Below are 142039 nucleotides of genomic sequence, written 5' to 3' on the forward strand. Positions count from 1 at the left end.
CTCCACGGTCGGAGGACTTAAACCTCAAATCTCCTAGTGCCACAAAAGGGAAGAAGAAGGGGGCGGGGGAATCCCATGTTAAAATAGACGCTGCCACTCCAGTCGCCAGGAACATCCTCATTCTGGTGGTCCAGGGGTCATGAATTTGGAACCACAGAAAATTGCAATCATACTACACGGCCATATTCAGGTAAATGATGTCTATTGATTTTTTCAGATTTTAGAGTCAACCGATGAACAAAGCATAGAAGACTTCATTTTGGTGACAGACAGAACACAGACGTTAACAGCCAGGATGATGGGAGAGTAAAGGTACATCAAACCGGTTAGGGAGGAAGAAGTGGGAGATGAGAGGGGAGGTCCCAATGCTGCCACCCTCATCCTACACAAAAGAGAGTCCCTGCGGCCCAGCAGAGAGTTCTAGGTGAAGAATAAATACCAAGTTACAAAAAATAACCAAGCTAAGAACCAGCAATGTAACTATCCGAAATTAGGAGAAGGGGAGGGAAGGAAGGGATCAGAAAGCATCAAAGCATTAAATTCTCACTTTTCATTGACGTGGGGTAAAAAGCAGAGTCCGCCTGCCGATGCAGGGGACACGGGTTCGTGCCCCGGTCCGGGAAGATCCCACATGCCGCAGAGCGGCTGGGCCAGTGAGCCATGGCCGCTGAGCCTGCGTGTCTGGAGCCTGTGCTCCGCAACAGGAAAGGCCACAACACTGAGAGGCCCACGTACAGCAAAAAAAACCAAAAAAAACCCACACACGTGGGGAAGCTGATTTAAACATATGGAGATAGAGAAAACTAACAAAAGAGTAAAACACAGGGTCCATTAAAACTGCTAGCTCGGGGCTTCCCTGGTGGCGCAGTGGTTGAGAGTCCGCCTGCTGATGCAGGGGACACGGGTTCGTGCCCCGGTCCGGGAAGATCCCACATGCCGCGGAGCGGCTGGGCCCGCGAGCCATGGTCGCTGAGCCTGCGCGTTGGGAGCCTGTGCTCCGCAGCGGAAGAGGCCGCGGCGGTGACAGGCCTGCGTACCTCAAAAAAACAAAACAAGAAAAAAAACCGGCTAGCTCTAGGCTAAGGGATGGGAGAGATAGGGCAGGAAACTTCATTTTTATCCATAAGCTCTTCTGTGCCCTTTGGGGTTTGGGGGTTTTTTTTTTGTTAACCCTGGCATGTATCAATAAAAAATGTTGCTTGCCACGTTAGCAAACAAAGGATGTTGCAGCCACCCACAATGTGCACCCTGAGAGGATTCAGGATGGAAAAAAGGAGGATGCTGAGTCTACATATAATAATTAAGGTGTATCTCAAAGGAATGTTTTCAAGGAGCCCAGACTCTCGCATCTTCCCGGACCGAGAAAAGTGCTAAACTCATTAACTTGAGATGTCTGATTTTCTTTCATTAATGGTAATCTTTTGAAGTTCCGACTATCTGGTCTTTGTTGCAAAAACTCCTATACATCCTGGCTCCTCCCTTACCTCTTCGGAGCAGTCCCTCAGGGCTATCTGAGAGGCTGTCTTCTGGGGCGGGAGTCCTCAGAAAGTCCGCTGAATAAAACATAATTCTCAACCTCTAGGTTGTGCATTACTTTTTCAGTCGACACATGAATTATTTTGACTTTTAAAATTAAAAGTTTAAAAAGTGACACTGCTGTCCGGCTGGGGCGGAAGGGTCAGTGTGCGGCGAAGTGGCGGCGGGCTGGGGCGGGTTGAGGGAGGGGCCAATGGAGGCGGGAGCCGGAGGCGGGAGGTCTGGCGCCTGCGCACTAGCGCAGCATGTTCCTGCAGCGCAGCCGCTCCTCCTCGCGTTTCTCCTCCATGCGGTTCTCCAGCAGACTCAGCTCCCTGCGCACCACCTTCCGCATGGACGGCTCCAGCTCCAGCACTTTCTCCAGGTCAGCCTTGGCCTCTGCCTCATTCCACACCTCGGCGTGAGCCCGGGCCCGCACGTAGTAGGCCTTCGCGATGCCTGCGGGGAAGACCCAGCTGGACCCGCCACCCAGACCCAGAGGCAGCACCGACCCCGCGCCCGGCGGGGCTTGACCAGCTTACACAACCCTTAATCTTGACCCTGAGCCTTGACCTCTCTGTACCTCCAGAGCCTGTCTCCTCCACTATAAAGTACGGACGATAATAATCGCAGTACCTACTTCCCGCCCTTCCGCGGACCCTTCCAAGGCCCTGCAACTTAATTTACATTCACAACTTTCTATTCTTTTCTTACAGAAGAGCCCAATCCCTGCACCAGTCCCTTATGGTCACTATAAGGATTAATTGAAATGATAAATGCAGAGAATTTAGTGTGTGACGCAGAGCAAGTGATCTTGTAACATTCCTCAAACATCGTCTTCACAAGTATCGCCATATCCGCGCATCACGGATCCTAGAATGTACTTAATATTGTTCTCTGTATTGATTGCCCCCGTTTTTAAAACCCGTTTACTGCTCCACACAGGTTTGGTGAGCTGCTTATATTTTGCCCCAATGCACCTTAAAATAAAATACCTCCCACAATAAGCACAGCTCATCCATCATCTGTGATATCGTTATAGGCTTGGGAAAACCCTGCTGCGTGGAGGCGAGTTTTGATGCCCTGACAGGGTCAGAAGAGGCCACCGGAGGTCTGTGCACGTGACTCTGGGCCCCTGGGCGGGATTGGACACCCTCCTCCCCCAACCCCGGACCTGCTTCACGCCACCCACCTGGGTGGTGCCGGAGGATGTCACTGGTGTGCTCCAGCACCTCATAGTATTCCTCCTTCTTCAGCAGACACTGGCAGTAGTTCAGGATCAGGGTGTTGATCATCTTCTCCAGCTTCAGCCACTGCACCTCCCAGGGTTTCTCCTGCCCGGTGAAGAAAGGTCTGCTGCTGCCCTGCCCCCACCCCTCTCCCCCACGGCCAGGGTCAGTGCAGGGCTGCTCCCCCCACATGCGCCCCACTTCCCAACCCCCTGGCGGGCAGCCTCCCACCTTGATCTGCAGGTTCCTCAGGCAGACGATGGCTTCCTGGTACTTGGTAGAAGCCTCCTCGTAGCGGCCCAGCTTGAAGAGCCGGTTTCCTTCTCCATGGAGAATGGGCACCGCCTGCATCTTCTCATCTTTACTCAGGTTCCAGGTCTCCCTCTGGTACTCGCTGGGGGCCTCCACCTGCCCCAAGAGCTGCAGGTCAGTAAGGCAGGGACCCCGCGTGCTCGAAGCCCAGCAGGGCAGTCCCTTTCCCTTGCAGGGGACCAGAGAAAGTGGACGCAGCACATCTTGCTGAAATCAGCTCTTCATTTTCCACAGTGAAGATTGCGGGCAGAATCATGCTTGCTGGCCAAACACATACAAACAGGGGAAGGAAGCAACAAGCCCCCCACCCAGGGCCTTACCCTAGATCAGAGCCTTTGTGCAAATTAAGAAAAGGTACTCCTTTGTCAACACACTTTACTTCTAATATTCAGAAAATTGCCATGATACTCGTTTCATTAGAACAGGACACTTTATTGCCATCTGTTGGGAAAATATTATTATAAAAGCACAAGTATATAATGTCTCTAATGAGCACCTTAGAGGGGATGCCCTCTTGCAGCGCACAAGCCGCCCAGCTGTTCAAGCAGACCCCTTGGTGACACAGTTCTTACTTATTTGCACTCACCCATGTAACCCTCAGGCTGAGCCTCAGCCTTGGCCATCAGCTGAGTCCTGCCCTGGTTTGAGCCTCTCCCACCGCCCCACAGACAGGGGCCATCAATCATTCTGGGGTCTGGGGGAGAGACTGTTGATGGTTCCATGCAGCCTCTCCCACTATTGGAGAATGAGATCGGAAGCCACAAACCATAGGGACTGGGGCTGAGGATGTAATTCTAGACTTTTGGGAAAAAATGGAAGTAGATAACCAATAGAAATAAAGAAGAAAAGAAGAAAGAAGAAAATAACGTTTTTAAAAATTAGTCCCAAAAGGGCTTTTCCCTTGGAAAAGGCAAAGTACCGTTTTTTTGGGGGGAGGGGTCCAATTCCAGTTCCCCTGTGGTGTATGAACCCTTCCTCTGAAGAGGAACTGGGTGATGTCCAGTGACCCGTGGGGCTGGGCTCCCCTTGATGCCCACTGACCCCTGTTGCTCTTTGATGCTGGGACAGTACCTACCCCACCTCCCATGCCCCAGGGTCACACCTGCAGCAGCTCTATTACGAAAATCAGTGGCTGCGGCTCCTTCTGCAGCTCATCCAGGTCCTCGTAGCCCAGCGTGTGGTAGGCGAACATGTTGGCCAACCCACACGTGTGCACGTGCCACTCAGTGGGGTCCTTGCCCTCCGCCATCTGCCGCAGGCTCCGGGACAGGATGGGGTAGACCCCTGTGTGCTGTGGGGAAAATTGGGCGGATGGCATCAGGCTGCCTGCTCAGAGCCAGCTGGGCCACAGAGAGTCCCACTCTGGGGCCCCCCAGAGCAGGACTTCTGCTCTCTCCCTACTCCTGCCCCATGGCTGTTACTACTCGTCACCCCAGCGTACCCCCCACTAATCACTGTGGTTACCTGTGTGCCAGGGAGAGCACGCTACACCTGTTAGCTCCTTTAATCCTTAAGGTGACCCAACGAGGGAGGCCCTACTATTCTCCCCATTTTAGAGATGTGGGAACTAGAGCCCAGAGAGGTTAAGTGATTTGCTTAAGGTCACACAGCTAGGAAATGAGAGTCAGGATTCAAACCCAGCTCCGGGGACCATGCTTTAGCCACAATGCTATGCTGCCTCTTGCTGGCCCTTGTGGTCGACTCAAACGGGTTTCTCTCCCAAGGAGACCCCTCAGTCCGTGAAGCCTGTGACCCGCAGGGACGGGAGCATGGAGAGCTGTGGAAGGAGCAAGGCTCTGGGCCCAAGAGGGCCAGGTTGGTGTCCTGATGGTGCAGCTGACTGGCAGTGAGTCCAGGTCACTGCAGCTCCCTGAGCTCCCATCCCCTGGATTGCAGCTATCTGATAGTGAGGCTGGTGTAGGGGTTAAATAAATGAGATGGCGCGGATATAGGGCCAGCTCATCACAGCTTCACCCAGCACCAGGAGCTGGGGTGGCCACCCTCGGGGTGGAAGAAGGCTAGGAAAATCAGCTGCTTGGCCTCCGGCAAGGCCTGTGGCATTTTAGGCCAGCTTGGCCTCAGCTGCCCCATCTGTGAGCTGGGATGCCCCCAGACGAGCTCTGAGAACCGCTCTCCAGGGGCTGGGTCCTGAGATGGCCCATCTCAGGCTCCTGCACCGCAACTCCAGTAAAGACACACCACTGGGAAAGTGAAGGGGCAGGAATGGTCCAGCTTGGTCTCCAAGTCACCAGCAAGGGGATGAAGGTCACCCCCTCCCTACCTCCACCAGCCAGGATTAGCCCGGAGTACCTTCAGCTTCTCTGTGAGCTGGGTGACCAGATGGCCGTTAAGCCTGTTGAGATTAAAGCTGGATGAAGGGAGGGAGGGGACCCCCGGGAACAGCTTGCTGTGGGGAGGGCACACTCCTGGCCCTCACACAGCAGCCCCAGCTCGCAGCCCCCTGCCTCCCAGAAAGTCAGTGCTCAGCTGCTGACCCCAGGAATGAGAGGCTGCTTGGACATGACCTCAGACCAAGGCCTTGTCCCATTAGCCACCTGCCACCCTAGCACAACCAGGGATGCTGGTTGGCACAGTGGACTGTAGGATGCCACCGGGAGTGGGCAGACATCCCAAGAAGAAGAATACAGGCCAGAAGAAGGAGCAGAACTCCAGGGCCCTGCACCCACCTCTGCAGCATCTCCACTGAGACTGGGCAGGGGGACCCCGGGACCACTGCCCCTCTCTGGGGCTTCAAGGCCACAGCCTGTTTCTGTCCGAGGGGCTCTATCTATCTGGAAATTGCAAACTGGCATCCTGGAGGCCACCATTCAGCTCCCAGATTCATTTTGTTTTATCCTTCACGTAATTAGTTGCCAACACTTAAGCACTGAGAGAATTCATGGACTAATGAAAATCTCTGGTTTGTCTATAAAACTCAGACTATCCAGCCACACCGGACCTGCCTCTTTCACACAGCAGCCATCCCGTTGGAGCTCAGGAGCAGCTGCCCACTGTGAATGGAGCAGATGATCTTCAGTCACCCAGGGGCCCTGGCCCTTGTGGTATTTGAGTTTGCAACCCCTGGCATCACCAGACTGGGCACCAGCAGAAAATTTCTCATAGAGACCAGTGTGCTCCCTGGGTAGAGGGGGTGGTAGTACATTTCAGGGCAGAAGCTCCCAGAGCCCCTGACGGCCCCTGCCTCTTCACACTCCCTGGCCTGGATGCTAACTCTCTTCCCACTTCTAGGCCTGGTGAACTCCTATTCATCCTTCAATACCCAGCTCAATATCATCTTCTTGAAAAAATTCCTCCTATGATCCTCAAGCAGTTAGTTGCTCCCCTCCTGTGGCTCTAAACCACTCTGTCCTCACTCACGTATATCGTGGTACTACCTGCCCTGCATTGTAATTGCTTAGGTGTCTGCTCCTCCCCCAGAATTCAAGTTCCTTGAGGGATGGGGACTTTGCCTGTTTAGTCTCTAACACCTAGCACAGGCCAAACCTGGTGCACTGAATGTTTTTAGATAGACCTACAGATAGATGATGGGTGGATGCAGAGTGATGGAAGAATGGATTATGAATAATTTTGGTTGAAGGGAAGGATGGGTGAATTGATGCCTAAGTGTGTGGATAGAAGGATGGATAAAACATGGATGTATAGATGGGTAAATGACTCTGGAAAGAAGTGTGTGTATGTGTGTCTGTCTGTGTGTGTGTGTGTGTGTGTGTGTCTGTGTGTGTGTGTGTGTGTGTGTGTGTGTGTGCATGTGCAATCACAGCAGCTGTGAGCTGAGGGGAGATGAGGGGGACTATTGGAAAAACCAGTAATCGTCGTGGCATAAAAATTACCAGCCTGGGCTTCCCTGGTGGCGCAGTGGTTGAGAGTCTGCCTGCCGATGCAGGGGACACGGGTTCGTGCCCCGGTCCGGGAAGATCCCACATGCCGCGGAGCGGCTGGGCCCGTGAGCCATGGCCGCTGAGCCTGCACATCTGGAGCCTGTGCTCCGCAATGGGAGAGGCCACAACAGTGAGAGGCCCGTGTACCGCAAAAAAAAAAAAAAAATGTCAGTGGCCCCTGGTGAAATAATGGATCTGGCCGTCCACCAATGGCTGCTAAAGCCACTGCTTGATATCAAGAGGGAGCTTGGCTATTCACAATCACCAGGACATGGAAGCAACCTAAGTGTCCATCATCGGATGAATGGATAAAGAAGATGTGGCACATATACACAATGGAATATTACTCAGCCATAAAAAGAAACGAAATTGAGCTATTTGTAATGAGGTGGATGGACCTAGAGTCTGTCATACAGAGTGAAGTAAGTCAGAAAGAGAAAGACAAATACCGTATGCTAACACATATATATGGAATCTAAAAAAAAAAAGGTCATGAAGAACCTAGGGGTAAGACGGGAATAAAGACACAGACCTACTAGAGAACGGACTTGAGGACATGGGGAGGGGGAAGGGTAAGCTGAGACAAAGTGAGAAAGTGGCATGGACATATATACACTACCAAACGTAAAATAGATAGCTAGTGGGAAGCAGCTGCATAGCACAGGGAGATCAGCTCAGTGCTTTGTGACCGCCTGGAGGGGTGTGATAGGGAGGGTGGGAGGGAGGGAGACGCAAGAGGGAAGAGATATGGGAACATATGTATATGTATAACTGATTCATTTTGTTATAAAGCAGAAACTAACACACCATTGTAAAGCAATTATACTCCAATAAAGATAAAATTAAAAAAAAAAAAAAAGGAGCTTGGTAATGGCTGGGTCAGGCTGTCAACACCTGAGCCCACCAACCAATCTTAACATCACAGTAAGAGAGGTAAGCAGATGTGGAGGTACACAGGTTATAGAAAATACTGGGGATCGAGGAATGTGTTTGACAAGTCCACGGCAAAGCAACCAGCAAAATCAGAACATGGGAACTTCAAGACAAGTTACCCAGTTTCTTCAACAAATCCACGTCCAGGAAAAAAAAGAGAGAGGAGAACCCATAAACGAAAGGAGACTTAAGAGATGTATTAACAAAGCTCTGGGCATGGACTTTGTTTTGATCCTGATTTCAGCAAACCAACCAGCAGGAGTGAATGAGGAGACAACTGGAGAAATTTGAGCAGTGACCGGATACTAGCTGGCATTAAGGAATTATTGGGTTTTTTTTTTAATGTAATAAGGATATTGAGGTCATGTTTTTTAATATCCTTTTTAGAGATACAAATTGCAGTATTTACAGATGAAATGCTACGGCGTCTGGAATGTGCTTTAACCACAGGGGATGAGGAAGGAAAGTGGATGGGTTTAGATGAAACAAGACTGGCCGTGGAGTGATGGCGCCTGGCATAGGGTGATGGGTATTTGGAAGTTGATTATGCCTTTTTGCCGACTTTTGTATAAGTTTGAAAGTTTCCATAAGAAATGTTTGTTTAAAGGTCAGTGAGTTTTGCCCTTTCTATCTGGACCACCCAGGAGAATGCCTTGTCTGGATGACTGCTAAGGGTGCTATAAATGAGAAGACAATTTTGCAGTGTTGGTAGGAGTGGGGAGAAGGGCAGAAGACGACCAGCGGCCAAAAGTCTCCAGGATCCAATAATCCTGCCCAAAAGTGAGGGCTGTGAGGTGGGCCCTGCACCCACATCCCACCAGCCAGCCTTGACACCGATTGTCACTCTAGCAGCACCTATTCTTTTGGGGGAATCCATCTTCGCCGCTACCGTAGCTGAGAAGGAGCGGGCAGGGTTCTCTCTCCAGAGTTTTGTTTTACCCTCACTTTCCTGAAACACAGCAGCCCTGCAAAGCAGATGGGCGGGGCCTACTCACGATGGTGTCACACCAGAACTCGGCCACCTCGCTGAACCGCATGGACGTCAGCAGGATCTCCCAGACCTCCAGCTTGAACATGTTCCCAATAATGATGTGCATGGGATGGCCCACCTGCTTGCTGTCATCTATCACCGTCCGCTCATCATCACATTTCAGGGTTCGGAAATGAAAGGTCACCTGGTCACCAAGAGAGCAGACCCTGGTCTAGACATAGCTCCCGAGGCCCAGCAGAAGCCATCCCTATCACCGACTCCCTGGGCTGTCCTCTCCCAAACCCCATCAGACCTTAGAGCATCCCCGCCCACCAGCCTGCCCTCCCCGACTCCCTCCTAAAGGACCCCATCCCACGCTCGACAGCTCTGCAGGTCAGGAAGTCCTGCCTTAAACACGCCCTAGATCTGAGGCCGCAGACCCAGACACATCCGTCGTCCGTCTAGGAGCCCACCAGAGATCCCCGGACAAACACCCTGAGCCCTGAAGGCCCTTCCTTCTCCCTCAGCATTTGGGACTTCAGAAAATGCCCAAAGCCCCACCCGCATTCCACGCTGAAGTTTAATTTGCAAAGTATCCAAAAAAACCCCGTGAATGGGCACCACTTCAGAGCTACCCAGATGCCTGGGGCAGAGGCAAGGGGAGGGGCGGTTGATAATTCCAGCAAGGACCTCCTGGCCATTTGTTGGCAAAGCTGACGAAGGCTGTTTGCAGTGCCCTGTGGCCAAGCTGGAATGCAGAAGGCTGCCATGGGGGCTTTTCACTGGTCTGGGGGGCGGGCCGCACTCACTCGGGCTCCGGTGATGAAGTTTGGGAGCTCCCCCGTGCCCCCATGCAGAATGGTTTTCTTGATCCCTTCCACGTTGAGGAGCAGAGCGGCATCCATGGCTCCAGGTGCAGGGTGATGTCCAGCCCAGCTGAGATAATCTGCCTAGAGGAAGGCACTTAGGTGGCTGAGCAGGGGAAGGGCGGGGGGAGGGGGAGCGGAGGTTGGGTATGAATGAAAGGAATAGGGTGGAGCCACTCCCGGCAGCCTGGCCGCCGTCCCATCCTCTGCTTCTAGCAGTGACGCAGGGACCCTGCCTGACATCCACTGTTACTGCCTCAGCTTCTGTTCCATCCCACCCTAAGAAGGAGGGAAGACAGCTGGAGCTTTCTTAAAGAAGACAAGAGGGGACTTCCCTGGTGGTCCGGTGGTTAAGACTCCACGCTCCCAATGCAGGGGGCCCGGGTTCGATCCCTGGTCTGGGAACTAGGTCATGCACACCGCAGAGAACATCCCACACGCGGCAACAAAGTTCCGCGTGCTGCAACTAAGACTCCGTGCAGCCAAATAAATAAATATTTTTTTTAAAAAAAGGCAGGGGATCAGGAGTGACCAGCAGCAGAGAGGACTCAGGCCACTGAAGGAGGAAAGGAGGGGGCACTGCAAGCCCCCTTTGCCCTGCCTGGTCCTGGGGCGTTGGTCCTGGTCTCAGACTCTTTGTCCCTTTGGAGCCTCGGCCGGGGTGCAGTCCCGCTTCCCTCTTTCCTATGTCCCGCTATCTCCTCCCCAAGATCTGCCCGCAACCTGGCTTGGGAGAGCACTAAGACGGAGTAAGAGAAGGGGAGCAGGTTTGGAGAAAGTTAAGGAACCCCCACCAGCCCTGCTCCTGTCTCCTCTACAAGGTCTGGCTGAGGACAGTGAGCTCTCCCGTCCCCTTTGCAGGGTCTCATCCCTGTGCCCTGGCCCCCCGGGCAGAACTTATTCTGGGCATTTGGGGTTTAAAAGTGAAAAATGATGTGAAGACGTGGTGTTTGGCGCCACCTTGTGGCCAATTCAAGTTCTCATGCCTGGTCTGCGCCAGGCCTTGAGAGGCTATGTTACAGGGAGCAGGGACACAGGACCCTGCCACAGGGAGAGACGAGAACACGGCACCATGAGCCCAAGAGAGCTGCGTTCAAAGGGCTGATCCCACCTCTTATTTCCTGACCTTGTGGCTTTGGGTATCTCCCACCCTATCTCTATTTTCCCAACTGCAATGGGAAAATCGACCTCTCCTGCCTCCCTCTCTATGAAATTGAGAAGCTTCCCTGAAAAGTGAGTGGGACCCCAAAACCCAGCATCCCTAAAAGTTTTGACTCCCATGAGGAACCATTGGCATACAGCAGGGCCAAGCCTGGGCCAACTGGTCTGGGTCACAAACCCAGACTGGAGCAGCCCAATCACCCCTCCAGGACCCCTCCCTGAGTGCTCAGAACCTCCCCACTGTGGGCCCAGCTCCATCTCTCTCTGAAGACAGGGGATAAGGTGGAGGGGGGTTGTAGAGGTCCTTCTTTTCTGTTCCGTTCTTTCTGCAGCCACATAGCAACCTAGAGCAGCCTGCATGCGCAGGAGGCAAGATGGTAAAACTACAAAGAAAAATCAGAGAGATTCCCATAAAAGTCAAGGGAGGGGGGACACAGAGCAGGGGCAGTGGTTGCTTCTGGGGTCCTGGCAATATTCTGTTTCTTCACCCAGGTGATGGTTACATGGGTGTTGGCTTTATAAGTATTCATGCTACTAGCCTTTACGTTTTAGGCATTTTTCTGTCCATGATGTTATTCACAAGGGAAGAAAAAGTTCTAACTGGGTCTCACGTTGCTCAAAACTCTCCCTCTGTTTCAATTGCTTCCCTTTGCAGAGAGTCGAAAGGCACACCTGGGGACTTCCCTGCGGTCCAGTGGTTAGGACCCCACGCTCCCACTGTAGGGGACGTGGGTTCAATCCCTGGTCAGGGATATAAGATCCCGCATGCCACATGGTGTGGCCGAAAAAAAAAGAAAGAAAGGTACACATGGATTGCAGAAATACCTAGAGGTTGAACTGACAAATTTGGCCCATGGTTGGCGAGGGTGAGGGATACGAGCAGAAGGGGGTGTTGAAGCTGATGCCGGAAGTTTCAGTTTCACTGCTGAGAAAAATGAGGTGCTCAGGCCACAGCCTCTAGAGGGAGCCCCAGCTACTGTTTGGCCCACAAAATAACTTCCTAATGGACTTCATAAAAATGCAACTCTAATAACCTCAGTCCCCTCTGAAAATTCAACAAAGGCTTCCCACCACCATCAGTATAAATTCTAAGCTCTTCCCTGGCTGATGGGGTCCTTCAAGCCCTGCCTCTTGCCATCTGGCTCCTGGCCTCTCCATCTCACTCAGGCTTCCTCTGCTCCTGGAACTTGATGGAGATCTGGCGTCCCAACATCAGCCTTTGCATATCCCTCTACTGGAAATCCTCTTCGGCTTTGTCTCCCTAACTCATCAGCTAAAGCATCATATGCTAAGGGAGGCCTGCCCCGACCCCCCAGCTCCAGTGGGTCCCCCATTCCTTTTACACCCTCTCATCATCCCCTAGCACCTCACATTCATGACATTTTGCACAGTTTAATGTCTGCTTCTTCCATCACACGGGCACTTCCATGAGGTCAGGGTAACTGGTGGAAGTTTTCCGTTGGACAGGGAGCCTTCAGGGCAGGGCAGGGCTGGAGCTCCTTCTCCTTCTCCAACCCCCTCCCCAACAGAGGCAAGGATGGAGCTGGACCCAGAAAGCCTCAGCCTGGAACCACGGACTGGTTTTTCTTCCTTACAAGGAGGGCCAGGAGCCCCTGTACCCACCACCTCTCCGCTGGGAGCCTGCTGGCCTCCGTACATTTTCCTTCCCACCACCTTGCTCCACCCTCCACAGGAGGCCAATAGAGAGGCTCCTCATTCAGAAGAAATTGTTTCTTCCTCCTCTTGTTGCCATGGAGACCATTCTCCTTCACCTGCCCTTCCAGTCACAGAGCTGAGGGGGGCGGGCTGAAAGCTTCAAGCAGGGAGGGCCTCAGCGTGTGTTCAGCCCCTCGTTCCTGATGCTTGAGGCCGTGGAATCTAAGGTTAAGAATTCAGGTTTCAGAGTCAGACCTTCAGGGTTTAAGTTCTAGCTCCGGCTCTCTGTTCCATCTTGGGCGAGACACTTCACCCGTCTGAATCTCAGTTTTGTCATCTGTAATGGGAATAAAAATAGTACCTGCTTCATAGCGTTGCTGTGAGGATTAAGGAAGATGAAAGAAAGGAAATGCACTTAGCAGACACACGGTAAGGGCTTCACACATATAAGCTATCGTATAGATGCCCGTGACGTACGAGCCAGGCACTGCGACAGGCAGACAGGCACGGATGGACAATGGCAGCACGACGACCGATTTGGGAGGATTTGTTTCTACATGTGTCATCTTCCCTGAGTCTTTCCCACATGTTCAACTTAGTTTCCAGAAAAATGATAACTCCTGCTTCCCCCCCCCCACCTCATATTTCACTGGTAGAGGACACGAAGTAAATTCCCTAAATACAATAATAATAACAAAAGGCATACAAGAAGTGTGGGAACACACACTTCCGACGCTTGGGAAACAACTCGGCTAGGGGAAGAAGTCGAGCAGGCAACACCGAGCAGCGTTTTTCAAACCGCAGCTCACAACGCTTAGAGAGCCATTGTAACATAAACTTAGCGAGCTGTCACCGCGACTTTTTTTTTTTAATGAAATAGAAAATATGTCAAAGCACCTCACACATAGTCAAGTATTGTTTCAGGAAACTTTTGTTTTAGTTACACATATGTGTGTGTGCTGGGGGTCTCACCTGGGTCCTGGGCCCCCAAACATGATGTTCCTTGTGCAAGAAGAACGGCTCCTCCCCTGCCTCCCACTTCCCCACATACACACTCAAACAAACACACACATTCTTTGCTTGGTGAACTCATTTTCTAGGTCTCAGCTTTAAGTGACATCATTTTGGTGTCATAATTTTCTTTGATGAATCGATTACTGGTTACTTAATTTATTCATGTCCGTTTCTCCCCACACACTAGATCTGAGCTCCTGGAGGTAAGGAATGCATCCGTTTTGTTGACCTTTGTGGACCATTGTTAGCACAGTGCTGAATCTATCAAGACACAAGTAGGTATTTGGAAAGACACATGAGGGGACATGGGGAAGGAGGAGAAGGGGGACTGGGAGAGACCAGGGTTGGATACACCTGCCGGGGAGAGGTGCAGGCTGAGGAGATGCAGTGTGGGGCGCTGGTGAGGCTCATGGACCCCGGTCCCAGACTGAGTTTGAATCCTTGCTGCATACTAACCGGGGGAAATTGGGGCCCCACCTGACCTCCCTACACCTCCGTTTCTTCATCTAGTCCTTGGCTGCAATGAGGGGCTCATGAGTTCCTCCTGTAAAGTGCTTGCAACACCAGTACCTGGTGTATAGTAAGTACCTCGTATTCATCGTTCTCCTCCCATGGGGAGGGTCCCTTCGCAAGGGTGTGGGTGAGATCACCCAGAGGTGAAGAATGGGGTTAAGGACTGAGCTTCAAGGTGCCCATGAGTCGAAACTCGGGGTGGGGGGGTGGAGGGTTTTAGGTGAGGACGGCAGCAAGGAAACTGAAGGGGGAGCATGGCCAGTGCTGCCTTGAGGTGGAGGGGGGACGGGGCTTTCTAAATGGTGGATTTTTTAGTTTGGATGCTAAAGGGAGGGAGGGAGGGAGGCACCCAGCTGGATAGAGAGGATGGGGCGGGGGGGGGGCGGGGAGCGTACTTGGAGGAGGAGGGGAGGTGCACCCAATCTGTCCCCTCTTCCAGGATGGACTTTTCTGGGGGTCAACGCGGGTGGCAAGTTTGGGGGACAGAGGGTCAGTCTCAGGAAGGCACAGGGTCACGAGGGAAGTTTGAAACAAAACTTCCACAGGAACCCAAGGCTCCGAGCTCCCCCCTCTGACAAAACCACTGAGACCTCCAAGCAGGATGGGAGGGGCCCCTAGGAGCTCGGGACCCCGCCTCCGCCCCGCCCGGTCAGACCAGCCAGAACACTTTGTAGTTAAGGAGGGAGCCCAGCGACCGGGGGCCGAGCTTCAGGAGGTGGCGCCGGGGCTGAGCCGGCGCGGGGGAAGGATGCCGCAGGCTGAGCGGACGGGACCCGAGAATACAAAGAGGCCTCAACGCGCAGCTCCCGGCCCGCCAGACATACAGAGGCATGAATGGGGACGGCAGGGCCAATCCGAGAGCAAGATTCACAGCCGCGGGCGCAGGGGCCAATCGGATCCCCGACGAGGCAGCGAGGCAGGGACGGAGCCAATCAGCTGTGAGGACAGGGCCAGGGGGCGGATCCGCGCGGTGTTTCAAATCCGCTGGATGGGTGAGGAGCAGCTGTGCTCGGCGTCTGGTGAGCGTTGGGCGCTGTTGGGTGAGTGCGGGCCGGGGCGTGGTAGGGCCTCTGTTAAGAAGGGACGAGAGGGGGGACCTCCCGTTAGGACGGACACATGTGGGGCTTCTGGGTATAGCCGGATGGACATTGGGGTGTCTGGTCAGCCCGCCAGAGCGCGTTGGGTCAGGGCGAACCCGTGAAAGAGCCGCTGGTCCTGCCCTGGACCAAGTGCTGAGGCTCGGTGACGGCCAGCCAGTCCTGACTGCCTCCCTCTCCGCCTGAGGCAGATAACGGAAAAGAGGCTGGGATGAAAAGACAGCTTGTTTCAGACACTTGAAGCACGGGACACATTGCTGACCGGCCTTGTTCAGCCTCTACCCTCTTCTGGTCCTCGCTGACCCCTCTTCCAGGAAGCATCCTCCTTCCTGCACCGACAGTTTCCAAGTGCCCCACCCCACGGGCCCCCATCGCATCTCTTCCCCCGGTACTCAGGGTGTCTTTGAAGCCTGGGAATGGGACAGTGGGGGGATGCCTTGCTGACCTCCCTTTGATCTCCTCTCCAGGGTCTGCTGGGCAGAACAGACTCTCGGCAGGGCAGATGGCTTCTCGGTGGCCGGCCGTGGGGGCCTCCATGCGTCGGAGGTCCCTACAGAACCAGGGGCAGCTGGAGGAGAGCGAGGCCCTACAGCCTGCAGTTGGCCACCCAGACACCTCCAGCGGGGCCCTGGATTCCCTGTGCAGACAGTTCCAAAGGAGGCTGCCCCTGAGAGCAGTCAGCCTCAACCTCAGGGCGGGCCCCTCCTGGAAGCCCCTGGAAACCCCACAGCCAGGACAGCAGGGCCTCCAGGCTGCAGCTCGCTCAGCTAAGAACGCCTTGGGTGCCGTGTCCCAGGTAATATCGAACATGTCCAGGTGTGGAGGGCCTTCTTGATGCTGGATAATAGCTGCCCCCGAGGAGCCCCCAAGAATATAGACTCTGTGAAGACAGGGCCTTTGATTTGTTCATTGCTGTGTCCCCAGCACTCCGAATAATTGCTGGCACGTAGCAGGTGCTCAACAGATAGCTGAATGAGTGAATGAAAGCAGTGTTGTGAGGAAACAGAGCCTCATAAGACAAGATGATAGAGCTGTATTGTGATAGGAAATTGCATTCAAGGGGCTAATGGTGGGGGAACACCAAAAAGAAGCTTAGTCAGTGAAGGCTTCCCGGAGGAGGTGATTCCGTGGAATTCGCCCAGGAAAAGGGGGAAGTATGAGGAGTGTACAAGGCAGGTGAAATAGTCCAGACCCAGGGCTGAGGGAGGGCAAGATGCTGAAGAGAACTGGCAGGAACTTAGTCTATGTATGGCCGGAGGACAGAGCGCAGCGTGGGACGTGAGAGGGGCTCGGTGCGCCGAACATGTTTAGATGCTCCCAAGGGCGACTGGGAGCCCTGGGAACCAGTGGGAAGAATTTGCAACATGGTGGGAATTGGGTCCGATTAGCATATTAGAACTTGTTCTTTTAGCTACTTGATGAAAAGGGGGTTAGAAGAAGATTCGCCTCTGAGGGGGTCTGGGGGTCTGGCCTTGCAGAGGAGTGAGCAACTTCAAGAACTGCTCAGAAGATAGCTTTGAGAGGATTTGGTATCAGATGAGAGGTGTGGGCAGGAAGAGGCCACGTGTGCTGGGGCTGACGGGTCCGTGGGCCTCCCAAGTGGCTGTGTCTCCAAACCTAGAGCTGGAGGTGTGGGGAGGTGTCACCTAGGAAAGACAGGAGCTGTGAGAGTGGACAGGCCTCCAAGGACAGACCTGGGGGTGGGCAGGGCATCTCCTTGCTGAGTGGGAATCTGAAGGTTTGGGAGAGGGAAGCATTTCTGGACCCTCTGAGGAGAAGTCTCTGAGCCAAATGTCAGTCCCTGAGAAGGATCTCTGTGCAGCAATGTGGACGGTAGATTAGAGTGAGGGAGACCAGAAGCCGGCAGAGAAATTATTTCACAGTATCCTGTGGGTAGGCCTGCTCTCCTCTGGGTCTCCCCTTTGAGTCTGGGTCAGTCTGTCCCGAAAGAGGGTTTGGACTTAGACCAAATGCAGACTCCATGAGCCAGCGTGGTTCTGCTGCTGGCCACGCGCTCATCCCCGGGGGCCCTGAGCTGGGTCCTTGCCGTGGACCCATTCCACACGGACTCATCTGCAACCCTCACCTTGAGAGTAAAAGCTGCCTGGATTTGTAGGACCAGCTGGTGGGCCGAAGTGTTGGGGGTACGGCCTGGGGACGCTGGGGTAGCTCACTCTTGGCTTGTCCGTGCTGACCTTTCCGTGTGCCTGTCACAGAGAATCCAGGAGTCCTGCCAGAGTGGCACCAAGTGGCTGGTGGAAACCCAGGTGAAAGCCAGGAGGAGGAAGAGGGGGGCACAGAAGGGCAGTGGCCCCCCAGCTCGCAGCCCGAGCCACAGGAGCACCCGGCTATCAGTGGCCGCCCCTGCCCGCTCAACCCTGGACCCCCGGGAGAGGGCGAATCGCCGCCTCTCCACCCAGATGGGCCCGCATGCCCACCCTCGGCGGCGGTCCAGGAGGGAGGCTGCCTTCCGGAGCCCCTACTCCTCAGCAGAGCCCCTCTGCTCCCCCAGGTACGTGCAGTAGTGCCTGCCCCGCAAACACTAACTGGGCCCTGGGGGCTGCTGAGCCCCTCCCAGGGCTACCTGGAGCCAGGGACACCCTGAGCGGAGCCACATCCGTGATCTGGCCCAGCTCTGCGCCCTGCTGGTGGGGGATCTGGGGAGGTCCTTCAGGGTCTTAGTTTCCCCATCTGCCAAAGGAAGAGGCGAGCTTAACTCTGGGAGTATCACAGTCACCCAAGCCTCCTGGGGAGCCCAAAAGCAAGTTCTGAAGCCATCTGGAGGGCTGAGGCTCACCTGTCTACAAGATCACCTGCCCTTGACCTTGTGGGCCTTGATCCAGCTTCTCTGTGCCATCTGCTCCAAGCTGCTCTGATGTCACTTCCTGGAATGGGAGTCTACGGTGACACGTTACCAGGCCGTGTGGGTCATCTGGGCCCATACACCAGGCCCGGTGCTGGATGGGAAGGGCTCCTGTCACAGGTTTCCAACTAATGACTGATATGTGTGGCTCTTCCTTCCGTTCAGCGAGTCTGACAGTGACCTAGAGCCCGTGGGGGCAGGCATCCAGCATCTCCAGAAGCTGTCCCAAGAGCTGGATGAGGCCATCATAGCCGAGGAGAGGTAAGCTGGCATACCGTGCTTCAGAGGGCCATGGCCGGGAGGGTCCGCCTTGAGCAGCCACTTTTTTTTAGGCGGGCTCTGGCTCTGCCCTGCTGTGTGACCCTGGTCGTCCCTCTCCCTATCTGAGCCTCTGTCTCCTCTGCAACATGCCTCGGTCTCCTCCTTGATGAAAGACCTAGATTGGGGTGGTGGTTAAGGACATACCCTGCATGTATGTGGCCCCCTGGGCCTTGGTTCCCCACATTTGTCCATCACATGTGGCCGGGTCCCTGGTTCCTGAAAAACCTGCCCTTCCTCTGCCACTCCCCATGGCTCCTCTGGGCCCTGCCCGCCCACAGAGCTGGGAAAAGCATCCTGGCTGCTGTGCAATGCCTGGTCTGTCTGCTTAGGACAGCGTCCCGGGGGCAGGGCCTGGGCCTGGAGCTGCCCTAACTGGGGGCCGTTTGTACGTGGCTGTGACGGCCTCTGAGGCGGGGCCCTGCCGGCTCTGACTACATGCTGAGTGGGCCATGTCCCCGCCACGTTGCCAGGTCTGCTCTTGTCTAGCTCAGGCGGGGAGGGTCCCTCAAAGCCTGCGGCACCCAGCGGCATCTGTCCCTCCTGCTTTCCCACCTCTAGTGGCGACATGACTGTTTCTCTCATTCATGACTGAGGACAGCATCCTTCAGGTAATGCCCTCCTCCTAAGCATCTTTCCCTGTGTCTTCCCCCTCCCCCACCTCCTCCTCTTGCACGAGCCCGCAGACATATTTGGAGGTATGTTAAAGAACTGAGTCTTTTCTGGAAAAAGCCACAGAGCCGATGGGCCCCACAGAGCAGGAAGGTGCGAGTCTTCTGAGCTGCTCGGAGCCGGAGCTCCTGACCTCACTGGGCCCATCACTGATGGAGCAGAGCATACCGGGGCCCCAGGCAGCCGCAGCCACCTTCCAGCACCTCATTTCGGGGGGGGGCAGTCTATGGTGTCCCCGCCTCCCCTGGCTTCAGCACTGTGAGGGGCATGAAGGGAGCTCTGTCTTGCAGGAAGCAAGCCATAGCTGACCACCATGCCCTCACACCCAGGGTCTGCGCCTCCCAGGAGTTCCTGGAGGACCCAGGAGCTGGCAGTGCCCCTGGGCCGCGGCAAACAGGGACCGGACTAACAAGGGCCCAGGTGGAGGCTGCTCGGGGGTCTCTGCCCTTCTGCTCCAGCCACTTCCCCGCCCGCCAGTGACCACTTGCCGCAGTCTGCGAGTGACTCGGGGAGCCCTCGGAGAGGCGGGGGGACTGCTCATTCTACTCCCCTTTGGGGCTTAGAAACTCATCCCACACGTGAGCTTTACAGTTGCTTCACTTGTAAAGTGCAGGGCAAGCACAAGGTAATATCTGAGAGCTCTGAGCTGCGTACCCAGGAGTAGGGTCTGCAAAGAGTCATCTCCTGTGTCACCAGCGCAGGGGCTCTTGGGAACCCAGATTCTAGCCCTGTTGCCCACAGCAGAGCCCCGGAAGAAGGGATGGGAGAGAGTTCCAGGCCCCAAGACCCTGAGTCCACAGACACCTACTTACATTCTCAGCACAGGGCACCCACCGTGGGAGTACAGGGAGAGGTAGCCCTGTTCAATAGCAATCTCTGCCCTTTGTAAATTATTTAAGAAATCTGCTTTGTCATTTTATTCGAAAGAAACCAGTGTAGGAGTTTCCTAGACAACACTGCTTTTTCATAATAAAGACTCTCTGTATCTGACATCTCTTCGTTGTCACCCTACCCCCTGCGCCGCTCTGAGCAACAGGTCTGTGGTCTAGGGCCCGGCTTTGTCGCCCTCCTCCACCCCGACTCCAAGCCAGCCTGCCCCCAGCTCAGGCGGAACGTGAGCAACGGGAAGGGTCTCTCGGCTTAGTTCAGAGCAAAGCACGTTTTAAAGGCAAATAAGGTTTTTATTTAAGTGACAACATTTGAGAGTTAAAAACCAGCTCACATCAAAATCAAGACCAGTTGTAAAAATCTTTTAACTCTGTAATGCTGTTTTTGTCTTGTTAGAAATCTGGTATTTTACATTTTCTTTTCTAACGGATTTTGTACAAGGCAGCCATGAGAAATAGATTAAACCTTTTTCACCACAGAACCGTCCACCACAAATAATACTGAGAGTTACATACTTAGGAACAGTCAGACGGACAAGGTCAGACCGGCTGCCACCGCCGAGGAGACAAATAGAAAAGGACAGCGGGGTCTGGGGGTGGGAGTCCCAACGAGCAAGCCACCCTACCGTCCCACCCCTCCTGGTGTCACCTGCCTCTCCTTGTGCCCGTGAGGGTGGCGGTCAAATTCCTGATTCTTTTTTTCCCATCCACCCTGTTGATTTCTCAGCAAGGAGACAAGGACCCAGGCCAGGCCTCGCTGCTTGGACTTAACCCTACTTGGGGGGGGGGCGCGGGGGAGGGGAGGTTTCTTCTGGCTGAGCCAAAGAGAATAGGTTTCCAGAGCACTGGGCACCCAAACCCCCGGGGATTCGGCAGGAACGTTGGTTATTTAAGGCGGGGTCAAGCTGAGGCTCCGCAGGCAGGGCGCCCCTCCCGGGCAGGGCTGCACCTGGGCTGGGTGGGCGAGTGTCCCCCACAAATCCGGCGCCACCTCGGGACCCATTCCCACCTGCCTCGGGGTCCGCCTTTCATTTAACAATCGGCGCCCCGTTTTGTCGGCAGGGCACTTCCAGGGCGCGGGTCTGAGCTCCAAAGCCGTCAAAGTACGGTTTAAAACCCATGAGTTCCAGCTTCCCCTCTTTCAGGGAGCCCACCCCACCCCACCCCAGTAATGTCTGGAATCCTGGGGTCCAAATACGTTGGTTTTCTGTGGCCCAGCACCCAGACTGGAGGGCCCTTTATCCAAATGCATGGAAGAGTCTTACTTTTTTTTTTTTTTAATGTATCTGTTGCGGAGCCTAAGAGAGGAGTTGCCGAGGCCGGAAGAGCAGGCCCTGGCTACAGATGCACCCTGAACCCCCAACAGGGCGAAGGCAGGGGAGGCTGCAGGCAGGCCCTCTGTCGGGACAGCCGCCCCCCCACCCCAAACTAGGAAGAACAAACATGCCACGCAAGGAACAAGGAGCTTTGGTCAGGCGGGAAGATGTTTTCCAGCTCCTGGGGAGCAGGCACACGGAGCTGGAAGGATTCTCTAGAAAACAGCCAGACTGGGGGTCACAGAAGTACTCCAGGAGAGGCAGTGGCACCCCCTCCGGAGAACAACACAAGTTGCTTCTTTGTTTTTCTCCAACTTAACTGGAAGGACAAGATCAAACAAACCACTAGCAGAGAAAGTGCACGTTGGTTACAGAGTTGCTGTGAAAGCAGTACTGAAACAAGTCGAATCTGATCACTATACAGGGCTCCAAGTACACACATTCACACACACCCACCGAAGCTCCCAGAACGCTGTGTTCACCACATCTCACTGTAGACCTTCAGCATCTGAGGTGCACTTTGTCAGAGCCCCAAACCGGAGCTCCAGAAGGGAAGGGGTGCGGGCCCTACTGCTGGGGCCCACGTCCCGGCTCCGATCCCCACAAGCACAGAACCCTGCTCCCGCGGACTCCAAACTCCTCAGGGTCCCTGCTCTCTCTTGCTCCCAGCCTGGGGTTCTCAGAAAAAAGGACAGAGGGACTCTAACTGGGAGAGAAGTATCTCACGCTAATTATTTCATCACTTGAGAGCTACACATCAGTGGCTTCTGCAAAAAGGAGATGGAATTTCAGAGAAGCAGACCAACTCCGCCCGAGTGTAACGCAGCGTCTGCTTTGGAAAGGAGGGGAAGGACTGGAGTTGACGAGCAGCAGCTCGATGGACAGCCAAGAAGGATGAAATGTTAAAGGCGGGATGGGCCCGCTGCGAACCGCCAGGAGGCAGGACCAGAGAGGAAGCTGGGAGTGATCACCCCTCCCCAGCAGACTTGCCAGCAGCTCTGGGCCTGGGCGCAGAGGCGGCGCTGGAAGTGGAATGGGAGCTGGCAGGCTGGAGAAGACAGAGTTCCAGTGGAGAGCAGGGGTGGGGGCTGGGAGCCCGGAGCCGTCCAGCCCCAGCGGCGCGTCCAGTTTACCGGGTGATTCACAACAGCAGTGCCAGCAGCCCCCACCAGCAGCCGCCACTGGGGAGGACACTGGCCACATGGGACCTGCAAGAGGTAGACAGCAGAAGCGACACTGAGCTGACACAGGTGCCTGCTGGGTACACAGACATCTGGGCCTGGGCAGCCTGGCCCGTGACCCAGAGCCTCGGCTGCAAGAGCTGGATCAGCCTCAGTGACGGCCCGAAGGGCTCAGAGGCAGCCCGGGTAGCCCAACACAGCAGGTGTGGGTCTGGGCCAGGGAGCAGGGGAAGTGCAGGAGACCAACGCCTGGGCCAGGGGCTCAGCAGGAGGAAGGCCTGGGCAGAATCTGAGGGGCCCCAGGAGAGCCAAGCCCTGCCAACCTCAGGGGATGACCCAAGAGGAGGTTACGGGCACCAAACCAAGCTGAGTGGCAGGGGGAAGGGAAAAGAACACAACAGTTTGAGCCAAAATTACATGAACCCCCGCAGCTCTGGGACCTCAGCTGTTACGCCTTCCAGGAGCCAAAGGGAGAAATCACTCTGAGCAGAGCTGGGGAGGGGGAGCCCGACCAGTGCCCTTTGGGGAATGTCTCTGTCCCTGGGACACCAGGTTTGGACCTCAGTGCAAAGCAAACCTCTCTATGGAGCAGGGACCCCTTCCCAGCGACCCCCCAGAGAAGCTTCCTTTGAAGTGGTGGGGCAACGGTGGCTCCCTCCTGCCCACCCCCTGCCCCAGCCCCTCTCTTAGTCTGCAAGGAAGGTATAGATCACTGGGCACTCTGAGGGGCTCTGAGGGGCTCTTAGGCCTGAAAAGCCTCAGAAGGCAGAAGTGCAGGACAACCTAGGAGTCAAAAACTCCCACCAATCTCAGCTCGGGAGACCCCTCCAGTTACAGAAGGAAGGCAAGGCCCAGAGAGGGCAAGCAACAGGCTCAAGGCTCACAGCCAGCCCGGCTAGGCCAGAACCGGGGCCACAGCCTCACAGGGGAGGGCACCAGGCAGGACTCCGGGAAGAGGCATAACTGTCCTCAAGGGCCACGGGAGAAAGGTGAGGAGACAAGAAAGGGGACAATGGACAGCTGCAGGAGGACAGACCATCAGCACCAGACCCCGCCCCCCAAGGGCCGTGGGCAAACGACTCAAACAGAGGATGAGCCCAGGGGACATCCTCTCGCTCCCAGAACGTGGCCACTTTGCCACAGGAGAGCCAGGCCCAAGATGGTGACCCGGGACGCCACACGGAGGGCAGGCACAAATGCCACTCGACCCTCCAGCAGGCGGCCAGGAAGCTGTACCTGCCAGCGGCATTTGGTCCCTGGTCTGGGGGCTGCTCCCGTTAGGGCCTGCTTAGCATCACTGTGGAAGCCTCAGGAACTCAGGAAGATGGTCGACTTTGTCAAACCCTCCGGCTCCAGGCAGGCCTGCCCCCGGGATTACACAAACATCCACCCTAGCTGGGGCTTGCGCTACAGGCATGATGGGGCAGCAGCGACCGCACTGAGACCCCTGGATCTCACCCCTTCGCAGCCCAGGGAGCCCCCCGAGGCCAGGCAGGGTCCTGCCCCCCTCGCTGGTCGGACACTGCTGGACAGACACGGGAGGGAAAAAGCAGGAAAAGGCCTGTGTCTGCCGGGGAGAAGGCAGCCCGCTGGGGCCCCCCTGCTCTGCGCGCAGCCTGGCCCTCAGGGCACCGACTCGAACTTGGGGGGCCCGCGCGCCCAGCTGAGCGCGGGCAGGGGCCGCTCGTGGTCCTTGTCGGACTCGGGCTGGCTCTGGGCCCGCTCGGGCTTGGGGTTGGCGGGCGGGTCGGGCTGCTGCACCGACATGGTCCGGCGCAGGTGGTTGCGCTTCCGCAGGAACTCGGGCTGCGCGTGGAGGCCGAAGCTGCCCTTGCGCAGGATCATACGCGAGCTGTTCTTCTTGGGGCGCGAGCGGTGGCCGGCCTCCAGCGCGGCCAAGTGCGCGGCGTAGCCCTCGCTCAGGAACTGCGGAGGGGACAGGCGTCAGGCCAGAGGGGCAGGCGGGCCGTGGTCCTGCCCTTCCCCACACCCCAACATCGCCCTCTCCCCGGAACACCCAGCTGCTCCAGGACCTGGGGAGCTCATGACCGGTTAATGCTCCCTGCCCGGCTTTGGGCAACTGAGCGCTTCTGTCTGTACCCCCGGGTCACGCCAGAGTTCCCTGGATTCCTGATGGGGTGAAGCTCCCATCCTTGTCACTTTCACTAAAATCCCCCAAAGGTAAGTCTCTCTCTCCCCTCCTCCAGCTTCTGCTGCATGGAACCTCGTTATTTTCTGGCCCCCGCAGCTGCCCTTCCTGCCCATCTCTCTCCCTAGGTCCTCAGAGCCTTTGCTACTCAAAGTGTGGGCCGTGGATCACAGCCGCAGCAGCACGACCTGGACCCTTGACGGGCAGGATGTCAGGCCCCAGCCCAGGCCTAGGAATCTGCATTTAAACGAGGTCTCCAGGTGACCTGTGCGCACCTTAGAGTTGAGAAGCCCTGCTCTAACGGTCCCCACTCTGAGGTCCCACCATCTCTGCCCCTCCACCTGCCGGTCACTTTCAGGCACCTCCCACTCAACGTGGCCCAAAGAGATCATCGCCTTCCATTCAGTCGCCTGCTTTTCAACCCCAGTAATGGGACCACCTACCTGGTCACCCAGGTCAGAAACCGGGCGTCATCTTTGACTTGCCCTTTCTCTCGACTCATGCATCCGATCCCTTCGTTACCAAATCCAATCCATCCTGCCTCAGAAGCGCCTCTCAGGCCCTTGGCCTTCTCTGCCCTGCCACTGCTTCCCTCCCCTCTCCCCTTCCTCTGATCCGCCTTCCACCTGCAGCCTGACGGACCTCTCTGAATCACAAACTCATCACAAACTCACTCCAGAGCCGTAGAGTCCCAGCTTGGCGAGACACACAGGCCGTCCAGGACCCGCTGCTCCAGCCCCCTCTCCCCTTCCCTCCCACATCACACTCAGACAAGCTGAGTCACTTGCAGTTCCCATAATACACATGTGCTCTGCCGTCTCCTGACCGTGGCTTTTGCTGCTGCCTCTGTCACAAAGGCTCCTCCAACCTCAGGCCCTTCCTGGATAATTCCTTCAAACTCCCAGAAAACAACCTTGTCCCTGAGTCCGGCTTAGCTGCTCCTCTCTGGGACCCCACAGTTCTCTGTGCTCCCTGTCATTCATTATGGCTCCTGCCACACTGCACTGTCATTGTCTGCTAATTTTTCCATCTCCCCCACTAGACAGGATGACATGACATCCGATTCCACCGTGGATCTCCCCTGTACCCAGCGCAGGGCCTGGCCCAAAGCAGGCACCCAGTCGTGTTTGTGGAAGGAAGGAAGGAAAGAAGGAAGGAAGGAAGGAAGGAAAGAACAAATGACTGAAGAGCAAACAATGGAATAAACCTCCTCCTCCCCTCTCCCCTTTTGTTGGTTCCACCCCCCTCACCCCCCAACCCCCAGCCCCACCTCTACCCACCTGGCACTGGGTTTGATACTTCTTGGTGGGCCGGCCCACAATGAAGATCTGGGAGGGTGGCAGGCCTAGCACACTGTAGACGGAGATGTCCTTCGTGGAGCCGTAGGCCGCACTGATTTTGATGAAGCACTGAAACACAGGGTAGCTGATGGAGGGAGAGGGGGCCCAGCGCATCCCCACAGAGGACTCCTAGATGTCCCCCCAGGGAGCACTGCTGGGGGACCCTTTATCTGCACACTGATAGACTCCAAGTCATGGGACCACCCTGCATCAGGAACCACCCCCTGCAGTGGCCTCCCCTCCCGCCCCACCCTCTGCAACGAAAGCCTGATATGGGCTCCACCTGTGAATCACAGCCCCACCATTTGCTGACCCCACGTGAGGAACATGACCCGTAGGTTACGAACAGTGGGGCAAAGTGCTCCTCTGTGGACAGGAAATTGAGTGCCAAGTTGACACAATCCAGGGCCAGGACTGGAGGCCAGTTCTGTCCTGCCAATTCTGCCCTCTGGTTCTCCTGCCTGTCCGTGCCTTTCTCTCCATTCCACGACTACCACCTGGATTCTGGTCTTCTGTCTCTTACTTGGGCAACAGCCTCCCAACTGGCCTCCCTGCCCCTCGTTTCTCCCGCCAATCTGTTCTCCATACAGCTGCCAAAACGATCTTTCTACCCAAATTAGACACTGCCACTCCCCTGCCTGAAGCTTTTCCATGGCTCACCATTACCCTCAGCAGAGAGTTCACGGTCTTGCCCAGTTTCTAAGGTTTTCACGGCCTGCCCAGCCCAGGCCCCTGATCACTTCTGGGACCTCAGCTCCCACTGGACCTGAATCGGATCCAGCACATACCCCCATCCTGAATACCTGCAGCTCTGAGAACATCCCAGGCTCTTTCCTACCTCAGTGCCTTTGCACATGCTGTTTCTCTGGTCACAGGACAAACTCATACTCATGCTTCAAGACTCAGCTCAGAAGTTGCCACCGCCTAGAAGCCTTCCCTGGCCTCTCCAGACAAAGCTAGGTCCTTTCTCCTCTGTTTTCCCAAAGGGTCTTTTCTAGTCACCCACCGGTTAACTGTCAATTTCCATGTTTTTCTTCCTGTAGATCAGGGATTGGCAGACTCTTTTGGTGAAAGACCAGATACTAAATATTTTAGGCTTTGCACTCTGTTGCAACTACTCAACTATTCCATTGTAGCTGAAAAGCAGCCATGAACAGCCCGTAAGCAAATGAGCACGGCTGTGTTCCAGTAATACTTTGTTTATGGACATGGAAATGTGAGTTTCATATAATTTTCACATGTCATGAAACCTTATTCTTCTTTTGATTTTTTCCCCCCAACCATGTAAGAGAATTAAAACCATTCTTAGCTCACAAGTCATATAAAAACCATGGGCCGGATTCAGCTCCTGGGCCATGATTTGTCAACCCCGGCTCTAGATCGGCAGTTCTCAAAATTTTGTAAGCATCAGAATCCCCTGGTGGGCTTGTTAAAATACAGATTGCCGGGCCCCCTTCCCAGAGTTTCAGATTCAGTAGGTCTCCAAGGGGGGCCAGAGACTCTGCATGTCTAATGAGGTCCCGGGGAACCCTGTGCCACGGGGCACGCAGTGAAAATCACAGCTCTAGGACATCCCGAGTTCTGTTTGCCTCTGTGCATCCCCAACGCCCAGGACAGGGGAGGGAACACACTAGGCACTTCAGTGTCTGCTGAAGGTGTAACCAGATGCAGAGACAAGAGTTTAGGCTTTCGGGTCAGAAGATAAAGGATGAAAGGGTGACTCTGAGATCCTGGGCACATCCCTAAGCCTCACCTTTCTCACTTGCCTGTAGGGATAATAAGACACACCTCGCTGGGCAGTAAAAGGACCCATGAGGTGCACGTGAATGTGCTTTGCAAACTGGGCATCCGCTTGGACAATCGGAGGATGTGGGGTAAAGGAGGAGGCCCTCCCACCCCGGGTTGAGGGAGGAGGGGAGGGGTGATGGGGAGGGCGGTGGAGGAAGCCCTGCCCAGCCGGGACACTCACCTCCTGCATGAGGTTGCGCAGGAAGATGGCCTTCTGCCGCAGCGGGTCGTGCACCAGCCCGTCCGAGAAGAAGATCATGCCCTGTGGGAAGTTGTGCTGGGACAGCCACGACACCACCCGCTGCTTCTGCATGTCCGGCCGCCCCGTGATGTAGAGGATCATGTAGCCCAGGTCCTGCCAGTGCCTGGCGAGACGGCATTGCAGGGTCCAGCCCCGTCCTGCGTGGGCCACCCCCTGCCCGGCAGCCCGCCCCACTCCCCACTTCCCCCTGCCCCGAGAAGCCGGAGGGGCTGTTCCCAGGAGCACTAGGGGAAAACAAGGGGGCACCCTGAAGTCCGCACCCCCAGTTGAGCCCCGTGAGTCCTGGCCATCTCCCCCGGATGGCCCACAGGCACCAACCACATGCCCACAGCACAAATGATCCCCCCACTCCCAGCCCCTCTGCTTGGGTCCCCTTCTCTGTGATGCACCACCATCACTCACGCTTCTGGAGCCAGAGAGAAGCGCCTTTGATCCCTCCCTTTCCTTCTGTCTCCCGTCCTTCCTCCTCCAATCAAGGAGCCTTTGATTCTACCCGGCAGGATCTTCACTCCATCCTCTCAGTTTAACTCCACTTCTTAGCCTTAGCTCAGGACCCATCGCTCTCCTGGGCCACTACAAAACCCTCCTGGGAGGCCCCTTTCCCTCCAGTGCCCCCAATTGCAATCCAACCTGGGCCGTGCAACTTCGAGCAGGTTACTTAACGCCCCCAGGATTTCAGTTTCCCCTTCTGTAAAATGGGGCTAATAACAACAATTACCACCTAGGGTTTTCTGAAGGATGAAATACATTCATCCCAAACAAGCCTGGCAGTGAGTTTATTGTTATCCTTGGTACTGTTTCCATGGTGATTTCTGTAAATTGCACATCTAACCCCACTACTCCTTTGCCTAAAGCCATTCCTGGCTCCCCGGTGCCCTGAGGTCGCAAGGCCCCCCTGCACTGGTGGTCCCCCACACTCTACCCTTGAGCATGGCAGCTCCCCAGCCACACGGAGCTGCTTTGCTGCCCCAGACAAGCCCTGTGCTCTTCTGCTGCAGACCCCTGCCCTAGAGAGGCTTTGTGCTCCATCTCCTTATGTTCCCATCCCCCCATCTTTCAAGGCCACCTCCTCCAGGAAGCCTTCCCTGCTTTCCAAGCAGGATCTGCCTCTCTCTTCTCTGTGCTCTCACAGTGGGCAAGTGCTCTCCGCTGACATGGAATCCTGTCTGTAAGATGTCAGATGAGCCCAGGCCTGATTGCAGGCTTTTGTGGCGCTAGCCACTGACTGGCCACCATAGATTGGGGGTTTCCAAACCTGGAAGATGCTCTGAGAGATTTGGGGAGGTTTTGTAAGAATGCACAGGCTCAGGTGTCACCTCCAGAGTTCTGGTTAATTCTGACGGGGTACCCAGTGATCTGTGATTATAGAAAGCAGCTTCTGATGCTTAGCAAGGTTTGGAGAGCACCGCAGCGGCCCCAGGAGCCCATGTGAAGAGATGAGAGCACCAGATGGACTGCCCCCCAGAGAGGAAGGACCACAGCCTCCCCTTCCCAGGTGTGGGAGGGGGACACTGACTTGGGAGGGGCTTGGAGAAGGTATAATGGGAATAAAGGACGCAGGCTTATAAGGAGGAGGTCGACCCCTGAAATGAGCAGGTCCAGGGCCTGTTTCCACAAGGCCAGTGGGCATCTTGAGGTGAGCAGTCTCGTAGGAGTCCTTGAGCCAGACTAGTTTTCTCTCCCCAGAGTAACCACTGCTGCTGGGGTGGTGCAGGGCAGTCCCCTGACCCAGTCCCCAAGAACTCCCAGGACCCGGGATCGGTCCCACTCTTGGTGTTCTGATCCCTTGGAGTCCTGGAGTACAGTTTCTCATGCCCATGACTTGTTTTCTCCACTGGACTGTGAATTTCCTCTAACTAGGATCTCTTTCTGCATCAGTGCCCAGCCTAGAGCCTGGCCCAGAGCCAGCCTCAGAAAAGAGTGGAGGGAGAGAGGGAGAGACTAAAGTGGTACCTCTTTTGCTTTTCTAGTGGAAAATCCGTTTGCACCTCTCTCTGCAGTACAATAGCCCTAGGAAGCTGTGCTTCCTGCCGCACCTCCTGCCCTGTCCCAATCTGGCCCCCAGCATCCAATGGCCCTAAACTTGCCCCACCTCTTCCCCACACGTGCTCTGTTCTTCCCTGTCACCTTCTTGGCCTATCAAAACCAGTTTTGTGGGCTTCCCTGCTGGCGCAGTGGTTGAGAGTCCGCCTGCCGATGCAGGGGACATGGGTTCGTGCCCCGGTCTGGGAAGATCCCACATGCCGTGGAGCGGCTGGGCCCGTGAGCCATGGCCACTGAGCCTGCGCGTCCGGAGCCTGTGCTCCGAGACAGGAGAGGCCACAACAGTGAGAGGCCCGCATACCGCAAAAAAAAAAAAAAAAAGAGTTTTGTATTTTCTTCTTTTTGTCTTTCTGCATGTGCTAATATTTGTACAATGGCATGGACTGCAATATATATATATATATATATCCGTCCTTCAGGAGTTGCCTCAAATGTCACCTGCCCCAGGAAGTCTGCTCTGCTTTCTCCAATCAGCTGTAATAGCTGCAATCTCTCGATTAGCACTGTGTTAGCTCGTCTTGAAAGATGGCCTCCCAGTGAGCCACGTGTCCCAGTATTCACACCTTTATGTGGTTCCTTCCCCTTGAATCTGGTTCGATCCTGCGCCTCACTTATAACCAATAGAACGTAGTGGAAAGGACACTGAATTCCGAGGCTGGGTCCTAAGAACACTTGTGGCTTCCAGCTGGGTCTCTAGGAACCAGAGGAGGCCGGTCACCATGGTGGAAGTCAGCCACCAGGTACAAAGTCTGGCTGGTCTGAGACCACCTGGCTGGTCACATGGAACAGCCACATGGAGAGAGAGAAAGAGGCGCCCCAGCCGAGGAACAAGACACATGAGCTCATCATCCATCCTGAACATCTTGAACCTCCAGCCCAGTGGAGCCCTCAGATGACCCCCCGCCTGGACCGCCACCTGACTGCCATTGCTGGAGAAACTCCCAGCAGAAGCCAGTCAATGATGTGATAGAATAATAAAGTACGATCTTCAGTTGCTAAGTACGGAGCATTTGCTCCACGGCAACCGGTAATCAGAACACACCAATTTTATCCTGACTGGGATCTGAATGCAAGAGACCAGGCCTGATTCACTGCACAGAATGCTCAGACAGTGTTAGAATAAACAGAGGGAGGAAGATAGGGAGGGAGGGAGGGCATCCGAGATTCTCAAGGGCCTCAGTAAATTACTGCTGGAGGTGAAGCCAGGACTCCCGGCTCCTGGCCCATATCCCCCAGGGCTGCTGGCCCCTGCCCCGGGGGGACACATCCCCTGCAGGGAGGGTGCACTCACCGGACAACGTCCACTGCCCCTGGCCGGACCTTGGGGTCGCTTCCCATGATGGACACGCTGGCCGCGAAGGAGCCGTCGATGCTGAAGACCACGCACTCCATGCCCCGGGGCAGCACTGTGAGGTAGCTCATCGCGCAGGTCTGGTCGCCCCTGAAAGGTATGGCCAGCCGTGCGCTCAAGGTCAGGTGTCAGCCTGAGGCCAAGGTCAGCCCACAGCCGGGGTCAGAGCTCAGTCAGGGCCAGGTTGAGAGAGAACCTGGGCGGCATCTCCTGATGCTACAGCTGCGACCGCATCCCATTTTCCTCTCTCCCTGCAGACAAGGACAGGGTCCCGAAGACAGTACCTCGAGGCCCCCATCTTCTGGACAGGCCTGGCTGGCAGGGCCATGGAACCGGGTGAAAGCACCGTGAGAGTGTCACCTGGGTCTTACCTGACGACCATCTTCACAGGGTAGACGCCGAGCCCCAGGCGCCGGGGCCGCGGCACGCTGTACGTGATCCGGCCGCTGCTGTTCGTGATCTCTGTGTCCAAGTGCACCCAGCGGCCGGAGGAAGGCTCTGCCATCACCAGGATGTCCACCTGCAGGCAGTGAGGGGCCCAGGGGAACCGCTGAAGGCTGGGGCGCTGGGGCTGGGCTTGGGAGCTCTTCTCTGCCAAGGCAGCAGGGCTTGGGGTCCCGTCCGACGCTAGTTCCTGGCTCCCACCACCTTTCCTCTCTCTACTGCAGCCACACCAGCTTCTCCGAGGCACCTGGTCCATCCCTCACTCCCGCTCTCCCTCCCTGACCTGCGTGAGCATCTCCCACCTCGTGCAGCCAGGCCTTCCGCAGCCCTCACCGCACGTGCCACGTGGTACCCAGGAGGGGATGGCCCAGCCTCTGTACCTTCTCCCCGGTCAGGGCCACCATGTCGAGGGGCCCGTACATGAACCGTCCCACCAGGACCTGGGGGCCGTCTTCGGCAGCAATCACGTCGTTGGCCCGGTGGTTGGCAGTGACATTCTGGAAGGACAGAAACCAGCTCAGCTTCTGCAAGGGGACTTGACCTGGCTTTTTCCTTACGTCAGCCACTGGATCAGCTGGAGGGGTGCACACCCGCCGGATATTGCCTTCCTTCCTATTAACCTCGTTAGAGCTTCCGAGATGTGTCCCCATGGAGTCCACGAGGGAAACAGACCCTTAGACCCTCACGTGGTCTCCAAGGAGCCCCGGGCTCCTGCAGACCAGCATCCTCCGCTCTTGATTCTCTGCATGGCCTGGAGGTAACAACCAGTCCTCAGAGCCTGGCATCCTTCTAGATCCCCAGGCTGGAAACTGAGGGTCACCTTCACTTCCTCCTTCCTCATCACGGCTCACATCCAGTAGCCGTTTACCATCCGTCTTTGCTTCGTGGGCGATTTAAATGTCAAGAGTAGAGAAAACAGCGTAGGAAGTCTCGTGTGGCCGGAAACCAGTCGCGGCCGTTCTGGCTCTGCTCTTCCCTGGCTGGATGCCCCCACCCCGCTCCAGATCATTCTGGAGCAATGCTGGACGTCGCGTCACTTGTCTGTAACTATCCCAGCATCCCCATCCTTCTTCACGTCTGGTTTCAATTCATTCCGTAGCCCTACATTGGCCCCAGCTGCCCACCACTCCCAGCCTGGCTTCAAGACCCAAACCACTCCATCTTTACAGAACCACCCACATCTGTGTCTTTTCCCACACCCAGGTACCTCTCCCCTGGGCTCTGCTAGTAGCATCTTAAAGGAGCCCCCTTACTCAAAAACATTCCCCGTGGCAGATCGACCGTCTTTACAAAGCACAGAGCTTTTAACCCCCCGGGGCCCTCGGGATGAAGTACAAATCCTGAGCCTGGCATCAAAACTTTGCTGGGCAATCTTTTCAGTCCCATCTCCTGCTGCTGCCCTTCGAAGCCCCACTGGTTCTTTCAGGTCAGGCTCTGCAGAGGCCTCTGGGCCTTTGCTCACACTGGTCCCCCCACTTTCTATGGCATCCCTGGTCCCCTGCCTCCTTCTTCCAGCCCATCCACTAAGACCTGACTCAACTTCGTCCTCTCCAAGAAGCACTGGTGGACTCCCCAGAGATGGTCTCTGCCTCCTCTCAATTCCATGGTATTTCAATTCAAATCAACAAACATCTGTAGGCACCTCATCTGCACTGGTCCCAGAGCTGGGCTCTGGGGATGCAGAGAGGAACCAGTCATGGACCCTGACCCGGAAACCCTCAGTCAAGTGGGAGATGCAGGCCTGCTGACAAGAATACCGATAAGGGAAGAGCTCATTCATGGAAATAAACACATGGAAAGATGCCATAAAAAGGAATTAAGTACTGACACAAACCACAATGCGGATGAACCTTGAGAAAGGTGCTCAGTGAAAGAAGCCAGACACAAGGAACCACCTATGGTATGATTCCATTATATGAAATGTCCAGAACAGGCAAAGCCATAGAGACAGAAAGTAGATGAGTGGTCGCTTAAGGTTAGGGGTGGCAGTGGGGCTGGGGGAGCGGAGTGGTAGCTAAAGGGTAAGGGGTTTCTTTCGGAGGTGATGGAAATGATCTAAAATTAACCATGATGATGGTTGCACACATCGGTGAATATACTAAGATACATTGAATTGCACACTTTAAGTGGGTGAATTGTATAAAATGTGGTTATAGCTCAATAAATATGTTTACCAAAAAAAGAGTTGATTCATGGATCACTGATCACCTTGTACCATTTAGGACTGTTCTTGGGGTCCACGTCTGATGTTCCCACAGGACTGGAAGTGCCCACCACAACAGTGGCTGTGCTTGTAAATCCCTGTGCCCCACTGCCTGGCAAAGGGTCTGGGACACAGTGGGTATTGACCGTCGTTTGCTGAGTAAATGAATGTATGCCTACTGAACTCCTATTCATACGTCAATACCTTGCAGAGACGATGCTTCTTCAGGGAAGCGCCGCACGGCCTGCCCTGACAATCCTTCTCTTCATCTTCTTCCTAATCTGTGCCTCCCTCTATATGATGACAAACGCCACACCGGGCTGTGGTTGTGTGCAAGACTCTTTCGGACCCCTGGGTACGTCTACAGAGGCCTGGCATATAGCAATTGCTCCACAACTGGCATCTCCTCACCATCCCCAGCGCCCTGGAGCCCCACCCGTGGTGCTCCTGTGGAGCCAGGCCACGGGCAGCCAGCTCCCCATCCCATCAATCCCCCCTCCCCCTCCACTGCAGCCCTGGGGGCCTCGTCTAAGCCTGAATCCCAGCATGTATGAGCACGGAGATCTGAGGAGCGAACCAAAGCCCTTCCCCGCCGTGTGGATGCCCCAGCCCCCGGGGGCAGCCCCACCTCCCCGAGACCACAGCCTCAGCCCGTAGGCGCCTCCAACAAGCACATACCCGCAGCTTGACCTGGGTCCTCTTACGAAGCCACTTCTCGCGGGGGTTGGTGGGGCTCAGTGCTGCGGGGTCCAAGCCAGCGCTCTCCTTGACGTTCACGCTCTCGTAGCGCATCACCTGATGAGCCCAGCAGGACTCCGGGTCAGGCCATCTGGGCCCCTCTCCCTCCTCCCCATGGTGTCAGGGCCCTCCAGCTTGCGGCCAGTCGGGCCCTCCCCCAGGCCTCCCCACCTCCCAGCCTGGGACCCTCAGGAGGCCGGGAGCCCCCAGCACCTACCACTCTGCCCATCTGTCCTGACAGCTGGGGCCAGACCACTGTCTCTCAAATGCTCTGGCCTGGACCAGCCTCTGCTCTCGACACCCAAACCTAGCAGCCACCTGCGTCTGTACCCATTCTCTGCCTTCCCCCATTATGGTGGGTGATCTGGTCCCACCCAGCCCCACCCACCTCCTCAAGAACATAATGGAGCCAGCGCCCCTCTCAACCCTACATCAATGGCTAGTCCCTCACTACTGGATCATTCTCCTCAGCATCTAAATATGCCGTCATACTGCCTCTCCCTAGGACCCCTCTCAACAACCATGACATGTTCCTGCTCTCCCTGACAGCAGAAGTCCACAGAAGACTCGCCCTGCACTGTCTCCACTCCCCCCCCCCCCCCCGCCTTCTCCCCTCCCTCACCCCAGGCAGCTTCTGATCCTGTGTCTCCCCTGAAGCCATTCTTGCCAAGGCCCTGTGGCCTCCATCCTGCCCAACTCAGCGGCCCCCTCCCGTCCATCCGCTCCAGGACTCCTCCCTGAACTTCTCCGTCTACAGTAACGCCCTCGGTATCTGTGATGTTGTGATTTATAAGAAGAAGTATATATTTGGTCTTTGTCCAATTTCTGGCACAAAGCTTCTCAAATCCTTGCAACTTCCTAAGTGAGAGGGACAAAGGTGTCTTTCGTTATGTTAATGAGGTGACTTGAACCGCATCTAAGGATGGGGCTGGTTGCCAGGAGAACCAACCTTGTGATCAGAGGGTTGGAACTTTCAGTCCCGCCCCAGCCCCACATCACCACCTCGGGACAGGGGAGAGGGGCTGGAGGTTGGAGTGCAATCACAGATGGCCAGTGATTTAATCCATCATGTCTATGTAATGAAGCCTCCACAAAAACCCAAAAGGATGGGGTTTGGAGATCTTCCAGGTTGGTGAACACATGGGAATTTGGGGACAGTGGTGCCCTAGAGAGGGCATGGAAGCTCCAACCCCTTTCCCCATACCCTGCCCTTTGCATCTCTTCCATCTGGCTGTTCCTTTTTATAAAATCCTTTTATAATTAACCAGTAATCTAGTAAATAAACTGAGTTCTGTGAGCCACTCTAGCAAATTAACTGAAACCAAGGAGAGGATCTTTGGAACCTCCATTCTATAGCCTGTGAGTCAGAAAACCCAGGTGAGGGACTTCCCTGGTGGTCCAGTGGTAGAGAATCCACCTTCCAATGCAGGGGACGTGGGTTCAATCCCTGGTCGGGGAACTAAGATCCCACATGCTGCGGGGCAACTAAAATCCACGCGCCGCAACTACTGAGCTCACACGCCTCAACAAGAGAGCCCGCGTGCCGCAAACTACAGAGCCCGCACGCCACAACTAGAGAGAGAAAAACCTGCATGCCACAACTAGAGAGAAGCCCATGCGCAGCAACGGAGAGCCCACGCGCTGCAACGAAAGGACCCACATGCCTCGATGAAGATCTCATGTGCACCAACTAAGACCCGACGCAGCCAAAAAAAATAAAGAAAAAAATTTTTCATGATGTTTAAAAAAAAAAGAGAGGGAAACCCAGGTGACAACCTGAAGATTGACATCTGATGGGGGCGGGGCGGGCAGTTGTAGGGCTGAGCCCTTAACCTGCGGGATCTGACCCTATCTCTAGATAGATAATGTCAAAACTGAGTGAAATTGTAGGACACCCAGCTGAGGTCAGAGACTTGCCTGCTGTGGGGAAAAAACTCACACGTGGGAATTGGTGTGAGAAGCAGGGCAACCCATCACTGGCTTTAAATGCCATCCAAGCTCTGATGACTCCACATTTTAATCTCCAAGCCAGCTAAGCCCCAGACTCTCCACTCACCTTCCCTCCCAACACCTAACCGGCGTCTCATCTTCCCAGGTCCACACCCAAGACTCAGCATCCCCTCCCGCCCAGCCCGGCTCTTCCCCAGCCCTAGGGCATGGTGTCACCATAGTTAATCGAGTGGAAACCAGGATTCGTGGGACCCCCCCCTTTCCCTCGCAGCCCGAATGTCAGCAGGTCCTGTCACCACACCTCAAACCCGGCAGCCCCTCGGCACCTCTGCCACCAGCTTCCTAGCCCAAGCCGCCACCTCAAGGTTGGGATCCCACGCTTGCTCTCCTGCCCTCCAAGCAGCAGCCACGGGACTTCCTTCTAAAATATCAATCTCTCTCCCTTACTCAAAACTCTGCAGTGGCTTCTCATCGGACCCAGTATAAAATCCCCCTCTGACCTTGGCTGTGGAGGATGCATGTGATCTGACCCTCACCTGCCAGCCTCTACCCACCCCCAGGCTCTCCCTCAGTCCCTGGCCTCTCTCTCCACCTATTTTAGAGACGAGGACCTTGAGACCCACAGGGGAACAGCCATGATGACTCCAGTCTCCAAGTTGAACCATAGGTACATTCTCCTACGTGGTGTCTATTTAATTTTCTAGAAAGTACCACGCCATTGGCCAGAAGCCAGCGTTCCTCAGGAAAAGCGTTGTCTGTCCAGGTCACCCCCCGACTCGCCGCGCTTCAGTGCCTTCCCAGTGTCCAGCGTGGCCCGCGAGGTCAGCCTCTTCTCCCCAGAAGGACGGGCCCTCCCAAGAAGGGGTGGCAGTACCTGTCTCAGGATGAAGGCCACCACGTCCGTGGACTCCCAGTAGCTGGCGTGGAAGAGGTGGGGCAGGGCCACGGTGGGGAAGGCGGTGAGGACGTCGGGGCAGTACAGGGCGTAGTCGATGCGCTTGCTGCCCCACCACTTGGCTGTGACTGCGGGGCCAAGAGGGGGGCAAGGTCAGAGCGGCCTGCCCGGGGCTTTGACCCAAGGGGCAGCGTGGGACCCCGGGGCCCGGATCCAGGGGTGGATGTGCCACTCGGGGCACAAGTTTGGGGCCAGAGCGCTCGGCTCAGAATGAGCTCTCCTCCGCCTTCAACGACCCCCCACCCCCTCGCGTACCCACCCCTCCCCCAGGGCGCATGCTGCAAACTGGTCCCCAGGATGGGGGCCTGACCCACGGAGACGTGCACAGTCTCATCCCAGGGCTGTTGGTCACAGGGACTCCCAGGGGGAAAACTGAACGTTGGGATTAAGTCGAGGCCTGGCAAGGTCACGGCTCAGTCCACGGTCAGAGGTCAGGGTCCCTGTCCAGGGTCAGAGGTCACAGTTCTCTCTGAGGTCAGAGCTGGGTCTGGATTCCCTTGTCCCCTCCTCCCCTGCCCTCGGCAGCCCCGGCAGGGGGCCAGCGGCCACCCGGAGGAGGGTTCCCCCTCCCGCGAATCCAGGCAGGGCCCGGGAGACCCTCACTCACTGCGGGAGGTGCCCACGGGGGCCAGGCTGTCCGAGGACTCCGAGCTCTCACTGTGGGAGCTGCCCTGGCTTATCCTCCGCCCCAGGCGCTGGGACCTCGGGGCGTGAGGGGGTGAGGCCGGGGCCTCCAGAAGCAGCGGGCTGCCCCGGGAGTTGCCCTCCAGGAAGAGGGAGCTGTGGCTGTGCAGGGCATCAGCTGGAGGGGGAATTTCACAGTCAAGGCCGAGTGGTGGGCCTCAGATGAAGCTGCCCGTGTGCGCCAGCCCCGTGCTGGGCGGGAGGCTGAGCCCGGCCTGCTCCCTCACCTGCCCAGCGGGCAGCCCGCACCTCTTACCCCAGAGCCTGACGGGACCCCCTCACCGTAGTATGCAGTCAGATTTCACCTCCGCCAAGCCATGGGTTACGCAGGCACGAGTCAGGGTCCCGACCATCACATCCAGCCCCAGTAGAGCGGCCGAGGGCGCGTCTGGGACACTGCCCCCAAAGCACCAGCTGAGGTCACAGGTGGCACGTTACCATGTGACTCCTCCCTGAGCCACAGAGGGCTGTGGCTGAGCTTGGAAATGAATGGGGCCTCCATCCTGGGAGCGAGGGCGCCCCCTGGGGGCAGGGGGATGCCCTGAGCAGAGAGTGACATTTTAAGATGTGGGAAGGTTTTAGAGCCCCTTCTATCTACGGAAGCTCCTGACAAAAGAGGACTTTGGAAATTAAGTTTCCATTGAAATGGGGCAAGGGGGGGTCAATTGGATTTTAATCCTGAATGAGCCATGTGCACAGCAGCCCCCGCCCCCAATCTGGCCCAAATCTCTGAACCGGCTTGGCTAAACTTCCTGAACTGTGGTACGGAGACAAGGCTCTGATCTCCAAGCCCCTGACTGTCCAGTAGAGGCCTCCCCTTGGCCTCACCCCAGTCCATGCCTGGCTCACCCCACTTAAGCCCTGGAGGCCACGCCCCCCCCAACCCACCTGTCCTTGCTCCTGATGTTCCCTCCACCCAGAAGATCTCTCCAACCCCCATCCTCCAGCTCTTCTCCACCTGTCCGATGCCTTGGTTGAAGGCCCCCTCTTCCATGAAGCCCTCCAGGGTGACCCACTCCGTGCCCTGCCCCTCCAGAGTCCAGGCTGGGCTCTAGGCATGGCACTCAGCATGGATCCCCGGACTTACAATCAGGTCTGACAACTCAAGTATTATGCTGGTCCCGGCCATGGGAGCTGGTCACGGGGCAGAGCCCAAAGATGCCTCCTGCAGAACAGGTGCTCACACAGGTGGGCTGCTTGGAAGGCAGGTGAGTCAGCTGTCTTCCTGTCCCCCCCGCACAGAGCACATAGTTCTTGTTCAGGTGAGTCTAGTCACTCTGACAGCTGACTAGCTTGGAGGGGCTGGACCAGAGAGGGTGGCCCTGGGGCACCTCCTAGCTGGGGCCCAGCCTCCGGCTCAGCACACTCTTATACTCCTGAGGGCCTACCAAGGAGGAGGGACTGTCCGTCACCCAGCGGGAACCTCTGGTAGCGGGGCACGCTGACGGGCGACACCAGGTGGAACTTGGGCTCCAGCAGTGGTTCAAGCCGGGAGGCAGAGGGGTCTGCGCAGTGGAAAAAGCTGTAGACCTGACTGCAGGCAGGACGTACCTGGAAACCTGGGTGGGGGTGGGAAGTGGGAGGATACATGGGGGAAGTCCCTTGAGCACCTGCTCCCTTGGCCCTAGGAGGCTCCCTTCACTGCAGCTTTGAGTAACCTATTCCTCTGCTCAAGAACCTGCCATGGCTCCCTGCTACCGACAGGATCAAAGCCATCAGGTTCAGCTTGGCCTTCAATGCCTTGCCAACCTGCCCCACCTAGAAGCGCCGCTGTAGGCGTCCAGCACTACAGCCACGGTGGACGTCGGTGACTCCCCAGCCAGGCTTGCTTCTTTCCTTTCTCTGCGCTTCTGCTCAAGCTGCCCCTCCTCCTAGCAGGACGCCCTCCACTATTTCCACTGGTCAAACTCCTTTACATTCTTCTAGCTGTCGCTTAGTTGCCACCTGAACTATGAAGCGGACCTAGGATCTTTCAGTCAGGATCAGCAGCCCTTCCTTCGGCCCGCTCAATTCCCAGGCCCGGTAGTAAGTAGACTTCTTAGTTTGCCAGAGCCGACAGAACACTTCTCCCATTGACCAGCAGGTGTCTCCACTGAGGCTTCAGCTCATCAACGTGCCTCACTGTCCCTCTTAGAGGACTGGACGGTCCAGCATCCAGGGAGCCCTAGGTTTCCTTAGCAACGTTAAGGACAGCCGTGGGATTCTGCCTCCTCTCCCCACTTCTAGCAGACACCCCCCCGCCACTTTTTATCTGTTCCATAGTGCAGGCTGTTGGTAAACTTGGGTGCTAAGGAAATTCGAGAATCCCTGATCCACTGTTCTCCGAGGTGCCTCCAGCCTCTTACATCCGCAGAGCCATTGCTAAGCCATCTGCTGGTGCAAACCACCTCCGTGTGGATCTTAGAGGGATGGGGAGAAGGCACTGAAGGCCGCAGGGACTGCGAGAACAAAAGCACTGAGGTGAGCAGGGCATCTGCAGGGGGCAGTAAGACCAACCTGGCTGCAGAGGGCCTGCCTGGGCGCTGGGGATGGAGGGGGCGGGTGCAATAGGGCTTCTCTTCCCTGACAGCATGACAGCTGGACAATGGGGGCACAAATCAGTCTGGGGCATGTGACAGGGACAGCGAAATCCACCAGGAGCTGCCTCACCTTTGCCCATCTAGGGAAACTGCCCCACTCTCCTCCCCCCCCGACCCCTTCTTCTTCTTCCTCGCCTCTCTCTTCATCTACCCCAACTCCATGGCCCTCCCCGCCCCGCTCTCCCCAATTCCAGGCCCTCACACAGTGGCCTAGTGACCCAAAGGCATCTTGAACCCCAGCCCGCGCCATACCCACCATCCAGTCCGGGCAGCACCGTCCTCCGCATGGCCAGGACCAGGCCCAGGGGCGAGCCAAAGAGGAAGAAGTCGGACACCTCAAAATCCAAGCGGCCCAGGCTGACCTCGGGGAGCTGGGGCCCCCCGGCCACAGGGGGCTCAGCCTCATCCTTCAGCACGCTCGAGTGGATGCTGGCCGAGGGAGGAAGACAGGGGAGCGCAGGTTAGGGGAGGACCAAGCGCAGGGGGTGAGCACTTAGCAGAGCAGCCTGAGGTCCGGGGTGCAGCGCCCAGCCCTCCGTCTCTGGGGCGGGGCTCAGACCCGGAGTCCACTTGATGGACCACCGACACGAGATGGCGACCATCTCAGCATCCAACACCAAGGCCTGGCCAACATTTGGGTAAGGCAGCAATCAGCCAACTTTTCCTGTAAAGGGCCAGATGGTAAATATTTCAGACTTTGGGGGCCATATGGCCTCCATCACATCCACTTAACTCAACTCTGCCGCGTGGCACGCGGGCAGCCACAGACGCTACTTGAACAAACACGCGTGGCCATGATCCAATCAAACTTTCTTCACTAAAATAGACCGAGCACCTGAAAACCTAAGCCCCCTGCGCATTGGCAGGTCTGCCCCATCGTACTGGTCTTGTGATGGCCACACTGTGAATTCCTGCCCTGTCCAGCAGAGAAGCCCGGCCTGGCCAGACAGCTGGGTGACATCAGTTCTGCCAGGAGGAGGCCTTTCATGGTAACTCATGTTCCAGGCAACTCGCAGACACAGATGCAAACAGCTTGGTCTTCCCTCCCCTCTAGCCCACAAAGGAAGCTGAGCTTAAAGAGAAAAACACGAGACACCCAGAATTCCAGCCGTTCCCCTCCCAGGTGCCCGTTGCCCCAAAGACTTCAAGTGGATGTTTAGTCCCAGACCCAGAGTGGGCTGCTGAGAATGGGCAGAAAACTGGGGACCTCCCTGACCTTCCAGCTGCATTTAGGTACTGGTCGGGGTTTAAGAAAGTCCAGCAGGATCGCATGATCTATGAATCCATTAACGGAATGCAAATTCTACTAAAATACTCAAGTTGGAGGAGAAAGGGAATCTTAGAAATAACCATCGAAATAATGTGTGCCAGTCCCCCATCCCCTGTGGGTGAGGGTCTGGGCAGTTGGATCTGAATCCCCACACACCCCCCGCCTCTCGCAGTGTGAGCATCTTGCAGTGAGGATGACCACCCTGGTGTTTAACGATTCGTATTTCATGTACAACGTGGTCCCTAAACACACACCAACTACTTAACTGCCAGAGAAACAGCCATCTGTCCCTACACCAGAAGGAAGAGCTGGCTGTGTTGGACCAGCTCTCGAGAGCCTCCAACTTCACGTCACTCTCCAAATTTGGGGCTTTCTTAAAGGATTTTTCAAGGATGAACCAGAAATGGTATGGTTTTACCTTGCAACCTGACTTGAAATGCAGCTGCTTTTCTAAAGAATAATCTTTCAGAGGGGCTTTAAATATGATTTGAATATGCAGAGCCTTTGACCTAATAATTCTTCCTCCAAGAATCCATCTGAATGAAATAACCCCTATATATATATATATATATATATATATATATATATATATATATTTATGCACAAAGATGTTTCTGGAGTGCTGTTTATAATTGCAAAGGACTGGAAAAAGCCAAAGTGTCTAGTTACTGGTAAGATGTCATCCATTCACTCAAAAAAATATTTTTAAGAATATTTACCAAGACTTTTTAATTATATGGGGGAAAGAACACAATATAAGAGGGTTTTTTTTAAAGTAAAACTATAGGCAAAGCAAGTAAAAAATATACTGCGAGGAAACACTCCAAGGTCAGCAATGGTGCGAGGATCCATTTTCCAAATGTTGTGATGACCTCCTGCAACTTATCATTCGGGTGGAAAAGAAGGAGCGGGGATGGGAGGAGAGAAGCGAGGAGAAAGGGAAGAAGAAAAGAGGCGTTCCTTCCCATGTGGATCTATGTTCAATACCCATTTGAATCCTGAATAAATGTACAGATAATTCATTTAGCCAGTGTCTGTTAACATGCCTCTTCTAGAAAGTTAAAGGGTGGGCACTTCCATGGAGGGACCCGGCTGGCCTTCGAATGAGAGTGCATTGGGTGCTGGGCACTGGGAGACCAAAATGCTGACCCCAACTCTCCAGTAACTGGCTGTGTGGTCCCTGGAAAGTTCCTAACCTCCTTGGCCTCTGCTGCCCCATCTGAGAAATACCAAGAACACAATACTAAGAAATACAAAACACACCTACGTCTGTTCTATCACCAGATTCTTGAGACCATCAGTGAAGTAGGCTGCAGGGCAGCGTCTACTCTCTTGGTGAGATCGATTGCCCCCAGCTCTCTGCAAGCTGGGGAGTGGGGCGGACGCAGCGTGCAGAGTCCCGGGTCTTGGCGCAGGGTCCGTGGGGAATGGCCTTGTACCAGCATTTCAGTGCTCGTCCCTTCCCCCCTACCCCGATGCAAGGGCCTGGGAGTCACAGGCCTCCCAGATGGCCCTGGGCCGAGGTTCTGTCCCCCTGGACGCTTTGCTGGAAGGCAGCAGGCACAGGGAGCGGTTACCTCGATAGGAAGGCGTGATGCTGGGTGATGGCCTCGCAGTCATAGGTGGAGGAGTCGCTCTGCTTCCGGGGCAGTGGCCTCTTGGGCTCTTCATCCTCCAACGCGCTGGAGACATCGATGCTGCTCTTGCTGAGCCTCTTGCTGCTGGCCAGGCCGCATTCCTCCTCCACCACAACTGGGGTGTCCTTTGGGGCCGAGCAGAGGACAGGAGGACACTTCAGTCACCGGAGACTCTGGGGCCCCGCCTCCTCCCCCAGCATAAGTGAACCCCTTCCTCCTACGGTGTGAGAGGCAGTCCTTCTTCCAAAAGGGGCATGGGAGTCACAGTACAGTTAACGGTGGGATTTTAGGCACAGGGCTGTCCCCCAAGTCCAAAGGGTTCGGCAACCCAGCAGGACTCTGGACAGCTGTCTAGGGACCAAACCCAGCATGAGCCCTCTCTGGGCTTCAGTTTCTTCACCTGTAGTAATAATCTCCCACTACTCTTGCAGGACTGTGATACGATACCTTGTAACGTGGATGTCACAGCACAAACACGAAAAGCTAACACTGCTCCCCCAGGAGAGGCCCTGTTCCCCTGGGGCCGGGGCTGGGGCTCCCAAGGACAGACCCTCCCCCATTCCCACTACCTGGCCCGCACCTGCGAGCTGCTGACACTCCCCTTCCGGCTGCCGCTGCCAGGGCTGTCACCTGAGGGCCCCGCGCTGTAGCAGATGGCATCGAAGGCCAGGAGGCCCCCCACACAGTCCCCGATGAGACACACCTGGAGAAGGCAGAGCCGGGACTGCAGGCCTGCCCACTGCCACGCCCCCGCTCCACACCCAGCCAGAGCGTGGGTCGCCTGTCCGCGGGCGAACAAGGAGCCTGTCCCAGGGAAGCACTGAGGGTCCCAACAGGGGGATGGGAGGGTCAGCTTGAGGACAAAAAGCAGGCTATAGTCAGGGGTCAGACTTGGGCCACAGATCAGCATGGGCTGAAAATCAGAACTCAGATGTTGGCCTCAGTTTTTCTATCTGTAAAATGAGGATAAACCCAAAGGTCTCAAAAGCCTCTTTGGATCTCAGAAGCGAGGGCTCCAGGGCACCCTGGTCTAGATCCTTCTGGAAGACCCCAGCCTCTCTCCAGGCAGGGACCAGGACAGGGAGGTGAGGGCAGGCTGTCCTACCTGCCCACTGAAGCCAATCCCATCGGGGGATTTGAGGAACTCCATGTACACCTGGTTGGCTCGCTCGATGACGGTGGCAACTGCATCCTGGTACTGCGGGGAGGAGATGGCCAACAGGGGCAGGGCGGCCAGAGGGATGTGGTCCTGGCTGTTGCTGAGACAGCCCTCATCGTGGCTGTAGGGATTCAGGCTGCAGACAGGGGGCCAAGGTAAGCCCAGCCGGGCAAAAGAGAGCACATGCTGGCCAGGAATTGGGCGTTCGGCTCGGGGACTCTTCAGGAGGACACAGGCAGGAGCCGGACGAGACAAAGCGCAGGCAATGGGGTGGGGGTGGAGGGAGGGGCAAGCCTCTGCTGAATCCCCTGTATGTCCATCCCGTGCCAGCCATGATGTGGGCCCTGTGCCTCTTATGACAGCAGTGCTCTCTGCCCTTTTCTGTATGGCCTCAAAGGACACCCCAGTTATGGAGGAAGCCTCTGGTCTGGATCAGGGTGGGGACATGTCATCATGGCAGACTTCCTGGAGGAGGTGAGGTTTGAACTAGGCCTCAAGAAAGGCTTTAGGGAAGCTAGAAGGGAGGTGAGAGGGCGTGCCAGGCATGGGTATCACACATCCGCCACAGCTTGGAGGTGGGCACGCAGCTGCACGCATGATATCGTGTCCATCTTTCTGGGGAGAGGATCAGAGCCATCAAGGGCTTTGTAGAAAGGTCTGTGACCCCAGAAAGGACTGAGAGAGCCTATCCTACAGCACCCCCCCAACCAGTGGATTGATCCTCAGCCGCTGCGTGGGCCCCTCACTTCCTGCCTCCCTCTCTCTGGGCAGCTCAGCCCCAACAGGGACGAGCTCCCAGCTGCCTGTGCCTGCCTGCACCCCACCCGTCCTACCTCTGTCCCCTGGGGCATCGGACCCAGCTGGCCGGGAGGGAAAACAGAGGGAGGGACTGTACGTCCCCTCCCCAGAGCCTGCCCTTCCCCCATAGTCCAAGCTCAGGTCGACCCAGGGCCCAACAGGGACCTGACAGAAACTGGGGAAGGTGACAGGGCTCAGGGCACCCTGGACAGGAGGCAGAGACCTCATGGTGTGCCAGGCGGGCCTAACAGCCATTCCTCATCTCCAAAAGAAACACAAATTAGAGGAAACAGCCCTCAATTGCAGCCGGAGAGATTTTAATTAGCTGAGAAAGACCTCCTTCCCAGCAGTGATTAGGGGTGATCGATGGCCCGGGGAAGGAGCTGCCTGGGGGAGAGCTAGGCTCCCTCCCGCTGTCCCCTCCAGCGGATGCTGGGCCATTCGTCTTCCTGGAGATCAGGCCCGGGCTGGGTGACCCAGCTCTGGAGGTCAGATGTCCTGGGGGAGAGGGGGTAGGGGTGAGGAGTCCTGAGATTGATGATAAAGGAACACAATTAACTCCGACTATTGGCAGTGATGGACAGAGCCTTCTTTCAGCTCTGCCTCCCAAACCCGCTGCAGAGCAAGAGCCTGGAGGAAGTCAGGAAGTAGATTGTAGGGCTCCTGCCCTCCAGACTCAGCCGACCCAGGGGGGGCCCGACCGCCTAGCGGTTTAACAAAAACCACACCCCGGATCTGGGCCATTAATCGGGTTGGGGCACTACTCTCCTTCCTGACCGAATCTCCTTCCTTCCAACTCTGGTTGGGATCTGCCCAGCCCGTGTCCTGGGAACACGGATAAATCTAGAAGGCAGAGGAGACTTTCCTTTCTCTCTCAGAGGGGAGAAGTGAGACCTCCCCGTGTTCCCCCGAAGCAGCTGGACGCTGAGCCCCTCTCCTTAGAGCCACACCGGACCCAGAGCACGCACTTCACCCCCCTGGGGAGCTGGCACCAGACTGGGGATCCCTCTCCACCCTCCCCAACCCCCACATGGATGGGGGCTCCTCTGCAGGAGCTATGAAAGGGGGTGAGGGGCGAGGCCGAGGTGCCACTGGCCTCCCTTTCACCCCCGCTCCAGGCTCGAGAGCCAGCCGTCTGCCACACAGGTGCTCAGGCTCTTGTTTGCCTATATCACTGCTGAGCAGCCAGGGCTCCCAGCTGGCTCCAGGCACCACCTTCAGCTGGTTCAACAGGGCAGGCATCTGGGGAGCACCTGAGGGAGCCCCCGGGTCCTGGAGAAGTGGTCAGGATCTCCCAAAGTCCCCCAGGTTCTGAGGGCCCCCAGTTTCACAATCTGTTCCGCACTGGTTCCAGGGCAGGTTCGTGAAGAACTAAGCTGTGCAATCACACAGCCTTATTCCCAGCCAGCAGGGTTCTCTTCTCCTGCCCCGGCCCACTGTCCACCAACAAGGACAGTGCCTTCTCCCCTACCAGGATGGCGATGTGAGTCTCAGCTAATGCCCGCGCCCTGCCACGTGCTTCACACGCACTAGCCCAGAGAATCCTCACAAAAACTCTAGGAGGTGGTTAATACCATGATCATCCCCATTTTACAGATAAGGAAACACACAGGGAGAGGTTAAACAACTTCCCCCAGGTTACACAGCTGGAATTCAAATCCAGGCTGACCGGAGAGCCGGGAGAGCCCGGACCCTTCACAGGTTACGCTACTCTCAAAGCACACCCAAAAGTCACCTCCTCCAGGAAGCCTCCCTGGCCCTCTCTCTGAGTGTCTGCAGTGCCCTGTGCCCCCTCCATCATAGCACACATCTCTACTGGCTCTTAATTGTGTGGCTCGAGAGTGGGGCTGCCTGGGTTTGACTCCTGGGTCCATGGGCTGCGTAGTAACCCTGGGGACATTGCTTAACCTCTCAATGCCTCAGCTTCCTTGTCTGGGCCAACGAGACCAGGGCCTGTTGAGCACAGGAAGTGGGTCTGAGCGCCACCCAGCCCCGGGCAGAGGAGGGTTCGGTGCGCAAGTGTTAATCACTTTGGACTCCAGCTGACCACTTCCCACTGGTGATGTTCGTGGTTGGTCGGGACCTGACACCCCAGAGAGGCCTAGGCAGGCACCTACCTGCCCACCACGTACCCACGTGGCAGGGGCGGCCCCTCTGCTTCGGCCCCCCACCAATCCCAGCCAGTCCAGACAAGCAGAAAGGGACTCACTTGGAGACGAGTGAGAAAGCCTCAGAGCAGATGGCGGGACAGGGGACGAACTTGATGAGGATGTGGCCCAGGGCTGCGGGGAAGTGGGCGCGCGTGACCTTCTCCAGCACGGAGCTGAAGGTGTGGATGTCGGCCACCTTGCAGGACGGGTCCCCCGAGCCCGTGTCCAGGATGCTCCCCCCGTGCAGCACCAGCAGGAGGACGTGCGTCTTGCAGGAGCGCTGCGGGCAGCCTTCCTAAGAGGGACATCGGTCAGGATAGAGAGAGACAGGCAATGGGGAGGGGGGAGCAGGGGCACACAGAGGCTCACACACACACAGGGGGACTCTGACGGCACCTCCTGTGCATTCAGAGTGAGGGACACAGGCTGCCAGGAGGGCAAGCCCCTCCGTGTCAGGGTGGGAAGAGTCCCAAGAGACTCTTTTTGTTCATGCGGGACCCAGAAGCCCAGAGAAGGACGGGGACCGGCACGACATCACACAGCAAGTCAAATGAAGAGCTGAGTGAAAACTGGGTGGCCTACCAGCTCGGAGCTCTTCCTGACATCCTGACCACAGAGGTGGCCCGGACACCCTCAGAAACCCACCTCGTTGTCTTCGTGGATCTCGATGCTTCCCTGGGCTGGGAACCTCCGCCTTCTCAAGGAAACCCGGTACAGTTCTCCTGTGGGGTGGACAGCGGACTCAGCATCTCCAGGCCTCCCTCACGGTGACTGGATGTTCTCTGGGCCCAGCTGGCATGAGGCCTGGGCTCCCAGGTGAGCTAGAATGACAGCGTCCCCAGCTCGGGAGGGTCATGCTGCCCAGCCCCTGCCACCGACAGATACACAACCTTCTGAAACCTTTCTCCTCCTGAAGATAGGGAGGCCGGGGACTTCCCTGGTGGCACAGTGGTCAAGAATCTGCCTGCCAGTGCAGGGAACACGGGTTCGAGCCCTGGTCCGGGAAGATCCCACATGTCACGGAGCAACTAAGCCCGTGCGCCACAACTACTGAGCCTGCGCTCTAGAGCCCACGAGCCACATCTACTGAAGCCCGTGCGCCGCAACTACTGAAGCCCGCGCGCCTAGAGCCCGTGCTCCGCAACAAGAGAAGCCACCGCAATGAGAAGCCCGCGCACCGCAACAAAGAGTAGCCCCTGCTCGCCGCAACTAGAGAAAGCCCGTGCACAGCAACGAAGACCCAACACAGCCAAAAATAAATAAATCTATTAAAAAAAAAAAAAAAAAGGAAGAAAAAGAAAGGGAGGCCGGCAGTGTGAGGCCATCATGGATGCTGTCTGTCCCTGAGGCCAGGAGGGGTGTCCCAGAAAGGAACTATCCTTCTCTTCCTCACCAGTAATGCGAGAGCAACAGGACAAATGCCATCTGGTGACTACCAGTTATGGAGGGAAACTTGGGCCAAGCATCCCTCTGAAAACAACTAGAGGAGCTGGGTAAAGTATTTTTTAAAGGTCTGTTTGAAGCGCTCGGAGTGACAGCAAGGCCTTAAATCATGGGAGGCCGGTCCAGGGAAGGTGGATCCTCTGAGAGGCAAGGCCAGCATCCAGGAGCACACTCACCATCACACACAAGATTTGGGGTGAAGCCAGCCACTGCCAGGAATGCTTTTCTTGCTTCTGTCGGCTGCCATGTCCTCCTCCAGGAAGCGCTCCTCGGATTCCAGCCCTGGCTGAGCTCTCATTCCTCTAACATGTAAACTACAGCTGTGGACCAAATCTGGCCCGCCGTCTGTTTTTGTAAATAAAGTTTTATTGGGACACAACTGACTTTTTCATTTATGTATTGTCTATGGCTGCTTTTGTGCCACAGCAGCAGAGTTAAGTAATTGTCACAGAGTTCTTACAGCTGGCAAAGCCGAAACTATGGACTATCTGTCTCCTTACAGAACAGTTTATCTGATCTAACACCCGCATTTCTCAATGTCACGGCACTGGACTCTCCGGTGGAGAGGCGCCTCCAGGACATCCAACGGCCCCCTCATGGCCCACCCGGTGATGCCGGCCACACTGAGGAATCCTCACCACCTCTCCTTTCTCCCCATGAGAAGGATACTATTTTCTCTGTGTGGCTGAACCACAAAGCTAGACTGTGAACCAGCCACTTGTTTGCCTTCAAGCGGTTCATCTCTAAAGCATCCGGTTCTAGACAGGATGGCCCTTTCTCCTTCCCACTCTGCCCCACCCCCGCCAGGAGCCTGCAGCACCCACTAGGAGTCACATCTGGGGAGGGGCCTTCCCAGGGGCTTTACAGGCAACCCTGCAGTAGGCGTGGGCGAGAGCCCTGGCCAACGTGTTTCTAAGTCAACATCTCAGCCACTACTGGCCCCAGGGGAGGGAGCGTGCAAAGAATTCCAAGTGAGAAGCTTTTCTCAGTCAGCAAGTGCATTTCTGAAATATTCTGTCCTCACAGACACAACCCTGGTCTAAGGGTAACTGCTTTATGAGCTCGGAGCTGCTGCCCACACAGACAGGAAATCGTTTCCCAAATGATGGAGAGGTTTGGCTTGGAGGAGGACGAGAAAAAACTTGTTTTGAGGCCGGACTCTGCCCTGCACTTGCTGAGACTCCTTCAGTGGCTCAGACTCTTCTGCCTTAATTGGAACATCCTGTAGACCTTGCCCTGGGCTTGGCTAGAAGAGGTCTGGGCCCTGCCTTCAGGACAGGATTATGCTAAAAGACACCAGTAAATGGCTCAGTTTTGTTGAGCACTTATTACGTCCCAGGCACAATGTGCTTTACAGGTACCATCTCATCTAGTCCCCACAGTTATCCTCTGAGCTGTGGTCCTCTTATTATTAGCCCCATTTTACAGATGAGAAAACTGAGGCTCGAACAACCAAGGTCACTTGCCCCAAACCGCACAACTAATTAAAGACTGAGTGAGCTGCCCCACACTCAGCAGAAGACGATGCTTGACGAAGTGGCTCCCCTCCCATCCCCCTGATCGCCACAGCTTTCCAGTGAGGTAGACACGACAATCCCCATTCTGCAGGAGAAAAAACAGGAGCACAAATGGATGTGACATCCTGAAGACTAAAGCCCCCGAGACTTCTTCCCACCGCACGTGAAAGTTTGCTAGTAGGAAACCCCGAGAGTGTCCAGGAGGGAAGCTGAGTGTCGCTTCCCCAGGATGAAGCAACCGTACTTCGTGGTGTGTGCAGCCTCATGTGTGCAGCCCTGGGGCAGCTGGACCAGGGGGAACCAGGAGCTGGGCAGAGCTGAGGATATGGGCGGGCAGCCTGGGAGACCCCTCACTTCTGGGGCCAGGAGAAACCTAGTTGGGACCATGGACTTTGGAGCCAGAATGCCTGAGTACAAATCTAGGCTCTTACCAGCTGTGTGCCCTGTGTCTCAGTTTCCTCATCTGGAATATGGGCATAATAACAGGAGCTACCTCACAGAGTGGTGATGAGGATAAACGAGCCCATATATACAAAGCGCTTAGGACAGGGCCTAGAACATGGTAAGTGCTATATAAGGGTTAGTAGTTTATTATTATTATTACTATTATCCAGGGTGCATCGGGGAGCACAGGGCCAGGGCCACAGCTGACACAATGGGGCTGGAGGCTGATGGGGACATCACCGCCTTCACACTCCTGCCCTGCCCCCAAGTCCCTCCCTAAGCCCTGGCAGCCTCCCCAGCCTCACTGGGCTGGATGTCTGCTTGCAGTGTGATTACAGAATTAAATGCTGTGATTGCCACAAATTACCATAGCAAGGCTATAAATAAGTTGCAGGGAAGACATGAGGGTCCTGCCATCTCCTGGGTACCATGTCCTCCAGTATGTGGGGACTGCATCCTGCACCCTCACTGATTACACAGACTGAGAGCACCCGCATCCCTGACCTTCCTGCGGCCAGCTCCCTTGGGGCCCATGTGATGCCCTGGGCATCAAATCTGTGCTGCGTCCCGGCCACAAATGATGCCGAGGCAGTTCCTGGCTCAGTGGAGATGGGAGACCAGCAGGGTTGTCCTCAGCATCCCTCACCCCTTCCCTAGCCAAGGGGAAGAGTCTGGCCTCCCATGCTGTTTGAAGATGGAGACTTGCTTCCTTTTAATGCACAAAAGCCAGAAATGCTTTGCTCTGGAAGATGGAGGTGGGGAGACCTCGCCTGCCAGATCTGGATTCTGGCCCCTTCAGAGCTGACTAATAGGACCAGGGTTTCCCCATCTTCAGTCTTAGAAGAGGTCTCTGTAGACCAACAGAAAGGCAGCCTAGAACCCACCTGCCAGTACCTTGCCCACAAGGGTTCTGCTCTTCTAAGAACCAGACATTCCCACCACAATGACTGAGGCCACTGGCTCTGACTCACCCACAAGACACAACTCTTTCACTCTTCCATGCCTTTGCTCATGCTGAGCCCTCTGCCTGGGAAGCCCTTCCTCCCTCTGCAGACCAGCAAACTCCTACCTAACCTACAAACCTGCTCAATTGTCACCACCTCTGGAAAGCTTTCTCAGATCTACTCAGGCAGAGACGGTTATCTCACAGGGTGCCAGTGGTCAGGACCTAGCATGACATTTTTGTGAAAACTTACTGCAACTGAAGATCCCAGGGTACACATGACCTATGAGACATCTCTATGCTGTCAAACCCCCAGGAGAAATTGGGATCAGGGGAGCGTCATCCACCAGGAGGCACATTTCTTGAAAGTCCCCAGGGAAAGTGGTATCAGGGAACCTCTAGGAATTCTAGAGCATCCTGGCTGGGGCCTTATCACTCTGCCCCTAGAGGCTTCCCCAGAGCCTCTGGTGACAAGAGCTGCTGGCGGGGCTTCCTGGGTGGTGGGGAGCCACATTCCAGGGGCCCCAGGACCTCATTATCAGGCTGCCTGTTTCTTCCCACTTCCTGTTCATTTCTGTTTGCATGGCGCTATTCAGGCTGGGTCCCTGCCGTGCCCAGATCTGGGGCGGGGTGAGCCCACAACTGTTTTTGTGACAATGTTTTTGTGACAAGCTCTGAGGCAGGCCAGCTACTGCAACACCTGCTCCCAGCACCCCTGCCAGCCCTAGCACCAGGACCAGCGCCCCCCCGCCAGCTCACCGTGACGCCTCCTGCCGCCTGAAGAATGGAGGCTATTCTTGCTTAATCACATCCTTGGAAAGGCACAAATCATGGTCATCCCTTCTAATTATTGATGTGCTACACTCCTCTCAAGACAAAAGCCAAGGTCGGCACCCTCGCACTCGGCACCCTAAGCAAAGCATCACCCAGTTCGCCCGAAGACTCCATCTCCCTTGCCACCCGCCACTGGGACCCACAAGGAGTGGGTGCTGGGGGTGCCCCCGGGCTAAAGCTGACCCCTCAATTTTACCCTCCATTCTACCAGCCCTGGCAGTCGCCCCACCTCTCTTAGTCACTCCTGGGGTCAACTGAGCAGAGCTGTGTCCAGCTTGAGGCCACAGGGCACGTCCTGAGACGTACCTGCAAAAGTATCTAATCCTTTAGAGCACATGGAAGCACATGCATGGGCAAACACACACACACGTGTGTGTCTGCATAAGCCCAATGGCTTGGCTATCTTGCTCTGATGTGAGATGCAAGGCATATACCTAGAAATGTCTGGGAAGATCTACAGCTTCATTCAGCCGCAAGCAGGAGGCTCAGATCACGGCCCCAATCCCGCAGATAGACCCGCATGGAGAAGGACACACACACGGGAGACAGGCATGGACAGAATCCTGGGATGGGAAATGAGTACCCTAGTCAGAGGGTGACCTCGGGCACCCTCCCCACGACCGCAAAATGAGGGGGTCAGACCTCATTCCCTCTTAGGAGTCAGGCAGTTGGAGATTCCATGAGTCCAAGCATGCTGTGTGAGCTCAAGCCTCCATGCGCAGCAGAATTAGACTCTTAGACCCTAACGGGACCTGCAGGCATGACGGGTGAGTTGCTTTGAGGGATGCCAGAGGAAGGAAGAGGAACCAAGAAATGGCAGGTGGCAAATGTCACCTGGATTTTCCAAGCGGTTGATTCTATCTAGAGAGCTTCATGTCAATTTCCAGGCAAGACCTGTTGCAAATTAACAAACAAGTGTTTGGGGACCCTTAGAAAAGGAAGCAATGGTCCCCCAGAGCCCTGATAGGCTCACTTGGACATCTCTGGCCAACCCCACCTCATTGCTTGTTGGGTAGGGTCACTGGGCTGGGAGCCCAAGGTAGCGCCAAGGGCTTAGGGCATCTGGGGAGGAGGGGACACTGGCAGAAAGACAAACCAGGTTGGAACCCGCAGCTCTCATAGCGGCTCAAGGAGTGCAGGTTCATGAATGGGGTCACGATGCGGACGGGACAGTGTGAAGCAAGGGAAAGAATGGGCCCGCGCTGGATGGTTTTAAAACTTTTTTAAAACAGTGAAATCTTTTGCCCAGTGAAATTTTCCTTAGAAACCCAATTTGCAGAACAGGTGAAAGTGAACGGCTCTGACTGAAAAAGGTTGGGGGGCCCAGAGCCCCGCTTCCTTACTCCCCCCCACTCTTGACCTAGGCAGCCACTGAGGGCTCCAGAGGACAATTAAAAAGCCACCAACTTTGTTCACCAGCCAGACTCCAGGCCACCCTCCTCCACGGTGCCCCAGCCCCTGGCTTTATGCAAAAACAGCAATCTAGGTGGAGTGGGTGGAGGGTGGGTTGGAGGCCTGATATTGGAAGAAAAGCACACCAAAATGTTTACAGGTGGTTTCTCTGGATGGTGGAACAATGGGTGATTTTTTTTAACCTTCTGCTTTTCTCTATTTTCCAATTTTTCTCTAGCAAACTCCTATTTCTTTTAGTTTACAACTATTTATGAATACATCCATTGAATGCACTACAAGCTTGTGTCGTGTTTACGATAAGAACATTTTCACCAAGCTACTACCCCTGACTCTGCTAAATGCAAACACTACAGACAAAACAAAGTGAAATGCCCTGCGCTCTGGGAGCTGACAGCAAATGAGGAAATGCACAAAGGAAATGACATGCTTATGGAAGGAAGGAACGAATGTGAAACACGATGAGTGAATCACCATCCTGCATTTGGGTTAAAAATCCAACTTGATATGACTTGCCAATTCCTCCTCCGTTGGTTATTGCCCAAACTTGTGTCCGGGCTGGAAGTACCAAGATGAATCAGATATATAGCAGGTGCCTTCAAGGATCTCTCAAGCCCCTAGGGTCACACGATCAAGGCCCACGTCATGTGACCCAGCCCAGTCACCTGACCAAAGGCTGCAAACTGCCTGAGCCAGGGTAATGGGACCCGCAAAGGTAGTCAGCCTCTGAGGCTGCGCACACTAGAGACCATGGAATGAGGAGGGGACGTCCCCGTCCTGCTCCCTGCAGCTCAGGTCACTTTGAGGGCACATCTGGAGCCCAATAACTTGGGCAGGAAAGCTGTGGAAAGGGGCCCAGCCTGGGGACGAGCAGGCTCTATGGGACATTTGCTGCCTGCAAATCCCAGCTGAGCCGTGTTTGGGTCACAGGAGCAGAAGACAGAGTCGGGATGAATGGGGGTGCGGATAGTTTCTGAAGAGTTCGGAATTTCAGCACAACTAAGGAAATGTTTACAATAGTACGAGAGTGACCCGTGCTGGCCCAGGGGCAGGGCATTCTCTCCCCTTCAGGAGGTTGTACAAGTGAGGAGTGTAAGTGGTCACTGGGCAGGGATGCTGGCAGGGGATGTTCATCCAGGGCTGTGGGATCTAGAGGCCGAGGCCCCTCCTATGACTCCGTAAGCCTTTCAGGGTCAGAAGCCAATCAAGTCAGCCTGGATTCATCTGGCTAATGAGGCCGAACCCCAGGGGCCAATTAGCCCCCCCAAGAGTTGCCTGTCCCCACCAAGTCCTGTCCCTTGCTAGGGTCTGGGCCCCAGATCCTGCCTCTTGAAAACATACTTTTGGCCACCCCAAGGGAGCTTGGGGATAGCTCCGAGGAGCCACTCCCCATGGGGGAACCCAGCATCCCCATCTTGAATCAGGCCCAGGGAAGGTTTCAGATATACAACCATAAGAACCTCTCCTGCCACTACACAGTGATGCTAGAAGGGCTTGGCGTCCCCTATCTGGTGACTCTCTGTAATAAATGCAGTCTTCCTCAGATGGGTCTTGAGTTTCTAGCCCTCGCCCGGTGTCTCAGGCAAACTTCACATTCATCCTGAGAGGACAGGGGTGCTCTGCCCATTTTACAGATGAGAAAACTGAGGCTCAGAGAGGTTAAGTGAAGGGGTGGGGATTTGAACCCAGGTCACCCGGCAAGGGCTCTTTCATCCTCCTGAAGCATCACCCCACAAAGGCGGGGGTTAAGAACGGGGTGGTCTTGTCAGTCTTTTAAATGCCTCCATACTGGCTCTGCCAGCAGAGCCATCCCTGGCAGGGAGGGAAAGGGGAAGAGAGGCGGTTATCAGGAGCAGAAGGCTGCCTGCACCTTTGGGTCCTACCCGCTAAGGAACCCCTGTCAAGCCTGCCCACAAAGGAACCCCAAAGCACACTCCCCGACGGTAATCCCCTCAAAATGAACATGGGCTCCAGAAAAGGAACGGGGCAGGGCCCCTAAACATATGAAAAGGTGCTCAGCCTTAGAACCCTAAACTGCAGGAACGCTCACTGAAATCACTCTAGAACGCCTTTTTTTCACCTTAGCAGTTATCAACACCCAGCCACCCAGGGTGTGGGAAAGCAGAGTCTCCTCATTCATTGCGGGTGAAAGCGAAAACCAGTACAGCCTCTGTGGAGGGCAGTTTGGCAAGGTCATGCCACATACAGAATGCCCTTGACCCAGCAATTCCAAGTCCATGTGCAAAAGGACATGGGTACAACAGTAACCACTGCCACACTTTCTAAGACATAGACAAGAGACAGAAAGCAACCTATGTGCCCATAAATAGGGGCCTCGTTCAATAAACTAGGCCACCGTGAAATATGACACACCCGTTGCAAAGAATGATGCCCTTCTGAATGTACTAGATAGTAAAATACTCCGGATATATTGTTATTTGAGAAAAGCAAGGTACAGAGTGGAAGGCACCGAATGCTCCCATCTGTGTGGGGTATATATAAAGATATATATAAAAATGAATATTTAGGGAGATGCTCATATATGCAGAGAATATCTCTGGAATGTTCTAGAAGAACCTAGTCACAATCATGGCTTCTGGGGAGAGGGAGGAACCCTCATCACCTTCATTCCTTTAGAAGTTTATAACATGTACATGTGCTATCTACTCAAGAGACAGATTAAAAATAAGAATTTTTTCAAAGGGCACATAGCAGGGTGATTAAAAGCCCTTTTGTCCCCAGGAGAAAGGGATTTGAGGAGACAGAGGTTCCCTGAGACTAAAAAGAGGTCCCCACCCTCTGCCCCAGGCTGAGGGGAGGAGACAGAACTAGGTGCGGTGCCCTCACAGCTTGGGGGACTCTCGCAAGTCCAGGAGGAGACAGAATGATTTTCACGGTCTGGCCACCCTGTGCCCCAATGAGCCTGGCCCCTAGGCAGACCAGGACGGAAGGGAGTAGCAGGCTGGGGCCCGGAGCCCCGCAGCAACCACGAGTGTGGATGGAGAGCTTCCTGCACACATTCGCACGTGCACACACTGTTTCCCCACCAGGGTGGCGGGAACGACCCCTGGGGGCTTTGGAACAAGGGCAGGAAAATGAGGAAAAGGGAACCCCCTGGAATCACAGAGGGGGCTCTGTCACGAGTCCAGCTGGATGGGTATGCAGAGTCGAAATTACAAAGGGGCTTATAGAAAAATAAAGGAAAAAGTGGTTCGTTCATGTATAAGTCAGTGGACTATGCAGTATGGTCTCCATTCGCCCCTCCAGATCCACCTCCACCATCCCCAGTGAGGCTGCCTCCCTGCCGGCTCACCACGGGCTGTCTCTCCCGAAGGCCAAGCTCCTGCGCAGGTGGGGCAGGGACAGAGGGGGAGGCTCTCCACGCAGCGACCTTCAGGGCTGGGAGTGGCCCAGGGCATCGTCCTGTGACTGGCGGGTTTCCTTTACCTGAGATTGAAGAAACCCCTGCTGGACTCTCCTCCAGTCGGGCTGCTCGAGAGCCTTCCTTTTCCTGCGAGAACCCCCGGCCGAATCATGACTAGACTCTAACTGCCCTACAAAAATCTTATCATGTCAGCCTACACTGTCCTTTCCTGCGGCTTCCCCATCCTGACCAAGGCCCGTGTGGTCTGCCCACAGGCCCGACTCTCCACTCACCTCTCCCACCGCTTGCCCCACCCTCTCTGAGCTCAACCACGTCGGCCTTTTTGACAGTCGTCAAGGATCCCATGTGCCTCTCGCCACAGGGCCTTTGCACATCCTGTTCCCTATGCCTGGACTCTTCCTCTCACCCTCTGTGCCCAGACAGTCCCTACAGAAACCTCAGTGTTCCTTACTCCTGGGGGCCTTCCCTTCTTACTCTCCTCCTCCAGAAAGCACCATGGCTTTCTGTGTCCTAGGACTAATCCTTATACTTTTAGTTTTGTGGTTATTTCATTTGTCTTCCCCTCCTCCAACCCCCAGATTGTAAGAGCCTTAAAGGCTGGAACTGGATTTGTTTTTGTTCCATTTTATCCCCAGAGACTATTAAGGTGCTGGCATATAAAAGAGACTCATTAAATATTTTTCAAACAAGCGAATGAACTAATAATTTGTTCCTATTCTGTGCCCCTACACGTGCCGGAAGCTGCACACGTCCCTGGCAATGCAGACGCGGCACAGACTCACACAGATGCACACGGAGCCTTGTGTAGATGACTGCACTGACGCTTGGACACACACGCTAACGCACACACACAAATGCGCAGGCACACGTTTCCCTGTGCGCGCACACACACACGAACGGACCGTGCCAAACATAGGCATACGCGCACGCACGCAAGAAAAGTGCTCCCAAGGCGGACGTCTGCCACCCTGAGCTCATTAAAGCCGCTAAACATAGCCCGTCTGCAGCTGTGCTCAGCAAGCTGCCCACACAGGCCAGGAAAAGACACCGGTTACCAGGCAGAGGAGTGGGGAGGCCAGCCGTGGGCAGGGGGCTGCTGGGGAGGCCGTGGGGCCGAGGGTATGCGGGAGGGGTAGCCCCTTGGCGGCTGGTCTGGCTCTTCAGAGCGGCTCCTCTGGTCCCTAATCCCAGACAGTGGGACGTGAGGTCAAGCCACACCCCCATGAAAGCATCCTCATCTTCCCCCTCTGCCTCTGTGGGGCAACCGCACAGGTCTTTCTGACAGTTATTGGGGTCCAGGAGCCAAGCTCAGTCCAGGACCAGGGACTGGAGCCAGGATACAGCCTGGGACAAATCGGGGCTCTGTGGGTGCCTAGGGTAGAGGCTCAGTCTGCGATGAAGAATCAAGGGTCCTTCTGGGGCCAGGATTGGGACTCAGTCTGCACCAGTGTCAAGGACGAGAGAAAGTTCAGAGACCCACTGCTCAGCCCGCTCTAACAAACAGGCGTGGCCAAGGGCAGACCCTCCCCACACTGCGGGCATCACTTGCTGCCCCCACCCCTGCATCTGAAGCCTGGCACTGGCCCTGAGAAAGCCATCTGACAACACGAGTGTAAGTCACATGTGCAGGTCGAGTTGTCCTCCACACAGACTGGGTCCCACCCGGAGGGCCCAAGAGCAAGTCCTCCTGTCCTGGAATCTGCACCCTCCCCCCGCCCCCCGACACACACAGGTGGACGTGAGGTAGAGAAAGTCTCTCCCACTTGCACTTTACTGTGCACATCCTGGACCCCAGGCTTTTGAGGGGCTCGTGGAGTTGGCTCTTGAAGGGGGTAACTGTGTGACACAGGGGACAATGGGGCACCTCCCCAGGTACCTGGGGTGACCAGAAAGGAGAAACTTCAGGAAAATGGGAGCTCAGACCAGACACGGGACTGAGCTCTGGAGATGGAGGGGCATGGAGACCTGTGTGTGAGCACCTTCCTTGGAAGGTTATTTACCCCTGGTCTTTATCTTCTCAGTGTGACACAGCTGTAATGATTGCAACCTTTCCCAGCACCCAGGTGGCCATGAAGATCAGTGTGCAGCGCCTTGCACACTGTGAAGCTGCTGAGAGGGGAAGGGAGGGGGGACGGAGAGAGTGAGGCAGCCACGGCTCTCCTGGGAGAGTTTGCTCCTCCCTGGAGATGGAGCCGGGGGACAGAGGAAGGAGAGTTACTACACCCACTGAGCCAACAGCTGTGCCCTCAGTCTCCTCTGTGATGACAGTAGGTCCTGGCAGGGAGGGGCGGACCCAGCTCCCTGATCCAGGAAGCGATGAATGGAGTAGAGGGCAGAGGCCGACAGGGCTGGGTCCCAAGGGACTCACTCTGGAGCCCCAAGTCCTTCCTACCATCTGCTGCGGAGCGGGCTGCTCGCGTCGCCTCCACGAGGCTGGATGCACTGCTCGAGTTTTCCAACTAGCTTAAGAGAAAACTGTGCTTGGAGTCTGCACGCTCCTTCTAGAAGGCGGTCTGGAAAGGAAGGGGAGGGCTGGTGGGGAAGGTGGGCAGGTAGGTCGTGTGGAGGCCGGTCTCGTCCTTTATTGGAGAGGAATCACTAGAGGGCATCAGGAGGCCACGAGGACAAGTCTGCCTCCCGCGAAGGTTTCTCTCACACTCTGGAGGAAGAACCAAAGTGGGAGAGACCAGAGGCAGGGAGGCCAGCACGGGAGGATGGATCCATCCAGAAGAGAGAAGATGGCGGCTTCAGCTGGAGAAGGGGTGGGGGATGGGGTGGGTGGAGGCATGAGAGATCTGCTGGGGGTACAAAGGATGCTCTCAGGGGTCTGATCTGACTCTGGAAGGTGGCAGAGAAGGGGAAGCTTAGAAGGACGCCCAGGTGTCTGGCGTGAGTTTGCGAAGATGACGCCATTCACTTTGCACAGAAGAACAGGAGCGAGGTTCAATGGGCAGGTAGTAAGCTCCCCGAGTCCTTACACCCAGCACCACGTCAGGTGCCAGAAGTGCTCTGTAAACGTGGGCTCTGCTGTGGAGTAGCGTGAACACGGCAGAGCAGCCAGACGGGCAGGCAAAGGAAACCAGGAGACAGAGGCAGCGACGGAAACGCAGAGAGCGCTAGAATGTCAGAGCTAGAAGGGGCTCTACGCACAGACGGGCCGGGAGGCCGGCCACAGGCAGGAGCTGAGGCTGCACAGCAAGCTAGCTGGAGGGGTGGGGGGCCCAGGTCTCCTGCGCCCCGGTCCGAGCCCCTCTCTCCCCTCTGCTTCCACCGGCCCCTCCGCACTGGCTCCCTAGGCTTCCTCAGGTCTGGTTCCAAACAGCAAGCACAAGTCAGAGGCAGCAGGCTGTCAGCGCACCTGTGCAGCTGCAGGTTGAAGGCTGGGCTGCCTGGGAGAGGAGGGAGGATTCCAGGACACCCCCGGAGTCCCCCACCCACGGTCACTGCAGACGAGGCCTTACAATCCCATGCCTGCACGTGAGCTGGGAGGCCCTGGAAGGCCCCTTTCCTGCACTCCCAGCCCTTGTGGCCAGCTCAGGAGGGCTCCCTGGGGACTCAGACTGTGACAGTGACAACAGAGCCAGCCACAGGACCAGCAGAGCAGGGAAAAGACTGGGCTCTGTAAGATGCCGAGATTCACCCCTGCGCCTGCACCAGGTGTTCCAAGGCTCATCCAAAAGCCAATAATAAGCGAGAACCACGCAATGCTTCCTATCTGTGAGGTGCAGACCTTGGCACCCACGTACGTTACCTCTATGCCCTCAGCGACTGTCGAAGCAGACATTACGATCATCTTTCCACAACTGAGTAAACCGAGGCCCAGAGATGTTAGGTAACTTGCCCAAAGAAGCACAGAGAGTAAATGGAGGAACTGGGCCTCGAGCCCAGGCCTGACACCTTTAAAGCTCAGATGCTATAGCACCAGTCCCAGGATTTTCTGACTCCTGGTCCAGGGCAATTTTTACCACTTCCCACCTTGTTTTTAGTGAGGTTTTGAAAACCGAGTGGAAATATCAAATAAGATGACATGCACAGAGGTGTGACATAAACGGCGGAGCGCATCATAACTGTCAGGCATGGCCATTATTCTGTTTTTATTCAGCGTCACAGACTTTTATTTTGCCGGTTTGGCATGACAAACACACATCACCATCAACCACCACCGTCATTCCATGAAAGAAAAAGTATCTGAATGCCATGATGTGTAGACACGGCCAAAGTGCGGGATAAGAAGCTCTTCTCTCAACTGAATGCATTCAACGTGATGGGAAAACACGTTACAGGACTGCCGTTTGTCTCGTTGTCAGAAATGCTGGGTTTGGGCTTGGCGATCACTGACCTCAATGACCCTTTCAGCTCTGAAATTCTCCCATGCATCTACTGTTATTCTTTACTACACAAGAATATCCTTAAGGAGGAGAAGTGGATGACAGCCGCCGGCAATCTCATTCTGACTAAAATTTATAACTGTGGTGTAAAAAACAGAAAACAAAAAGGCTTAAACACGCATTCTTCCCCAACCAGGTCCAGGAGACACCAAACGTCTGATCAATTCATTTGTGTCTGTGGAGAACAGAGCTGTGGTTTGGCATTTCCGAGACAGCCCCACGGCAGGTGGCCGTGTTTTTCACTTTGAGGCCGCTGTGGTTTCTTCTTCCTAGGGGCCCAGAAGGAGCGATCTGGGCTTGGTTCCTCTCTCACATTCCTGAGGAATGTGATCCTGTGTTAAGCTTTTATTTTATTATGTTTGACATCTCTGGGGGCAGCCTAGCTGGCCAGGGAGAGACTGCCCCTCCCAGGCCATGCGAATTCCTAGAGATAATAAACAACTCACTCTAGAACGCACCTTTCACATGCAAACCAACCAATCCTGGGTCCTCAGCTCCAACCACCTCCTTTATCTGACTCCCACACCCCAGGCCAATATCCGCCACCACCCCCCCACCCCCACCCACCCCCGCCCTAAATCACCCTGGGGCCGGGTGCCCGAGAACTAGAGACCGCCCCTGTGGCCCGGAGCCTGCGACATTATTCAATCCAGCCAGTCCTCAGCTGTCTCCCCTGCCCTGACGTGCCTTTCCCATGGAAAACACAATCCAGGCTCTGGGGCCAGGCTTGCCCCATGCCCCTTCTGCCCGCCTCACCCCCGCCCCCCTGACCAAACCTGGTGCTTCCCCCGTGGCCCCTGCCCTGGGGAAGTGTAAATAATAAATTCTTCGGTCCATGGCTTGGATCTCTCCCGTCTTCACTCAGTCACCTCTCTAAATTAAAATCCCTCAGTCACCTCTATAAATTAAAATCCTGTGGGTACATTTCAACACCCAGCCCCACTGCTGCTGAACTTGGTTCCTCACATCCTGTAAGGACACAGGAGAGAGACCTGCCCCCCTCTCTGCACTGCCCCTCCCCTTGCCCGGTGCACTTCTGGCCTGAGTCTTGTGGGGGGCACGCCCCTCTCAGAGACACTCCTGGCGCCCAGCCCCTGAGGGGCTTCATCTGTGAACTGCCGCCGGATGTTTGAAGCGTCGAAACCTTCTCCAAGGCCTGTGCACCTACTCAGGCCGTGGGAAGCTGGCGCTACAGGTATCCCTCCTGTTAGCTGACGGATGGAAGAGCTTGGAGGAAGAACTCGAGAAAGGCTTCAGCCTGGGGAGGGGGTGGGCAGAGTGGGCTGCAACCACAGACCAAAAGAGCAGGAGAGAGAAGGAAGGAAAGTTCTGAGCCCACCCTCCCCCAGATACACACATAGACCCCAGTCCCCAGCCCTGGCCTCGTACGGAACTCAATACTGCCAACAGCAAAGACGTCCGGCTCAGACAGTGCCCATCAAGTGCACCCCAAACCTCCAGGGAAGATGCCCTGGGGTCACTGTGCCAGAAACTGACATCTTTACCAAGTCTCTCCTGGGTCTAACCCTGTGCTCAGCCTCTTGAGAAAACACAGGCAGAAGGAAATCTGAGACGCCTGTATCATACGAAGGACACGAGGACTTGGGAGGTCCTGCTCTGCAGACAGGGCCTCTGAGTGGTGGGACGGAAGGATCATGACCCCTGGCACAGCCTCGGTTACCGTGTCACCAACTGTGGTTCCTGGGAGCTGTGTCACCCGAGAGAGATGGTCTCAATGGCTCAGGAGGGCTTGCTCCCCTTGCCGGTGCCCCCCTCTGCCCACAGGCAGACCACGCACAAGGCTGTCCATGGTTCCACCTGCTCTGCTGAGCTCAGCCTCCTGGCCCATCAGCCTCAGGCCCCTCCCTCTGGCCCTGACCCCCGAGCTGCCCAGCGTGTAGGAAGTTGGGAACCCGTGAAGCTCAGCTCCTGGGGCAGAGAGCGGCCCCGGCCCTCCAATCCCGTATAGTAGTGAAGACCCTACCACCTGAGTGGATGAGGGGTCCCCCGGCCCAAGGAGCTTGGACCCATCCAAGGTAAAGGAAAGACTCCTGGGGGCCAGGTTTAACTCACGTTGCTTCTCCTGGAGGATGCTGGATGTGCACGGCACGTTCGCTTCTCCTGCAGAAGAAGAGAAGAGAGGTGAGCAGACTCCGCATCACTGTCGGCCAGACCCTGGGAGGCCACTGTGGCCCCACTGGCCCCTCCTGTCCAGCTGCCCCCTCCTGGAGCCAAGGGCTGGAGGTGAGCACCAGGGAACCCCCAGTCCCTCACACCCTGCCCTGCCCCTGCCACGCCCAGCTCTCCGCTCTTTATACCCTTTCTACACGACAAAGCCCGAGCCCTGATGCCACTGCCTGGGGAGGCGTGTCCTGGCCACCTTCTCACCTCCGCCCACCTGCATAAAGCAGCCGCTTGTCTGGGGTGGCCCTTTTCTACATTTACTCTCATCTCTGAGGGTCACCGCCCCCTGCAGACAACTGGAAATCTCCGCCTCTAGGCCAGCCTCTAGTCTCCTAAGTCCTTGACCCACGCCCCCCACCGCCTCCTGGACCTCAGCTCAGCAGGTAGCGCATGCGCACCACGACCGCAGACAGCGTCCTGGAACTGCCCCTGTTCCCAAGTCCCCACCTCAGTGAAGGCACCACCTTCTCCCCAAGCCTGGGAATCACCCGTGACCCCTTTCCCTGCCTCGTCCCCACTTTCAGTCAGTCACAGAGTGCTGGGGCCATCTGCCTCATTCTCTCCTCCTTACTCTCTCCTTCTCCACCGGATTTGGACTCCCCAGTGGAAGGGGTTTCTGTGCTGTTCACTGGTGTGTTTCCAGGCCTAAAACAGTGCGTCTCAGTCAATAACTGCTGAATGAATAAATGAAACACACACACAAACACGTACACACACACACAAATACATACACACAAATACCCACAAACACATACACAAACACACACACACACACACCACTCCCCAAATACAGAACTCCATCCCGTCTCCCTGGACTATTGTAATAGCTCCTCCTTTTGATGAGAAGCTTTTTTCTATAATTATGAAAGTAACACAAGTTCCTTATGGAAAAGTTGAAAAACACCAACCAGCAGAGAAAAGGGAAAAGATTCCTTACAATCCCATGACTGAGGGAAAACTACTGGTCCCCATTCTATGTCATTCCTTCCAGGCTTCTTTCCATAAACATTTTTTTGGCCCAGCTGAGATCATATCATCTCTCTGTGGGCCAGGATTACGTCATTTATCTCTGTATCCCCAACAAATAGATCAACGGTTGGCTCGTGGAAGGTATCATCGATGATAAAGAAGCACAAAATACACTTTCTGTACTTCAAGTTGAAGCATGAATAAATAACTAAAGCTACGAAACCTCTGTAAACATCACTCCAACAGCTATAGAATGTTCTATTGAGAGGATACATCATGGTTGGCTTTTAAATTATCTTATTGGCAGAAAGTTTCAAAATTTCACCCTTATAATTACTGCTGCAAGGAACATCTTTGTGGCTGAAGCTCTTTCTGCCTGTTTTATGATTTCCTTAATATACAGCCACAGGGCTTCCCTGGTGGCGCAGTGGTTGAGAGTCCGCCTGCCGATGCAGGGGACACGGGTTTGTGCCCCGGTCCGGGAAGATCCCACGTGCCGCGGAGCAGCTGGGCCCGTGAGCCATGGCCGCTGAGCCTGCGCGTCCGGAGCCTGTGCTCCGCAACGGGAGAGGCCACAACAGTGAGAGGCCCGCGTACCGCAAAAAAAAAAAAAATACAGCCACAGAAGGAAAATTTTGGGTCAAAGGGTAAGAACATTTTTAAGGCTCGATGTTTATTGCCTGATTGCTTTCCAGAGAGGCGTATGTTCTGATTTACACACCCAGTCGCAGCAGAAGTAAGGGCTGCTCTTAACAGACGCTCACCTCCCCAGCATTTACATTGGTTTGTCAAATTTCTCTGCCTCTAGTTTCACCAGATTAATCTTTCGAAAACTGGCCTGCCCAGGCCACTCTCTTGCTCCAAGCCCTCCAGTGACTCGCCGTCATCAAATTCTCAGCCTGGCAAGCAAGCCTCTCTGTAAAGTGGCCCCTGCCCACGTCCCCAGCCTCTGCCCACTCCTTCCTGCCTCATCTCCACCAGCCAAATGACCTGAACACCATTAGGGCTCTTCCGTCTTTCTCTGTCGAACACGCTGTATCCTGTGGGCTGGGTGGAGAACCAACCCGAGGCCACCTCTTCCACGAAGACTTTGATCCCTCCTCAAAGGGCTCAATTCTCAGGACCTCTGTCCTCAAAGGTCAGCTCTGCATCCCAAGGGACTCACAGGGTCAGATTCAGCAAAGGCCAGTTCCCTTCCATCGCGAATGCTCCCCTCGAGCCCACCCCACCTAACTGGAAGGCTCAGAAAGGGACCTAAGCCAAACCCCAGGAGCTAGAAAATTCTCTGTGGCCAGAGTGAGGCTAAAATCTGAGAAGTGGAATCCCCGGGCCTCAGCTGACCTCAGCCCACTGAGAGCCCAGTCAGTTAGCAGTTCTGTCTGAGCCCCCCAGAGATCTTCAGCCAGGGGAGCCCCTTGGCATCAGGAGTCCTAGCCCTGGCTCTGTGGCACCATGTTTTGGGCCTCAATTATACACATCTGTTCAATGGAAGGTCTCACTCTACTCTGCTGAAGGGTCCTCCAGCTCTGCCAGGACAGGAGTCCAGGGCCAGGGGCACAGCACAAAAGTGGCCAGACTGGAGTCTAGGGCATGGGCCAAGCAATGTAGAAGTCACGCCTCCAGCCTGAAAACTCTAGCTAGAGGCACCTGCTCTAGCTAGTTGGCACCTGCTGCCCAGATGGGACCCTCTCTCCTGACCCTGACCATGCCGGCAGAACCTAGATACCAGGTCTGGTGTCCCCGGCTTCCTGAACAAGTCTGAAGTCCCCCCAAAAATGTGTCCACAGCTTCCCCAAGAACCCCAGTTCTCCAAGGAAGGTTCCAGGGCACAGAGAGAAGCCAGCTCCAGGCCTCTGCCAGGGGCCTTGAACGCCCTTCCTCGTGCAAAGCTGCCGGTCCCTCCCCTGCAGACTCAAGGGCAGCTCCAGTGTAGGAAATGCCACCACCTCCCCGCCAACAATCCAGGGGCTGATGGGCGACTCCCTTCCAAGGGAATGAACCATCCCAGATGCCATGCACCGGAATCCATTGCCCTGTTTCTGCAGCCTCTGCCTGCTAGGGCTGCCTTCATGGCTCATGTCACCTGAATCCTAATCTGTCTCCCTCCTCCATGGGATCAGGGCCTCTGGGCACTCTCAAAGGCAGGAGTAGGGAATGGAAAGAGCATAGACTTGGAGTCAGGAGGCTGAGATTCCCATCCAGGTTCCCATGGACTCGGACTCACTGTGTGACCTGAGGCAGGTCACTTTCCCTCTCTGGGCCTCATTCCCACAATCCAGTGTGGGTCCAGTGCTCTCTAAGGACCCTACAAGTACTGAAAGTCCTTGGTTGTACTGCATTTCGGTTAAACACTTGGACTCAAATCTTGGTAACCGTGTACGCTTGGACAAGTTACTTAACCTCTGCATGCCTCAGTCTTCTAATCTATAAAATGGGGACAGGAGTGCTACCTACCTCAGAGGGTTATTGTGAATATCAAATGATTAATGTGTGTAAACCCCTTAGCACACAGCCCAGCACACAGTAGCCATTCAAGGTGTGAGGAGTGGTCTTACTGTTGCTTCATTTACTTATTTACTTTTAACAACTGGCTCAAGACCTCATCTCTTTTGTCACCATCACGACTCCAGGTGGAGTCAGGTAGAGGTGCTCAATGGTTAGTGCTGGGTGCCAGCTCACAGTGCTCCCCGGGCCCAGGGGTCACGGCAGAGCCCGTGCTCCAGAGAGGCCCAGGTAGAGAACAGAGGCCTGGGCACCCTTGCAGAGTAGCCCCCCGACAGCATGACAAGGCGCCCGCAGACCGCTTCCCCGGGTGCCAGAGCAGCACTGATGCGGACAGAGCAAGGGAGATCCCACATCAGATGTCAGACGCGTAGGTCAGGACCGAACACGAGCGTCCTGTCTGAGCACCAGCTGAGTCCAGGGGGAAAGTCAGCTCCCGCCATCCAGCAGGACAGATGCCTCACATCGAGATGAAGACACTCACTTATAAAACCCCTCCTATTTCTCTATCTGCCAAGCACTGTGCCAGGGACCGTGGGGGACGCGGAGATGAAAAAGTCAAGGTGAGATGAGGGAGGAGGAGGGAGAGACTCGCTCTGACTGAGCGACCCTGGGGAAGGTGCGACAGAGCCATGACTTGAGAGCCTCGGGGCAAACATAGCTTTGACAGGGAGAGCACCGAGCAGGACATTGCAAGCAGCCAGCGAGACCCCGTCCGCAGCACGTGGAACCAAGGAAAGGCAGGTGTAGGGGAGCGGGGCCCGGGGCAGATAAGACAACTGCAGCTTGGAGAGGCGGAGGGGTTCACTAGCTCTTCCAAACCCGAGTCTCCCGCCATTTCTACTGTGCCCCAAACCAACTACATAATGAGCAGGGCCTAGTGCAAAATGAAAAGGCCCTCATTCAAAAAGCAAAAAAAAAAAAAAAAAAAAAAAAAACCTGGGGATTCCCTGACGGTCCAGTAGGTAGGACCCGCGTTTTCACTGCGAAGGGCACAGGTTTAATCCCGAGTCGGGAACTAAGATCCCACAGGCCATAAGGCCCAGCCAAAAAAGTAAGAAAAAAGAAAAAAAAAACTGTCAAAGGTACTAAAATACAGTTTTCCCTTTGTCCTTTCCTGACCTGTCCTGGTGTTTTTTATTTGCTACTTAATGTGTGCTTCCTCGTGCACAGGGATACCTGAGGGGTGAGTGTAGACACAGGTGCCCGGGGGCGCCCGCTTCTCAACGTGGCACCCAGGCACACGGGCCATCAGCTACCAGAGTCCCCCTCCCGCCAGCTGCTGGACCCTGGCACCGTGCCGTGACCGAGAGCAGGGAAGCTGGGCCGTGCGTCCACCCTTCCCACTGCCTGCTGCCCCGACCCCCCGGGCAGGCAGGTGACCCCCAAGGGTACCGCAGCCTCCGCATCAAAACACTCTAGGTCCCTGGATGGGGCGGGTGAGAGGCCTGCCCTCTCTGAGTCACCCACCGAAGGCACCGCAGCTCTGCCAGCCCAGGGTGGGGACAGCTGCTCTGTACTGACACTGGGCTCCATGCCTCTGACCCCAACCGTCCCGGCACCCAGGCCCCTGCTTGGGGGAGGACAGTAGTTGTCTCTGCGCAGGTGCAGGGAGGAGGAAGCTGGGTGGCAGAGGGCAGGAGAGAGGGAGGCCAAGAGCCTATCCTGGGAGGCAGGGAGGGGGTGGGAGGCGGCCCGACGCGTGAACCAAGCTCCCAGCCCCAGCACATGCTCCACTGTCCCATCGAGCGGCACTTACAAAACACAGAGCTGATGACAAAATCATTCAGAATTGAGATCATTAAACCCCAAGCCCCAGGCCTTTCAGAGCACTGGTCACAGCCCTGACAACAACACATACACCTCTGGTGTTCCTCTAGTACCTGCTCTGTGTCGGACCCTGGGGGAAGGGGAGGCGATGGGCCGGGTCTAGCCCATCACCTCCCTGTTCTCAGGCCAGGCCCTAGGAGCGACTCACCTAGACGGTTTACAAGATGCTGCTACCAAGCAATACTTCATTACCAGAAAGGAAATAGGATTTGTAGCCCAGGCAGGATTTCAGTGGGCAATAATGCCTGCTGGGGGAGTGGAGCTGGGTCATTAAAGCTGGGGGTAGGGGGGAAGCAGGGGTGCAGAGGCGAAAAGAAGCCAGGAGGGAATGTCACTGAGAAGCTGGAACGCAGGATTCACACTGGTGTCACGTGGGTAGAAGGAAGAATGCTGGGGAGGCCAGAGCCGGCCCCAGCAGTGCAGGCTTAGGTGTGGAAACCAGAAAGGCTGCCCCTGGGCTGCAGAGCTTGGGGTCTGCCCAGTGCTTTCCCACCTGTTAGATCACTAAGATCTCACACCTGTGCGGAGAAGGGTGCCTTCACAGAAGAGGAAGCTGAGGCTCAGAAGGATAACGTCACTTACCCAAGTTTATATCTGGTCCCTTTCAACACCCTCACATCTCCTGGGGGCGCTTCCATGACCTCTGCCCCCTATCGGGGGAGGGGCTTTCTAGAGCAGGGTCTTCCTGGGATGGCTCAGGCAGTGTGGGCGGTGCTTCCTGAAGTTGGGGTGGGGGTGGGGGGTCAGGGGCTGAGGAGTGGGGAGCAGGGGGAATGGAGAAGGGGTTGTTTGTAAGGGCTGCCGGGGAGAAGCATCCAGCCCCGCCGTCCCTCACAGCCACCAGCAGGCGAGCGCGGAGGAGTCCGCGGTGAAGCCGGCTTCCTGATTAGCAGGCTCCCCGGACGCGGGTGATTAACCAGATGTGCCGCTGCTTCAGCCACTGTCTAAATGAGACCCCACTTGGCCTACGCTCTCCAGGGCCCCTGGGCCCAACAGGCTCGCCTCAGCTGAAGCTTTCTGCAAATGCAGAAGCTGCCAGCAGCTCCCGCAAACACGACAGGCTACACAGGGAGGGCAGGGCCTCCGTCACCCACTGATCCCGCCTGTCCCAACCTCACACCCCCGCGCATCTGAGCCCCATCATTTCCTCCAAGAAGATGCTTCCATATCCCGTCCATGGTTTCCTGAGTGATTTTATATTTCCTCTTTCCAATCCCGTTCCAACAAACGGTGAGCTCCCCGAGAGCAAGAGAAGCAAAGTGTGTGGCCAAGAACAGAAACACTTTCACCAAACACCTGAAACAGGAGGATTGGGTGGCTGCTGAGGGAGCAATTCAGGCAGATGGGGCCTCGGGGAAGAAGGAATCGGGATTTCTCCTCCTGACATGCCAGAAAGGGTCTGAGCAGGCCCCGTGGAGCACGAATGGGGGCAACTGAAGCCCTGTGATCTGGCAGGCTCTGGCCAGCCTGGTAACTCAGCCCACGCAGTGGGGCTGAGAAGGAAAGACCCGCACGCTCCCCCCTGCTCAGGGTGCTCCCCACACGCTGAGCCTCTGCTGAGTTGCAAGGTCAAGATTCACCCTCATCACCTCTCACCCGGCCCATCACAACCCCCTCTACACTCATTCCCTGGTCCCTCCTATTATCTTCTGCATCGGCTTCCAGAATGATCTCTCTAAAATGCAGCTTGTCCCTCCCGCTTAAACTGTTCTGTGGGTCCCCGGGGGCACCCCTGATGTTCAAGGCCTTCCCTTCAGCTTCCCCACTCCTACCTCTTCTCCGAGATCCCCCCATCCCCCCGGTCACCCCCCCAGCCCAATGCCTAGCCTCCCAACTTCAGTCAAGACGAACTCTGAGTAGCTACCCAGATTTCCCTGCCTTCTCACACCTCCCTCTGGACCTTTGCACCTGCTGTTCCCTCTGCCTGCTGCACCCTCACGGGTCTGTCCAGAGCCCCGAAAGGCCTCCTTCATGCCTCACATCTCAGCTCTGGCTCCGGGTCCTTCTCTGGTCCCTCTGGACCTTGTTCCCACTCTTGTTAGAGTAATTAGCTCACTGGCCTGGAGCTGCCCCACCCCCAAGTCTGGGAGCCAGTCAATTCTGAGTCCATTTCTGAGTCACCAATGTGTCCCCAGCATTGACCGGCACAGGGTCCGACACAGAATAAGTACCAGTACGTGTGTCCTGAATGCATAAGGGAGGGAGGGAGGGAGGGCACGAATGCGCGATGAGCACCTCACTGCTTCCGGTTCAGAAAAGGAGGCAAAGTATCACCACCCAGAAAGGCACAGCTGTAAACAGACGGGTCAGCACTGCAGAGGCAGCCCACATAAGCAGTGCCGAGCAAGAGGGAGGTGCTCTGGGAGAGGCTGGGCCAGTGGGGAGGCCCCCTGGGGAAGTGCACAGGATTACGAGAGATGGAGAGGAAATCAGGAGAAAGGCGGGGCGGGGGGGGGGGGAGCAGGCAGAGCTCAAGTGGGCTTGAGAGTCAGCAAGCAGCCCCTGGGCATTTGGCTGGAACACAGCGTGAACGGAAGTGGGAGGTATAGCCTAGAAGTCATGAATATCGGAGTAGAGATAACCTGGAGATCGCCAGATTTAGTAATGACCTCTGACAGCCCCTGTGTAGCATCCCTCATGGTAGTCGTTCCAGGGCTGCTTGACTCCTGCAGGGATGGGGAACGTACTAACCCTAGACAATTATAATTGTTGGAAGGAAGGCTAGAACCAGGATGGCCTCACGTGCCAGGCCGGGGGCTTTATGCTTCCTTATTTTTTTTTTTTTTTTAATTTTTATTCATTTATTTATTTATTTTTTGGGCTGTTTTGGGTCTTCGTTGCTGCTTGTGGGCTTTCTCTAGTTGCGGTGAGCGGAGGCTACTCTTCGTTCCGGTGCGCAGGCTTCTCATTGCAGTGGCTTCTCTTGTTCTGGAGCACAGGCTCTAGGCGCGTGGGCTTCAGTAGTTGTGGCACGTGGGCTCGGTAGTTGTGGCTTGCAGGCTCTAGAGCGCAGGCTCAGTAGTTGTGGCACACGGGCTTAGTTGCTCCATGGCATGTGGGATCTTCCCGGACCAGGACTCGAACCCGTGTCCCCTGCACTGGCAGGCGGATTCTTAACCACTGTGCCACCAGGGAAGTCCCTATACTTCCTTCTGCAGCCAACAAACACCTAGTTGCCAACTCCATAGCAGAATGATATTACTGGATTTATATTTTAGAACCATCACAGTAGGATTGGATAAAGTTGGCCAACTGGCAACGAGATCCAGCCTTTTTCTCCTGTCCCATACCCCTAGAAAATGGCATTAACTATTTTGTATGAAGTAATCTTTAGTAGCATTGTAAAACAGGAAGGGATGTCCTGGCAGATCAGAAATTCTGAGGTACCCTCAAAAGGCAGAAGGCAGAGAGATCTGATGGAGGGGGTAGGACTGGCTACATAGTTTGTGGGGCCCCTTGTTCAAAATGACTAAGAATTTCAAGATGGTAACAGCAGAGCATAAACTCGAGTGTGAGACTCTGCTATGCATGGAGATTCGTGTGACTGCTAAGGTCAAATGCCCATAAAACCAGGCCAGGAGAGAGGAAACCATAACCTCAACCCTGTAAAGAAAGGTCTGGAGCCAAAGGTAGGGGCAGCTCAGAGGGAATGTCAGGGTCATGGGTGGAGAACACAGGAACAAAGGAAGGTTTTGCAACTGTCCGGGCTTCCATGGTAGAGAAGTCAGGTGACTGGGCTCCCCATTCACCCTGCCCACCAACTCCTGCTTGTACCAAGCAGAGGCATCTGTCCCCAGGTGTGAGAAGGGCTGAGTTTGAGGGACAGGACACCCTGCGGGGCTGAAAATACCCAAGAGGGGCAAAGCAGAAGCTAATGGCTCAAGTCACCCTGCAGCATTTCCTACCCTCCCCAATAATAAGATGACAGCAGCTTGCAGTAAATAGACATATCACATCACTCAGAGAGAGGCTAACCGCAAACACAAAGTGCAGTATGTATCCAAATATTACTAAATATAAGAGGAAAACCAACAATGTGAAAGAAAGATACCAAACTCAATGCCTGAAGGAGAGGACAGGAAAACGGATCTGTGGGTTCCTTCAACCAACTTAGTATCATAATCATGAATGGCTCTCAAATTTAGCAAGCACCAGAATCTCCCAAAGGGCTAGTTAAAACACAGATTCTGAGCCGTGCTGATTTCTGATTCAGTAAGTCCACAATTCATATTTCTAATTATTTATTTATTTATTTTTGGCTGCGTTGGGTCTTTGTTGCTGCGTGCGGGCTTTCTCTAGTTGCGGTGAGCAGGGACTAGTCTTCATTGCAGTGTGCAGGCTTCTCACTGTGGTGGCTTCTCTTGTTGCGGAGCACAGGCTCTAGGCGCGGGCTTCAGTAGTTGTGGCACACGGGCTCAGTAGTTGTGGCTCGCGGGCTCTAGAGCGCAGGCTCAGTAGTTGTGGCGCATAGTTGCTCCGCGGCATGTGGGATCTTCCTGGACGAGGGCTCGAACCCCTGTCCCCTGCATTGGCAGGAGGATTCTTAACCACTGCGCCACCAGGGAAGTCCCACACAATTCGTATTTCTGATGGTTTCCAAGTGAGGCTAATTGTGTTGGTCCAGGGACCACTCTTTAAGAATCACATATCTAGAAATAAGGGTATAAACTACAGTCAGAGGGTGAGTGGCAAGAAGAAACAGCTCTCTGGAAAGCTCGAGGCAGAGAAGTTGATCAGGGACACCTAGGCAGTGACTGCTTCCTTTGTCTCTATGAGAATGTGGCCTTGATGACACTAAGTTTGTTTCAGAAACAAGAAGGGCCCTGATTGTAGAGTCTCTTAAGTGACAGCTCATAGACTATTAGCACAGCTTATTCTGGAAGAGATATGTAAATCCTGAGCATAAAGGATTAGTGATACGGCAAGATCCAAGTGGAATTTATCCCAGGAATGAAAGATTGTTCAATATATGAAAATCCATCAGTGTAATATGCTATATTAATACAATAAAGGGCCAAAACCACATGATCATCTCAATAGATGCAGAAGAAGCATTTGGCAAAATCTAACATCCTTTCATAAAAGCTCTCAAGAAACTGGAGGGAATCTCTTCAACCACAGAAAGGACTACAACAAAAAAACCTCACAGCTAACATCATATTTAATGGTGAAAGACTGAAAAGTTTTCCCCTAAGATCAGGAACAAGACAAGATGTTGGTTCTCATCATTTCTATTCAATATTATACTGGAGAGTCTAGCCAGGAAAATTAGACAATGAAAGGAAATAAAAGGCATCCAGTTTGGACAGATTGGACTACCTCTATTTGGAGACTGTATATATAGAAAATCCTAAGGAATCCCCCCAAAATAAAACCAATAAACGAGTTCAGCAAAGTTGAGGTATACAACATCAATTTACAAAAATAAATTGTATTTCTACACACTTGCAATAAACAATCTATAAATGAAATTAAGAAAACAATTTTGGTTACAATAGCATCGAAAAGAATAAAACGCTTAGGAATGAATTTAACAAAACAAGTGTAAGACTTGTACACTGAAAACTATAAAACGTCATTAAAAGAAATTAAAGAAGACCTAAATAAATGGAAAGACATTGCACGTTCATGCGTTAGAAAACTAATAATGTTAAGCTAGCAATACTTCCAAAATTGATCTGGAAGATTCAACAACAATCCCTATCAAAATCCCAGCTGGGGGCTTCCCTGGTGGCGCAGTGGTTGAGAGTCCGCCTGCTGATGCAGGGGACACAGGTTTGTGCCCCGGTCTGGGAAGATCCCACATGCCGCAGAGCGGCTGGACCTGTGAGCCATGGCCACTGAGCCTGCGTGTCCGGAGCCTGTGCTCCACAATGGGAGAGGCCACAACAGTGAGAGGTCCGCGTACCGCAAAAAAAAAAAAAAAAAAAAATCCCAGCTGGATTTTTTGCAGAAACTGATGAGCTGATTCTAAAATCCATGTGGAAATGCAAGGAACACAGAAGAGCCAAACTTGCAAGAAAAGAACGTGCAAAAAGAAAAGGTGGTGGACTCCCACTTCCTGATTTCAAACTTACTACAAGTGTACCGTAATAAAGACTCTGTGGTACTGGCACAAAGACAGACATATGTATAAGTGGACTAGAATTGAATGTCCAGAAATAAACCCATATGTTTATGATTAATTGATTTTTGACAAGCGTACCAAGATAATTCAATGGAGGAAAGAATATTTTTTTTTTCAATAAATGGTACTAGTACCACTGGTTACCCACATGCAAAAGAATGAACTTGAATCCCTACCTCACAGCACATACAAAAATTAACCCAAAGTGGATTCAAGACCTAAATACAAAAGCTGAAACTATAAAACTCTTAAGAGAAAACATAGGGGTAAACCTTCATGACCTTGCATTAGGCAATGGTGTTTTAGATATGGCACCAAAAGCACACACCATAAAATTAAAAATAGATAAATTGGACTTTGTAAAATTTTTTAAAATTTGTGCTCCAAAGGACATGATCAAGGAAGTGAAAGAACAATCTGCAGAATGGGAGAAATATTTGTAAATTATACAACTGATAAGGGTCTAGCATACAGAATATATACAGAACCCTTACAACTCAACAATAAAAAGACAACCCAATTTTTTTTTGGCTGTGCTGCACAGCGTGTGAGATCTTAGTTCCCTGACCAGTGATCGAACCCATGGCCCCCGCAGTGGAAGCTTGGAATCCTAACCACTGAGCCTGCAGGGAATTCCCAAGACAACCCAACTTTTAAAAGGGCAAAAGATTTGAATAGACATTTCTTCAAAGAAGATGAACAATGACCAATAAGCACATGAAAAGAAGCTCAACATAATTAGTCATTAGGGAGATGCAAACCAAAACCACAATTATATACCACTTCACACCCTCTAGGATGGCTAAAACCAAAAAGACAGACAATAACAGGTGTTGGCAAGAATGTAGAGAAATCTGAACCCTTATAAAGTACTGGTAGGAATGTAAAGTGGTGCAGTCACTTTGGAAAAGAGTTTGTCAGTTCTTCCAAAAGTTAAACAGTTACCATACAAGACATCAATTCCACTCATAGATACATACACCCAAGAGAAAATACGTCCACACAAAAACGTGTACACAGATATTTTTGACAGCATTATTTATAGTAGTCAAAAAGCAGAAACAACCCAAATGTCCATTGACTGATGAATGGATAACCAAGATGTGATATATCCATACTATAGAATATTATTCAGACACAAAGTGGAATGAAGTACTGATTCATGCTACAACATGGATGAATCTCAAAAACATTATGCTAGACAAAGACAGCAGCCACAAAAGACCACATTGTTTGACTTCGTGTATATGAAGTTCCAGGGGCTTGGGGATAGGAAAATGGGGATTGACTGCTCATGGGTATGGGGTGTTTTTGGGGGGAGTGACAAAAATGTTTTACAGCTAGATAATAGTGATAATTGCACAACTTCAAAAATATATTAAAACCATAAAACTGTACACTTTAAAAGGGTGAATTTTAGGGGCTTCCCTGGTGGCGCAGTGGTTGAGAGTCCGCCTGCCGATGCAGGGGACATGGGTTCGTGCCCCGGTCCAGGAAGATCCCACATGCCGCGGAGCGGCCGTGCCCGTGAGCCATGGCCGCTGAGCCTGCGCGTCCGGAGCCTGTGCTCCGCAACGGGAGAGGCCACAGCAGTGAGAGGCCCGCGTACCGCAAAAAAAAAAAAAAAAAAAAGGGTGAATTTTATGATATGTGAATTATGTCTCAATTTAAAAAAGAATTTGGCAAGACCTGCTTTACTTGGACAACGTTAATGACAGCTGTGTGTTTCCTTAGACAATTAGAACAAAGCTCGATCCTGCTCCATGTTATAATCTCACTTATGGATCTTTGGCTAATTAATCCAATCTGAAGTGTGTGTGGTCTATTCCCATCCACTTCTGACAGACCAGAAAACTGAAACTTAAAAGAACAAGGAGATAGAGACTCTAAAAAGCATGGAATGAGTCCATGACATCGGTGAATCCGTATCAGATTGTTATGAAAAAGAACCAACCAGAGCACATGAAAATGAAAAGATGATTGTTAAAAAAAAAAAAAAAAGAAGAGTTGATCAGAAGAACGGAAACAGCCAAAGAAGAGAAAAGTTGGGGAGCTGTTGATGAGTTGGAACAAAGGACTACTTCCAGAACCCAGCAAGAACCAAGAAATAAGAATAGGCAGGGCAAGCTGAGACATGGTTCCAGCAACTATCTAAGTTTTGGAAGGAGAAAACATAGTGAAAGAAATACTTGAAGAAATAATCAAAAGAAAATGTCACAGTAATAAAAAAAAAAGAGGACACTAGGTTCAGACACAGCAAACAACAAAACCTCATCTGCAAACTTGGCTGTGACTTCAGAATGCAAAGAATAAAGCTTTTAAAAACTGAAAGCTTCAACAAGAGGGAAGAACAGATTACCCACACATTTGCCTCAGACTTCTCACCAACAACACCAAATGCGAGAAGGCCATGAGGAATGTCTTCAGAGATAGTTTGGAATACGATTATTCCAAAAGGTGTAAAGGCAAAATGAACACATGCTGAGAAATGCAAGGGCTTGGAAAATGACTATCCCTACCTGACAGTCCCTACCTGAAAGAATTACTTGAGGAGACATTCTAATTAACAGAGGAAGTAAATCCAAGAGGAAGTCATGGAATTTAAGAAGCAGCGGTGAAAACTATACACTAAGGGCTTCCCTGGTGGCGCAGTGGTTGAGAGTCCGCCTGCCGATGCAGGGGACACGGGTTCGTGCCCCGGTCCGGGAAGATCCCACGTGCCGCGGAGCAGCTGGGCCCGTGAGCCATGGCCGCTGAGCCTGCGCGTTGGGAGCCTGTGCTCCACAACGGGAGAGGCTACGACAGTGAGGGGCCCACGTATCGGATAAAAAAGAAAAAAAAAAACATACACTACAAAGGGTGAACGCTGGCACTTCCCTGGCGGTCCAGTGGTTAAGACTCCACGCTTCCACTGCAGGGGGCGTGGGTTCAATCCTTGGTCTGGGAACTGAGATCCCGCAGGCCCGGTTACCTAATGTAAATCATACCTCAATACACTTAACTGAGGGGGGGGAGGGGGAAGGGTGGGAGGAGAAGAGGGAGGGGATTACAGCATTACGGTCAAGATCAAATAAGAAAGCCTGGATCACTCTTACCACTCAGCATCTATCTGGAGATCCTGTGCGATGCAATTTAATAAGAAAAATAAGTAAGCTGGGTAAATATTGGCAAGGATATAACTGTTGAGATTTGTAAACAATGTGACACTCTACCGAAATAAACCCAAGAGATTAACTGACAAACTATTAGAAAATAAGAAAATTCAGCCAAGTGGCAGGAATTCAAGACACAAAGATTTCAAATACACAGCAGACAAGTAATTTATATCCAAAATACAGGGAAAGAGCTCCTAAAAACCAAGAAGAAAAAGACAATTCAGTAGAAGATGAACAAAAAGCATGATTAAGAAACTCAGAGAAAAAGAAAATGGAGTTGGGCAACACATTATGGAAAGATGATTGCTCTCACTAGCAGTCAAGTCAGGACAAAGCAAAACAAGAAAATGTCTTCATCCGTCAAGTTGATGATGTCAAGTCTGGTGACACTGTGGGGAAATGGCTCACCTAATCCACAGCTGGTGTGGATATAAATTTGCACAATCTTTTTGGAAAACTGTTTAGCAGTATCTATTACGAGTTTCAATGCTTATACTCTTAACCCATGTATCATTGTTTTAATGATGAAAAATTCCAATGTTTATCACTACACAGTGGTTAGATAAATTATGGTACATCTATTATAGAGAATACTATAGTACAGGTAAAAATAATGAGTCAAATCTATAAATACTCACAGGAAAAGCTCTCCTAGATCTACTATTAAATGGAAAAAATAAGTTAAATTGCAACAATGACATCTAATATCTATCTCTAGAGAGATACCCTCCACGTTGATATACTTTGAAGTGAGGTCTGCAATTGAAGAAGTAGATAAGGAAGACTGGTTTATTTGTACTGATTGTTTATTTGTATTGTTTATTTACAACAAGAATATATTCAAGTGGGAATTCCCTGGCGGTCCAGTGGTTAGGACTCTGCGCTTTCACTGCCGAAGGCACGGGTTCAATCCCTGGTCAGGGAACTAAGATCCCATACGCCACAAGCCGTGGCCAAAAAAACAGAGGAAGAATGTATTCGGGAAATAATATGGTTATTTGTACACCAATGTTCATAGCACCATTATTCACAATAGCTAAAAGGTGAAAACACGTCCATCAATAGATGAATGGATAAACAACACATGGTAGATACATGCAGTGGAATATTATTCAGCCTCAAAAAGGAAGAAAATCCTGTCACATGTAACAACATGAATGACCCTTGAAGACATGCTAAGTGAAACAAGCCAGACATAAAAAGACAAATCCTGCTTGATTCTACTTATATGAGGCACCTAGAGTGGTCAAATTCATAGGAACAGAATGTAGAACGGCAGTTCCCAGGGGCTGGGGAAGGGGGGAATGGGGAGTTATTGTTTAATGGGGACAGAGTTTCAGTTTGAGAGGATGAAAAAGTTCTGGAGCTTCTTCATCCTGGTGGTGATGATTGCACAACAGTGTGAATATATGAATGCCACTAAGCTGTACGCTTGAAAATGGCTAAAATGGTAGTTTTATATATTTTACCAAATTTTTTTAAAACACTAAATAAAAATAACAAGACAAGCAATTGTAAAAATAATGATAAGGTGGACTGAGCTGATGCCAAAGGATCCCTTTCCATGAAAATACTGGGCAATAGGGACTTCCCTGGTGGCGCAGTGAGTAAGACTCCGCGCTCCCAATGCAGGGGGCCCGGGTTCAATCCCTGGTCAGGGAACTAGATCCCACATGCACGCCGCAACTAAGAGTCCGCATGCCACAATTAAGGAGCCCGTCCACCACAACTAAGACCTGGTGCAACCAAATAAATAAGTAAATATTAAAAAAAAAATACTGGACAATAAATATCCAAAAAAAAAGTAAATATGTAACCGAGCTCAAAATAAAGAATGGATAATATACAAGTGCCAGAAACAAAGAGGGAACTACAATCCAGACACAAAAGCAGAAGCTAATGTAGAGAAGAGCCCTGGAAGACTCAGATGGATAAAGGCTCCAGGGCTAGAGGCTGAGAACAGTATTGCTGTTAACTCCACAGACTTGGCCTCAGCCTGTGGAAGGTGAGGAGCTAGAGCAGCGCCTCCTGTGTAGTAGGGATCCGTGAAGGGCTGCTCCACCCATAAAGAAACATTAAAAAAAAAAAAAAAAGGGCTTCCCTGGTGGCGCAGTGGTTGAGAGTCCGCCTGCCGATGCAGGGGACACGGGTTCGTGCCCCGGTCCGGGAAGATCCCACATGCCGCGGCGCGGCTGGGCCTGTGAGCCATGGCCGCTGAGCTTGTGCGTCCGGAGCCTGTGCTCCGCAATGGGAGAGGCCACAACAGTGAGAGGCCCGCATAAAAAAAAAAAAAAAAAAAAAGTCTTCTGGGGAAGCAGCCAAAAAACCATTCATAGACAGTGGGAAAGAAAAAAGTCACACATGCGTAATTAAAACCCTAAGCCCTTGCCACCTATGGGTGTGGGGTCTAAATTTACACCACTCAAGGAGAATGGAACCGCAAAGCTGTAAATTTAGCATATAAAATGTCCACGATTAGTGAAACACTCAGGCCCAGCAGAGACACAAGACCAATCACTAGAAGGACGTTTTCAAGACCTGGGGGACACAAGATTCCCATAGAAAAGAAAAGGGTGGGGTATTGACCAAGATGAGTTCACAATAGAAAATGAAGAAACGGGCTTCCCTGGTGGCGCAGTGGTTGGGAGTCCACCTGCCGATGCAGGGGACACGGGTTCATGCCCCGGTCCAGGAGGATCCCACATGCCGCGGAGCGGCTGGGCCCATGAGCCATGGCCGCTGAGCCTGCGCGTCCAGAGCCTGTGTTCCACAACGGGAGAGGCCACAACAGTGAGAGGCCCACGTACCGCAAAAAAAAAAAAAAAAAAAAAAAATGAAGAAACAAAACCCACGAGGTACAGGTAGCATGTGCGCAGGTACACACACATGCACACACACATACCAGAATTAGCGCCCTCAAGAACTGGAGATACCAGAGCAGCCTGAACGTACCTATGCAACACAGGCTCCAAATGACTGAGATTCAAGATGGGCCATAGAACATAATTAAGGTTCAGAAGGAAGAAGCTCAGCTCCATTTGGAACTTGCAGAGCATTAAGTGGTTTTGAGATGTCCAGGTACAGGCAAGTAGGAGCCTCCTGAGAATATGAGTCTGGAGCCCAGGGGGTAGGTCTTGGCTAGAGATGAACTTGGGGGTCATCACCAGGGGTAGCTGTGATTGGCCAGGGCCTGAACCATGGCGGGGGCTGTCTCTGCAGTGAGCCCTGCGTTTAAGGGCAGGAATGTGGAAGGAGGCAGGGGTAGAGCTCGATCTATAACACCAATTTTGATTGCAGCCTTTTCCAGAAAGTGTTTTTAGAACTTCCTCTCCCCAAAAGAGTCCCCAGAGGCTCTCTCCTCAGGCCCCTGACTCAGCCTGTCTTATTGAACTGTAGCCGTGGCCATGATCCTCTTCCTGTCTGCTGTGAGCTCCTACAGAGGTAACAAGGCCAGCCTGCTTGTCTTTATTTCCCCACCATCCTGGGTTGAGCCCACGTCTCGGCTCCAGAAGTGGCTGCTGGAATGAATGAAGTCAGCGTGTGTGTTCTGCCATGTTGTGGGAATTCACATCATGAATCCACAGGGGAATGGGACTCAGAAGGAGCCAGACACATGGCTGGTTTCCTCTTCCTCACCCCTCCTTCTCTCTCTCTCCCTCTTGCTCCCCATTTCATACTGGGAGGAAACAGCATCAATTCTTGGACTCAGGCAAGACACTGCCCCTAATCCGACCTCTCATGAGCTCCATGATGCATTTGTTAGAACTGTGTTTGTCAAAGATCTTTCACTCTTCTTTCCCCCTTCCCACGTTATAATGACCAGGCACTGAAGGCACTTTGCAAGTATCAGCTCATTTAATGTGTGCAATCTGTGTGCTAGCCCCATTCTGCAGATGAAGAAACTGAGGCTCTGAGAGGCGATGTGACTTTCCTGGCCACAAAGCCATGGGGTGGCAGGGCCAAGGTTCAAACCCAGACCTCTTAGATTCCAAAGCTACGGTTTCAGCCTTGCCCATCGACCTCCATCTGCCTCCTCCTCCCCTGCCCTCCCAGCTCACACTGCTTCTCACTCACCTCCTCCTTAGCTCACACTGTGTCTGAGTCACACAATCCTTGGCAGACAAGCGCGGGTTGGGATGGGAGGGGATGGCCAGATGGGTGGTGAGTACAAGTCTCGGTTTGTCTTTTCATCACTCCAAGCATTGTCCCAGGGAAGCACTTGGAGTCCATGACCCCTTCTGGGCCCCCTCCGGGTTCCTGGGGTGAAGGAAAGAGTAGACAAAGGGTCCATCTGCAAATGAGTAGCAGGGAAGACTGGGAAATTTCCTCTGGACTGGCTTGGGTACCAGACTCAGAGCCCACTCGTTCTGTGAATGTGACAGTGGCCCAGGAGGGCCTTGCCGTTAAGACTCTGGGTTGCTCGGACTTGACTCTGCCGGGGCTCAGAACTGTGCTGAGCCTTGGTCCAATTTGGGAAGCAAAGCCCTGGTCTGGGAATCAGGAGACTGAAGATCTAAGTGTGATGCTGCCCCCAACTTGGAGGACCTTGGGCAAGATGCAGCTCCTCTGAGCCTTGGGTGCTTCATTTGGAGCAGTCATCCCAGGCCTGTCCATTTCTCAGGATGGGCAAGCTGGTATGGGGCGGGCTCTGAACCAAGGAGGCCGGGATGGGGGAGGGTAAGAAAAGGAACAGATGCTGGGCTAAGACAGCTACCGCCAGGATGGTCAACACCAAAATGGTCATGCTCTTGAGCTAGGCCAGGACTGTCTCACTGAGCGTCTCCTGATAGGTAGCCTGGCCCAGACCATGACAGGAAAGATGCGGCCAAGAGAGGAAGGAAAAGAGGAGATGGGAAGGACGGGAAGTAGGAGGAGTGATATATTGGGTGGGGACGAGGGACAGAAAAAGCTAACAGAAGCAGAGGCACCCAGGGTCCTGGATAGGGTTCTAGCCCCAGCTCTGCTTCTCCCTCCTGTGTGACCTTAGTCAACTACAGCCCCTCTCTGAGCCTCAGGTTCCCCATATGCCATCTCACATTTTATAAGCTCCTTGGTTCCATCCTCCACTTGCCTTGTGAAGCCTGGGTCCATAGGTTCATTGTCAAGAATGCTTCCTTGAGACCCCCTCTCTTGCCTCCTTCTAAAATTCCTGCCTCTCCCCTCTGGGCCCAACAACCCTCAGTTTAAGGGTTGACCCCTTTATGTTTTGACTTACACTCTGTGACACATCACAAGGCAGAAGCCTCAGCTAAATCACCTTTGGCCCCTCCTACCAAGCACTTATACATAGTAGATGCTCAACGAACATTCTGTCCATAACATGAAATGGTCAGATGGACAGAAGGATGGATGCCTAGAAGACTATGCCTGCTTTGTCTGCTGATTAAGCCCCTGGTCAAAACTCCCCTCCTTAAAAAGCCTCTGGACGAATCCCCAGCCATAACCTTCTTCAACAATTCGACCAAAGGAAGTTACAACCCCAACTGCTGCCCCTCTCCCCTGCCCATTCCCAAAGGCTTTCCAGTTGCTACCCTACATTAACTAGCAGATTCCAAGGAGCTTGGACCCTGCCGCCTGCCCTTAATTACCCATGCTCCTGGGTGGTCATCCAATGAACACAGGAAGCTCTGTTGAAGTATCCTAGAGTTTTTCTGCCACAGAAAACCCTGCAGAAGTCCCCACGAGGATTCCTGCAGGTCATAGAATTCAGGGGTTGTAGGCGAAGTGCCCGGACAGATAGATGACTCTTCGTAGAAAACCCAGGTTCTAGCCCCAAATTGCCGTCATTTCAAACTGCGCACTGTCCGCAACACACACATGTAGACACCCAGCCAGGAGAGAAGCAGAACCTTACCTTGATGCTCCTCCAGTTTCCCCATGGTCTCGATCTGCTCCACCAGGTCATTTGAATTCCACTGGCTCATCCCAATGAGGATGGCGTTCTTCCCTTCGGCCACCTCCTCTGTGGAAAGAAGTAAAGATGGGCATGAGTCGGCAGGGCTGTGTAGAGGTAGCCCTGACAGGAGCCTATGTCTCAGGGAGTATTTATTTCTTCCTTTGAGTTGAGGAAGATGTCAACTATTGAAGGTGTCTATAGTTACAGACAGGTATAAGACATCCAGGAATTTTTCATTGCAAGAAGGCATTGTTGTTGTACCCTACTGGGTCTCCACATGTTACAGCAAAAAAAAGTAACAAGGGAACAGTCATGAGAGAGGCTGAACACTCACAGAAGGCTCCATTCCTAGCACTCAGAGTGGTATTTCTTGAAAGGCAGTGTGTTTGGGAAGAAAAGGTAAAGCCTTACCACTAGGTGGCAGTTTTTCTTTGGGTGAGTTACTTGGCTTCTCTGCGCCTCAGTTTTCCTATCAGTAAAATGGGACTGGCAATGTCTGATCATAACGTTGTTGTAAGGATTAAAGGAGAGATAATGAATATAAAGACCTTGGTGCACAGGGGGTGCTTACAGATGGGAGACATTAAGGTTACTTCTTCACATGAGGAGTGAGTTGCCATCCTTGTTTGAGCAGATCAGGATTTGAGTGGTGTAGGAGCGGCTCTGGAGTAACTGAGAGAGCAGAAGACTTCTGCCTCTGAGCAAGCCTTAAGCTATATGGAACCCTTAACCCACATCTCACCGTTATGAACCTCTTAATGCTTCCACTCTCCCTTTAGTCCTCCCCTCAACCCTGTCTCTATCCTTGCCCTTTCCCAGTCTGAGCTCAGAGGAATTGGTGAGGTCATATTCCCTAACACACTGAACACAAGCCCCTGGGTCCCACACATCAGTTACATATATCTGGTGCAGTCCCTCATCCCTGAAAGGGACATTTCCTCAAGAACAAACCCACAGGAATGCCCCCTCTCTCTCTTTAAAGAGACAGGCCTTCCTGGTGAAGACCTTTGTGCCTTTTCTCACAGAGCAGACATTAAAGGGTCATGAGGAGAATTCTTAAGCTCATCGTAACCGAGAACAAAGAGATAAGACCCATTTCACTGCCAAAGAACTTCACAGAGCACATGGAACCAATATGGTGAATCTAAAGCTTGGGGATCTGTCCAGAGTCCTGAAGCACTCAAGCTCAGCCATCCAGACCCCATTTCTGGCTGGGACACCTCCTCCTGCCTTATGTGATTATTTTATGTGATCTACTTAACACCACTTACCAAATCTTAGTATGCACTGAGGTCGTTAGAAGTGCTTTACAAACACAAATTTATTTAATTCTCATAACAATTCTAAAAAAGTACAATTATTATTATCTCCATTTTATAGACAAGGAGACTGAAGCATGGAATAGTTCAGTAACTTGCCAAAGGTCACTGGCTAGAGCCAGGATTTAAACCCAGATATACTATTTCAAGAGTCCTAAAATCCTGCCCTCCTGATGGCCTGCCTGTCCTGGACATCCTGTATTGGCTGCGCAAGCACCACACACCACCAGACAATTTCCTGAACCCGGTGTGTTCCATCTGGGCACGGTTTACACCTCTAGGCAGCATCATGCTCTGGGCAGAGCCCTGACTGGGTTCCAGTCCTGAGCTGCTACATGGGAGCCTGTACCTTTACAGATGCCCCTCAGCTGTTCCTCTTCTCTTACTGCTTCCGTGGGAATAACAGCTCTGGTTCCACAACTCTCTCTAGCGAACTTTCATGAGGACGACTGACACAGTAAACTTGAAAAGGCTACACAGGCCAGATGCTGCAAACAAGCATCAGGTAGTACTATTCTTGGGGAAGCAGGGCCACCGGGCGTCAAGAGCTCCGCTCTGGCGTTAGATCGACTCTTTTCAATCCTGGATCCACCATCTGCTAGCTATCCGACCTTGGACAGTAACTTATGTTTTATGAGCCTCCATTTCCTCATCTATAAAAGGACATCACAGTAATGCCCACGTCCTAGAATTGCTGTGAGGATTCAATCAGATAACGAGACAATGAAGGTAAAGTGTGTACAAGCACGACTAGCACACGGCGGGAGCACAGATGTGCATAACAGCACAGGAAGATGATGGTACCACCATTAACACCACCACCAGAGCACGTGGAGTTATGCCCCAGTTCCAGCTATGCTGCTGCCTACCCCTGTGTCATTTTGTCCCAGCTTCGGAGCGGGGTCGTCAGGGTCAGCCTGTAGCCCACCTTGAGTGCCTATGTCTCCTGGCTCAGTTACCCAAGCGTGCAGTTTTCTGCTTGTTCATTTAACATTCATTCTACAATGGAGGGCCTCCTGAGGAGCTGCTGTATGCAGTGTGAGACACGACCTCCATCCTGTAGGAATTCAGCTTTGTGAAGAAACACAGCGGGAAACTGACACAGGCAGATGAGTGAGCTGGGGCTCCTGGTCCAGCGCTGGGTAGACAGCAGGTGCTTGCGCGTCCTAGATCCTGGCTCTTCTATAATGCGTGATCCCTCTCTCACGGTGTGTGTGAGGCTATCAGAACCCCGAGACGCTTCAGCGTCTTCTCCCTCTTCCTTGTATCTGCGTGACCCCCCTCCATCCTTCCCTCTCGGCCTTCTGTCTCTCTCTCTCTAGGAAATCTCCTCTCAGACTCTCCCCGTGTTCCTCCCTGCTTGATGCCCATCCCTGACCCAGGTCTCTTTCCACTGATCTCCGTCCCTCTGGGTCCTGGGGTTTCTCTGTCTCAGGCTCTCTGCCGTGTCTGTCCCTCCCTCTGGGCCTCGATCACAATTACTCTTTGCTCTCGCTCTGTCTTTATCCCAGAACCTGTCTCTCTCCTCTCTCTGGGTGGATGTGTCTCTTTCTTGATCTCTTCTCTGGGTTTCTCTGGGTGCCTGCCCCTCGGAGCTTTCCACCTCTGCAGGCCTTCTTGGTGTGTCTGATCTCTCTCTCTCCTGGGTCACTGTCTCTCTTTCAACTCTCTTGGTGTGGCTCTCTTGGTGTCTCTCTTGGTGTGTGTGTATGTGTCCCTCTCCCGTCCTCTCTGAGTCTCTCTTGCTCTCTTTCCCTCTCTGCTTTCTTGTATTTTCCCTGGCTTCCTTGCACTCTCTGCTGCTCCCCCCACCCCCCGCCCCAGGCTTCAGCCTGCCTGTCTCTCCAGCCGCTCCCCAGCCCCCCACCTCACAGACGAGATTTCTCTCCTTCTCCGGGCCGCTCCTCTGCCCCTGCGCTCAGTACTCAGCCTTAGATCTTCACCCTGGCAACAATGGGCTTGTCCCCTGAGTGGCAGCAAGAAACACACACACACACACACACACACACACGCAGCAGCTGAGAAATCTCCTTTTGGAGTCACTCAGGAGAACCAGGGAGACGCGTGCCTCAGCTCTGAGCCTCCGCTCAGTTTCCCCTCACTGTAGTTGGAGACTCCCAGTGGAGGCCAAAGGCCGCGAAGGGCTTTATCTGAATAAACGTCCTGGTTATTGACTTTGCTTTTCGACTCCTGGTGACTGTTCCCTATGTGCCAATGCTCAACCCCAGTGACCCCTGGTGCGGACAGAGTTTTTGCATCTACTTCGACCCCCCTGAGCCCTAGTCCCTGCCCATTCTAGGTGCCAGGCTCAGCCTCACCCACCAGTACCACGCCCCTGGCCTTGACCTCAGACTGACTCCGACCCGGAACAAAACCTGGATACAGCGAAAGCCTTTCTTCCTACCCTGGGGCCTCTGTGTCTGCTGGACCCACAGGACTTCAAAGCGGGGAACCTCCTTGTCCCGTGCTAGGCAGGCTTCACCTGCAGCTCATGGAGCTGAGGGCTCGGTCACCTTCGGCCATCAGCCGGTCCAGGTCCCTCCAGCACTCCTTGCCTGAGGCCAACAGGCCAGTCTCTCCACGGACCAGATAATGCGCTGCTCCGGGGCCTCTGGGACACAAGATTGCTAACCTCCCCGACTGGGGACCGCTCGCTCCATGCCCCACCTACGGCCGTACCACCACCCTCTCTTCATCACAAGGGGGTCCCCACTCAGCCCATTCCCAGAAGCCTTTGGGGCAGCTCCTTGGCATTTGCTTCTCTACGTCCCCTCCCCCAATGAGAGGGAGGGTCAGGGGTCAGCGACACACCTGTGCTTTGCTTCTCTGAGGGCTCCTTTGCCCAGTTTCCCAAAGCGATATCCTCCACTCCAGCCACGAGACAAAGCCTGTACCCCTGCTGTGCTCCAGAGGGGGGACCCGGGGCCCAGAGGCTCAAGACTCGCCTGAGGTCAGACAGTAGCTAGTCACTGCCCCAGCCCTGAGGAAAACCTGGCTGCTCTGACCCCAGACGACCTGCGCCACTTCCCCGTACGCTCAGAGATCCTGAGTTCTGAGCCTCTGGTGTCCTGGTGCAGGAGCAGGGGCACACAGGGCCACTCCAGAGCCTGGGCAGGAAGTACGTCCAGAGGCTACTGGGCCGGGTCTGCCCTCCCGCACAGCGCTGAGCAGGCGCCCCCCTCGCTCACTCTGGCCACACCAGCCTTCCTATTCACTACTCCCATAAAAGCTTCACACTGGCTGTTCCCACTGTCCACAACACTATTCCCCCAGACCCTCACCTGGCTCATGTCTTGCGATTCGGCTCTCAGGTCAAGGCCACACCTGCTGGGGGCCTCCCAATTGCCCAGCCACTCTTACCACAGTCCCTTATGTTATACTGGGGGGGAGTGCCTCCATTTCTTTTTTAACGGCATTACTAAAGCTATAACTGACATTCAATAAACTGCACGTATTTAAAATGTACAATTTGGGAGTTCCCTGGCAGTCCGGTGGTTGGCTCGGCGCTCTCACTGCCGAGGGCCCGGGTTCAATCCCCGGTCACGGAACTGAGATCCTGCAAGCTGCGCAGTGCGGCCAAAAAAAAAAAAAAATACAATTTTTTTTTTAATTTTTAAAAAGTACAATTTGGTAAGTTTTGACATAGGTGCACACCCAGGAAGCCATCACCCTAATCAAGATAGTGGACATATATCCATCGCACCCAGAAGTCTTCTCCTGTCCCTTTTGATCCCTCCTCCCCACCTCCAGGCAACCACTGATCTGCTCCTGTTGCCATAGACTCGTTTGCATTTTCTCGAGTTTTCTATAAATGGAATCATAATATGCACTCTTTCTCAGTCTGACTCTTTTTCACTCAGCACAGTTATTTTGAGATTCATCCGTATTGTTGTGTGTATCAGTTCATTCCTTCTTATTGCCGAGCGGCATTTCATGAATACTGAATACATGAATGTACCGCAATATGTTTATTCATTCAGCCATTGATGTACGTTTGGGTTGTTTTCACTTTGGGGCGATCATAAATGAAGCTGCTATAAACATTCAGGTACATGTCTTTAGGTGGACATATGTTTGCTTACCTCTTGTGTAGATACCTAGGAGTGGAAAGGTAGTTATAACTATGATAAACTGTCTGAGAGGCTGCAGTCTGTCTTCCGAAATGGCTGCCCCATCGTCCGTTCCCACCAAGCAGACTTTCAAAGTCCCAATTCCTCCTCCTCCTGGTCAGTGGTCTCAATGAGTCATTCTAATGAGTGCGAGGCAGTACCCCATTGTGGCTTCAGTTTACCTTTTCCTAATAACTAACGACGCTGAGCGTATTTTCATCTTTCACCTTTCATTTTTCATTTATCTACCTTCTTTGGTGAGCTGTCTGTTCCTCTGCATTATTTTATTTATGGAAACTATCAATAGAGCTCGCTTGCTTGGACATTGTCTTCCCACCCATCACCACTAAGCTGTAAGCTCCATGGGGGTTACGACAGTGTCCACTTGCCCTGCATCCCCTACACCTGGAATAGGGGTATGGACAGATACCCAATAAATACTTGAGAGAGTAAATAAATGACTCTGAATTCTAGCCGCTGCTCTGCCTGGCCCTCTGTGGGACCCTGAACAAGTTTCCCAGTTCTTTGGCCTCAGTTTTCCAGCCTGTAAAATGAGGTCAGGGTGTTGAACTCAAACACCTAGAGGGCCCCCTAGCTCTGACATGGGTTTGAGCCATGTCCCCTCCTGGACACCATGGGTTTCCCTCACTCTGCACTCCAACCTTGCTAGACTGTGGCTCCCCAGATACCCTCTGACTGTACTGACAGGATGGGGAGTGGTGCTTCTTCTGGGTCTGGGAGCCTGCAGCATCCAATCACGGGTACCAGCCGCCCTGAGGCCCCATGCCTGCTGCCACAGCCCGGGGAGCTGGCATCCTGCCCAGGGGATTGTTATGGTCCCGGATAGCTCCATACTCCTCCCTGACTTCCCCCCAGTCCCTCCCAGGCCTTACATACACAACCAGAGCCCCCAGAGCCTAAGAGTCTTCCTCTGCTACTAGACCATGAGTCATGAAGGTCTCTTGTCCCACCAGGTAAACCCTAGTGCTGGACAAGTGGGATGGAGCTTAAGGAAGAAAGGGAGGGAGGAGGGCCCCATTTTCAGTAATAAGTCGAAGAGAAAGGCCTGACCTGGGCTCCAGCGCCTCTGCCCCCACCTTGCTGTGTGAGCCTGAGAGGTCCCTTCCATGCTCTGGCCTCTGCTCCTGACAGTGTGGCTCCACCACGGCTGGAGGTGGAACTGCAGAGGCAGCAGGTTGCAGGTGGGGACAGAGATCACACCCAGGCCAGGGTCAGGGCTCAGCCTGGGCTGGAGAACAGAGGCAGGGAGGTGACCCTTCAGAGCATGCCCAGAAAGCCGGACACTCATGGCCTGGCCCCAGATGCTGAGAAAGCCCTTGGGAGCAGAGGAGGAGGATGGCTTTACCTCTTACTGCCCTGAGTGGAGGAAACATGCAAAAGCCTTGTCCAGGGAGACCACAGGGAACAGACAGGAGGTGAGGGGTTGGCAACGCAGAACCAAAGAGGTTCCAGCAGCAGGTGGGCGGGTCCTGGGGCTGAGAGCTACAGATGCTCTGGGAGAGGTGACATAGGAAAGGTTCAGAGACATGAGGTTCAGAGGTCTGGTAGGGAGTGCTGAGAGGTGGAAGACAGGGAAAGAGATGGGAGAGTGTGTGATCCTGGGATAGTGCAGAGAAGGAGAGACAGAAGTGAGGGGGCGGGGAGGAGATGAGACAAAGGAATAGAAGAGAAGGTGGGGCCACCCAAAAGAGAGGAGTGAGAGGGGAGGCCAGTTTGGGAACTGCAGACAGAGCAGTGAGATCATGGAGGCAGAGGACAGAATGCTGAGGGTCCGCAGGGAGGGAAGCAGGATGGATCCACAGCTGCTCAAAAGGAAAGCAGGTGCATAGGGCCCATGGGGATGGAGACGGAGCTGACCGGCGCCACCCGCAGACGCCTCCCGCGGGAAGCCATCATCGGCATCTGGGAATGCAGAGCCCTGATGAACTGCAAAAGTATTTTAAATGAAAGTGTTCTAAGCATGAAAATATTGAAGCCGTTGTTGTCACACTTGGCGTGCGTTGCTATGGAGAAAGTCAGCCCCGGCTGCCACTCCAATCAGACGCCAGTGGGAGACAGGAAAGAAGCCCCAAATGGGCTGGTATGGGGTTAGCATCAGGGAGGGGGCACTCCATCCAGAGTCAAGAAAGGGGGAGGCTCAGGCTGGGGCAGCATTCCACTGCCCCGCCCCCACCGTGCCTCCCCGAAAATCACCTGAACTGGATACAGTCTCCATTTCTGGAGGCACAGAGCTGATAGGGAAACTGAGGCCCAGAGCAAGTGAAAGACTTGCCCAGGATCACAGAACGAGTCAATGGCACGGCTGAGACCATGTCCCAAGTGTCCTGCTCTGGGTCCTGGGGTCTTGCCAGCGCATGCTCTGTTTCTCTTTCAAGACCCCATTCAGCCAGTACTTCAAAGCTGGCCCCATCCCAGGAGTAAGTCAATCCCCCAAATACGGTGACTTCCCAGAGTGGAGCTGAGCCAGCCAAGTGAGACTTGGGGGCCCTCCTAGCCTGGAGACCCTCCTAGGCTTGTGCGTCTCACCCAACCCCGCACGGCCCAGGCCAGCATGACTGTGAGGGTCCTCTCTCCTGATGTCCAGGCAGACTCTGCCTTCCACTGGTCCCCACACCTGCCCTGCACATCCTCATCTCTGAGACCGTGCTCTCTGCCTGAAATGCCCACCCCATCTGGTGCCCTCTTCTCCGATCCTTGTAACGTTTCTTGTTTTCCCATCCTCACTTAGCGCCCCTTGCTACGTCCGGCAGGCAGGCCATGCACCCAGCACTGAAAAGCAGAGCTGATGCCCTCCCCTCCCTCCTGTCTCCCCTGAACATCTGCAACTAACTCGTCCACATCTCCACTCCAGATCCCCCTCCCACCTGCGGGCTGATCTTGAGAGTCACCTACTGGGTCACATGCAGGCTCCTCTCTCCATTCCCCCTGCCGCATGGGCCTCCAGTTCCTGGAAAGCCCCGTCTTTCCTGCTTCAGCACCATCATACGTGCTGCGTCTTCTGCCTAAGGCTCTTTCCTCCCGCTCTTCTTCTAGCCAGCTCCTGCCCTCAGTGCTGCAGAGAGGATATTAAGGACCTCCCCAGCCTAAATCAGGCACCCCCATCATCACTCTTTCTATTAACACTTGGTGCTTTTTACTCAGGGGTATTAGCTCCCCTTTGTGACTGTATTTTCCTTTATGTAATTGTTTGATGTTGGCCTCTCCCACTAGACTAGCAGCTTGATGAGGGCAGTGGCCACGCCTATCTGTTTACTGCAGTACGGTAAGCGCCTGAAATATCGTAGGGGCTCAGCAAATATCTCAAAGAGTGAATGACTGGACGCTGAGCCCCAGCCCTGAGGGGACTCACAGATTGGGTAATAAGGAAGCACGGAATTGCAGTGTCTGAGTGGGGAGAGATACTAACTCCCAACAGGGATCCCCTTCTTGGAGCTTCTAAAAAGGTCACCCAGACAATGATGGGACGATGAGACTCACTCACCTCTAGCATCAAAGAATTCATCATCAGAGCTCTCCACTGAGTCGCTGAGGACATTTCGAAGGTGCCAGGGGGCACCACCGCCCGGAGGAGGGCCACCTGCCAAAGGAAACACACCTGTTAGCCAAGCTTGAGGCCGTGTCCTGACATGAAGGAGGTAAACCCAGACTGCCCCTGGACCAAGGTTTAGTCGGCATCCTGCACGTCCCTGCCCTCCTGACTTCAAGTGCACAGCATCTCGCAGAGCCCTCCCACCGCTATGCTTTCATTTAAGACCCAAATTCCTTTCTGAGACGGCTCAGTGGGGCAGGAACGAGGGTGCCCATTTTGAACACACCAAAACCGAGACCAGAGGTAGTTAAGAGATGTTGCCAAGGTGACACGGTGTATTAGGAAGCATCAGGTAAGTTTTGCTGTTTTAATAAATGATCTTAAAACACTAACGGGCTCCTTCGGTCTCCGGGCTTGTGGACCCCTGCGGCCGTCGCCCGGCTGGCGCCAGGTCGGCTCGGCGGAGGGAGGGCCTGGGCTGTGGGTAGGCGGGAGGGAGGTTGCCTTTCCCTGTCTCCCCCCGGGCCGCCTGAGGCGGGAGGAAGCAGCGGCAAGAAAAAAAAAGAAAGAAATAAAAAGGGATTCCCTGGTGGCGCAGTGGTTGAGAGTCCGCCTGCCGATGCAGGGGACACGGGTTCGTGCCCCGGTCCGGGAAGATCCCACATGCCGCGGAGCGGCTAGGCCCGTGAGCCACGGCTGCTGAGCCTGCGCGTCCGGAGCCTGTGCTCCGCAACGGGAGAGGCCACAACAGTGAGAGGTCCGCGTACCGCAAAAAAAAAAAAAAACAAAAAACAGTAACGGTTCATTCCTCACTCACACACAGCTAGGAAGGGGCCTCTGGCCACGGCGGTCACTCAAAGACGCCACCTTATGACGCCAGCATCTCGAATCGAGACTTCCGGTTTTGCAGAAGCAGGGAAGGAGAGCACAGAAAGGCACGCCCAGTCGTAAATGAGTCTTCCCACACGTGACACACTTCTGCTCATGTCATTGGCCAAAGCAAGTCACGTGACCAAGCCCAGCTTTAAGAGGGTGGAGGCGAGGAGAAGCAGACACCCTCAAGGGCATTAGTGATGTCTGTTGCACACGTGTGCAGGCCAGGGAAGGACTGCAGCCTCCCCTGGGGAAAAAGCCCCACACTAAGAGAAGGGGGACCTGAACTTGAGTTCCACCCCGTCTCTGCCACTTGCAACCTCTGTGGCCATTTCCTCTCCATACCACAGCCTCAGTTTCCCCTTCTACAAAATATCGGCAACAATCAGTCCCGAGCTGGAAGGATCAGAAATAATGCATGCTCAGCGCCTCTATCTCGGGGGGCGCTCAGTGATGGTGACTGCTATTATTATTAATATCTGCAGAGGCCAGGACATGGGGCTGAGAGGATCTCCAGAGCAGGCAGGAGCAAGTGCATATAGAGAATGTGGCCCCTTGCCCTGGACTCAGCCTCAACCCACCTCCTACCCCACGACCGGAGGGAGGAAGGCCAGAGGCAGAGCTGGGTCAGAAGCCTCCTCCCCTGACCCCCATTCTCAGAGCCCCCTTTACTTGGCACTTTGGGACTCTCATGGAACCAGCTGGTGCCCGGCACATCCAGGAAGCCCTCCACCTGCTCCCTGGACACGTGAACTACTGGAGATGGCATATGAATCCCAATCTAATTGTAAACATTAAAACCATAAAAGTGGGGCTTCCCCAGTGGCGCAGTGGTTGAGAGTCTGCCTGCCGATGCAGGGGACACAGGTTCGTGCCCCAGTCCGGGAGGATCCCACATGCCGCGGAGCGGCTGGGCCCGTGAGCCATGGCTGCTGAGCTTGCGCGTCCGGAGCCTGTGCTCCGCAACGGGAGGGGCCCCAACAGTGAGAGGCCCGCGTACCACAAAAAAAAAAAAAACAAAAAAAACATAAAAGTGTTAGAAGAAAATTGACCTGGTAATTTTCCTGAGGAAATAATCAGAGAAGTATACAAAGATGGCAATATATAGTTGATCATCTTAGTGTTCTGGTAATACTAATAAACTGGAAGAAATCCCGGTGTCCATCCACAGAGGATCAGACATACATTCATACACAGTCATCAGGGGAATTCTTTGCAACTGGTAGGAAAATCAAGTAGCTCCTTATGTACTGACATGGAAAGATGCCCACGGAGTATGGGTAGAAGAAAAAAAATGCACATTGATCCCAGAATCGTAGGTATCTTTTGACCCCATTTTTGAAAAATATACTTATACCTGCACACTGAGGGTATGTACAGCACGTTAGTTAAGAACTCAGGGTCTGAGGTTGGAAGAGGCCTAGATTCAGGCTCAGGCCCTTGCCTCTTAGAAGCTGTGTGATGTCAAGTGAGTCCCTTCACCTCTCTGTGCCTCATTTTCCTCTGCTATAAAGTGAGGAAAGCTCATACCTGCCCGATGAGTTTATTGTAAAGATGAAATAAAATACATCGAGGTGCTTAGCACAGGGCCTAGCATATAGCAAGTGTTCACAACAGTAGTTATTATACAAATGTACTCACACATGCGTTAAAATGTCTGGAAGGACAGGCACCGAAACATCAATAGAGATTATCTCTACAGAGTAGAATTTGATAAGAAGCAGGGAAAACTCAATTTTTACCCTGCACATATAATTCCATATGACTATTAATTTTATAAATTCATCTTATCGGTTCTAAGACGTACATTTTTTTCACACTTCAACATCTTTAAAATTGGAGTGTGTCTTACATGATGGCATGTCCTCATTTAGCTGGCATTGTTTATTCTTTCCTGGGGTATAGAAAATAATGACGCGTCTTACAATTGACTGCATCTTAATTCAATGGAAAACAGTAAAATCGCCATGCACACAAGGTACGTCTTCCTCCGTACGGCCCTGGCCATCCAGTACATGTGGGTTCTTGCATCAGCAATGCCCCTACCTCAGTTTCCCCATCTGTGCAATAAGGAATCTGACAGAGACTTTCCCCTGAAACTTTTCAACTCTGACTGATGTTTGAGGAGCCAGTCTGGCACATAGTAGATATGCATGAACCGGTGAGAGGTGGGCATTCCCCCAGCCATGGCTAGAATGCCCATCACGATGCAGTCCTCAGAAAATCTGCTGCAGCCTCAGCTCCCCACACGGAGTCACCCTGCAGGATGCTGGCACTGTTCCCTGCCCTGAGCTCAGATCTCAGAACGTAAACTGTTCCTGAAGGGAGAGGCCAGCACAGGTCAGCCCAGGGACACAGCCCTCCTGCCTGTCCCTTCTGCCCCACCCACCACAAACTCCCAAACACACACCCAGCTTGAGCTCCATGGCTTGGAGCCAGGCCAAAAGCACTTTCTGAAACACAGAAAAGGCAGAGGCCACAGCGAACACTGACCTGGGAGTCGCTTCTAGGTGTAAAGCTGGGTCTGCCATACACTCTCTGTGGGGACCCTCTAAGCTTTTGATTCTCACCCAACAGTGTGGATGGCATGACAGGCTGATCAGCAATTTCCTGCCCGTGACCCCTGGATTTATTGCGAGGGAGTTTGAGAATCGAGATTCACCATAACTGAGTATTTCTAACGTGGATATGGGACCGTTTCCCAAATGTATGTGGGGGAAGTTCTAGCTAGTGCAACAAGACAAGAAAAAGAAATAAAAGGTATACATGTTGGAAGAGAAAAAACAAAATTGCTTTTATTCTCAGATGGCATGATTGTCTATCTAGAAAACAAAAACTCTGCAAAATCTACAAAAAAAGAACCTACTGGAACTAATAACTGAGTACAGCGAGATCGCAGGATACAAGATCAAAATTCAAAAGTCAGTTGCAATCCTGTATGTCAGCAATGAACTGGAATTTGAAATCTGAAAAACAATACCATTTACAATAGTATCAAAATAAAATAAAGAAGTGCTTAGGTATAAATCAAATGTATGTGAAGATTTCTGTGATTCAAAAAATACAATCACTTAAACTTCTTGATTTTACACTAATTTTATGTTTTCTCATATAAACCTATCCCTTTTTTTTAAACCTATCCTTTTTATAGATGCTAAAGGTATAAAAACCATCAGGCATCCTATATTAATGTGCAAATATCCCTTGCTGTCCAAATCTATTCCATTACTAAGAAAGCAAGAATCTGGGTACGCAGGACAGTCATGTCAGCCTCATCTACTTGGCTCCTGAGTTTGGGATGGTTAGCAGCAAGGGTTTAAGTAGCGATGGGTTTGTCTGAAGCTGTATCTGAGTCGATTTGGGTCCTGAGTTTGAATAGTGAGGGTTCAGCAAGAAGGTCCTGGTAATGGTGGGCCTCATACCTGTACAGTATATACTCCACCTGAGAATGAAGAAGGGCAAGGATATTCCTGCCAACCTCTCCCTCCTAAATAGAGTGTGTGCTGGAGCCTGAGGAAAAGAGGAGAGCTCTGGAAGTTGTCCCTCCCTCACTCCCACCACCACATCCATCCTTGCAGGCCGCCATCATCTTAGGTCAGCGCAACACCCATAAGACGCGTGACGGGCTGGCCTTGGGGAGAACCCACCAGCAGGGAAGGCTGCAGGGAGGCCAGTTCAGCTCCATTTGAGGGAGATGTTCTCCCAGCTAGAGGTGGGCAGAGAGGGAAGGAGCTTCTGGGTGTCAAAGGGAGCTGTCCATCCTGCAGGGCGCTGTGTGAGGTGCTAGGGACACTGAGGTGAATAAGAGGGACAGGGCGGGGCCCGGCCATGGGGCCCTCCCAGCGCGGACACTCTGCGGGGTGTGGGTGATGGTGGCAGTGGGCAGGGAAAGCAGACCTGGAACAAGGAAGCAGCAAAGATCTTTTCAGCAGGAGAAAGTGCTGGGAAGAAAGTAAAACGGTCCCTTCCTACCTCCACCACGTCCTCCTTCCTTGAGTGTCTCCTACAGACTACACTTCAGAGTGTAATTACAGCCTGGAGAATAGACAGGCAGGAACGCGTGGATCTGTACATCCACCGAGGAATGATGACAAGGGCGATCGGCCCCGTCATCAAAAGAACTCTGTCACCTGTTCGAGTTATAAACGCTGAACCAGCGCTGTTCTCCTTCCACATGAACCCTTCACCTGATTGTTGACTCTCCTTTGCGGCAGACATCTACAGTTGATTTTCTCTTCAAAGGCATCTTTTATCTGGTTTACTTTTATCTTCTTTGTTTTCAGAATGCATACCTGCACTGGTTTTTAAATACACAATGTAAGTTTGCTTAAACCTGCTACAGTTCCTCCCTTTTGCAAACAACCTCCGGAAAGGGAGAGATCTCGGTTATCTACCCTGGTGTAAAAAAGAGCCTATAAGAATGGATCATGTTAAGAAGCAGCCGTCACCTGGGTTCTGGGTGGAAGATGTTCCATTCATCTCTTCCTTCAGGGTGCAGGCTTTTCAGTGAACGGCAAAGATCATACTTCAAAAAAGGAAAACAGTGATAGACAGAGTATCTTGGGAGGGGTGTGAGGGGAAGACTTTTCTGAAAAGGTGTCGGATCAGTGGAGACTTGAATGATGAGACACAGCCAGACATGCTAAGCGTGAGTGTGTACGTCTGTATGTGTATGCATGCTCCTGGCACACACGTGTGGGATGGACAGGCAGAGGAGAAGGATGAGAGCCTGTGATAAGAGCTGGAACAAGTGACGGAGGGGGAGACAGGTGTAAGGGGAGGTGAGAGAAGAAATGAAGCCAGACCAGGTAAGATTAGGGTTAAGCTTAGGGTTAGGATAAGGTAGGGGGTTGTCTGCTTGTTGCGGATGGGAGCTCAGCACAGGTGGATTTTAAGGTTCCAGCCTCCACCCAGCGTCTATCACCTGCAGACTTCAGGAAGAGGGAAACACAGATGCCCAAGAGGGTCAGGAAGTCTCCCAAGAGACAGGGGGCACAGGTCAGGTTGCTAAAGGCCACACGTGATCTTGAGAGTCAGAGAAGTGGGTGCCACGATCCCAGAACAGCAAGGGCAAAGGCCCAGAAGCACAATCTCCTTGAGGTGGGTCCCTGCCCTCCACCTCTCTGCATTTTCTGTGTCCCGTACAGGGTCCCAGGTGAAAGAGGGCCAAGGGGTGTTTGGCAAACAAGTAAATGAACAAAAATGATCTGCTAGCTGCTTCACAGGTATTATCTAAAGTCATCCTAACCAAGCCTCGTGGAGTGGGTGTCATGAATCCCCATCTTACAGCTCAGGAAATAAAGTTCAGAGGTGTGAAGTCATTCGATTGAGGTCATAAAGCTAATAAGCGATGGAAGCAAGATTTGAAGCCAGGTCCACATGACTCCAGGGTCTGTGCTCAGGACCACCATGTTGGGTGCTCTCTAGCAGAGCTCAGGGCACGGGGCCCAGGTCTTCTCTTCTCTTCCCTTCCCAGGCTGCAGCGTCCCTTCCGCAACCCCAAGGCTCGGCCTACTTCTTCCAGCAGACTCCTTCTGTCCCACCTTCTCTACCACACTTATTCAAAACTCTAAATCAGGGGACTTCCCTGGGGGTCAAGTGGTTAAGACTCCGCGCTTCCAATGCAGGGGGCGTGGGCTCGATCCCTGGTCGGGGAACTAAGATCCCGCATGCCTCGAGGCATGGCCAAATTAAAAAAAACCTCTAAGTCAGGATAAAAGAGAAAGGGGAATATCCCAATCCTTCCCGGCAATCCAGAGAGAAACAAACGATCCTTCACACCCCACGATACGCTGATCCCCCAGCAAAGCTCGGGGTACGGTGGGGGGCCTGCAGTGGGAGGGGCTGCTAGGAGCCAACCCCACCCTCTCTCCTGGCGCATCTACCCACCGCCATCAGGTCCAGTGCGGTCTCCTAGACCTTGTCACAGGCCTAGGTCTCCCCAGCGTGGGTGCAGCCAGAGGTCACCCACTTCCCCACCTTGGCCCTGGCTCCCAGGGATGCAGGAATAGGCAGATGGACAGATGGACAGGAGTCAGCAGTGGGTACTCTGCCCAGTACCGGGGACCCCAGGGCAGCCCCGGCCTGAGGGTCAGCCCCACCAGAAGGGAGTCACCACCCTGCTCTCAGGAGCCCGGTCCGAGGGGAAAGACATTTCAGTGAGGAAAGTCCTGGCACAGTAAAGTGAGGGAGGTGGGTATTGGCCGACTCTCCCTGGGCCAGACCTTGGGCCAGGTGGTGCCCAGGAGGAAGGAGTTGGGGACAGAGCTGAATGGGCTCAATCCTGGCTCCTGGGTGCCAGCCTTGGGGCCCAGCCCTGCACAGGGCACAGGACAAAGGAGGGGTGGGCAGCCTAGACTCTGGGCTCAATGCCACCCCTACCTCGTCTCAGAGGTGTGGACAGGACCTCCCAGAGGCCGACACCCTGCAGGCTGAAGGGCCCAGAGGCCTTCCTGGGGGAGGAGGCCCAAGCTGAGCCTTAAAGGAAGGGTGGGCAGGGTTGGCCAGGCTGGGGCAGGGTGGGAGGGAGTAGAGACATGGGTCAAAGCAATCGGGCCATTTCCAAGAGATGCTGGGTCCAGAATCTTCTCCTCAAGAGTAAGAAGTCTGGCTCATCAGAGCAAGGGAGGGGACATAGGCGTCTGCTGTGACAGCCACGGCCCTGTGGGTGTTCAAGTAACACCTACCAATTTCCAGACCTCCAGGGAGTCACAAGCACCTCTGAGCTGGCCAAGGTGGGCTGCCTGGCTCTGAGCCTGCTGCCCGTGAGTGTGGCCGCAGCTTCGGTGCCCAGTCCTGCCTGAGGCCACATCTGAAACCACGGCCTGGCAGGCCTGCGGGATTCCAGCAATCTGTGCCTCGGAAGAGGACGGGGCCGAGGGGGAGAAAAGAGCTCGGCTGTGGGCTCATTCAGGCAGGTCCCTCGTCTCCAGTCTGTCTCTGTCTCCTCTCTCTCACATACACAGACACACACACACACACACACACACACACACACACACACACGGGGATGGCAGGTTCTACAAGCACAAGCATCTGGGTCTAACTACTGACAATCAATGCTGCGGAAACCATCAGGCTGCCAGACGTCCCGTGGGCAGTGGGAGCCCCGTTAGAATCACACTTCACAGTTCTGGCCTGGGGTCCCAGGGGTCCATCCACTTGCTGGATGCAGAGTGAGAGATGCAGAGTCTGAGTGAGGCTCCTACTGGCAGGCTGGGGGTCTCTGAAGGCCCACCTCCTCTCTGCCCCTCCTCCCGCAGCCCTGGCTTCCTTCCTCCTCTCACTGTCAGCTCCGCCACTTCTCAACTGGTGATCTTAATAAATGTCACTACGCCGCTCTGTGCTTCAGTCTCCTCCTCTGTAAAATGGGGGTAATAATAGTCTTCCCCAGGGTTGCTATGAAGATTACGTGAATGAATATTTGGAGAAGGTTTGGCACGGTGCCTGGCGCTCAGTGCTATAAAAGGGTTTGTTAAATAACATAAATAAATCATGATATCCACGGGCCTTTCTCTGGTCCTTTCACAGGTGGGAGCTCCCAAGAGTGGGCCCCTCTGCTTCTCCAGCCCCTGGAATGGGAGCCCAGAGGGCAGAGCAGGAACTGAGGCTGGAAGCTCCGCAGCCCCGACAGTCTTGGGGCTGCCCCTGGTGCACGGCTGGCCCTTCTCTCCTCTCCACCGGCGCAGCTTCCTGGGGCTGTGTCTTATCTGCCCCCCAAACCTTGAGCTACCTAAGGCCAGGACCTGCTCTGTCTGCAAGCTCCTCCACCCATAAGTCTGGGTTCCAGCAACACGTCGTCACTGGGAAGGGCCCCCCCTCGCCCCCCACCCCAGCCCATACCATGTTCTTTCCCTCCAAGACTTTGCTCCTGAACCTCCCGGTACCTGAAATACCCTCCATCCCCACCCTACCCCAGCTGAAAGCCTTCTTTGACCCCAGTGCTGGTCTGGGTACCTGCCTCTTCTGTACTTCCATGACATCCTTTACCTGTGCCCATCAGAGCACCAATCTGCAGACTAGGTCCAGGCCTGCCTGTCCCACTGGGCTGTGGGTTCCCCCAGGCAGAAACCTGGTAGGAATCCTCCCCAGGCCCATAGCCTCTTCCAGCCCAGGGCTGGACACAGAGAAATCTCTTGTTCCACTCAGCATGGCCCAGTGCCAGGTAGATCTCAGGAGGGCCCCCTCTCAGGGAAGTATCCCATAGGGAATGTCCTCAGGCCCCCTCTCTGGGTCAGGATGAGTCTGACCAGACCAATCAGGGCCAACCAGCCCATGCTCAGCCTTCAAGGGGCTACGGGGCCACCCAGGGAGAAACAAGAGGCCAGGAGAAGCTGCTTCCAGAAAAAGGCATTATTGAAGGAAACCAGTGCTGGTTGGGGGTTGGTTGCTATAGAAACATGTCCTAACTATCTCCCAAACTGCTGTAAGCGCCACTGATGAGCTCGTGTGCTGGGCTGTTTCAGGGCACATGCCAGGAGTCCCAGAAGGGCCTGTGTGCTGGGGTTCCCAGCACCTGGAGTCCAGATCCCGGAGGACCCTGAAGGAATCCAGCTTCCAGGGAACCCACGTAGCTCCATCAGTCCAGGGGTGGACACAAGAACCGAGGCTGAATTTTCCTGAGACTAGCCATGGCCCAACCTTGACCTCAACCACAGTCTAACCTCGAGCTGACCACAGATCAAGTCACAACCCCGATCACAGAACAACTGGGACCTGATCTCAAACCAGGCCATGAAGCCGAGCTCAGGCCAAGCCACACACTAAGCCTTGACTCCGTCACAGACCCAGACACACGGTCGGCAGTGACTCAAAACAAAGGAATGCCTCTGGCCACCGACTGACGCCTGACCCTGGCCATAAACAGCACCGGGCAAAATCAAGGCACTGTATCCTATAACTTCAGGGCTATTTTCACAGCTAACACTAAATTCTGTATAGCATTTTACACCACTGCCCGGGATCTGCATGGCTTTCACTTCCTATCATCCTCACGGCAGCCCAGGGAGGTCAGTTCAGAAGGGCTCCGATCCCTCTTTGCGATGCCAAAAAGGAAGCTCAGACGGGACCTGCCTCCCGTCATGCTCCCTGCGCCTGGGGGTGGCCTGGGGGTGGGATGACAACCCCAGTCTCCCAGCAGGACACAGTTGGGCCAACCAGTCGTTTTGGGAAAAAAATGTGCTTTTTGAAGACCTGCTGGTATCTCTTAAATACCCATTAATTACCTGATTTAGGAGAGAATTAGTGATTAATAGCTTTGGCTATCTATCGTACTTTCATTTGCTCTGCCCGTTCGGCTCCCAACAGTTCTGAGTTATTTGGAACAATTCTCTCAAGCCCCAGATGTCCCACCAGACTCTGTCCCACCAGACTCTCGCTCCATAAGGGAGAGGTTTTCTCCTGCCTCTAAAGGGAGCTCCCAGAGCACCTGCCAATTCACCACCGATGGCTCTGCCACCTGCAGCCTCCTCAGGAGGGCGGGGGAGCCCAAAAGACAGGACAGAGGGGCCCCTTCAGATCACCCCAGGACCCACTGAGGGGAGCAGGGAACAAGAGACCAGGAGGGACCCAGGCATCCAATCAGGGCATGGGGAGACCAGATTGGGGAGGGTCACAGAGTCAGCGGAGGATGCTGGGGGCTCCTTTAGAGGAGCTGGCCAGCTTTTTGGTAAGGTCACCAAAGGCTACCGTTGGCCTGAAGCAAGCGGCAGTAGGGGAGCTGTCCCCACTGGCCAGGGCCAAGGTGACTCCGACCGGCCATTTGTGCTACCTGCCACTCTGGAGTGACTACAGAGCAAGGATGGGGCCCAGGGTTGCCTCTGCCCCAGGCTCTGCATTTGGTACCAAATCACAGCACCGGGAATTGCCAGCCGGGACCCCGGAGGCAGGGCTGCGTGATGCTCTCACCGCTGCTCCAGATTACACTGTACAAGAAGGAGAGAAAAAGGCAGCAAAGGGATAAACACCACCCCACCCCACCCCCCACTGGGCAGTAATGGGAAGGCTGAAAATAGCTCCTTTTACCACAAGGGATGATTTCAGAATTGCTCAGCTGAGACCAGCCTCACGGAGGGGTGGGAAGTTGGAGGACTGGCGGCGGGGGGGCGGGTATGGCAGGCCAAAGGGAGCTCTGATCAGGAGGACAGCAAGCTGGACCATGGCCACAGCAGCCCCAAACCTCCCAAAGACAGACTCGTGGGACAGTTGCAGCCCCTCAAGCCCGCAGCCCGGATCCTGCACACCTAGATCCCCGAGGAGGTCAGGAGCGCGGGACATGACGTGCTCTGCAAACACGGAGCCGAGCAAACACAGCATCGGCGGCAGACAGCTCGGAAGAGGCCTCTCGGATCCTCCAGAACTCCACGCCCCTCCCAGACAGAACCCAATGCGCTTCTATTTTTGCTTTCAACCCTTGTTTGGCATCCCCAGCTAACAGACGGCTACTTCCCCTCCCTCCCGAACAACGGGTCATCTAGGAGGGGGAACACCTCCTCGCTGGCCTTCCCTGCCCCAGGTCTGCAAGTTAACAGGCTGACCCTCAAAACGGAAGATGAGGCTCCAGACAGGCACACACGCATCCCTCCACCAGGATACCTGGAGAGAACAGCTTGACGCCCCAGAACTCCGGTTTCTAGAGGCAGATGCATTAGCACCTGCCCCCCTGCCAGCCCTGACCGCCCCAGGACCACAGCGCCCGCCCCCGCAGGTCCTGTATTCACCCCACACTCAGGTCACAGCCCGAGTCCCTACGTGCCACCCCCAGCCTCAGCCGGGCCCCAGCTTGAGCCGTGACCCCATCCGCGAGCGAACCTCACGCATGCCACCCTGCGGAGAGTCTGGAGGAGGCGGGGTGGGGCACCACTGCAGGGACCCAGCGCTCACCCACAGCCGCTGACAGGCAGGGGCACCTCACACACGCGCCCCCCGGTGGCCACACGGCTCTGCAGGCCTCCGCAGGCAGGCAGACTCGGGGCCCTGGAGGTGGCATTTACCTCCGGAGTGACTCACTAAGGCGCCCATTCGTTTGCGAAAGGGGCTGCAGTGTAGCATTTCCCTTCTCTTTAGAAAACAAGAATTGTAGAAGAGGGAGTATAAAGAGATTTGAGGGAGTGGGTGGGGAGCTCAGATCCCATTTGATTTCCAAACTCATCTGTTATGCACTCTCTCCTCCCCCTCCCCCCCCAGCCCTTCCCCTGGGGGCCCTGGCCGCACCCTTCCACGTGGCTCCTGGCTGAAGATCTGGTGGTAGGCTGGGGCCCCGGGACCCCGAAGAGGCAGGTGCTCTCCATGTCCCGGTGCCCAGCTTCCCATTTGTCCTCCCATCCCCACCACCCTTGTGAGGGAGGAGAAGGGAGGAGGTGAGGGCCCAAAAGGCACAGTAAAGCCAGTGGGGAGCGAGGCCAAGAAGGAAAAGAGAGCAGTGTTTGAACTGGAGCAAACTCAGAGCTGTCCTGTCCCCCGAACTCTTTCCTTCCCATTCCCCTTTTACAAACGAGGAAACTGAGACCGGAGGGGCAGTTCAAGGGCAATCAGTGACCGAGCCTGGTCTGTTCTTTGTTACACAGTCCAACTCCTAGGAATGCTGAATCCAAGAGAAGAGACCTAAGTTCTAATTCCAGCTCTGCCTCTGACTTTATGTGTGACCCTAGAACCAGACACTTAACATTTCCAGGCCTCAGTTTTCTCATCCATAAAATGGGAACATCAGCCCTACTTCAAAGAGATGCTGCCGTGCCATTGGACAGTAAAGCATGTTGACTGCTATCAAAAAATGAGCCAGACTGTCCCCAGGATGATAATCCCTGATGCTCTCCCTCCCTCTCCCAAGCCTGGAATCCCAGAGAATTTCTGGGGGGCACCCAGAGCCTACTGAGTAGCTCCCAGTCCTCAAAGCCTCACTGGTCTTGGGAGTTCACACCCTCTGTCGTTGAAGACACCAGAGCTCAGAGAAAAACCCTTTCTTTGCCTTTCTGGCCTCAGTGTCCCACTTGCATAATTAACAGGTAGGACCAGAAGATCTCCAAGCCTCTTCTAGACATGAATTACCACTGTATACTAAGATGTATACGAGAAAACATCCCACTTTCTGGCCAGTCCGACACAGACATGGCCCCAGCAAGGGGGGCCTAGCCATGTCCTCATACCCTGTGTTCCACCACTCGAACACCGGCTAGGACTGGGGCTTCACGCGCTGGGGGTAGGACTCTGTTTTAACTGTGCTGTCTTTGACTCACCACACCATACCACAGCCAGGGTTAAGAGGCAGCAAAGGGTCTCGATCTGGGGCCTGCTGGGGCCTGCCAGGTCGGCTGCTGTGACACGTTACTCAGCAGAGGAACCAGAGATCGGCCCAAGCTCCAGCACTTCCCCGACTGCATGGAAGGCCCCGAAGGCTTCCTGGGGGCAGAGTTTTAGAAAGGCCTTGAGTTGGGACACGGTCATCTGATTTGGCCCTAGCCTTCTCCCTCGGAACCTGAAAAGGTGCATTTGCAATCTCCCCGCAGAAACGTGATGCTCTTCCCCAGAAACACTGCGAAGCCATCCAGCACCCTCGGCCTGGGAGTTTCTGAGTCGTGCCTCAAATCTCCTGGCACCCCCGCAAAGTCCTGAGAATCCCAGAGTTGGTCCCTTTCCCAAGCTTCCAAATGCTCTGTCCTCTGAGAGCTCTGGCCACTCCCCACGCCACCACCTGGGAGCCGTGAAGCAGGGGGCCCAGAAGAAGGTCTGGCTTTGGAATGTGAGGGGGCGGCTGACTCAGCAGAACAAGGTCCCAGCCAAAACTCTGGAAACACAGGTTCTGGGGCCAGCTCTGCCACCACCTTTTTCTGTGGCCTTGGGCAAATACCCCACACCGCAGGCCTCAATGTCCCCTCGTGGTGAGGGCTTTGAACATGAGTTTCTGGAAGCGTCCTCTCAGCTCTGCCACTATAGGATCAGTATTTTACTCACTTGAATTACTGGGTTTGATACAGTCCAGCCCACTGGCTCCGCCCCTCAGAGCAGAGGTCAACACCTGGCAGCAAATCAACTGGTTCCTCCAGCCTGGAAGGCCCAGCCCTGTGGCCCCAGCCCCGCCTCTCCAGATGGTCCTGGCCCAGCCTGAGAGGTTCCAAGACCCTCTTGGCTGTTGTCTCTGTTCCTGCCCAGCACGGCCTTCCACTTGCCCTGCCCCCGGGTGGGCAGACACCCCTGCCAACCTGCTGGGGTGTGGAGGGAGGCGTAGAGGGGCCCAGGGAGGAAGGGAGGGGCCGTGCGGCTGGCAAGAACCAGCACAAACTCTTCCCAACTAAGACAGCCCAGCCAGGCTGGCCTCGCTTTGCCCCCACAGGAGCAGCCAGAGGGATCTGTCAAAACACCCAAGCTGGGCTTCCCTGGTGGCGCAGTGGTTGAGAGTCCGCCTGCCGATGCAGGGGACACGGGTTCGTGCCCCGGTCCGGGAAGATCCCGCGTGCCGAGGAGCGGCTGGGCCCATGAGCCATGGCCGCTGAGCCTGCGCGTCCGGAGCCTGTGCTCCGCAACGGGAGAGGCCACAACAGTGAGAGGCCCGCGTACCGCAAAAAAACCCCCAAAACACCCAAGCCTTACACAACCCTCCCATCCCCCATGCTCTCCGGAGCTCCTCTCGGCCTTCTGCAGCCCCCTAGGGATGCTTCACCCCAGCCAGACAGATTTCGCCACCCTTGGGCACCTCCTCCCCCCCCATTCCCACCCGCCATACCCACACCTTTCCCGTCCCACCCTCCTAGCCTCACCTGCCCATGGAAGCCTGCCCCTTGCCACCTGCCTGTCCAAATTCTGCCAGCCTTTAAGGCCCAACTTCTAGAGACATTCAGCCTTCGCTGTTTCAAGCCGCCACTGGCCTCCTCTCTGTCTGCACTGCACTTGAGGCCTGCCGCCATGGGTAGCTGTGCACTTCCCGGCCCCTCCCCACTGCCAGCCCTCACCTCTCTGCTGCACTTTCATCCCCAAGGTAGGCCTCTCTCCTCCTTTGTCCACTAGACGGAGCGCTCCCTCAGGGCAGGACCAATGGCTCTCCTCCTCTTGCCTTTTCTCTCAAGACTGGATACGGGGCACCATAACGATCCTGTTCTGTGTGCTGAAATCTCCCCAGAGATTTGGTAGTCGCCCGTTGGGGATCCACCCTCTGCCATTTATCCAATCCTTTCTAGGACTTGATTACATTTTCTCTTGTACCTGGGCTCTCCTGGCAGCATGGAAGTCCCTTTCACTGCCTTCCTTCAGCTCCTGTGTGACACGGTTGACATGGCCATGGCTGGTTGCTCAGGCTGTGCACTGCACAGGTCTGGGACGCCTTCGCTAGACTACAAAGTGATGACCTTGGAGTCATGCCCTATGGTGGCCCTGAGGCCCAAACCCCTATCTCCAGTCAGTGGCTCCTCTGACCAGTTTTAGACGGAACACCTCACAGGTCAGAGAGCACACTCCCTCATTCACAGTCTAGCTTCTCACAGCCTTCAGCCTCCTTTGGTTCTAACAGCACCCTCTTCTCCGCCAGAGTGAAGGCCTGATCATTTCTGACTGACCATCAGCCTGTCCATCCACGGTAGATGGTCCTGAATAGCCACTCCTGTCTGAGTTACAGCCCTTCCTTGGGCCTCAGTTTCTCTAGCTGTAAAGAGAGGGACTGGGGCTCCTACCTCCAAGGATTCCCTTTGTTCTAAAGCTCACCAGTCCATCCTGCACAGATTTTGCCATCCGTGCACACATCACCACAAGTTGCCTTCAAGTCAGCGAGCTTAGAAGCCTTAGGAAGAGAAGGGACCTTTACAAAATGCAAAGGAGCCTGGAAGAGCTAAGAAGAGGACGAGCAATCCCATCTTGCTGGGGTCAATCCTAAAGGCTCCTTGCGGGGGCGGCTGAGGGTGGGAGAAAAGAGCCTGGGCGGTTTGATCCACAGAGGAGGGGAGTCTGTGCTGCCCTGAGGGAAAGGGCCAAGCATGAAACTGCAGCAGGAAAGACAAAATGTTAGAACACCAGGCACTGATGCTCAAAGCAGAGCAGTTTTTCACCCGTCACTGGAACAAATTCCCACGGACTCTCAGTCTAGAGACCAATGCACCCACAGACCAAGGTGGAGGGGCCGGAACCGCATCTTTGTTCTGTGAGGGGGGCAACCTACGAGGGTAGCAATGGAGAAAATCCAGTACTCGAAGTCCTTACAGCCTGGGTCTACATCTAAGCTCTGCCCAGACCCTCTGGGCCACCTGGAGGGAGCTATTTCTCCGAGTACCTGTTTCCAGATGTTTTAAAAAGGGAAGAGTAACACTTCCTGCCTCCCGGCATGGCTGTGTACATTGCCTGATACCTAGGACAGGCAGCAATTGTTAACTGCTGCTGTGATGACAGTGCTCTCGGGCAGGTGATCTGTGCAAGGGGTGTGCATGTACTTGCACACACACACACAGGCAGCAGAGGCGCGGGGGCAGTGGGCGGGACACACACCCTGCCATGTGCCCTATGGGAGGAGGGGGTTGGGTAAGGACCCAGGGAGACAGCCTTTTCCAGCTGCCTGGGGGGAAAGGGGAGGGAAGTGAGAAAGGGGGTGTTTACATGTGTTCCGTACTTGCTGTCTCACACAACCAGCCCCACCCCAAGAAGACTCCTCAGGGACAGAACGGGAGTGTATTCTCAGGCGTCCATATCACACCCCCAGCATAGGTACAGGGGCATCCAGACCCGGCCCTTGGTTGGGGCAGCATTTGTGGGGTGGCAGTGGCTTGACACAGCCCAGCGGTATCCAGCCCAAGTGTGTGCAGGGGTGAACTCACACTCATGCCATCACTGTCCTCGCTGGTGGGTAGAGGGTGGGGTTCGTGCCAGCCCAATGTCGAGTCCAAGGGGATGGCATGGCACCTGCCAACGTCACAGGCTGGTTGTGAGTTCACGGTAGATTTACACATGCCAGCCTCCCAAGCCAGCCCTGTTGTGTCCAGGCTTGCCGCCACCGTCGTTCCACCGCCCTCCCAAGGCACCATGGGCCCGGAGAGCGCAAACAGGAATATAGTCTCCACCACCTCCCGGTCCCAGAGCCCAGCTCCGGGCCTGGCACAAAGCAGATGTTGGCGAATGATCCTCTGGCTGAATGAATGAACGAATGACTAACGCCCACTCCCTCACACCACGGGCCACACGGCCTGTGTCTGGGGGAGGGCAGAGCCCTGGGGACCCCAGAAGAGGCCCCGCTTCAGACCTCCACACCTGAGGCTCTGCCTCCCAGGGTCCGGAAGGGGGGAGGGGGGGAACGGCTCACTGGCCGGTGCGGAGCGGGGCACCCCTCCTTCCTCAGAAGAAATCTGGGTCTCCTGACTGAGCTGGGGGCGGGGGGGTTGTCGCGTCCTGGATAGAGCGAGCGGCCGGACAAGGGGGCGCGTCCTGGTTGGCGCTGGGGGGCGTGGGATGGAGCGGCGGCCGCGGGACCTCGCCTTCGGTCCCCGCGCCCGGCTCTGCCCAGGGCCTCGGGAGGGCGGCGAGAGCTCCCCACCGCCGGGCTGGACAGAGGCGCCGCAGACCTGGCCCTTTCCGGCGGGGCGGTGGCGAGGGGACGTGGTGTCCCACGAGGTGACCGGGGGCGCAGGAAGGGCGCGGGGCGCGCGGAGCCCCCTCTCCACTCTCCCGGGGGCCGGCCGCGCCGCCGCCCCCTCAGCCCGCCCGGAACCTCCGCCCACCTGCGCCGGGGGCTCACCTGGGCCGGCGCCCCCCGCTCGAGACGCGCGGGTCCCTCCCCCCGCCGGCGGCCCAGCCCTCCCGGCGCCCGCCCTCACCTGCGCGGCCCGCCTTGGCCATGGCCCGGCCGGCGGGCTCCGGCGGCGCTGCCCGCTCTCCTCGCGGCTCCCAGCCCGGCCACGGCCGCCCAGCCGCCTCCGGCCGCGAGCGGACTCCGAGCGCCGCGCGCCGTGCCCCCGCCCCGCTCGCCGCGGCCGCCGCCACCGCAGCCGCCGCCGCCTCGCCGCTCCCTCCCGCTCCCTTAAAGGCGCCGAGCGGCGGCCGCGCCGGCCCCCCCGCGACGCCGGGGAAGGACTGACGGAGGAAGGCGCCCAACGCCGCCCCCGCGGGCCCGCACCCCTGCCCGGGGCCGCTGCCGCCGCTCCAAAACGCTCCGCTCCGAGCCCCGGACGGGCGCAGAGACGCTGAGGCGCTGCGGTCCAGGCGGAGATGCGCACGCGGACCGCGAGTCGGGGGCGAGAGCCCCTGAGACTGGGCGCTAGAGACACCCCTGGGGCCGAAACACCGACGGGGAGAGGGGGAGAGAAATTCGGAGGAGATTCGAGACCCTGGCACCTGGAGAGTGACAGAGAGCAGAGAGGAGAGAGAGAAAGGAAGAACGGGCACCGGGAGGCTCCCGCGAAGCCAAGAGGGAGGTGTCTCCAGGGATCCGAGGCAAGAGATGGACCCCTCCATCAGCCCCAACTCCAGGCTATCATTTCTAGGATCCACAACCTGGACCTGAACTAGCCTCAGAGGGGAAGGGATTTCTGTGCCCTTAGTTCTAAAGGAACTTGTAAAATACACGTAAAGCCCACCTGGGATTCCAGGCTGGCGCAGTCTGGGGAGGCCAGGAGCCTAGCTGTGAGCTGTAGCCCCCTTTGCTTCCCACACCTGGGACGCAGACATCCTGGTGCACAGTCCCAGCGGAGGCTGGGGAGGCTGGGGTTGTGGCTTCTGCCTGGGGGCAGCCGGGGATTCACAGCCCAGCCCCAGCAGGGGGCGGGAGAAGGCCAGCCGTTTCGGTGGTGCCTGGGTGGTAGCCGGATGGGAGGCCCCAGGGGAGAGCAGTCCTCTCCCTCGCTCAAGGCTGGGCCAGGTCGGTGGGCCCAGCAGATGTCTGCCCAGCCTTTGGCAGCTCCCAACATCCCCAAAGCCGGCTGCCTGGCTCAGCTGCTGGAAAGGGCTAAGGGGTATCTGTTCTCAGATGACCTTTCAATTCCCACCAAACCATCCCTTGAGAAGATGCCCTCTGCTTCCTTCTGAGGACCTGGGAAGCTAAAGCCCAGTTACCGTCTGTAGCCAGGGACCTCACACACCCTGTCCCACACCCGCCTTCCAGGGAAAAGGATAATTCCACCCTTAGGGTAGCCACTGTCCCGACTCCAGGGTCCCATTAGCCCCTCTATGGAAACGGGGCACATAGGGTGCTGAAAGGGTCCTCAGTGGGCATTTAGCCCAGCACCCCACCCCCCGGGACTTTGTCTCCATCCACCGGATCCCCATCAAGTGGCCCTTCAGCTCCTGGTGTATTACATCCAAGGACAGGGAGCTCAGTACCTCAAGCAAGAGTTCCTCCATCTTCGGATGCTGCTGACTGTGAGAAGGTTTCCCCTCATCTGAACTGAAATCTGCACCTCAGATGACCCACCTGTGGGTCCTTCTGTGGCCTCACTCAACAGAACCAAGGGCCCTCTGTCTAAACTCCCTAGTGTGGCTTCACCAAGAGGGACCAACCATCCGGGTTTGCCAGAGACTCCTGGTTTTAGCACTGAAAGTCCCACAACCCAGGGAACCCCTCAGTCCCCAGAGTTCTGGGTCCCAGACCAGACAGCAGGGCTGACCAATAGACAAAATTTCAGAAGCTCCGAGGTTGAAGCCGGAGCTCTTGGCCGGTGTGTGCCATCCGTCACCAGCCAGGAGTGTGTGAGGGAATCCCTGCAGCCTTTCCCCATTACTCGGGCATGGTGGAGGCAGGGACAGCAATGAGTGGACAGGCAGTATGCTCGGGGCTTCACATATATCATGTCTTTTAACCCTCAGGCAGTTGGTGCATAATACCCTCGGATGTCTTGTATTATCCCCAGTTTACACATAGGAAAGGGAGGCTGAGAAAGTTCCGTGCTTGTGGTTATGCAGGATAAATTTAGAGCCTATGTTCTATCCCTCGGGCCTGGTTCTCACCCTTCCCTCTAGGCAGGGCACAGTCAGAGGCCTGACTGCCTGGTTAATGTCCAGGTTCGGCCACCTGGTCTGTGGATGTGAGTTGTCACAGAGGAACAATAAAGCAGCCTCAGAGGGGACACACCCGGGCCTGAGCACCTCCTGGGGCCCTTGGCTCACAGCCGCAGCAGTGACCACAGTCTGGCAGGGGCCCTACTTCCAGGCAGCACTGCGCGCGTGCGTGCGTGCGTGCGTGCGTGTGTGTGTGTGTGTGTGTGTATTTCATAGGCAAACACATCCTGCTCAGGGAATATGCTCCCTGAGGTGGGCACTGAGACCCCTCCCACCTCTCCGTCCAGTCACCACAAACCCTTGGGAGGGGGTGGGTGGGGCAGGTTAGGGGAGACGCGGAGTTGATGGGAGTTACAGAAATCATCTAGCCAGACCCTCCTCCACGCCCCCATTTCTCAGATGGGAAGACAGTGGGCCAGAGATGGAGGAGGCTTGCCACATGACAACCCACTTCCGGGATCCACCCGTGGCTTCTCCACTTTGGACCTCCACCGCAGCCCCAGTCCCTGTCTGAAGATCAGTGCTGCTGCGTGGATCTGGAGTCCAACAGGGAATGTGGGGCCCTGGCCCCCCAGGGCAGCTCCTGAATGCGTGGGCTGTGACCTGCTACCAAGGAATTTGTGGCCCTGCCTTCAGATAGAGCAAACACATCAGGACTCAAGGCCATTAGATTAACTGGTGGGAGTTAACTTCCTGCGTCAGAAGAATTGTCCTTAATTGAAGAAAGGAATAACTAGCAATTTAGAGACGCTGACCTCAGCTGCCTGCAGGAGAGAGAAGCCAGAGTCAGCCGGTGCTTCCTGGGCCTCCCAGCTCTGTGACTGAGAGACGGGGTCAGGGTTCCAGACAGGATCTTTCCTCTGGGACCCGCTGCCCAGACCCTTTCCTCTGCCCACAGCCTGTTGAGCTTCCGCCTCTGGAGTAGCCAGTTGCCCCCCGGGCCCAGCCAAGCACTCCAGCCTAGAGATCTGGGAAAAAAGTGCAGAGGCCAGTGCTACCTGGTCCCCAGAAGAATGTGAACACAGATGTGGATGGAGCAAAGAGGTCCAGGCGGGTGTGGAGAGGCACATGGCTGGGGTGACCCCTCCACATGACAGACCCAAGGCCTGGGTATCCACCCCGGGCAGGTGGTGTCCAGGCACTTGGAGAGGTAAGTGACCATCATCAAGAGCCATCATGGCCCCGTGGAAAGGCAGCCACGCCAGGTCACACTCATTTCCTTTTTGGACACGTCGCAACCGGTGGAGTTCGGTATTGCAGTGCCTTCTGGGCCTGGTATGGCCGCTGTCCAACTCTCTGATGGTGACTTGCACGGAAGTCAGGAGCAGGACAGTGGTCTGGTTAGGTGACTTACCCCTGTCCACTGCTGATGGACGCCAACAGAAGGAGGCCTGGGGCAAGACCAGGGCCAACTCGAGCCCGGCAGCAAAGGCGCCAGTGAGTCCCTCGGCCTCTGCCGGTGTCACGTGGGTCTCTCTCACCCGAGCTGCTGGAAACGCCTTCCCTCCCTGCAGTGTCTCCTGTCCTGGCTCTAGCCGTCCGGGCCCCTCCTCGCTGGTTCCCACACTTTAAAGAAACTTAGGGGTTGTCCACTGCCATGAGGCTCGCCCCCAATCACGAAAGCAGCCCTAGGAATAGATGCTTTTCTTTGGAGCCTTCCAGAACAACCGGGAGTGGCTGGTTTGTTCTCACCATCGCCTTCTCGCACCAGGCTGCCCCCCCACTTCTGCCCACCATCCGGGACACTGGGTAGAATGTGCCTTCGCATCTAGAGCTCTTCTTCTTCTCCTCGCTGGAGCTGTGGCTTATCTAGTCCGTGCTTCCACCTTCAACCTTAAGAAGGGTTAGGACCCTGCCTGTCCCCTTCCCTGCTGGCGAGGGCCCGTTCCCAGCAGTTACGCTAATAACCCCAGCCTCACGTTCACAGCAGATCCTGTGAAGGAGGCACTGGGTCACCAAGGTTCTCATTTGTGATCTCACGCAGAGGCAGGAAGATTCCCTTAAGATCAACACAAATGACGTCTTAGGTGAGCCCTAGACCCCTGTGTAAGAACCCCTGGCCAGGAAAGACCCCCACCCACCCACCCACCGACCTAGTAGACCAAGGAGAATGCTCTACCTTTACATAGACCATGGTCCCCCCTCTATGCCCACAAGGGTGGGCCGCAAAATCTAGATGACATTCACATTCCTGCATCCTCAGTATTTTCGAAAGATGCTTGGAGACATCTTGCAGAACCTGTTGAACAAGACCTCCCCCGGTTTTACTTGAGTGCTGAGATGACCCGAGGCTCAAGTTTAGATTTTATTTCATCAATTGCTGTTTAGCCGGCTTCCTGTTCTTCTGAGTGGGGTGCGCTGGTAGATGGGATTTTGGAGAGAGGGTCTGGAGAGGCCGAAGGGAGATTTTTTAAGAAAAGAGGGGGTTGGGTGGAGGCAGAGAGATGTGGCCGCGGCTCTAAGGAACGAGCTGATTTAAGAGGCTGCCCAATGGGTTAGCAATTTATCTCCTCCTTCAGCGCTTGCAGTTGGAGCTGTGTTTTGTGTTTGTTTGATGTCAAGACTGTTGAGATTGGCCTCAAGCAAGACCAGTTGTCTTCAAGTTATATTTAGACCAAATACAAACGAGGAACTGGCTGAAAATCTAAAATGCACTGCAAGAGTGGTCCTCGGAGTCTACACTCCTGCAAACATGCATCAGTGCCAGCGGCCCCAAACAAGCATGTACCAAAGCTCCGACCTCAGACTCGTTGCTCCCCTGCCCTGGCCCCCCACACGACATTGTTTATGACAGATTCCAGAACACAGAGAAGCAAACACAGGTATAGATGATAAGGCACTAAGGAAACAATAGATCAGCCCGTGCGACCTGATTACCAATGTAACTGTATTGACAAGGCAGGAAATCACAACCAGATTATGTAAATAGATTATGTAACAGACTTTATTGGCACCTAGTAGACTACCTACACCTATTAGGGCTCTTGTACACCCTTCTTCAGATACAGCTTTGCTCAGGCTCCACAACTCGGCATGGCCCTTGCTCTGGACCCCTACAAGGTCCCAGCTCTGGCCATGCCGGCTGAGTACCAGGATGGCAGTGCTGGAAGGTCCTGAGGGAATCATCTAGACCCAAACCATCTTTATCTATTGTGTCTGAACCCGAGATGCACCTAATAGGATATAATAGGATTTGGTATTACCAGCTCATGGCATCTCCTAGCAGTCTCAGCAGAGTCTTTTTTTTTTTTTTTGGTCTCTTTTTGTCCTCACCCCCAGTCCATTCCTCTCTTCCAAATGCTGTGTGCTTTTCCCATCTAACTTCAGAAGCTCTTTCTCCTGCCTGTGTAGCCTAAACATTATATACCTGCATGGATGCATTTAAAACATTACATAATGGGGCTTCCCTGGTGGTGCAGTGGTTGAGGGTCCGCCTGCCGATGCAGGGGACACGGGTTCGTGCCCCGGTCCGGGAAGATCCCACATGCTGCGGAGCGGCTGGGCCCGTGAGCCATGGCCGCTGAGCCTGCGCATCCGGAGCCTGTGCTCCGCAATGGGAGAGGCCGCAACAGTGAGAGGCCCGCGTACCGCAAAAAAAAAAAAAAAAAAAAAAGTATTTAAAACATTACATAATGGCACCATGGCTAGCCCGTTCTGCTTCTTACTTTCCCCCCTTTAATATTGTTTTCAGATCTATTCATACTGATATTTATGGATTTGGCGGGTTCCTTTCGATGATAATGTTTCCTAGTGTGATAAGACCTCATCTTGTACTTCCTCATCCCCTCTTGATGGGCATTTAGTTTTCACAGCCCTTCGCTGCTACAGATGCTGCTGTAACAAACATCCCCCGCATTTCTTGGGTTTCTCTGTGTCAGAGATTCTCTGGGGCACATACACAGCACTGGAACTGTAGGGCCGTTGGGAACACGCAGATTTCCCTAATCACCGCATCAGTAAGCTGCTCTCGAGAGAGTGTTCTGCCAATACCCTCATTTGATGGATATTAAGACCGAGGCCCAGAGCAGGGAAGGGCCTTGTCCTAGTTTAGAACCCGACTGTTCTGACTTCCAGCCCAGTCTCCATCCGCTCAGAACACTCCACACTCCCTGTCTCCCACGGAGAGAGCAGGGCAGCTGCAGCCTCGTTGAGCAGGCAGCTCGGCCTGTGATACAAATTTCATCTCTCTCCTCCAGGTCCGAGCACAGTGGTACCCACCACAAGCCTCCCCAGGAGGGGATGGAGAAGAAGGTGGGCAGTCTGAGCTGAAGTCAGCAGAGAAAGGCCTCCTATTCACCAGGAATAAACCCTGGCAGCCCCCATGGCCCGAGTGTGATATAAGCTCCCGCTGCAGACCTGCCCCACCCCGCCCTCTCCACAGACGCATCATCTGTACTTGCTGATACAGATCTCAAAGTGTATTAGTCTTAACTCCCCAGAGAGGACCCCACACTGCTGCTGAAAAGAAGCCAAGACAGAGTCACTGGAGGGAGGGAACCCCTAAGAAAGGGTCATTCTGTCCATCCTTCTGCCTCCAGACTTTGCTACAACCTTCAGCTCTCTCTGTTAGGCTAGCTGGGAAGCTCTTCTTCACATCTGCTCTATTTCTCTCCAGCTGTAACAACAACACAATAACAACAATAACAGGAATAGATTTGCTGAGTGACTACTATGTACCTGGAAATGTTTTAAGTACTTTTCATGTGTTACCTCATTTAATCCTTATAGCAACATAACGAGGGAGGCATTATTCTAACCATCCCCATTTCACAGATAAGAAACTGAGGCCCAGAGAGGCTAGGTATCTTTCTTTAGGTCACACAGCTAGTAAGTGGTTGGACCAAGTATTCCAACCCAAGCCCTAGGATGCCTGTGATTCTCACCTTAACCTCTAGAGAGAAGAAGACAAGAAATAAATAAGACAAAAGCAAGACACAGGAAACTGAGAGGCTGAGGCTCTGCCACTAACTCCAAGTACAGCCTCAGACAGCTCACCGCCCTGCCCTGTCTATACTAGATTCACAGGTTTCCCAGAACCTTTCCGCTGGGCTCTGACCCTGTGGTTTTCCAAAGCCCACATTCAAGATGCTCTGGCAGGTGAAGAAGCTGAGCCAGCAGGAGTCTCCAGGGCACAGATGCTGCGGCCTTGGCCCAGGCAGAGGCCTCCTGGGGCTATCGGCCCATATCCCCTGGCCAGATCTCATCCCCTGGCCGGATCTCATCCCCTGGCCGGAGTGGGTGGGTGCTGCTGGGGCTATCTATTCTTATTGGAATTTGAATGCTTCAGGTCAGAGTGACTAAAAGGCTGAATTTTACGAGGGTTTTGAAAGTGAATTGACTCCACTTATTAAAGATATACTAGATTACTCGCTGAGTGAAAGGACGCTCCAGGGACTCCAGGCCTTTCTTGAAGACAGAAACATCCCTTTCCGAGCCCAGCCGCTGCCAGTAAACCACAGGGGAAGACATTGCACTGGGCAGGTGTCAATTAAATTACCGGCTGAAGGATTTCAGTGCATCAAGGAAACATCCTGGCCTAGAAGGGCTGCAGGTGAATAAAGAGGCAGCTGTAGAAATCCCCTCTGGTTATTTTATGCAAATCCATTTCTAAAGGCAGGAAGGCAAAGACTACAAGGAACGTATTCACGGGAAGACTTGACTTTTGGTCATGAAATGTATAAGGGAGAGAGAGGGATGAAGGGTGTTTGGTGCTCCAGAATGTGACGCACAGGACCGATGCCAGGTAGGGGTCAAGACACTGCTTGTTTTCAGACTCAGAGTCCTAGGGGAGTGAGTCCTAGGTGGGCGGGGGCTGGGAGGTTGTTCATCTATGCCTCTGAGGATGTTGGACAGTTTGAAGGGTATCTGGACTCAGGGCTGGAGTTGGAAGGACCTCCAGACTCCACTCACCTCATACAACTCCAACTCAGCGGACCCAGCACCTCACTATACAGATGGGGAAGCTGGGCCCCAGGTACCGGGGGTGGGAAGCGGGGAGTCACAAACAGGGCATTGGGCTTCCCTGGTGGCGCAGTGGTTAAGAATCCGCCTGCCAATGCAAGGGACACGGGTTCGAGCCCTGGTCTGGGAAGATCCCACATGCCGCGGAGCAACTAAGCCTGTGTGCCACAACTACTAAGCCTGCGCTCTAGAGTCCGTGAGCCACAACTACTGAGCTCACACGCCTAGAGCCCGTGCTCTGCAACAGGAGAAGCCACCGCAATGAGAAGCCCGCGCACCGCAACAGAGTAGCCCCCGCTCACCGCAACTAGAGAAAGCCCACGCACAGCAACGAAGACCCAACACAGCCAAAAATAAATAAATAAAATAAATAAATTTATTAAAACAAAAAACAGGGCATTGGTGGCAGAGGGTCTCCAGGTTCATCTCTCAGGGCTCTCTCCTCACACTCCTGCGTGGAGGTGGAGGGAGTGTTGCTAGCTTGTGGAAAGGAGTCTTTTCTACTCTCTTTGACCCCCTCCACCCCATCCTGCCAGGAGAAGTGAGGGTGTTGCTGGTGCCCAGGTAGCATTTGCTTGCGGAAGTAACACGAGGTCCAGACGGTGTGCATGCAACATGGATGCTTCCTATTGTAGCAGGCACAGACTCGGGCTCTCTTAAGCAAAAGGGAATTTATTGGCGGGCTGCCGGGGCTGAGGCTGCAGGGACAGGCTTGGAGAGCAGACAGGAACAAAGGCAGCTCAGAGGGCAGAGAACTGTAAAGCCCAACAGCCATCTCGTGGCAGAACAATTTGGCCCGAGGGTCACTCCCTGCACCTTGGACAGCCCCACCGCTGCGTGGGTTCTAGAGGAACCTCATCTTTGCACCACTCATTCAAGCCAGGTCTGATTGGCCAAGGCTGGGACGTGGCAGCACGTCCCAGGTTCCAGCAGTGGGAGAGGGAGCTCTGAGAATCCTGCCATGGCAGATGGGCTCCTGCATTCCCAGGACTCTATTCCAAGGGCACTGGGAATGTCCCACATGAAAGGCTGCATCGTGCGTTCCAAATCACTTGGATATTGGGGGCTGCGTCATCTCATGGATGACATAGCCCCTGCAATCCCCCCAAAACTCAATCCTGAAGACTTGCCGAAGTTAAGGGTTCCGAAAGTCTTCAGGAGAGTGCTGTTGTCGCTGTTTAGAGTCATCTGGCACTGGCATCCTCCGTGCACGAGGGTCCTGGTGTGTCCCCGGCAGGAAAGTTCTGGGAAGGGGCTGGATTAACCGCACAACTACGTGGAGAGGCTGTCAGTCCTTTCACAGTGCTTTTTAGTCCAGGCTGCCGCAGGCTGTATGGTTTTAAATGTTCCAACGTTACAACAGTTCATACTTGGGAATTAAGCACAACTATGGTTTTCAGAGTTCAAATTATATTTCAAGCTATAGAGAGTAAAATTTAACAACTTGGCCCAAGATTCAGTAGATTTCTGCTCCCCTCCCCACCATGAGTTATTAGAAATTCCTAGGGTGGGGAAATGAGGTTTTTTTCTGTGCATCAAGAGGGAGCATGGCCTAAAAAAGTTAGAGGAAACACTGGTGGAGCTGATGAGCCCCTTTCACTATTGATTTCCTATCAGACCCGTCCCCGCTCTGCAGAAAAGGGGGTAATAAACCCTCCTCTGTCTACCTCAGAGTAAGAGGTTAGAAAATGCTTTGTGATGGGGGCACGGCTTGTACCTAGACGGCTTCGGAGAGAATTACAGGGGAAGAGGCCGGACCCCAGAATCATTCAGTTCAGGGCTCCTTAACCAGGCATCCGGGCCAGCCTGGATCTGGGGATTGCCAGCCCCCTGACATGGCACTGCAGGTGTGTGTGTGTGTGTGTGTGTGTGTACATGCACATATGTGTATGTGTGCATATAATGTGTGTGTGCGCATGTATATGTATGTACACGTGTTTGTGTGTGTACATGTGTGTGTCTGTGTGTGTGTGTTTTCTGAGGAAAGGGCCCATAGCTTTTTCCAGATTTTTAAAGGGATTTTTCCTGAAACAGCAAGAACTCCTATTTCGTCCATCCCTTTGTGCGGATGGGATACAGGCCCCCTGAGTTAGTGTGGGGAGTCTGGGGCATGTTCGTGTCTAACCTGTGAATGATTATGTGAGTTAATTAAAAGCATTGGCAGAGCTAAGCCCGCATCCCTGTGTCCTCCCACGGCAAGGTGGCCTTCTGCCACGCCTGCCACAGGTCACAGGGCTGCAGCAGTGCCCGACGCCTGGGTCTCAGGCCCCAGCGTGCCCTCTCCAGGCAAGGACGACAGGATCAACACTGACAGGAAGGCCGACACCCTGAGGCCCGGCCTAGATTGTCCTCGCAAAGACCCCACGGCTCAGCGGGCCCTGCATCTGTTCCAAACATGCCTGGGATTTCTTTTTGACACTAAAGTAAATGTTGGCTGGAGAGCCACCTACGCGGCTGACGGAGGCTGCCGGCTTCTCATTGGCGGGCCGGGAGGAAATTCTGCAGGTCTCTGAGGCTTGCCCAGACTCCTCCGTCACACGGAGCAGATATAAAATCCATTACCAAGAGCTAATAAAGGCGAGGAGACCAGGCTGAGGACAAGCCGAGGGTGCAGCGGGCCCGGGTGGGCGGGGCTCCGTGGGCTCCCCCTCTGCTGCGCAGCCTTCAATATTTGCCCCTCTTGCGGCACCTCCTTCGGATCCCCATTGTTCTCAGTTCAACAGTTTGGGCAGCGATTCTGTTTCTCATTCACTATAAAAGCCCGTCCCTCCAGACCTCTCGGCACATTTATTGTGAGGCTGGAATTTATGACGGATTGGATTTCAGAGGAGGGATTGATTAAGTACAGATGGAGCACTTGGCAGGGGCCTGGGGCTCCCAGTAGACTCCCCCCATCTGGAAACAGAATAAAGATTAGGAAGCTTGAGCAAGGGGCAATCTGGGGCAAATCCTGCTTTCAAGGGCAGCGAGGGTGGACGCTCTCCCAGGGAAACTGCTTGTTTCTGTTCAAGGGCATCTTCTTGAAGCCGGACAAAAATTCTTTGTCGGCAGGAGTCGTGAGCTGCCAAGGCCACTCCTCACTGCCTCAGATGCACTCAGTCTCAGGCACACAGTCTCCCAGTGCAGGCGTCTCAGCTCTGGCTAAACCCCTCTAGCACCTTAGCCTAATCGCATTATATTCACATATGCCCTTCCCTTTCGAGAGTTCGATCCTTGCCCTTGCTGTTCCCTCTGCCTGGAGGGGCCTTCCCCTACTTCTAAAATTACTAGAGTTTCAATTTTCTTTCAAGGTCTCATTCAAATGCCACGTCCTCCATGAAGACCACCAGGATTGCAACCTTCGCTCAATAAAAATGAGTCACTCCTTTGAACGCACAACCATGCTCTGTTGCTTCCCTCTGTTTCACCTTAATTTTCATTCGCTTAACGAGGGTCTGTGCCTTACTTATCTCTGGATTTCCATAGATGTAGTAAACTTTGCATGACTATTAATGAAAATTAAAATGTGTCTTGTGACCTAGTCTTAAGAAGACATGCTACTTTTTGTAGTGCGCACTGGCAGACTCTCCAGCCTCAGGTAACGCAGCCTCTGTTTTCCTCTGGGAAGCTGCCGCTTCTCCATGTTCAGTCCATGTGGTTGGGATGCTGCTGATCCATCCTCTTTTCCAGATGCACATGTGACTAAGATCTGACCAATCAGAGCACAGGCATTAGGTCGGGGATGGGTCTGTTCCGTGGGTTGGGCCCATCAGACCAATGAGCAGTGACCCTGAAGCCTTCGTGGCACTCCTGGGAGAGAAGGGCTTCTCTCTGCTGAGGTTGCCAAGGGGAAAAATGTCCAGCTGGGGCCGCTGGGGCCCCGCATGACGCTATGTGGGGAGGGGCTACCTGAGAATGATGTCTTGAGGAGGCAAAGGAGGAAATTAGACCGGAGGGCGGGGACACTGGCTTTGCCACTGAGGCTGGCCTGCACAGGGCAGAGGCCTTTTGGGAACAGTGCTTGGCAGGTAGAGCAAAAGCCCAGGTACCGCCCAGGCGAGGGTTGTACCAGCATGTCCAATTCGGCACATGCTCCGGGCACAGGAGGCGAGGCCGCAGCTGTGGCTTCGGCTGCCTTCTGAGCGGATGCCCAGCCTCCGGCCGGCCGGAGCTGCTGGGGGAGGAGCCTGAGCAGCAGGCAGGATGCCAGGGCCCAGGGGGGTCCACGGCGGTACACTGGGAAGAGCCCAAATTTGTAAGCAGACCCAGAACCACTGTCTCGTTGGGAAAATCTCCTTCTCACTTGGCTTCAGTTTTATCTGGAAAACAGGTTAATAATCTCTATTTCAGTTTAGTGTGAGACTCAGATGAGATCGTGTACATAAAGCACCTACCTGGTCAGCACTCAAGCAGTGGACAATTATCATTACTCTGCGGGCTGAGCTCTGGGGAGGGGTCAGCCCCAGCAGGAGCGCAGGGGATGAGGGAGGCAGATGATGAAAACTGAGGCAGCAGCTCAGCTCTGGGCAGCGGGGACGCTGTGTCAGGAAGGTGGGAAATGCATCTTAGTCATCTTTGTAGGCCCCAAGCTAAGCCTAGTGTCTGGCAGAGTGCAGGACCACTTACAGTTACATCTGCTAAGACTTTCTAGACCACCTAAGAATCATCTGCTTGAGAGAAAGACCAAATGGTGTTACAGAATGGAAAGGTCACTAGGTCTGAAGTCAAAAGACGCAGATTGAGTTTTGGTTCTGTCACTGTGTGTCCACATGACCTCTTCATTTCGGTAGACCTTATTTTTTTCATCTGCAAAACAAGGCTAGTGGACTTCCCTGGTGGCGCAGTGGTTAAGAATCCACCTGCCAATGCAGGGGACACGGGTTCGCGCCCTGGTCCGGGAAGATCCCACATGCCGCGGAGCAGCTAAGCCCGTGCGCCACAACTACTGAGCCTGCAAGCCACAACTACTGAGCCCGCGCGCCTAGAGCCCGTGCTCCACAACAAGAGAGGCCACCGCAATGAGAAACCTGTGCACCACAACAAAGAGTAGCCCCTGCTCGCTGCAACTAGAGAAAGCCCGCACGCAGCAAAGAAGACCCAACGCAGACAAAAAACAAAACAACAACAAAAAAACCCAAGGCTAGTAATACTTCATCTGCCTGCCCCTTAAGGATGTGGTCCAGTTCAGAAGGTTCTGGTGGCACTGGGAGCCCTAGAGCAAAGCGTACAGGACCACTGTCCACGGTGCAGTTAGTCCCGTGGCCAAAAGGGACATCTCTCTGAGGCGGCCCAGCGGGATAAGCTGGAGGGGGAACCAGCTGTGTGGCTCAGGGCAGCCAAAGGAATGGCTAACTGTTGCCAAGTGTTTGGCTTCGAGGGCAAGGCAAGAAGAGACACAGGGCTGTGGGCAGGAAGAACACAACAAGAGCAAAGAGGCAAGGAGAGCACTTCAGAAAGAAGGCTGTGAGAACAGCCACAAGCATCCCCCTCCTAAGTCCTCAGTGACAAACCTAAGAGTGAACACTTGCTGAGCACTTACTATCTGCCAGGTGCTCTTCTCAATGTTTGCAAGGATTACTTCCCTTAATCCATACAGTAACCCTGGGTGGATACTACTGTTATCCCCATTTCACAGATGAGGAAACTGAGGCATGGAGGTCCCAGGAGATTTTAACTCGTGGCTCACATTCTTAAGCAGTCTGTGTTACTGCTGGTACACAATGCAGGGTGGCTACAGTGACTGAAAGACAGAAGGGAATGTATTGAAAGGCATTTTGTGAATTGTAAAGTGCTGAGTAGATGTGGGATGGGGTTAAACCCCAAATATTCACTTAACCTCTCTCGGCCTCTCAGTAACTCTCCAAGAACTGTGTTGGACAATCATGGCTAAGGAGAACCATGTTTCCTCCTGGGCCTGGCCCTGGAGCTCGGTCTGTAGGGGCCATAAAGACAAGTGGCTGCACAGGTGCTGGTGGCCAGCCTCATCTCCCCAGCTCTCTGGACTCCCAGCCTCCCATGCCATCTCGAGGAATCATCTGCTGGGGGCCTCCCAGGTAATTCAGCCCAGGCTTAGGGAATCCTGGAGCTGTGGGGCAGATGGCAGAGCCCAAGTGTCCAGGATCTGATCACAGTGTGTCAAGAGCCGGACGCTGCTGGAATTCTCGCATTCCCAAATGGGATGCTGGGTGTGGATAGAGACAGAGCAAGCTTCTAGACACAGGCATGGCGCCCACAGTGGGAGGCCTTAGGCTGACCTCACCCCCACCCAAGGGAAGACAGAGGAACAGTGTGTGGATGGAAGATTCCAGGGAGACAACCAGAGCAGAAGGGAAATGCTTCTGGTCCAGGGAGGGGGCAGTGAGGGAGGCTGGGGAGGGGAGGGCGAGGCACAAGGTGCGAAGACACACCCAGAGGGGGTGCCGAGGGGCCCGGGGGAGGGGTGCAATGGAAGCAAAGGGAGACAGGGCCTGGGGAGGCAAAGGCTGTGACAGAGGGGCTCTGGGACAGGGTGACTTCTCTTGGATCCAGAGCAGAATGGGAGGGGAGCAGCCCCTCAGTCAGCCCCCGGGAGAGCTGGAGCTCAGAGAAGGGTAGGAGGCGCAGGCGTCTTACTCATTTCGTGGCGTCGGGACATGGAGTAGCCCAACCTCCGGACACCTGCTGGGGCATGCGGGTGGGGGATCTGATTCAGTGGGGGGAAGGATGGACTCAGCCACAAGAAAAGTCCCGCTGGGTGGATGGAAAGTCAGCCAGAGAAAAAGGTGAGAGGCAGCAGGTTTGGTTCAAGAAAAATCGATCAGGGTTACCAGGCAGATGGAGCACAGAAACAGTTAAGGGGACTCTAGGAAGAGCAGCAGATAAAGGGGGTTCATCAGAGAGGGTGGGGGCAACTTCGGGGCTCCCTGTTCCAGGCTGAGGGTCAGAGGCCACACTTGAGGCTCTGGGAAGACTGGGGAGAGCAGAGCAGGCCCAGTGTCACAGGAACAGGGCCCTGGGGAGGTTGGCAAGAGGGACCTAGAACCGGAGCCGCAAAGCAAAGAGGAGGCCTGGCCACACAGCCAGCCCAGAGTCATTATCAGAGCTGCGAGCCTGGTCAGGGTGGGACCCTCACTGACGGACGAGTCGACTGACATCACGTGGGCCTGACAGCCAGCCCAGGGCCGACATGGGATTCCCTGGGGCCCCGACCGAGGGAAGCCCTCAGGACGTCTGGTGGAAGCCCTTCCAGGCCAGCCCTCATTATTAGGTTCAACCAACTAATAAACAGATGAGAGATCTCTGCTCTTGAGCCAGCAGAGGCGAATGGGAGAGGCCACTATTTAGGAAGATAGTGGTCACACCGCTGCCTTCCTGCTGCTTCTCATGAGCCCCCAGAACCGAGAGCTCTCCAGCCCGCTGGCCCTCCCAAAGGACGCTCCTGCGGTGACCCGTGCGTGGTGAGCAGACACCCCTGATTTACAGGGTTTGCGGGGAATTCTCATCACTCCCTCAAGTTGCTAAAACACTCCCTCAGAAACGTTCAAGAGTTAAGGAAACTTACATGGCACCACAGAGAAAACCGGAAGCTTTCCGACCGGGCTTAGAGCCCCTTCCTCTCCTCTGGGCCCTGGGGGCTTCGCTCCGATGCTCACTCTTGCCTTCCAGACCCACCAGTGCACAGTTCATGCCTCCTCCAGGCACTGCCTCTGGCTGCCCACTCCCTGCACACACACTCCCCTCAGTTTCAGGGAAGCAGGAACTGCGAGCAAAGGAAGAGAGGGAGGAGAGGCAGAAAGGATGCTACTCACCGCCTCCCCTCCGGCCCCCAGCACCAGCAGGCAGAGGGGAAAGGGACCCCGGCATCAAGGCAGTCATTGCTGCCGTCCCGCATCCACTCCTCTGCCCTCTGCCCGAGCCCTGGGCCCCCGCCAAGCCCACTCTGCAGCAGTTCTGGAAGTTCTGAGTTGGAATCCCCGATGCATCGGCACCTCGGAGATGGGATCTGCAGCTCCTCACAGGCGACATCCTACATCAGGTCACAAAAGATTAACAGAGATGTCTGTGGACTCTGCAGAGATGTGATAGAACCCCCATCGCAAACCAAAACCGACCCCAGGAAAAAGTGTGCCTTCCTTCTTTCATTAACTCAAAAGAATTTACTGAGCACTAACTACATGCTGGGCAGAGGCCTTGCCCTCAAGGAGCTGTACAGACTAGAGGCAAGCATGTAAACAGGTAAGACCCCTAGGGCCAGAGCTGTGAAGCTGGACAGATCAGGAATTTCAGCATGTCCGTCCACTGGGACAGCCTATGTAACGCAGAAATACTACACCCATGCATTTCTCTGTTTCTGAAAATAACGCATGAATAGGGCAGGAGAAAACTGGAGGGGATTAGAGAATAACCTATACAGGATCAGCCTTTGCTCATGAAGAACAAAAATTCTAGAGGTCTGGGATAACTGCAAGGCTATAAACAGGAAAATTTATATTTTAAGGATTCAACTTCCATTTTCAAATGAAAGTTTTTATTTCTTGCAATTTATTTTTGCATCTTTGGAGAACGCTTTGGACGAGGAGGTTCACTGTGGGCCAGGGCTATAAAGTAGACAGCAGACACGGAGGTAGGTGTAAGCCTCACCCACAGGAGCCAGAGACAGGGAGACCCAGCCGGTGGGAGGAGCAGGAGAGATACTGGAAAGATCTGCAAGCAAAGGAGTCTGGACCTGACTCTTCAGCGGACAGGAGGTGCTTAGGAAAGGACTGGTCCAGACAACAGCGTCTAAGACATGTTGAGCGGACACAGGAAGAGGCAGGAGGATGCACTTGAGTGAACTCTCAAAACTCTGACACCTATCTTTACGGGAGTAAGTGAATCCATGACCACGGTGCTGCTGAATACAGGCTTATGCGCTCAAATTATCTCCCCATTCTGTGCCTCATTTGATTCATCTACAAAATGGGCGTATTGATGGTATCTACCACACACAGATATGAGGAGTACGTACGTTGATACAGGGAAGGCGTTTAGAGCTATGCCTGGTACATAGTATGTGCTCAATAAAATGTTAGCTTTTATTATCATTTATTTCTTTCTGGGGGTGGTGAGAGGTGGCAAATAATCCAGTACGCTCATATTAAACATAAAAGTATTCTCAGTGGTTTCTGTAAATCACATTTCACTTTGCCTGGAAAAAAAAAGGAGATGTAAATGTTTTCAAACCGACATGTACATACTTTAAAATATTGAGTTTATTTAAAAAATGAGCACAGTAAAAACTGCCACACAAGTTATCAATAACAGACACTCCTATCAAGTGTACATCTATAACTCCTCAAATAGAGGACCTTTAATTTCCCTTGAAGTCTTTTAAATTCTGAGTTTATATAAAATTAAGCAGGAAAACATTAACATTAAAAAAAATCAATTTTGCACAAATAAGTGTGATCAAGCAGTTTAAATTATCACCTGAAATTCTTGTACTTCAGAGAAAAATCCCAGATGACAACACTATATGTGCTATAAAAGGATTCACATTATTCTGTGGGGTATGTCTCACGTCACTCGTTCTCCACATTTCTTTCACCAAGCCCCAGGCAAAAAAGTGAGGGAAACTTTTTCGAGGCAGTGGCCTTATTTTATACACATTCCTTTTCTTTTTCTGAATCCAGAGTTTCTGAAAACACAGAGGCTTTTCTCTTGCTAAAATATGACTTATAAGACGTTCGAGGACCAAGCTATTGTGGTTCTTAAAGTTTCTTCCTTTCTTGGGGGAGACCCTGTGGTCTTCACGCTACCCAGATCTGTTTTCTCCTCCCACACAGGCTCCTTTTTGGTGTGGAAACATAGCAACTTGTGACCTCAGCAGAGAGGGGGGTGAGCTCTGTACCTCTGACCAGGCCCCAGGGAAGGCCGGCCTCTCCTGATGTCCTCAAACTTCCTCTGAATTCAGAGTTCTGTATATCAGAATATGTCAACCCACAGCGACAAAAGACTTGAGGAACTCAAAATGTGAAGCAGCACCTAGCAACTGAGAATTAGAGAAATGTGTGTTTATTGTTGTACACAGATAACTGCTGGGTTCCTATTTTAATGATGGAGCAGTTTTGGCAGCATAACTAAGTCCTGTGCTCGACACAAGTCTGTAACCCGGCAGGACAGGTGTCCTGGTAGGAAACTGTCAAAGAAGCAAACACGAGCCAGGTGATGGGACCAGAGAGTAATTGCACTTGTGCTGGCATCAAGGCCACCCACAGATCAACAGCAACTTGAATCCCTGTGTGAAGACTTATCTGTTATCTTTCAAAACGCTCTGATCACCAAACTGAGCCAGTGTAATGAACATGGTATTTCAATGGGAAAATTATACATTCAGCAAATATTATACTGTCACAATTGATTCACGTTTCCTGGGCACTGATAAATATAACACAGTCCATCCTAAACTACCAGAACCATTGCTCTGACAATGAGAAGATGCAAAGTGAGGATGGCCTCACTGTCACTTCCTTCCTTTCAGTGGGAAGCACCTTCTGGGCCTGGATGGACAGCTGAGGAAAAAGATTTCCTGTGGCTAGTAGAAAGGGTGGTGCCGCCCCTCACCAGTGACACTGGGGGCCCTGCCTTGGAGAGCCTTTATGTAGCCGCCTCCAAGAATTCTGAGGTGAACACGGCTTCCGCATAATCTTCACACACATCCTGGAATTCAGCAGCCACGGCCCCCAGAGCTTCATCTACAAGCTCTTCTGCAAAGCTGGAAGACAAACAACACAGCTAAAGGTACCTACAGCCAAGCATGGGAGCCATTCTGTTACTCAGCTGAGGAACTTACCAAGTCACTTCTAAGATTTAAATGGAAACTCAAGAGGCCAAGAATAGCCAAGATAATTTTAAAGAAGAAAAACAAGGTGAGAAGCCTGGCTTTCCTAGACAGTAAAATGGTGGTGCTGAGATCCCAAAGTCAGGCTAGAGGGAGGGGCCTGTAATACACACGGGGCGGACCTCACCCTTGAGATGGTTGAAACCAGAGGTGACTGGAAACTAACTAGCTGCAACCCAGCCCCAAGCCAGATCTCCCTCCTACAGCCACCCAACTGCCTGACAGAGGAAAAGGGTGTGGGCCTTCTCTGTGGGGCGGGGGGCAGGAAATTCCAGGTTCCTCTCAACACACACATACACACACACCCATACACACACACACTTTCCCGCCTCCAAACTGTTTGAGAGTAAGTTGCAGACTTGATATCCCTCAGGTACTTCTGGGTACATTTCCTAAAAACAAGGACATTCTCTTAAATAACCCTGACACAATTATAAAAATCTTAACATTAACACGGATACAATACTATTATCTAATCTTACCTACAGACCTTTTTCAAATTTTTGCCAACTGTCCAAAAAATGTCCTTTAAAAGAAAACATTTTCTAGTCCAGGATTCAATGCAGGATGACATGTTGCACTCAGTGGCCACATCTCTTTAGTCAATTTTCATCTAGAATCGTTGTTCAATCTGTCTTTCATGACCTGAACATTTTTTGAAGAGTAAAGGCTATTTTTTTGTTGTTTTAGAATGTCCCTCAATTTGGGTTTGTCAGGTTCAGGTTCTACATTTTGGGGACAAATGTCCAGAAGGGATACTGTGTCCCTCAATACATCTATTTGTCTTACTATGATGAGTGCTAATTTCTATCACACAGTTACGCTGATGTCTGCCAGGTTTCTCCCTTGTAAAGTCACTATTTTCCCTTTGTAATTAATACTTATATTGCAGGGAGATACTTCGAGACTATGTAAATATTCTGTTTCTCATCAAACTTGCTGAATCAATTATTCCAGGGTTGCCAACACTGATCTTCTAATTCTGTCATTCCCAACTACATGGAAGAGCTTTCCCTTCTCTATTACTTATTTATGTATTTATATCGGCTTGGTCTTACACATTCTTATTTTATTCAACAGTTTGTAATCTGTTTCTATTATTACTTATTTTGATACTCAAAGTGTCCCAGATTGGCCAGTAGGAGCCCCTTCAAGCCAGCTCCCAGGTCCTCTTGACACGTCCCCATCATTCTTTGAACACTTCCTTTCTGCCACAAGATGATGTTTCAGCCTCATCTTACATTTTCCCAGCCCCAGTCTTGGAATCGGCTATTTCTCCAAGGAGCCCTGGTACCTTTTCATGGAGAAGAGTATTTAGAAACCAAATCTGGGTACTAAGTGTGGTCATTGCTACTAAGTGTGCCATCGCTTCTAGGCCCTCTCAGCAGATAGACTCGGACAGACAAACAGACACATAGACACACACCCCATGTCTATTTCTATATCTAACAAAAACCATAAATTCATAATACCTCCAATCCCACTTCTAAACAGGGGATTCATTCTAGCCTTCCCCCAGAAACCTGGCTCTCATTATTCACAATATACTTAGTTATTTGATCAACCCTAAAATATAGAGAAAGTAGTTTTAGAATTGTTAACCCACGCTGCTGGGTAAAAGAAACCTACTTATTAGAATCTAATATGTGTTTACAGTCTTTTTGTCTTTAGCCAGAAGGTACAGAGTCAAAATACTGCATTCAAAAGTAACTCAGGGGCTTCCCTGGTGGCGCAGTGGTTGAGAGTCTGCCTGCCGATGCAGGGGACACGGGTTCGTGCCCCGGTCCGGGAAGATTCCACATGCCGCGGAGCGGCTAGGCCCGTGAGCCATGGCCGCTGAGCCTGCGCGTCAGAGCCTGTGCTCTGTAACAGGAGAGGCCACAACAGTGAGAGGCCCGCATACCGCAAAAAAAACAAAACAAACAAACAAAAAAAAGTAACTCAGACAAGGCCTTATCTGTATGTATCCCTTTAGTATGGTTATTTCTTGGAAATACAGTTAGTGTCATATTTCTTTTTGTATTCCAATTTAGGGTCAACCTTCACTGCCCGCCCCCATCCTTGATGATTTGGAGGGATGTACAGGAAACATTAACAGTTCCAAAAGTCAGAATTATACAAAAGAGGTAAACGAAGATAAGTGTCCTTCCCCTTCTCTCATCCCTTCTACCCCAATTCCTGTCCCAGTTTTATTTTGGCTAATCTGACAATCTTTCGTCTTTTAATTGGTGGGTATAGTTCTTTCTCACTTAATGTAATTCTGATATATTTGAGCTTCTACTACTAGAATACTACGTACTTTCTATTTGTCTATTTGTTCTCTCTTCTTTCTTGCCTTTTTTTGTGATTGTTTAAATTACATTCTTTCCTCACTATTAACTTGGATTTTAAACACTCTTACTATTCTTTTAGTGGCCACTCTAGATTACAATAAGCATCCTTGACTTAGAGTCTAACATTAATTGATATTCTTACCATTTTCCCAGACAATGCAAGAACCTTCTTAGAATATTAACTCTATTTATCCCCTTCCCAATTCATATGCTATTTTTGTCGTGGATTTCAGATGTATATATACATACATACACACACCCATAAGACATCAGTTTTTTGTTTTATACAGTCAATATTCACTTACCTACATGTTGACTTTTTCTTAATTCATGCCTTCCCGTATTTCTGACTTTTCATCTGTGACTGTTTTTGCTCTGCCTGAAAAATACCCTTTTAATGTTTCCTATAGTGACGGTCTACTGGTAATAAATTTTCTCAGCTTTGTTTAGAACCTTTATTGCCTTCCTTCTTGAAACACATTTCACTGGGCTTAGATCCAGATTGGTAGCTTTCTCTTTTAGAACTTTAGAAAATACACCAGGTCATCCAGCTTCCATTGTTTCTGTTTCTCCTTTTTCCTTCCTCTGGCTGATTTTAAGATTCTCTCTTTGTCTTTCATTTTCCAGCAATACTGTGATATGCTACATATGGATTTCTTTTATTTTTCTTGCTTGGGGCATTTAGAGCTTCTTGAATCTACGGCCTGATGTCTTTTGTTATTTGGGCAAGTTATCAGCCGTTCTCTCTATGGATGTGGTTTCTGCCCCATTCTCCCTCTCTCCTCTCCTTCTGTGACTCCAGCCACATGGATATTAGACCTTGTCCCTTTATCCTCCACGTCCCTCATCCTCTCTTCTTTATTTTCATCTTTTTGTGTGTCTCCGTGCATCACACTGGATATTTTCTTCTGTCCTATGTCCCAAGTCTCTAATTTTTTTTTTCATAAATAAGATCTTTTGTCACCATTAAAAGTCTGAATTTTCAGCAGATCCTTGGCTCACGTCCATCAGCTCGTTCAACTCGAGCACCTGCCTCGTCCCCAGTAGCTTTTCCAGAACAACTGCCTTCACCAAGTAGCTCCATGAGTTTTCCCAATTCAAACTTGGGCTTCTTCAGCATTTTTACCTTTCTAACAATGACATCATGGAGCAGATAAACAGATTGGCAAGCCTTTTCTATGTCTTTTCCAATGCTGTCTGGAATCAATTTATCGACCACCTCTTTCAAGTCATTTGTCTGCACCTCTCGGGTCATGATTTCCCTCATCTTCTTGCGGATCTGGCGGACCTGCTGGTGCTGGGCATAAAAGGTCTTCCGAATCTGACTGTTGCATTTTTTAGTAAAACCCACACAGAATAGATGAAGCAAATAACCATCGGTAGTCTTGACATCAACATGAGCTTCAATCATGGTCTGACATTTTTTTGACCATGGGAGCACATTTTGTCATGGGTAATATCCATGCCACGGAAATTAGTCAGGCAGTTTTTGCCCTGAACATCCTTAGTAATTAGCTTGAATTTTCTAAATGCAAACTCATCATTCTGCAGATCAGCAAGGCTCACTTCAAAAACACAACACTTGAGACCGTCAGATGCGATTTTGGTTCCCTGAGTTCTCGTGACTAGTGTTTTCCCAATATCTCTTACATTGAACATAGCTGGTGCTTCCACATCATAGCAATCTTTCTTAGAAAATGGGTCAACCACTTTCTTCTTGGCTCCCTTTTGGCTGCCTTTCATAAGACGCCTGTTCTTGCTGACGCCATGGTGCTGCTCAGAGAGCCAAAAGGCTCTAATCTTTTCTTTTGATGTGTCTAATTGGCTATTAAGCCCATCCAATGAGCTGCTCATTTCAGAATTTGTATTTTTCAGTTCTCGAACATCCACGTGGATTTAGTTTAGTTCCCAGTTCTCTGCTAAAATTCTAAAGTGTGTCCTTTATCTCTATGCACATAGTAGGCACAGTTATTCCAATATCTGTGCCCAGTGGCTCTGATATGTGGAGCTGCTGTGGGTCTGGTTCTTGTTATTGTCATGTCTCTCTGTTGCCTGCCTTTTTTTTTTTTTTTTTTTTACCATATACCAGACACTGAATTTGAAAATTGCAGAAATAATTTCAATCCTAAGATGATATTATAAATCTTCAGAGAAATGTTAAGTTTGCTTCTGCTCGGTGCCTGCGGGGCAACAATCTAGAATCACCTCAACGCAATCTCAGGAAGTGAGATGACGTGGAACTGAGTGGAGTCCTGAGAGGGCCTGCCGGCTTCCCGGTCACCCTTATTCCAGAGTGCCACCCTTCAGGGTCCCAATCAGAAATGAGGGAAGTTCATCAGGCCAGTTCCCCGCCCTTGGCAAGCCCTTAATTTCCACCTCTGTCCTCTGATCTGAAAAGGCCACTGAAAGTACCATTCATCTTCCTCCAGAACCGCCAATCCAGTGCCAGACAAGGGCTAACCTCCCTGGGTCTCTGTCTCCTCAGGATCCTGGCCCAGTTATTCTTCATTACCTAGTTAACTTCCTGGTGCCTTCAAGCATGTACGTTTTATTTTTAATCTAGCTTTTCTATTAACAGTTATCCTCAGTGGGAGAGGCGGTCCAAAATTACCAACTGTGTCATTACTAGAAGCAGAAGTGATTACTTTGTTTTTATGCTTGCTTTGCTTTCTATATTCCTATCACTAATTCATCCTCAAACTATGAGAGAAACACAAAGGTGCTCCCAATACATTCAAACACATGAGGTAATGTATCTGCTTTCTTCTTCTTTTTTAACCTTCCTCACGCTGGCTTCCCCTGCTGGAAACTACTCCTCCTGGAGCCCTCTGTCCTCCTGACTCCAATCTATACTAGCTGCTTTCTATGCTCACTGAAAAATTCTCTCAGAAATAGCTCTTCCCATTTTCTTGCAAGTTCCACGTTGGGGTCTTAAGTTTCCTAAATCCCGTCTTCCTCTTTCTCAATGTGCACCTTGTGCTGGTGGTACACACCTTCTGGTAGCTTACTGAGAAACAGTGCATGGGAACTACATTTTTGGACACTTTGCATACCTTAAACTGTCTATATTCTACCCTTTTATTTAATCAATAATTTAGCTGAGCACAGAATTCTAGGGTAAATATGGGAGGTATGCTCTAATATCTTCTAGCAGGGTTGCTACTGACAACAATATGCCATTCTCATTTCTGATTATTTGAATGTGCCCAGTTTTAACTCTCTGGAACCTTCTGTCATCTTCTCCTTACATTGGGATGCCCACCTATCCTTTGCACAACAGCATGCCGTGATGTGTTCTGTTCTGTTTATTTATTCACTCACTCACTCACAGTGGGCAACTGGCGAACCCTTCCAATCTAGAGACTAACAACCTTCTGGGGATTTTTCTATAGTATTTCCTCAATAATTTTCCATTCCTCCTTTTTCCCTGTTTTCACATTCTGGAACTCCTATTATGCAGATGTTTTCTCTGTTATAATAGCCTATGTAGCTTTCATGGTTTTCAGCAAATGTCTGGGTCTCTTAGCAATCTGCTATATTCAAGACTGAGAGTTTCAACTAAGCCTCCTACTTTCTGACTCCCCTGGACCCACGCATCTAGTGCTCCTCATTCCTGAGTCTTACCAAGGTTCTTCTGCACAAATCAGTCAGGCTCCACCCTCATCAGGCACTTGGCTCTCTCTGGTCTGCTAAGTCACTTGCCATTTCTCTAACTGCTTTGTGGCTTTCAAAATTTTCTTGCTATTTCTTATTTGCTGTCATCTATGGTTTCATGCCTTTTATCTAGTCTTTCAGTGGCATAGAGTGGGCTAGGGATATAGGGAGTAGAGATAAATCATATGTTCAATCTGTCCTTTTCTTTTCTTTTTTTTTTTTTTTTTGCGATACGCGGGCCATTCACTGTTGTGGCCTCTCCCGTTGCGGAGCACAGGCTCCGGACGCGCAGGCTCAGCGGCCATGGCTCACGGGCCCAGCCGCTCCGCAGCATGTGGGATCTTCCCGGACCGGGGCACGAACCCGTGTCCCCTGCATCGGCAGGTGGACTCTCAACCATTGCGCCACCAGGGAAGCCCTCAATCTGACCTTTTCAACCAGAAGTCTCCTGATTTGTTTTTCAAACAAGGAACCTTTAAGAGTTTGCTTTCATTAAAAGCATTATCACCTTAAGCCTTCCCTTCCAGAATGACTCTTTTATTTACATCCAGTTTATATCACCTGCCCCATTTGACCACTGGAACAGTGCTTTTCTCGTGGAGGGAGGAGTGGAGACATTAAAAGAAGGAGAAAAACTCAGCTTACTTCTCCCTCACCCAGAGGCTATCAGATGAAGTCAACTGTCTTTGGATACTTTTTCAAGATTTGATCAATATACTTCTCATCTTTGGAACACTCAAATTAAGAAACAAAACAAGGGAGATCAAAAACAGAGCTAGAATATTTAGATGTGCTGTCACTTGAGGGTCAAGGACAGGAGAAGAGAACATCCGTGAAATTCAGGCGTATTTTAATAGATCTGACCTCAACATCTTAACCTATTAGTCCTTATAAACTGAGAGAGCTTTTCCCTACATCTACAAAACAACTATGAACAAAATGTATCGTTAATCAAGTGGTAAGAACATACAAGGAACAGTCTATCTTCCTTAGCTTATTTTGGACTTCCCAAGATGCCAGTTAGCCTAACCAATCCAGACAGGTTCTGTGCAAACCAGTGAGTATGCTACAGGACTGCGTGTTAACACACGGAAGCAAGTCAAGTGTACCTACTCTCCTCTCCAGAAAATAAATGCGCGTCTCAACAGAACAAAGGGTCTCATATGCTTTGAAGGGTATGTATATTAAGAGAAGTCCCAGGACTTCAGGCTAAGCCTGAGAGATAGAACATAAGTGATCATCTCTGATCTCACCCAAAAGCCCACCAAAATAAAAGGAGATAAATGAACACAGAAATCTGCAAGGAGAAAAAGACAAAACTAGATGAGAAATGTCCAAGATTTTCGGAAGATAAAAAGCACATGGAAGAATCAAAATTGACTCAGCGGTACAGAGGAAAAATACAGAGGAAGCTGACACCTTAGGGTACATAGAGGGAGACGCCAAGGAAAAGCAAGCTGATCTCACAAAACACGTCTCACAGAAAGATTCTGGAAGTAAGAGAACCAGGAACCATGAAAGTGGAATGAAGGATCCGGTAGGAAATGAAGCAACTGGCTGAGAATCTGCAGAACAAGTAGTTAGACTGATGGGTCTCCATGTCTGCTCCTGGCAGCTACCTGACGATCCCTGCTTGACCCCCACAATAAAAGGAAGGTATATTCTTTGGAAAAAATAAACCAGTAATTTGGGGCTTTCCTGGTGGTGCAGTGGTTAAGAATCCGCTTGCCAATGCAGGGGACACAGGTTCGAGCCCTGGTCCGGGAAGATCCCACATGCCGCGGAGCGACTACGCCCGTGCACCGCAACCACTGAGCCTGCACTCTAGAGCTCGTGAGCCACAACTACTGAGCCCGTGAGCCACAACTACTGAAGCCCGTGCGCCTAGAGTCCACGCTCCGCAACGAGAAGCCACCGCAATGAGAAGCCCACGCACCACAATGAAGAGTAGCCCCTGTTGGCCGCAACTAGAGAAAGCCCGCATGCGGCAACGAAGACCCAACACAGCCAAAAATAAATAAATAAAGTAATAAACCAGTAATTTAAAACCCAGCCAAATCATCAATCAAGTATGAAGATAGACACCTTCAAACATTTTAAGTCTCAAGAAATGTCCTCTAATACACAAAGCAGTATAGGCTCCATCAGAGTAAGAGAGTAAACCAAGAAAGAGGAGGACACGTGCAAACAGAAAACAAGGATCCTAACATGGGAGGGAGAATCGCATACTCAGTGTGGTTCCCAGGACCAGAACCACACTGCAGACCTAGAAAGCGGCTGGGCCAGACTGAGGCAGAAGGAAAGAGGGCCTCAGGAGAAAGAGTCGGGGTGGAGGCGAGAAACAGAGATTAATCAACATATCTGATCATGAGGAAAATTATGTTCAGACGTGTTGGCTAGTATGTGGGAAACGATAACAAACACATAAAAGAATAGGCAAATTAAAAAGAGGCAGTTATTAAATCCTGGAATACGTTTGAAACTTGTTCAAGAAAGAAATGTCATCATGGTATACTGCTTGGCGCAATGATGAAGATTATCTGCACGTATGTAATAAAGTGATGCTCATGAGGAATTTAAATTTGGGCTCCATTTTAAGAGAAGGAATTTACACACATCTTTCAATTAACTATTTACGTAAAAGAAGGCTACCCATTCTTCAAATATTTAGTAGCAGTGGGACTGTTTTCTGACTCCACAAAACTCCCCTTCTTAGGGGAGGTGACAGCCAGAAGGAGGAGGTTAAGTGTAGCAAAGTCTGTAGGCCTGCTGCTCCTACTGTAAGTTTTTTTTGTTTTTTTTTTTTTTGCGGTATGCGGGGCCTCTCACTGTTGTGGCCTCTCCCATTGTGGAGCACAGGCTCTGGACGCGCAGGCTCAGCGGCCATGGCCCACGGGCCCAGCCGCTCCGCAGCATGTGGGATCCTCCCGGACCGGGGCATGAACCCGTGTCCCCCTGCATCGGCAGGCGGACTCTCAACCACTGTGCCACCAGGGAAGCCCCCTACTGTAAGTTTGTCCCGAACGTGAAGATTTCATGATCATAACTGTTTCCTGCCCAGTAATAATCTGTGTTCTCTGATGACACAGCCCTCAGTAACAGCAACAGGAAACCTGTCCTGTCTTGAATATTGTGCCTCTACCTAAGGAGGGGAGTCTGCAGAACGCTCCTTTGGATGCCATCAGCCATGCAGTTTTCCCATCTCCTCTCCCTGAAGAGAGGCATTTAGCAGCGAAAGCCTGTTCACTAGCCCCGAAGCAGCCACTGGAACTCCAGGGCGCAAAAGCACGGCCTGAGACCCTGGCCAGGCCTTTCTCCAGCCTTTCCGTAAGTTGACACGTGGCACCCAGTTCCTCAACAAAGCACAAACCTACTGACCTTTCAGCTATCAGCCACGGGTTGAAGGAGCCCACAGCCTCGTGCGCAGTAACCCGGAGGTACTGCTCGAAGCGGCGGCAGTAGTCACCAATGCTGCGCCGCATGCCCCGCGGGACAAAGAGGGCAGCTCGGCCTTCCTTCTGCTGAGCATCTTCTGAAAGGGAGAGAAGGGGATTCTCTCTTTTTTCCGGTCTCTCCTCTGTTCCCACACTTTCATCTAGAGAACTGAGAGCAAATAAAAATGATGAGAGCATTCAAAATCATCTGCAAGCGAGGGTAAACTGTTAATTCACCCTGATGGTTTGACAACCAAAGGTTTACCTCCATTTCCCTTCCTCACACTGAACAAAACGCAACATCTTATCACCACTCATTGTTTCTCCTTTACACCGGACTAACCCTCCACACAGGAGGAACATGTGTCCCACGGACAAAAGAATTCTTAAAGCAGATCTTGCAGTAATTACCTGCACAATCACCTGTGCCAGTGTGATGCTTTCAATCGTAAAAACCAGCTAAACGTTACTGAAAGGATCCTTAAGATGCAACACACTCAATGCCCATCTTATAAGCACTCCTATTTTACTGGGCCATCTTGGAGTTTGTCAAGATCTTGGTCAAAAGGAGAATCTCTCTCTGTCTTGTGGTAATTGAAGGAATGTGAAATCTAACAACATCAAAGGCAACCAACTACAATGAAATCATACAGTCTCATTACCACTTACGTGCCATTGCAGGGCCTTTCTAACACGATGTTTACATCTGGGTCTTTGCGAGCTGCTGTCTTTGTGATCCTGATTGGATGAGGAGAAAGACGCCTTTCACTTACTGCTGGGATTTTTTGGTCTAGAAAAGGAGAAGCATAAAATGATTGCATATAAAGAAATGCTGGTGTATATATCAGAGCTGTCTTGGTGGCCAATAACCTGTGAGGAAGTCATGGGCACATCTCTTAAGCATAAAGGTTGCATTAGCAGTACAAAGGGAAAAAAGTGCCCTTGTTTTAAATGAAAAGGGGAATTTAGAAGTCTCCAAGAGGGACTTCCGTGGTGGTCCAGTGGCTGAGGATCTGTCTTACAATACAGGGGACACCAGTTCGATCCCTAGTCGGGGAACTAAGATCCCACATGCTGCGGGGCAATTCAGCCTGTGCGCCACAAGTGCAGAGCCTGCACACCACAACTGGAGAGCCCAAGCGCCGCAACTACTGAGCCTGTGTGCTCTGGAGCTCACGCGCCACAACTAGAGAGCCCACGCGCCACAACTGGAGAGAAGCTTGCACACCGCAGCGAGGAGCCCACGTGCTGCAACAGAAGATCCCGCACGCCGCAACTAAGACCTGATACAGCCAATAAATAAATAAATAAATAATATTAAGGGGACTGTCGTTAAAAAATAAAAAAATAAAAGTTACCAAGAAACAAACCAATGAGGAGTCAGTTTTAAGAAATAAAGAACTTGTTTAAAAGCTTCTGTCAGCTCTTTGGAAGACTCTTTGAAGAGGTCTGTGCAAAGCCAGGTTCCATTAGGATCCAGCCCCCATTCCGAGGAGTCTTAAGCAGTTGGGTTTGTTTTTTAACCTTTAAATGATTTGATTGCTGGAGAAGGAAAAAAACCACTCACACCTGAACACTTAATTAGCTGATTTGTCTCTGGGCTTCGTTGGAAAAATCTGCATGATGATAGTCAAAACATTTAACTTATTAACTATACCTTGCAGCCTTGACCGCTCTTTTGAGTTTTGGATTACTTATCATTTTAAATGCATTTCAAATGTAGAATCCCACTACTGGCACACACCCAGAGAAAATCATAATTCAAAAAGACACATGCACCCCAATGTTCATTGCAGCACTATTTACAATAGCCAGGTCATGGAAGCAACCTAAATGCCCATCGACAGACGAATGGATAAAGAAGATGTAGTACATATATACAATGGAATATTACTCAGCCATAAAAAGGAATGAAATTGGGTCATTTGTAGAGATGTGTATGGACCTAGAGACTGTCATACAGACTGAAGTAAGTCAGAAAGAGAAAAACAAATATCGTATATTAACGCATTTATGTGGAATCTAGAAAAATGGTACAGACGAACCAGTTTGCAAGGCAGAAATAGAGACACAGATGTAGAGA

At 53.3% G+C, this 142039-nt stretch overlaps 4 protein-coding genes and 1 pseudogene across 5 annotated transcripts in view; 1 reads left to right on the forward strand and 4 right to left on the reverse strand.

Annotated features, from left to right (window-relative positions):
* Window positions 1-1771: 1771 nt before the first annotated feature.
* AIPL1 (AIP like 1 HSP90 co-chaperone) lies at window positions 1772-9763 on the reverse strand (the record flags this gene model as incomplete). Its single annotated transcript, XM_082679465.1, has 6 exons — window positions 1772-1974; window positions 2708-2849; window positions 2976-3152; window positions 4159-4347; window positions 8884-9063; window positions 9668-9763. The coding sequence occupies 6 exons, from the start codon at window positions 9761-9763 to the stop codon at window positions 1772-1774; spliced, it is 987 nt and encodes a 328-aa protein (XP_082535591.1).
* Window positions 9764-15056: 5293 nt separating this feature from the next.
* PIMREG (PICALM interacting mitotic regulator) lies at window positions 15057-18941 on the forward strand (the record flags this gene model as incomplete). Its single annotated transcript, XM_082679546.1, has 5 exons — window positions 15057-15108; window positions 15633-15961; window positions 17382-17677; window positions 18194-18289; window positions 18908-18941. 5 exons carry the CDS (start codon window positions 15057-15059, stop codon window positions 18939-18941), a joined length of 807 nt encoding a protein of 268 aa, XP_082535672.1.
* Window positions 18942-24025: 5084 nt separating this feature from the next.
* Window positions 24026-105094, reverse strand: PITPNM3 (PITPNM family member 3; the record flags this gene model as incomplete). The annotated part of the gene is made up of 20 exons (XM_082679466.1): window positions 24026-24328; window positions 25832-25960; window positions 27861-28044; window positions 31276-31425; window positions 31707-31855; window positions 32160-32276; window positions 34661-34777; window positions 37545-37693; window positions 38233-38427; window positions 39698-39868; window positions 41145-41317; window positions 43736-43920; window positions 44376-44498; window positions 44901-45090; window positions 47962-48197; window positions 48548-48624; window positions 64340-64387; window positions 84888-84995; window positions 93860-93955; window positions 104848-105094. The coding sequence occupies 20 exons, from the start codon at window positions 105092-105094 to the stop codon at window positions 24026-24028; spliced, it is 3147 nt and encodes a 1048-aa protein (XP_082535592.1).
* Window positions 105095-129018: 23924 nt separating this feature from the next.
* The window catches only part of KIAA0753, a 55618-nt gene continuing 42597 nt past the window's right edge, over window positions 129019-142039 (reverse strand). Inside the window, exons 16-18 of the mRNA XM_082678851.1 lie at window positions 140626-140746; window positions 139901-140125; window positions 129019-130409 (exon numbers count right to left, since the gene is read on the reverse strand). Coding sequence (XP_082534977.1) covers window positions 130292-130409; window positions 139901-140125; window positions 140626-140746 — 464 coding nt within the window. The 3' untranslated portion in view covers window positions 129019-130291. The remainder of the gene's footprint in view (window positions 130410-139900; window positions 140126-140625; window positions 140747-142039) is intronic.
* On the reverse strand, window positions 133851-134655 carry LOC309837882 (small ribosomal subunit protein eS1-like; annotated as a pseudogene). The gene has a single exon. The product of its transcript is annotated as a small ribosomal subunit protein eS1-like (transcript).

Source organism: Grampus griseus, assembly GCF_964374135.1.
Source record: "Grampus griseus genome assembly, chromosome: 20".
In the NCBI taxonomy this organism is placed as follows: domain Eukaryota; kingdom Metazoa; phylum Chordata; class Mammalia; order Artiodactyla; family Delphinidae; genus Grampus; species Grampus griseus.